The sequence below is a fragment of the Callorhinchus milii genome, unplaced genomic scaffold (assembly GCF_018977255.1).
Source record: "Callorhinchus milii isolate IMCB2004 unplaced genomic scaffold, IMCB_Cmil_1.0 Scaffold20, whole genome shotgun sequence".
NCBI lineage: Eukaryota > Metazoa > Chordata > Chondrichthyes > Chimaeriformes > Callorhinchidae > Callorhinchus > Callorhinchus milii.
Genome location: NW_024704761.1, coordinates 3,094,493 through 3,234,740, shown reverse-complemented (window position 1 = coordinate 3,234,740; position 140,248 = coordinate 3,094,493). Strand labels below are relative to the sequence as shown.

Sequence of the window (140,248 nt, the reverse complement as noted above, 5' to 3'; positions counted from 1 at the left end):
CCCTGCAGTAAAATCCCGTGAAGCACTTTGAGACGCCCGGGAGACCCGAACGGCACTGTATCAAACACAAGGATTGTTGTTATTCTTGTGAGGATTTTATTTATATAATAATTCACCTTCGGGGCTACGGGGGGGGGGGGGGGGGAATGTGACTTGTGGTTCAGCCTGAAAATTATAGATGTATTTTTTGGACGTAACAAAAAGTCACAGCCTCTGACCCCCTTCCCCACAATGTGCTGTCTGCCGGGTGTAGTGACTGTGTGCTTGCAGGCAAGACGCAGCGGCCGATTTGCGCACAGCAAGACCCCGCCTGATGCTGTGAACAAGTGGTTTTATCTGGAGCGGGAGGAGCGGTGGGGTGCGGGGGGGGTGTCAGCTGTGGAAAGTGGAGTGGGGGTGGTGGGGTGGGGGGGGGGGGGAGAGAGAAGCTCCCGTATCTTTTCCAGTCGTGGCGGGAGATGTTTAACGTCCACCTGAACAGGGCACAGACGGGCTCGGCTTAACGTCTCAGCTGAAAGACGGGGCTTCCCACAAAGCAGCGCTTTTGGGGGAAAATGAGTCACAGACGCGCGGAGCACAACAACAACAACAGCTTCCTCGTTCCTTTATTCTCTCGCTCCCTCCTTCATTCTTTCATTCTCCCCCTCCCACCTTCATTCACTCATGCCCTCCTTCATTCATTCTCTCCTTCCTTCATTCACTCACTCACTCACTCAGTCACTCACTCGCTCACTCCCTCCTTCACTCCTTCTCTCTTTCATTCCTTCATTCATTGCTTCCCTCCCTCCACCACAGTTTTCCCTCTCTATCTGTCACTCTTTCGCTGTCTGTGGCTCAGGGTCACTCCCTATCAAGATCAGCCTCAGTCCCACTGATTGTGCTGTTTGCCGGGAGCTGAGCCTGACAGATGGGTGGTTTTCCACGGGAGGTGTCTGGGGGAGGGGGGGGGAATGATGGGGCAGGATTGGGGGTGGGGTGGGGTAGCGGTGGGGGAACCAAAACTAGTCGCAGGAGGTGTTAGTGTGTGCGTGTGCATGTGCTTGAGCGAGAGAGAGTGGGGGAGAGGCAGAGAAAGAGGGCGGGCGAGTACGCGCACTGCCTCTGTTAAAGCGCTGAGCGTGTTTGCGTGAACCGAGGAGCCATTCACGTTTACACAGTGTCCGAAATGAAACGGGTTTTGCCGTCTCTGTCCCACAGCACTGAGCTGAGGGCTAAAGTCCCCACTTTCAGAGGATCAGGAGCTGTTTGTAAATAGCCTTTGGACCTTGTCGAATTAAAGTTTATTTTTTTTTATTATGGTTACACTATTTCCATTTTATACAAAACTTTACATAACTGGCGCCAAATCAAGATACCACACACACACTCACACACACACACACTCAAAATCCAATAACAACAACAACAAATTACACTTGTATAGTGCCCGCCCCACACGTTGGGAGAACGTCTCGAGGAGCTGGACAGTCAGGGATTTGCTTCGTGGGTTTTTTTTGGGTGAGGGGAGGACACAGAGCAGTTGATCTGGAGAAGCCGATAATAATAGTAATAATAATAATAATATTGTAATCGTAAAAGAATCCTGGCGACTGATATAATGTGGAAACCTCGCAAAGCGATTCACAGGGAATCAATGTCAATTGCGGTGAAATTTACACATTTTGCCGGTTATGTGGACAAGCTCTGAAGACTCTTTGCATTTCTCTCCATCACTGTGTGTGTGTTTGCGTGTGTGCGTGTTTGTCTGTGAGAGAGATTTTTTTGCATTTAACAATCTCCCAGATCAACACTCTCTCACCTCACGGCTGTTTGCGGGACATTGCCAGCTGCTAATTAATTGCCTGCCGCGTTCACCTACAAAATACGCAGTCACTACACCTCGCGGCCTTTCCCTTCCCCCGCCCGCCCTGTTTGAGATGTCTTCGCACTTACAGGCACGATATTGAGCGCAGGGATTATTCAATTATTTAGCGGCAGGCAATGTTTAACGTTTAATATTAGATTAAACGGTGAGCTCCAGACATTACGTTACATTCCACAAGTCTGGCTGTGAAATAAAGCCTCGGGTCTGTAACACTGGCGTCTATCCCAGTGCAGCACTGGCATAGCATAGGCTTAGTGCTGGTTTGTGTGTCTAATAATAATAATAATCATTAATAATAAAAATCCTCGCATTTCACATATAGTCTTTCACATCAAGAGGACGTCTCTAAAAGTGTTTCACAGGACGCACTGTAAAGTGGAGGGACTGTGTATATTTCGTGGGCGAAACGCGGCAGCCATTTGCGCACACGTGGCGATGGAGTCGTGGATTGAGTCACGACATTGTTAATTTTTTTTTACCCGCTCCCCCACCCCCAATTACAAAGTGGTGTGTTTTTTATTAGCATTTAAACAACAGCAGATTTCCATTCACTTCTCCAACAAGGTGTGTGTCTGTGTGTGTGTGTGTGTGTATATATAGGGGGGGTGGGGGGGAGCTGCCTCAAACGAAGCCTGTTTTTTTGTGACCTCCGCAATATTTCCAGCACATGAGCTCCCTGGTACCTGAGCCGCTATGTGTGTGTGTGTGAGAGAGGGAGAGAGAGAGATTCCCATTCAGTCTCGCTCGATTTGTCCAAATCCTTTTTAAAAATTATCACCCCCTCCCCCCACCGCCCACTCCCCCACTCTCCGGTCTGACATTGCAGGTTCATCCATGTGTTAAAAAAAATCATTTAAAAAGAAGCTTTCTCTCTCAGTTCCTTTTCTCACACTGTTGTTGAGACACTGTTGTTGTCTTTTTTTACTGACTCATCGACCAGTGTTCAACTCTGTACTTTTTCTCTGTTTAATTTGACACAAGGCGGGGGGAGGGGGAGGAGAGCGGGGCCGGGTGGGGGGGGGGGGCGGGGGGCGGGGGTGAGGGGAGGAGAGGCGGAAGGAACAAAGAAAGCAAAGTGACTGACCGAAAAGGCACCGAATTATTTGTTTTTTTTCGCTCCAGATCAAAATGTAACCTTTCTGGTAAATTTCACCCCAGAGGTGGTGGGGGGGTTGGTGGTGGGGGGGTTGGTGATTGATGGTGGGGGGGGGGGGGGGGTGGAACGGACACAGATGCGAGTCTAAGGTAGAACGTTGTTTGTCCAAGCCCCACGTCGGGACTTGGAACAACGTAGTCTAAGCTGACACCCCAATGCCGAGCTGGGAGGGGGTGTTTCATTGCCGGTGATGCCGTCCTTCAGATGAGATGTTGAACGAGGTCCAGTCTGTCTGTTCAGGTGGACGTTAAAGATCCCGTGGAACTATAGGCAGAGAGAAGTCTCGACGACACGATCATCGTGAGTTTCCGTCTCCCTGTGTCCCGGCTGACAATCCCCCGCCCCAAATAAACATGGGTCACTCACTCCCTGGCTGCTTGTGGGACGCTGCTGTGCGGAAATCATGCTGCCGTGCTTCGTACACGAAACACACAGTCACTCCACTTTACAATATATCCTGTGAAGCGCTTTGAGACGTCTCAACGAGACGATCAGGCGCTGTATCAAATGCAAGGATTCTTATTATGATTATTGGATGCGACAGAGGTTGTGTTGTTGATGGTCGCAGCGCAGGGAGTTGTGAGGTGCCAATTCGAGCCAATGCTTTGTGCCAGATGGAGTTGGACGTTGATTAGATGTTCCACAAAGGACGAGACACTGAGAGCTTGTGCCAAATCTCTTACTTTGGCTCAGTCGCTCCCACTCTCTCCTGTGGGTCAGAAGGTTGTGGGTTGTAAAGCCCCCAATGCCAAAACTTGAGCTCACAATCCAGGCTGACACTGCAGCGCTGCGGGGGTGGGGTGTGGGGGTGGGGGGGGGGAAGGGAAAGAGAAGGGCATTGCCTTTCAGATGAGATGTTAAAGCCAAAGTCCTGCCTGCTCTAGTGGTTCAGGACCTGTTAAGCTCTCTGGCTGTTTTGGAGGAAGTTTTGGATTCCCTTGGAATCTCAGCTCCTGTTTCTCGCCCACCGTTGGTTAAGTTGCTGGTTAGGATTCCCTGGTTTTAAACCACCCCCCAAAAAAATATTTCATCCCATCAGATCATTTCACCAAATAACTTGGTCAGCGGCCATTGAGTAAGTTTGGGTTCTGTGACACTCGGAGGCTCGCTTTGTTCCCAGACATCTCAAAGACGTGATAAGGCACTATATCAAATGCAGGGATTATTATTATTATGTTAACCATGGTTTCTGTTTGTTTTCCATCCCTCTCCCTCTTCTCTCTCCCCCCCCCCCCCCCCCCGCCCCCCCTCCCCAAAGAAAATACAGTAGTTGTTTGTTGTGGGATTTTGATGTGCCAGGAATTCAGACTGATTTATAGTGAGTTGATTTAGGAGAATGCGATTACAGAAAATCTGTACAGGAAATGGAGGGGGGGAGGCGGTGGGGGCTGGGTGTGGGGGGGGGTCGATAGACTGATGAGGTCAGAGACACGGCAGGTCCATGTGTTGAACAGCAAAGGCAAAGGTTGTGGGGGCAGGAAGTTGTGCTCAGTGACATGTCGAGCAGAGGAGTGGGGGGGGGAGAGGTGGGGGGGAGGTTATGCTCCATGGGAAGTCTCGACGATGCGATCATCAAATGCAGGGATTATTGTAATAATATAATAATAATCCTGGAGCCTGATATGGCGCCTGATCACGTCAACGAGACCTCTCATAGCGTTTCACACAATTTGTCGTAAAGTAGATTGACTGTGTATTTTTGTGGGCGAAACGCGGCAGCCAAAGAGCGTCCCACAAACCGCGGAGGATTGGATGGTTGTTACGAAGGAGGTTCCTAGCCAATCGGAGGGAACCCAAAATTCCACCTGGTCCCGGCCTGTGAGACACGGACACTGTGGTCTGGAAGTTTCAGAATTGTGGAAAACTTTTCAATTTGGTTTGAATTATGGAAATCTAGATTTAGATCAAAAATCACTCAAGAGGGGTGAGAAGCGAGGATCGAAGTGATGTCTCTGGCCTTGCGCTGACCAAAAATGGGGGTGTCAATTGCAGTATTCATAAACCAGGGGAATGTCAAATAAATAATTATGCGGATATAGCAGAGGGGGCAGGAGTGGGGGACACAGGAAGCTAATGATGCAAATCCATTTGAATGTCTCTCATTGAGACAGAAGTGAAGTTTCGCTCGGGAAAGATTAGCCGTCGGATTAATTCGCAAACGTTTCGGGGAATTTCGAGCCTGATTAAATCTTTCAGTTCTGACATGTCAGCGAGGACCTGCCTGGGCCGCCTTTCGTCTCTCCCTTCGTCTCTCCCTCCATCTCTCCCTCTGTCCCCAAGTGCCAAATCCGAGTGTAGAAACCTGAGCCTTTTTTTCTCCCCCGTAGTACGAGCGCAATGAACGAATCATGGCAAAATCCCACGAGCAGCTGGGAAGAGAAATAATTGCACATTTCTCTGAGAGACTATGTGTGTGTTTGCTCGGGAGTTACACATTCACAGCCTGAGTTATGCACAGTCGCATCACAAACAGCAACTGGGTCAACACTTAAATATATCAGTAGTTTTTGTTATATTGTGATGGGAAGGGGGGAGTGGAGGTTACTGGACTGGAGTGCCTCTCCAGCGCTCGTGAGTTTAAATCTGAGCTGTTTGACATAAGGAAATGATAATTTCATATCGTGCCTTCTGGCCGCAAACCTCCGGTTTAAATCGTATGTTTGCTTCTTGGCCGTTTGCGGAAACTTCTGCTGTGCGCAAACCAGCTGCCGCGTTTGCCAACAAAACGCACAGTCACTACACTTTAGCAGCGATTAGCGCTGGAGCTTCAAGGCATCTCCACTGTGCAACGTGAGCAGGGTTGCCCGAATAACAATAATGATAACAGTCCCTGCTTTTGACACAGCGCCTTATCAAGTTGATGAAACAATTCAAAGCGCTTCATAGGATTTTACTGTGAAATGCAGTCACTGTGTGTTTTGAAGGCAATTTTTTGCACAGCAATGGAGCGAGTGAACAATTTTTCATTTGGAGGATTGTTGGCCAGGACACTGGGCACAGACGAGACCTCAGTTTAAGACACCACTGGGAAGTGCCTTCTGTGATGGAGAGATTACTGCGACCTCTGACTGAGGGACCGAGAGAGCGAGCAAATGAGAGAAAGCGAGCGACAGAGAGAGAGGGAGAGAGAGCGCAAATGAGGAGAGACAGAGAGCGACAGAGAGAGAATGCAAATGAGAGAGCGAGAGAGAGCAAGCGAGAAAGCAGAATTTCCAGTAATAAATCTGTGTGAACCCTCTGGCCCTCTCTGTGAGGAGGAATGTGGCTACTGGACTGTATCACAATTCCGAGTGGCCTCAGCAGCGTTAGTTGACAGCTGGATGGAGTGGCTGTGTGTGTGTGGTGGGGTGGGGGGGGTGTGTGGTTTGATGTGAGTACGGGAATACACAGTGGGGGTGGGGGGCCTTGTTAAGGAATAACGCAAAATCGCGGTTGCGGAGCTGCTCTGCCGATGACGGTGACAATCGCTGTGTGTTTCCAGGAGCCAGCGCCGCCTCCGGCCATAGGTGTTGATTATCACAGCGGATCGTGGGCAGGTCGATGAGCTCTGGCAGCGGGGAGACATGTCACAGGCTCGCTTCCTCCTCCTTCTGGTCGCTCTGTCCATGAACTTTCAGGTAAAGGGGTGGGGGGGGGGGAGAGGGGGGGAGGGGGTGTACGGTAATCAGCAACACAGGCACCATCGGCAATGTGTGTGGAGTGGACACGGTTTTTCTGACTGATTCCACTGGATTCTCGCCAGCTTCTCATACGCTTGTGTTTTTAGACGGGATAAAATGTTTCTCGTGGATTGAGTGACTCATTTTTTTGGTGGGGGTTTATTAACCCCGGAACGCAAACTGCCAATTGGCTAACAACCGGGTTCCTACTTACTGCAAAGGAACAGAGCGGTGTGGAGTAAGGAAACTTGCTTAAGGTTTCGTCCCGCCCGGGAATCGTTCTCTCACTTGCGAGGCGAATGCGCTAATGACTCCGAACGTTAAGTAGGAGTTGGTTGGTAGTGGCCGGAATTTGGACCCTCTACCTTGACCTCCAGGTGATGGTCAAAGGAGAAAGATTCCTGAGGCAACCTCAACAGTAACTTGGATCAAACCAAGTGCAATAAACACCTTCCTCTCCGCTCGAGACAAGTCACCCATTCATTTTTTTTGTAGGGTAAACCACTTGGCACACCCAGTGCTGATTTATTTTTCGAAGTGAAGCTGTTCTCTATCTCTCTCTCTCTCTCTTTTCCTCTCTCTCTGAGGCTCTTTTTAACATACAGAGAGAGAAGCATCTTGAGCTGTAAATAACACTGTGGGAAGATTGCTCTGGGCTCTTGGTTCTTCACGCACCGATGTCCGAGCCCATTAATCACTGGCAACTCATTCGCTGAGCAATCTACCTCCGTTCTCATTGAGCTGCTCAGGCCTTGATGATGGATCAAGTTATCATACCTCGAGGCCCTGGGCAATAAATCCCCCCAAACGGCTGAAATAGAATAGAACTCAGGGCTTGGGAATAACCTACCGCCGTGCCAGCGTAAATGTAACCAGACGAGGTTAACTAACAGACACAGGACGGGATTTGGTCTGTTGTGGAGTGCCGCAGCGTAGTGGTAAGGCTGTTTGTGGGACGCTGCTGTGCGCAATTGGCTGCTGCGTTTCACCCGCAAAATACACTTTACATATATCCTGTGAAACTCCCACTCTCCCTCTCACTCACACTTCACCGCCGCTCCCGGCCCGCACGATCACTCGACTGCACTGTAAATGCACGGGAAGTGCTTTGAGATGTTGGGACGTGAGGAACCACCTTTCCCTTGTTTCTGTTCCTCTCAGAAAACGTCAGCTAAGAAGATGCAGGCCACGCTGGAAAAGTGGGAGAAATATTCTGATGAATGTTCCAGAAACATGTCCAGGACCCCTCAGCCCACAGGTGAGGCTTCTCTCCACTTCTCATTCAAGGTCCCCTTTGATGACTACGAGACATTGACCGGTCATTGGCTGGCCCCCCCGATCTGCCTCTGTTACTAAACTATGTCTGCCCTTTCGCCCCACCATCCCCATATAGGTGTCGTGTGCAACCGGACCTTCGACAAATATGCCTGTTGGCCGGACGGCCTCCCAGATACAATTGTGAACGTCTCCTGTCCTTGGTACCTGCCCTGGTACAACGCAGGTAAATCAGGCTGACAACACACAGCCACTCGTGGCTCCTCATCGGTAACTGCAACTTGTTCTTGTTATAATAATACTGATAATAATCCTTGCACCTTATCACATCGTTGAGACGTCTCAATGCAATTCACAGAATATATACTGTAAAGTGAATTGACTGTATATTTTGTGGGCAAAGCGCGGCAGCCAATTACGCACAGCAGCGTCCCACAAACACTCGTGAATTGAATGACCAATTTTTTATTTATTTTTATTGAGGGATTGTTACCCCCGGAAAGCGATCCTCCAATCGACTAACAACCGAGTTCCTATTTACTACTGGGTAAACAGAGGCATGTGGAGTAAGGAAAGGTTTCACCCCGACCTGCCTGGGAAATGAACCCAGGTCCTCTCGCTTGCGAGGCGAGTGCTCTAACCACTAGGCTAAGGGATTCCACAGTTGTTGTGACAGACCATGCACTGTCACTGAAGGGCACTGAAGCCCCATCAGCTTTTCTTGTTTTCCAGTGGAGAACGGGTCTGTGTACAGGAAATGTGGAGCCAATGGCCAGTGGGAGATGGGACCCAAAATGCAGCCCTGGAGGGAGAGCAGCCAATGTGTGTTCAACGCCAAAGACGACCGGTTTGAGGTAGGAGAGAGAGAGAGAGCACCCTGTGGCGTAATTCCCCTCGATGCAGCCTACAAACCTCAATCCCCCCACCCAAGGCCTTCCTCTTTGACTACAACTTCGGTCATTTTCCCTCCTCCACCTCCCTTGCCTCCCTCCCTCCCCTGACTCCAGCCTGCAACCTTTGACAGTCCAGCGTCTTGGGACGTCCTCCCTACACGAAAGGTGCTGTGTAAATGCAATGTTTGTTGTTGTTGCTGTTCCCTTCTCCCTCGTGACTGCATTAATTGTTTTGATGAACCCTATCTGAGGAACGGCCATTTCGAGACCAGACCTCTGAACTCCCGCGCTATCCCACCAGGCATTTCACCAAGCGCGGTGGTAACAGCAGTCAATGTGCTTCTTTCACAGAAAAAAATGGGGAAAATCTTGGCTGGTTTCAAAGTGATGTACACAGTGGGCTACTCCTTGTCCCTGGGAACCCTGATCCTAGCCCTCGGCATCCTGGTGGGATTCAGGTAAGATTTGGTTCCCTCTTTATAATAATAATAATCCTTGCATTTGATTTAGCGCCTTAGCACGTAGGAAGACAGGCGTGATCTGAACACGAGTAACGAGGGGTCAAGGCGGAGGTATAGAGGTAGAGTATGATAGAGTTTCGGGGCATAGAGGCTGAAAGGGCGGCTACCAATGGTGGAAGGAGACAACTCTGTGCTATTATGAGAGCATTTTATGGTTTGGTTTTGTTCATTTTAACTTTGATTCTCTCGGTCTCTCTTTTCACTCTCTCTCTCTCTCTCTCTCCCGCAGGAAGCTCCACTGTATGCGGAACTATATCCATATGAACCTATTTGCCTCCTTCATTCTGCGCGCAGTATCCATCCTCATCAGAGACGCACTTTTCAAAATGCATTACACGAGTGTCACCACGGGCAACCCGGACATCAAAATGTGGTTCAACAACAAGGTAATGGCCCAGCAGTCTTGTTCTGAAACAAACGGCAGAAGTCCTTCTGGCAAAGCGCTCGACATCTCAAACTGCCATCTTGGAGCCTGAGCCATGATGGCGTTCCCAGGTCACACGGGAGGTTCCAGCACAGAAGGCAACTTCCGTCTGATCTCATCTTTCCAGAATCATCCGCTCTCCGTCTTCCCATTCGCAGCGGCCTGGCCTCAGGCCCCCGCCCGCCCTGCCTGCCCTGCCCACGTCTCGATTTCCCCTCTCGAGTAGAAATACTTCCTGGCTCCTGCCCCGAATCTTCTTAAGAACTGTGAGCGTCCGGGGGGGAGGGTGTGTGGGGGAATTGGGGGGTGGACGAACATGGAAAAGGATTCCACCAGCATCGCTTGTTGGGCTGAATGGCCTGTTTCCGCACTGCGTCGCTCTAAACATTGTAAGGCAAGGCGGTCTCGCGGGCTGAGACTGGACGGAATATTCCGGGGCTCGGGCATTGCGGAGCGGGGGATGGGTGGGGGTGGGGTGGTGCTGAGTGATCGCCGCTGCACTCTTACCGTTTCCCTTTGTTGAAGCAGACGGCGGGGGGCTGTAAGGCTGCGCAGGTGCTGATGCAGTACTGCATTGGGGCCAATTACTACTGGCTGCTGGTGGAGGGCGTCTACCTGCATAACCTGCTGGTCATCGCAGTCTTCTCCGAGAAGAGCTTCTTCAATATTTATTTATATATCGGCTGGGGTAGGTGGTTGGCTGGTCAGCCTGTCTCGTTGTCTCTGTTGGTGTGAGTGTCCGGGGGTGGGGCGGGTGGTGGTGGGGAGAGTATGCAAGATATCACATCCGGGCTCGACTCCTCTAACTCCCTCATCCAAACCTCTGCAGCTCGTGTCCTCTCCCGCACCAGGCTCCTTGATCCGATCTCCCCCTTGGCCTGGCCACTCCCGCCCCGCCGTTGAAGGTCGGCCCTTCAGGCTTTCTGGCCCCACTTTCTGGAACTCCATCCCAAAGCCCCTCCGCCTCGCCCCCTCCCTTGGCCCGTCTCAAGACCGTCCTCGTCGATCTTGTTTTTGACCACACTCCCACCCTCACCCCATTGCCCTCTACCCCTCTTGACGCCGAATCCTTAACCGTCCAGCCCCTCGGGATGTCCTCCCGACGTGACAGGCTCTGTATGAACGTAATTTTGTTGTGGTTTTTGGTTTTCAGGAGCCCCTGTGTTATTTGTTGTTCCTTGGGTGGTGGTGAAATATTTATATGAAAATTCTGGGTAAGTGAAGGGTTAAAGTGCACCCGGTCTGACCGTAACCAAATCAGTGGATAACTAACAGATACGCGCTCACACACACACACGTACACACTCACTCTCGTGTTCACACACACACACGCACATACACACTCACTCTCGTATTCACACACACACATACACACTCACTCTCGTGTTCACACACACACATACACACTCACTCTCGTGTTCACACACAAACACACATACACATTCACACTCGTGTTCACACACACACACATACACACTCACACTCGTGTTCACACACACGCACATATCGCGCCCGGCGCTGTACAGTAAATTCCATGGAGTTGCTTTGAGACATCTCTTCTCCGCTGTATTACTGTTTAATCACTGACACGTTTGCCTCGGCAGATGTTGGACCTTGAATGAGAACATGGCATTTTGGTGGATCATCAGGTGTCCCATTCTCCTCTCCATATTGGTGAGTCGCGGTGCGCGATATAATAATGATAACGTTGCGAGAGAGACAGAGCAATGATGAGTGAGCGTAATAATTTGGTCGCTCAATCCACTGGGACACTGCCGTGCGCGCCATCGGCTGCCGCGTTTCGCCCACAAAACACATGGTCACTCCACTTCGCTACATAATTCTGTGAAGCGCTTTGAGACGTCTCGAAGACGTAATAAGGCGCTACATCAAATGCAAGATTATTATTATTATTATTATTATTGTTTCTCTTTTCAGATCAACTTCTTCATTTTTATCCGCATCATTCACATTCTGGTCTCCAAGCTGCGAGCCCATCAGATGAGATACAACGATTATAAATTTCGGTGAGTCTTGCTCCTGCAGGGGTGGGTTTGGGAGGGTATCGATGTGGGGGAAAGGGTGGGGTGGGGGGCAGGAAGCAGCGTAAAGCAGGGAAGTTCCACACTGGGGCAAACACAGGCTCATTGCGCCCAATGCAGTGGACATCTCCTGCATTGGAGACTGTGCGTCAATGGCTCCCCCTACATTAATGGGGCTATTGGTAGAGACTGGGCAGATCTATCCACATTCCCCCCAATCTATCCACAGTTTATACCAAGCCCTCCGCTTCCTGTGGGCCGAATGGTCTCCTCCTGTGCCTGAGTTCCTGTGTTGAATGTTCCTCTGGTCCCCAGATTGGCCAAGTCTACGCTCACGCTGATCCCGCTGCTGGGCATTCACGAGGTGGTCTTCGCCTTCTTCATGGATGAGCACGCGCAGGGAACACTGAGGCTCGTCAAACTCTTCTTCGATCTGTTCTTGAACTCCTTCCAGGTGGGGATCGGTCGATCAGTCTTTCTGTCAGTCTCTCTCTCGCTGTCTCGCTCAGTCGATCAGTCTCACGGTCGATCAGTTTCAAAAGCAAATTAGACAGATTTCTTTTAGGAAATAATATCTCGAATTCAGTTTATAGTTTGGGACGTGATGTGTGCAAGTGACTGCCAGCTTTGGTGGTAGGCGAACCGGATGGACCTTGGTCTTCTTTCGTCCAGCAATTTTTTATGTTGTTATTTGTCTTTGTGGGACATCACTGTGCTGCATTCGCCCACAACATGTACGGTCACTGCACGTTGGAGTTCTGTAACGTAGTAGTTAGCCCGCTCGCCTCACAACCGACAGGACCCAGGTTCGACTCCCATGCAGGGCGAGACCTTAGGCAAGTTTCGTTACTCCACGTACTCTGTTTACTTAGCAGTAAGTAGGAACCTGGTTGTAAGTCGATTAGCGAGTCGCAATCCTGTGAATACTGTGAAGCACTTTGATACGTTCTCCTGGTGTGAAAGGCGCTGGACTAGATATATTCACTATTATTTATTATTATTATAAGGATATTGTTATTTTAAGGCAGAGGATTTGGGGAATTGCTGTAAAGTACCTACTAACGGTGCCTGAACTCTGGCCCCATACGTATATCTCTCCATCTTCTCTCCGGAGGCTTATCCTGTGCAATGTGCTAAGTGGAATTTTAGCTGGATCAGTGAGAATTACTGTACTTACCTGAGCCTCTCTGCCTCTCCCAGGGGATGCTGGTGGCCATTCTGTACTGCTTTGTGAACAGAGAGGTAGGTGACCCACTCACTCAGAGCACCTGGACTGTGTGATGTGCTTTTTAATCTTGCTCGATAGCGGAGATGAAACATCTCAGTTACCGGGAGAGCGTGCGGAGGCCCAAACCGTTTACACTCCCAGAGAGAGAAGGGCTGAGAAGAGAGGATTCCCATCATAGCCCCTCACACAATGACCTCCACACATACCCACCCCCACACACCCGCCAACAACCCATCATCGAGCCTGCTCTCTCTCTCTCTCTCTCTCTCTCTCTTCGCCTTCCACCCCCCCCAATCCCATCACCTTCCACCCTCCCTTCTCTGGTTTCGAAACCTTCCTAAATAAAATCCAGCCAAAGCCTCAAAACCCCAGTCACTACACTTGAATAATTTTACAATGAAACTTTCAGATGCTTCATGTCGACCTTGTAGGTGCGACTAAAAAAAAATGCAACTTCTTTCTCTCATTGATTCTTCCTTTTTCTTTCGTTCCTTCTGTCATTCGTTTGTTCCATCCCTTCTTTCTGTCTTTCCGTCTGTCTTTCTGTCTTTCTTTCTTCCAAAAAAAAATATTCGGTCGCTCAATCCACGACTGTTTGTGGGACACTGCTGTGCGCAATTGGCTGCTGGGTTTCACCCACAAAATACACAGTCAATCCACTTTGCAGAGTACCCCGTGAAGCGCTTTGAGACGACTCGACGATGTGATACGGCGCTGTATCAAATGCAAGGATTATTACTATCATTCCTCTCTCTCAGGTGCAGTGTGAGCTGCTGAAGAAGTGGAAGCGCTGGAAGCTGGGGAAGGACATTGAGGAGGAATACAGGCACACGTATAGCCAGACCCTGCACCTCAGGCTCCCCGCCAACCTGGAGAAACACAAGCTGATGACGAGCGGGGCGGGAGCGGGGATCGGGGCCGGGATGGGGGCTGGAGGAGCCAGCTACCACAACGGCACGGGCAGAGTCAGCCCCACCGGACCCCCCTGTGCCGAGCGAGCGCCCCCCAGCACGGAGCCGGTGCGAACCACCGACCGGCTTCACTGCTATGGTTTCCCTCAGGAGCCCGACCACAAAGCCCTCTGTCCGGCTGAGAGCAAGTGCTGAACTTTAATCCCAGTCAGTGGCCATGCGTCCAGGGTCCTCTGACAATCACCCCCTTTTCCCCCCTCACTATTGGGGGGCTTCTGTGAGTAGGGGAAGGGGTGGTCTCTCCTGGCCAGGCGACAAGGAGGCAAAGGCAGGGGGTGGTGTGGGGTGGAGGTGAACAGGTTGTCAGCACTTTAAGGAGCTTTGGAGAGGCTGGGTTTTGTTGCTTTGTCTCTTCTTCCCCCCCCCACCCCTCACCCCCAACAAACTGTTCATATCTTCACTGTGGAGCCACACGAGAACAAACAAAACTTCCCACAATAAGGTGATACACCCGGTGGGGTGGGGTGGGTGATTGGGGATTCACCCCCTTGCTGATTCCCCCCCCACCCCCCAATCTATGTAAGGAGTTGGAAAGCTGAGATCATTCACTGAAACTAAATTCTCACCCAACAGTTCGAGGGAATTTGCTTCCCCCCCCAATTTGAGCCTCTCTCCCCCACCACCCCCTACCATGTTAAACCAAGACTCTCTTCTCCTCCTCCCACCCCCCTCAGTGCCTCAGTGGTGCCCCAAAATTGACTACTTTTATTGCTCGTTCCTGAAACCTCGCACGGGGGAGGGGGGGCTGTTTCCCCCCAGAGATAGGGACACAAGAAATCTTATATTTTTTTTAAGCAAGGCTTTCTCCCCCAGCACAAGTTGTCCCCCCCACCACCCATGCTCTCTCGCTCTCTCTCCATCCCCCCCAACCCCTCGTGAAGTCACCATCGCTCACCGTCGTGCGTGTGAGCACAATTTTGCGTTCCTTTGCGACACACTAAAATGTGTGTCACTCAGCTTCGTGGCTGGATTATTTTATGCAGAGCGACTGGGGTGTGGATGGGGGGGGTTTGTGTGGGGGTGGGGATTGGTGTGGGAAGGGGGAGGGAGGTGGTGAAAGGGGCGATGTCCAACGCACTAAACCAATTCCGCATTGGAGAAGCTGGCAACAAAAAAAAGGCATCTATAAATAAACCATGAGGTGTGCCTTTTTCTAAAAAAAAAGTATCAAATGTCTAATGATCATCAAATCAAATAGTTTTAAGACGTGAAACGAAACTACGGGAAAAAGGCGAATCTATGAATCGTAAAAGCCTATTTTGCACAATTTAATTTATGTAAATATGTAAATATCTGTACATACAATATAATATAAAGAAGACTTTTGTATGTGATGCCTTCAGGTAGCCCCGCCCTGCCCCACCATTCCTTTAAGGATTCAATCATCCTTCAATCGAATGGTTTTGTTCCCAGAATTATACCCCCCCCCCAACTCCGACCATTCAGTTCCGGGGATCCGCTGAATGTAATGATGTGTATAAACAAAATGTGCTTTAATGGTTATTACTTCCCTCCCTCCCCCCCCCCCCCCCAGCCGCGTATCTGCTTCCGTGTCTGATCTCTCACCGTGTCTGACGGCGTTGGCTGCTGCTGGTTGAGGCTACGGTCAGCTCAGACCTGCGTTTGAGGCTGCCTCCGTTTTCCCCACATTAAACAATTTCCCGTAATGTGAATCGAGATTCTTTGTGTTTATCTGCGTGTTTGAAAACGAAAGAGTAAAAACAAGAAGAGAGCGAGAAACAGGGAGAAAGGGAGAGAAACAGAGCAATGTACACACGTACAAACAGGCAGAGAGAGATACGACAATAATAATAATCCTTGCATTGGATAAGAGCACCTGAGAGCACATTGTTGAGACGTCTCAAAGTGCTTCACAGAATATATTGTAAATATTATTGGATTGACTGTGTTTTGGGGGAGAGAAAAATGGCAGCCAATTGCGCATAGCAGTGTCCCACAAACAGTCGTGGATTGAGTGACCAAATGTTTTTGTTTGAGGATTTATTACCCCCAGAAAGCAATCCGCCAATTGACTAATAACCGGATTTCTACCTACTGCTAAGTAAACAGATGTGAGTGGATTAAGGAAACTGGCCTCGGGTTTTGCCTTGTACCGGAATCATACCCGGGTCCTCTCGCTTGCAAAGCGAGTGTGCTAACCACTACACTACGGGGCTCTAAGTGACACTGGCAATATGTTCTGGAAAGAGTTAAAAGTCTTAGAATGAGGGATGGAGTTTCAGTCAGAAATTCTGCTTGTTGCCAATTTGTTCATTAACAAAAAAAAATCTTATTTTTATCGGAGAAAACAAACAGCTCAGTGTTGGGAACCCAGGAGCTAAGGTGCTTTAGCAGTCGTGTGACAATTTAAACCCCGAGTAGCTGAGCTGCAGCGGAGCAGTCGAAGAGCGGGTAGAGAATTAGGCAGCGCTCAGCGACCGGTAAATAATAATCATTAAAAATAACAATAATAATCCTTGCATTTACATAGCACTTTATCACGTTTGTTGAGACGTCTCAAAATGCTTCACAGAATATATTGTAAATATATTGGATTGACTGTGTATTTTGTGGGCGAATTCACAGGATACACTGTGAAGTGGAGGGACTTGTATTTTTGAACGCAACATGGCAGTCAGTTGGCACACGGCAATGTCTCACAAACAGCCACGGAACGAGTGAGTGACCAATTTTATTTGAGGAGATTTGTTCGAATAGTGCCATGGGATCTTTAACATCCACCTGAACAGGCAGATGGGTTTAACGTCTTCTGAAGAACGGAGCCTCCAACAATGCAACACCCCCTCAGCACTGAGCTGGAGCATCAATTTAGGTTAAGTGATTCCAAGACTAAGTGATTCCATGGGGGCTTGAACCCACAACCTTCTGACTCAGAGGCGAGAGCACTACCGACTGAGTCAGGCCGACACAGAGTACAGTAGCAATCGTAACAATAATAAAAATATGAATAATAACATCTCCAACGCAATCAAAGTATCTGAATCCACATCACATTGTCGCTAAGTATATTCCCTGGACAATTTGTACACACTTTGATATTTGATGTAAGAGCCAACTGATACGAACGTCAACCAGCAAAACGGACATCAAATAATAACATCACAATAATCTGGGATTCGCAAAGTACAAAGGGATAGAACAGTAATCTGCCGCAGACCTGATATTTTCACAAAGAACCCAATGGGTTGTACATATCGTATAACTAATACGACCATCATCCCAAGTGATTCTGCTGGAGAAAATGAGGAACTAGAGAAGAGCAGCAAATATTAGCAATCCACACATTGAATGTGGACGTGTGTGGCAGTGTCAACACAAAGATAGTTCATATAATCATTAGTGCAACTGGAACAGTTAATAAGACTATTTAGAAATGGCTGACAAGATACCTAGTGAACAAAATATCAACCTGTGGCCAAAAGCAGCAATATTAGGAAGTTCAAATACACTGAGAAAAGTAATTATTGATTTTTTTAAACTGCAATAACATAATAATAATAATACAGTGATAAGGTAACAATTGCAACAAGAGTATAAATATTACCCACAATAATAGCAACAAGATTAACAGTTAAAATAACAATGGTCACGATTATAACAATATTAATAATAATAATAACAATGGTAACAATTGCAAACAGTGACAGTCGAGCCTGTAGCTCAGTGGTTAGAGCGCTCGCCTTGCAAGCGAGACACCCGGTTCGATTCCCGGCAGCGGGCGAAACCTTGGGCAAGTTTCCTCACTCCACACGCCTGATAATAATCCCTCCAAAACAAAACAAATAATAAATCGGTCACTTTCACCGCACGGCTGTTTGTGGGACGCTGCTGTGCGCAATTGTCTGCCCACAAATATACAGTCAATTCACTTTGCAGCATATTCTATGAAGCGCTTTGAGACGCCGAGAAGACATTGAAAAGCGCTGTATCAAATGCGAGAATTATTATCATTATTATTATTATTATCATAGAACAACTGACGCTCCCAGAGTCGGGGGCTGGTGGGAGCAGAGCGGCGGTGGTGGTGGTGGTGGGGGGGGTCGGGTGTGTGTGTGTGTGTGTGCGTGTGCGTCAGAGGGAGTCACGCTGACTACACTCAAACACACAGCAGCTCCCTCGTGCCACTCGCTGTCTCGCCCGCCTGTTGCCTGCGTGCACACCCGGCTCCAACCTCATTAAAAGCCAGTAATGAAGCTGTGTCAATAGCTGTGAGGGAACAGCCCTGTCACCCGTCCGCTCATTACCGGTGACTCCGTCCTTCAGACTTGCGTCAACACTCTCGAAACCGCACCCGAAACCCACCCTCTACCTGAAGCCAGAGACTCAGACTGGAACTGACACACACACAGAGAGAGAGGGGCTCCGTATATCACAGACCATTTCACAGCACGTATCAGCGGTCAGAGCGAGAGAGAGAGAGAGAGAGAGCGGTCAAATAGTCATACATCCGCATTTACAGTCGTTGTTTGACAAACAAACTTTGCGTTTATTTGGAGATAGTTTGCTGCTGTACACAGCTCTCTCTCACAAAACAAGCCTGAGGCCATAAACGACAACAGCAACTTGCACTTAGGTAGCGCCCCCTCACGCGCAGGCAGCGTCGGTTGTGGTGGGGGGGAGGCGGGCGGAGGGTTTGCAGACACGGTCGAAGAGGAGAAGTCTTCAAGTGCGACGTGAAGACGGGCCAAAGAGAATCTCAACATAGAATCAGTCGTTGCATTTGCTGCAACGACTATAATGTCCAAATGCACCTCGTGGGGAACGGGATGCACTGTTGATGGTTGTAGTGACTGTGTGTTTTGAGGAGGGAGCGAGCGATTTTATCCCGAGGGCTACCGACCGCCTGTGTGTGCGCAGACATTAAAGATCTCCGCAGCACTGTGGGGGAAAAGAGAAGGGAGTCTATGCACCCCCTTGTTTCTTCCTCCACCCCCACCCCGTGTCCTGGCCGAGAATCAAACCGGTCGTTCACCTCACCACTATCTGTGGATGCTTTGCTGGCTCGAAACATTTTTTTTTAAAAAGAGCTGAGGACAAAGCGGCTTCCAAATTAAGAGTGGATTTGAGAACGTTCCAAACTTGGTACGTTTTCAGACCAACAGCTTGGAGTCCGGGAGCGTGAGAGATTTCTGATTTCAGGGTTTTGGAGGGGGGGGGTGGGGGAGAGGAGAAGGAGAACAGTTTGTGAGGGAGAGAGAATATAAACACGCTCAGAGACGTCAAAGGCCTGATTTCCCTGGAAAGCGCTGAAAGCGGCAATTACCAGCGCCTGCTGCCCGCTGCATAAAGTCAATACCATTATTAGGCCTTGTTAAGTCTAATGCACTTCATTATGAAACACTATGGAAACCCAGGATTACGTCTGTGAACAAATCAAAGTGTTTATCAGTTTCTGGGAGATTCCAGGGGTCTGCGGAGCACGCTCTCTCTCTCTCTCTCTCTCACACACACACACTCTGTCTCTCCTTTTCTTTCTGCCTTTCATTCTTTCTCTCACTCTCTTTTCAGGTGTCGCTTGCTTTCTCTCTCTCTCTCGCTCTCTCTCACTTTTTCTCTCGTTCTCTCTGTGTCTCCGTCAGCCTTCTGCCTTCAGGATGTCACATGCATATTAATAATAATAATAATCCTAATTAAGACATCTCAAAGCGCTTCACAGAATATACTGTAAAGTGGGTTGACTGTGTATTTTGTGGATGAAACGTGCTGTGACTCTGGTTCATGTAGTGACTGTAGTTTGCAGGTGAAAGGCTGAGGAGAGATAAAAAGCAGCAAAGGTGCCCACTGGCCGGCGAGGGAACTGATTCTGTGGCAAAATCAATGTTTAAAGTAAAAACATTAGAGTAATCCACATAAATAAAAATAACTGCCGGGAACTCCTGCTAAAGAAACCCAGTGCCCAGTGAAGTGTGTGCGAACCTTGCAGATGGGATTTAAGTCGCTGAGCACTGAAATGAGCAGCCGGAGGCCACAGAGTTTGGTTTAATGAGAGGTAAGAGCTGAGAGGAGCAGAGGGCTGGAAAGAACACATCTCCGGCTCGTGCCACCCACCGGCGAGGGAGTCACTCCGCTGACCAATCCACCCCTTCCAATTTCACCTCCAAAATAGTCCTGTGGCGTACTGGTCAGCACACTCGCCTCACAAGTGAGAGGACCGGGTTCGTTTCTTAGGTGGGGTGAAACGTAGGGCAAGTTTCCTTACTCCACACGTCTCTGTTAGTCTGGCAGGAATCCAGCTGTTAGTCGATTGCCGGATTGCTTTCCGGGGGTAATAATCCCTTCAAAAATAAATAATAAAATTTGGTCACTCCATCCACAACTGTTTGTGGGACACCGCTGTGTGCAATTGGCTGCTTTAGTTCACGGTTTGATAAACTCAAAATCCCAGCTTTCAGCTCAGCATTGCCTTCCCTTCCGGGGAATAACGGTCTCTGGCTCTCTCCTCTCCTACCAGCCGAGGCCACACAGGATGAGCAGCCGGTGGGGACGGTTGGTGATGGATTGAAAGGGTAAAAAGCATCAAATATTTAAGACGTCTAAGTGGGAACACGTCTGTCTGGGTGAAAGAGTGAGAGTGTTACATTGCTGCGATTTTACTCCTCCTGAGCCACGTCTGGCGTAGCAGAAAAAGCCAAGGGATGTGGAGAGGGATGAATTCAAGTGGCTTTCTCTCTGACTTGTATTCCTTTTCTCACATTCCCCCCCGCCCTCCCAGCCTGGGTGCAGGGGGCTGTGTGGAGACTTTGGGTGGTGGACCATCAGGGGGCCTACATATCTGTGGTCTGTCACACACTAACACTACTGATCCCTATCACACACACACACGCGTGCATTTACACACATACATACTTACACATACAATACTAACATCCGCCCGATGAGATATTAAATCAAGGTCCCGTCCGCCTTTTCAGGTGGACGTTAAAGATCTCCCACGGAGCTATTTGAAAAGTAAAGGGAGTTTTTCTCTCTCTTTCTCTCTCTCTCCACATGGTCTCGGTGTCCTGGCCAACAATCCACCAAATAAAATTGGTCCCTCAACTCCATGGCTATTTGTCCCAATGTCTCAATGTCTCCATTGCTGTGGGCAAACTCGCGTTCCACCCACAAAATACACAGTCGCTGCACTTTGCAGTGAAATGCTTTGAGACATTGTGATGATGTGAAAGGCACTATATCAAATGCAAGGATTATTATTATCAGATTTACACATACACTCACACCCACACATACACTTAGAACCACAGAAACGTACAGCATAAAAGAAGATCACATTCGGCCACTCCTCTGAGAAAGCAATCCTCTCAGTCAGTCCTGCTTACCTGCACATCCCTACAGTTTACTCCTTTTATAGGTATTTAATCTTATTTCAACTTGGAAGGTAATGTGGCATTTTGTTTCAACCATGGCTCCTGGCAGCACATTCCACACCGTGTGTGTATGTGTGTGAAACTAATTCTCCTAATCGCCCCATTTGCTCCTTTGCTAACGATCTTAAATTGAAGCCCTCTGGTCACTGACTCACTGACCAGTCAGGAGAATAATTTCTCCTCATTGACTAACAAAACCCCTCATCATCATTTTGAATTACTCTATACACATATATAGACACACACACACACTCGCACTCTCACATACACACTCTCACACATTCACAAACGCTCGCTCGCTCGCACGCACTCTTGTGGACCAACACATTTGAACATATTCATACACACAGACACACACATGCTCTGCTCCAGGGCTGTGTTCAGGGTTGGGAAGAAGGGGGATAGCAGGTTGTGTTGTGTTGAGGTGATAAAGGTCAGTAACAGAACCAGTCATTGCCCATCAGCCGTCGGCCAGCGACTGATGCAGGGAGACATCAAGTCACAGGCCGGGGAGAGACTGTGGATTATCCCAGCCGCTGGCGGAGATTATTAATAAAAAACGAACCACAAACCGGGGCAGATTGCATGTAAAGGCTGTCAGCTGCCCAGCGCTAAAAATAGCCACGGTTTGTGTCTTTTCGAAGCTTGGTTCGGGGGCATTTTCTTGCGCGTCTGGTGAGAATGACGGTGCGGAGGGTGAGCTGCAGTGGCTGAGGTCGAGTGAGAGCTCACACTCACAGCAGCCACAGCCACAGCATCAATGGGGATTGTGGTCAGGGTCAGCGCTGGGCAGAGAGCAGAGCAGCCACCGTCCCCCTCACTCCTGGGTAATAGCAACAACAACAAATTACATTTACACAGCGTCCCAAGGCACTGGATTCAAGCAGGGGGTTGGGATCAGGAGGGTAGGTGGGCGGCCGAAGGCGCACATGCATTTACACACAGTACATACCAACACATACAATACTAATATGTCTACACATCCACTCAAAGCACTTCACAGGATATACTGTAAAGTGGAGTGACTGAGTGTTTTGTAGTCAGTTTGCACACAGTAAGATCCCACGAACAGCCATGGAGTGAGCGACCAATCTAATTGGAGTTGAGGTAATTGGAGTTGAGGTACTTATCAGCCATGAATGCCCTCCTCCTGTTCTTATGTTCCACCCCCCACCCCACCCCCAGCCCTGCTCTGGAGCCTCAGCCAACCTCAGTGTGAAGTGCAGGAGATAACAAGGCAGAAACTCCCAGAATAGTTTCCATCAATCCTCTCCTCAGTGTCATCCTGACGGATTGTCCTGACAACCTTCAGGGAAACTATTTGCACAATGCGCATCCGGGATGGATTGAGTAATTACCGGCATCTGTGAGCTGTCACCCAACCCGAGAGATAACCACACGTCAGGATCCAAAGCTCCATCTCCTCTCCTTGGCATCAGTTGCCTCTCACTTCAGTAACCAAGAGCAGAGGCACCTTCCCCGTCCTCATCACCTTGGAACTCGCTTCGCCCCATTTGGCTCCTGTCCATCAGATGTCACGTTAAACCCAGATCCCTTCTACCTGTTCGGGTAGACATTAAGGATCCTGCGACCCTATTCTAAAAAAGAAGAGTTTTTCTCTCTCTCGGTGTCACTCCACTTTACAGTATATCCTGCGAAGCACTTTAAGATGTCTCGATGACATGATAAGGCAACGACAACTGGCAACTATATAGTGCCCTTCACGCAGGGTAGAGTCCCGGAGCGATTAAATATCTGGCACTGTGTCAAATGCAAGGATGATTATTATTACGGTGATTAAATCCCAAGGAAGCTTTACGCTTTTTGTCCAGTGTAGCGGCTATTAAATGAGAGGCGATTTCTCTGCAGCTTTGCAACAGCAATCATCTCGTAAGCCATTAGGGACCCCTCAGTCCGCTACAGGGTCTAATAGGCTCCATTATCAGCCCCCGGAGCACTCTCTTTAATCACAATCATCATTTGGGTGAATTACCTTCACGGAACACGAAGTGTGATTATCCAGCACAAAGCGAGCCTGGGACACTGTCCAAATGCCCTTCGCCATTGTCACCCACTCCTTACTTTCTTTCAGCCGGAGAATTGTATAATAACAATAACCTTAACATTTGATACAGCTGCTTATCATGTTGTTGACACGTCTTAAAGAGCTTCAGGGAAGTGTAAAGTGCAGCGAGTGTGTATTTGTGGGTGAAACGCAGCAGCCAATTGCGCCCAGCAGCGTCCCACAAACAGTCGTGGATTGAGTGACCAGATTGTAATTATTATTATTTGTATTGAATTACCCTCCTCACGGCCCCATCCGCCCACCCCTCTCCCCAACCACCATCCTTGAGGAGGATAATTATTTGTTTAGGCAAAAAGCACAGCAGGTGGTGGTTCGAGGGGGATTTAAATCCATCGTTCACAAAACCTGTGTCAGGTTATTCACAGCTGTAAGCGAAAGCGCCCAAATCCGTCCTCTACCTTCTGTGTATCTCTCTGTGTGATAACACTAGGTATTTATACAGCACCTTCCGCAAAGCATCGAGTCACAGAGACACCAGGGAGTTCTGCGTGGTGTGAGAGGGAGCCTGAGGGCAGTTGACCCACTGGCACCGTCGCATGTTCACTTGAAGCTAACTCATCTAAACAAGTGAACGGAACCTCGGTTAACCATTTCCTCTTAAGGATGGCACTTCTGACCCACCATCGCCCCCCCCCCCCTCCTTCCCCCCTCACTCCACGCAGCACTATTCAAACAGAGCTCTCTCCACATGTCCTGGCTGACAATCCTCCACATAAACAAAACACTTTGAGACGAGACGAAAGGTGATGTATAAATGTCAATTATATTGCCTTGTCGTTTCCCTGCGCATGGGACCTTGCAGATTGGTTTTCTTACCAATACTCAGTCACTGTCCTTGACACTTAGGTGCTGGGAGATGTTTTGACATATAAGATGCTATAACAGGTCAAAGGACATTGTCTACGTATTGCTATTATCATCTATAAATCCGGCTTTGTTTTGTGAAGCTTTGATTTTTTCTGATTTGTGTTTTTCCCCACACAAAGCGCACAGGAGGCGTCTCTCCGTCTCTCTCTCTCTCTCCAAGCCACGGTCTTGCTCTTCCATCGTGACAGATAAGTGGACAATAAGCGGCACCGAATGACTCAGATGTACGGAGATTTGGCCAAGGCCGGCAAACCATTCAGCTCGGGAAACAATTCAATTCCCCCGGGAGACAGAGCCTTCAATAATAATACCAATAAAAATTTGGCCACTCAATCCACGACGTGGGTGGGGAAGATTTAAATGAAACCTAGATAATCCAGGAGGAAAACTCCACTTTAATTTGGGAAGAGGGGGGAAAATTTTTTTTAGCTCCAAATTGACGCAGACTGGAAAAGCACACCACGAGAGAGAGAGAGAGAGAGAGAGAGACGGAGAGAAAGAGCTCAAGATCGTTTGTAATTAGGCCGAGTTCAAACACTGGCCAGTTCAGAGGAAATTTGTTGGGAGTGTCAGTCTGCACATAGCCTGGACGGCAGCGTGGGAGGTCGGGGGAAGTACTTTAAACAATATAATGTCCAAGAAACAGAACCCTTGCATCCACCCCCCCACCTCCCCCACACACGCACACACCAGAACAAACATGTGACAACCTCCACATGGTCTCCTGGTCACTTTGATGAAAGTCTAAGGCAATGGTTTTCTTCTCCAGCCTGTTATGCATGTGCAAACGCACGTATACACAGGGGGGAATTCAACAGCTTGATAACAAATAAGACGCACTGTCAGCACACGAGGAGCGCCGTCTGTGCTGCATCGCTTGTCTTTATCATTAGCGGATCTAAGCGAGAGGACCCGGGTTTGATACACAAGGCGGAGAGGGGTGAATTCACGGGCGGGGAGGGGTGCCGTTTGCAGGCAAGTTTCCTTACTCCACACTCCTGTTTACCGAGCAGTAAGTAGGAATTTTTTTTCCAGTCGCTTGGCGGATCCTTTTCCTGGGGGTAACAATCCCTCAAAAAAAAAATCAGTCACTCAATCCACGACTGTTTGTGGGACACTGTTGGGGGCAATTTTTTCGCCATCAAAATGACGCAGTCAATCCATTTTACAGCACATTCTGTGAAGCGTTCGAGACGTCTCAATGACGTGATAAGGCGCTGCATCAAATATTACTATTATAACTCCAACGAACGCTCCGAGGGAAGAATCCCACCCGACCCCGATTATTTTGCGAACAATTTCCTCCTCGTCTGTGCCCCTCTGCCCCACACGCACCCGCCGGCGGGGTGTGTAGTCTGGAACGCTGAGGTCAAACGGCTTCCTTCAACCTTGCGCCCGGCGCCCCTCGGGGAGAGCGCGAGAGACGAACGGGACGCGAGAGGCGAACCTTTCCCGGTTCGGACACACGACACCCCGACCGGGACCTGTGTGTTCGCAGCCTCCGCCGTTCACCCTCATTCTCTTGATGCTCAGTCGCTGCCACCTGGGGGTGACGTGGGGGTATCGCCGCCGTTCACTCCGCTGAATTTCAGTACCCCCGACCCCCACACCGCCCCCCACCCCAATCCTCTTCCTCCCCCACCCTCACCCCCGCCACCGCCTCCCAGGGGACGCCGGACGAAGTCAGGCTCATTAACAAAGTCAAGTTTTATTTACAGCGCTTCTGAAACGGGGAAAGTTCAGCGAGTTACACAGCTCTGACACCGGCGGCGGACCCCGCCGACACCGATCGTGTGGCGAGGGCACAGCCCAGGGCACAGCGAGGCCGGGTGGACCCGTTACCCTCCAGGCTAAAAGCCGGTGACATTTGGCTTCCCGTGCGGAGGCTGAGTGCGCTCTTTAACCCTTTCGTACCCTGAGGGCAGCAGAGGACGCTGGTAAAGGAATGAGCGAGGCTCCTGGCTCAGTGGCCGAGCTTCGAGCTAACGTAACAAGAGAAATGCGGCGGCGACAGGATAGCAGGAGAAAGAAAGGGAGCGAGAGAGAGAAAGAGAGCGCGCGTGAAAGAAAGCGAGAGGGAGCAAAAGGAGAGGAGTGAAAGATTGAGAGGGACTGAGTGAGAGAGAGAGGGAGTGAGGAGATGGGGGGGGGGGGGGAGTGAGAGGAAGGGGGGAGACTGAGAGAGAGAAGATAGAAAAAGAGTGTGGGGAGACAGAGTGGGGACAGACAAGCTGGGGGGGGGGGGGGGTGAGAGAGACAGACACACGCAGAGTGTGTACAGCGGCCACAGCAGCCTTAAGACCCCTTCAGGGAGATGCTGGAGCCAATCATTACCTCTCTGTTCCCCCACTACCCCAACTCATACACACAGAGAGAAAGAGAAATTTAAGACTTATTTAAGATACAAACTCAAAACTCCTGTTTGTGGCCCCAGGACAGAGTGCAAATGCTGAGGTTTGCGAGTGGGGTAAACCCCGGGAGAGAGAGGGGGTGGGAGGGGGGGCGGAGTGGGGTTTGCGGCTCGGGTGCTGGTGGAGTTGAGGTCACAGGTGAGAGATCAAACCCCACAAACAAAAACATCTAAGGAGAGAGTTAGCGATCAGTCCGGACCGGACACTCACAACACAGACTCCCAGGGCTGTTAGAGTAAATGAGCAACAGCCCCCACCTTCTCCGCACCCGCACCCCCACCCCCCCACACCCCAGCAACTCGTCAAAGAAAACAAGTTCCAAGCGGGCGACCGGAAGGGGGGGGGGGTGGAGGGAGAAGAGAAACAATCCGCTCCGATCAGCCCCAAACCGACAAACAAATAAAAAAACACGCTCCTTTAGGACTTCTTAACGTCTGACATACTCCTCCTCTTCCAGTCGTTCAGGTCGATCGGTGTGAAATCTGAGAGAGAGAGAGATAGGGATCGATTGATTTACGTCCCGCTGATGGGGGGGAAAAAATGAGTCACTCAATCCACCACTGTTTGTGGGACCACTGCTGCGTGCAACCGGCTGCCGTGTTTGTCCCATAAAATACACAGCCACTCCACTTTATAGTATATTCTGCGAAGCGCTTTGAGACATCTCGACGACACAAGGCGGGATATCAACCGCAAAGGTTATTATTTTTATCTGGGGGGGCGGAGAGGGGGTGGGTTTGGGGGGGGGAAGAGACTTGCTCTGTGTAACCGCAGCGCGTGCCGTGTTTTGCCTTGTACAGTCGTGTTACTCACTGCTCAGGTTGGGGTTGGGATTCTTCTCCACGTACTGCACTGGTCCTCGCTCACTCCCTGACATCTGGCTCCGCAGCTCTCTCTCCACGTACTGCCAGGCTGTGAACCAGAGCCTGTCAGTCGCACGCACACGCACGCACGCGCACGCACACGCGCCCACCCACATGCGCACAAAACACACAACACACCCCTTCCCCGCAATACGCACCCTCCCACACACGCCCGAGCTCGCCCCCACGGCCCCCCCCCCCCGCCCCCTCCCCACACTCCCCAGCGCAGGCGCTGTCGCTCAGCGCGCGCTCTCACCGTCGTGTATGAACCGAACGTTCTCCTCGTGAGCCGGCGTGTAGAGCTCCTGGGGGGCGGCGTTGGTGGGCGAGCGAGGAGCGTTGTTCCGTTTGCCGTTGTAGACGACGCGGGGTGCGGGGGAGCTGCGGGAGGGTCGAGCACACGCACATGCACGCACACGCACACGCACACACAGAGAGAGAGAGAGAGAGAGAGACTGAGACCGGGAGCCACGGGTCAGGCAGCAAACTCCACGCCCAAGATTACAACCGCTTACACGAGTGCCGTTCGCGAGGGGGGGGGCGGGCGCGGGGGGGGGGATCGCCTCCCAGAGCCCTCTCGACGTCGGTTCGCTCGGCGGTACGTTCCGCGAAGCGCTTTGCGCCGTCTCGAAGACGCGATGAGGCGCTGCGTCACATGCGAGGATTATTATTATTATTATTATTATTATTGTTGTTGTTGTTGTTATTGCTGTTACTGTTGTTATCGTTAGTCATAACAACGCACTGACACCGACCGCGCCCTTCGCCCGGGGGTTGGGTACCCGGAGCTCTTTGCCGCGACGTCACGGGAAAGCGCGGCCGATCGGTCACTCGACTGACCGATCGCTCGGCGCGAAGGGGAGTTGGTGGGTGTCACAGGAATAAGGGGTTTCGGAGCCAAATGACCGACACAATCCGACTCCCAAACTGAGCCCCACCCCCAGGGGCACCCACACAGCCTCCCCCCACCCCCACCCCCAGGGGCACCCACACAGCCTCCCCCCCCCCCCCCCCCCACCCCCCCCCCCCCCCACCCCCAGGGGCACCCACACAGCCTCCCCCCCACCCCCACCCCCACCCCCAGGGGCACCCACACAGCCTCCCCCCCACCCCCACCCCCCAGGGGCACCACACAGCCTCCCCCCACCCCCACCCCCAGGGGCACCCACACAGCCTCCCCCACCCCACCCCCAGGGGCACCCACACAGCCTCCCCCCACCCCACCCCCACCCCAGGGGCACCCACACAGCCTCCCCCCCACCCCCACCCCAGGGGCACCCACACAGCCTCCCCCCACCCCCACCCCCAGGGGCACCCACACAGCCTCCCCCCACCCCCACCCCCAGGGGCACCCACACAGCCTCCCCCACCCCCACCCCACCCCCAGGGGCACCCACACAGCCTCCCCCCCACCCCCACCCCCAGGGGCACCCACACAGCCTCCCCCCACCCCACCCCCACCCCCAGGGCACCCACACAGCCTCCCCCACCCCCACCCCCAGGGGCACCCACACAGCCTCCCCCCCACCCCCCACCCCCCACCCCCCAGGGGCACCCACACAGCCTCCCCCCCACCCCCACCCCCAGGGCACCCACACAGCCTCCCCCCACCCCCACCCCCAGGGCACCCACACAGCCTCCCCCCACCCCCACCCCCAGGGGCACCCACACAGCCTCCCCCCCACCCCCACCCCCAGGGGCACCCACACAGCCTCCCCCCACCCCCACCCCCAGGGGCACCCACACAGCCTCCCCCCCCCACCCCCAGGGGCACCCACACAGCCTCCCCCCCCCACCCCCACCCCCAGGGCACCCACACAGCCTCCCCCCACCCCCACCCCCAGGGGCACCCACACAGCCTCCCCCCACCCCCACCCCCAGGGGCACCCACACAGCCTCCCCCCACCCCACCCCCAGGGGCACCCACACAGCCTCCCCCCACCCCCACCCCAGGGGCACCCACACAGCCCCCCCCACCCCCCCCCAGGGCACCCACACAGCCTCCCCCACCCCCACCCCCCAGGGGCACCCACACAGCCTCCCCCCACCCCCACCCCACCCCCAGGGGCACCCACACAGCCTCCCCCCACCCCACCCCCACCCCCAGGGGCACCCACACAGCCTCCCCCCACCCCCACCCCCAGGGGCACCCACACAGCCTCCCCCCACCCCCCAGGGCACCCACACAGCCTCCCCCCACCCCCACCCCCCAGGGGCACCCACACAGCCTCCCCCCCCCCACCCCCAGGGCACCCACACAGCCTCCCCCACCCCCACCCCACCCCCAGGGGCACCCACACAGCCTCCCCCCCACCCCCACCCCCAGGGGCACCACACACAGCCTCCCCCCACCCCCACCCCAGGGGAAGGCCTCGGCCTGTGCCCGCCCCGGGGCCCCGGTACCTGCTCATGGCGGCCCCGTGTCTCTCGCTGTCTGTCGCGGCCTCTCCCTCACTCAGGCCTCGGCCTCGGGCCCGGCCTCCCGCCGCCTCCTCAGCGCTCAGCCTCCGCCTGAGAGCCCGCGGCCCGGACACGGGGCGTGACACACCCCCCCTCCCCCCGGGGACACCCCCCCACACACCCCCACCCCCTCCCCCCCCCACCCGGGGACACCCCCCCCCACCCCCTCCCCCCCCGGGGACACCCCCACACACACACCCCCCAACCCCCCTTCCCCCACCCCCCCCCCCCCCCGGGGACACCCCCCCACACACACCACACACCCACACACCCCACCCCCTCCCCCCACCCCCGGGGACACCCCCCCCCACACACACACACACTCCCCCCACACCCCCGGGGACACCCCCCACACACCCACACACACACACACTCCCCCCACCCCCTCTCGGGACACCCACCAATCACCCCTCCCCCCACCCACCTGGGGACACCCGCCCCCCCCCCCCCCCCCCCACCCCCCTCCCCCCACCCCCCTGGGGACACCCCCACACACATTCCCCCACCCCCCCTGGGGACACCCTCCCCCACCCCCCCGGGTACAGGAACCCCCCACCCAACCCCCACCCAACCCCCACCCCGGACGTTAACCTCCGTTCCGCGTAAAGAAACGACCCTCTCCCTGAGAGACTGTGCGACCTCAGTTCTCCCTGAACATATTTGTCCAGATTTGTATCCCGTGTGTGTCGGGGGGTTGAACCCTCACCTCGGAGTCAGACGGTTGTGGGTTCAAGCCCCCCACCACCACCACCGCCGCCCCCCCCCCCCCCCCCATGTCGGGACATGACCCTCACGTCCAGTCGAGGCGGTCTCTCCAGCCCAGCCCTGGGGGGGTCGTGAATCCCGAGGTCCAGACTGCCTGTTCGGGCGGATGTTAAGGATGCAACGGCACTGATTGAAAAGAGAGAAGGGAGTTTCTTTCTCTCTCTCTCCGCACCCCCCCCCCCCCCCCCCCCCACCCCCACCGCCCCCCACCCCCCAGGTGTCCTGGCCGACAATCCCCCACATGAACCAAGTCATGGCTGTGTGTGGGACGTTGCCGAGCGCTCGCACAGTGCACAGTCGCGGTACTTCGCAGTAACGTCCTCAAGTGCTTTGAGACGCCTCGACGATGTGATAAGGTGCTGGATCAAACGCAAGGATTATTATCATTATTATTATTATTATTATCGTTATTGTTAAACCAGTTAAAATGCCTCCTGATAAAGCAGGGATCTCAGATCGCTCTGCTGGTTGCTGGCTCCCCACCGGCAGCCCCTCCTGTGAGGGCTTCCGACCTGTCACTGCCTTTGATTCTCTCGTTAAACCCTACAGTGGACGGACATTGATTAGAATCACTTTCACATCCGTCGAACTCCTTAAACGAGGGCGATCCCGAGCGCACAGCCTGAAAAAGTGGTGGAGGCTGTTTCGAGAGTGGATTTCGAACGGGAATTGGATAAATACAGGTACTTGAAAAGGAAAAGTTTGCGGGGCTGATGGGGTAAGAGCGGGGGAGTGGAACCAGTTGAATGGCTTCCTTTAAAGAGCCGACACCAGGCACGATGGACCGAATGGCCTCCTCCTACGCTGTAAGATTCCTTGAGAGCTGTTATTCCGGAATGAATTCCGAACGCGTCGAATCGCAAGTTCGCGAACAGTGACTTAGCTCAAAGGAACAACAACAACAACGCCTCAGGAAGATAAGATCGGAATGAAAGCGTCTCAGCCCAGTGTAAAACTATAATCCCGCACGGATTCCCGCTAACCCCTCAGGCGATTTCTTTGTTCCAAATGGTTTCCCAATTCCGTTTTGAGAGACCCGTGACATTTTCCACCGGTCTGTAAATCCCACTGCAAACAGCACCAGAACCAACCCCCCCCCCAGAACCACCCCGGTAAGAACTGACGAGTTCAGGCGAATCCAAGTGTCTTCCCTTATCCCAATCTGTCGCAGGTTGGTGCTGGGTGTGCTGTGCTGGGAATCCAGCAGAGGCCGATGCCGCACTAATATTCCAAGACATTATGCGGAGGAAAAAAATTAACGCGATGCCTTAAACAAAACAAATCGAGTTTAACTTTGTGACCAACATTTCTTCCGGCTGTCCTTTTACCCCGGGCATCGTGCGCGATTGGCTGCCACGTTTCGCCCACAAAATGCACAGTCAAATCACTTTGCAGTACATTCTGTGAAGCTCGTTTGAGGCGTCTCGACGACGTGATAAGGCGCTGTATCAAATGCGAGGATTATTATTATTATTTCAAAAATAATAGTAGTTAAAAACATCGAGACATTTTGGTTCAATAGGCGCTATTTGTGAAAGGTGAGGATTATTAATATTATATTATTATTACTGCTTGTGCAAAATGAGGATTCATCGTCGTCATAATAATAATCATCTTTGCAGCCAGTTTGCACACAGCAATGTAACCCTAGACCAAAGAATTATATGTGAGCTGATGGAATTAAACTGTGTCGTGAGGCTGGGTAAATGAGGATTTTACTCCCTGGGGTCGAGGAGGTTGGAGAGGATACTCTGATGTGATCTGATCTGATCTGATCTGAGAGGTTACGGAGGTGACAGAGAAATGAAGCAAGGAGCATATTTTTTTAAAGGGAGAAAATAAAACAGCCGTATTTGTAGCAAAACATAAATCTTTATTCTCACTAATATAAAACATGGTCCAGACTGATTCCAAACAAAGACAAATCCAATGTGTCACTCTTCGCATCACATTTACATTTCCAGCCGTCCGTAAGACTGTGAGATCCCGTACTTTTGAAGGGAAGACAAAGTGCAGTTTTTTTTTTACTGATTGATAATTTCTGGCAACTGACATTCTCAAGGACGTGCGCATAAAGCAGAGGGAGGGGAAACCAAACTCTAATACTCGCATAAAATGAAGATATGTCCAATACGATACGCTACAAATACAAACCGTGACACGTTAAGACTTTGCCTCACAGAGTTCGTGCTGTGGAGAGAATCGTGCCTTACCATGTGCGATCGATCGCTGCAGCTTGTCCCAAGAATCAGTTATTTCACAAGTTGTATCGTGAGCACATGTACAGTCATAGGAACATAGGAAATGCGAGACTACGAAAGACCAAGGTCCATCTAGTTCGCCTTCTACCGTCCTCGTAATCTCAGGTAAACTGAAGCACAGAGAGCGCGTTTCAGTCCTTACTTGCTCGTCTCTCTCCAATACTCTCAGTCGAGCAGCAGGTATCCCTGATAAAGCGTTTTCTGCCGTAAGAATCCCCCTCCCTCCCCTCCCTCTCAATGTTCTGAATTGAAGACTTGATGCAGTTTAGGCACAAACCGCAGTACAATGGGCCTCAGTGAAGGAACTGCGGCTCTGGCAATGGCTCTCAGTCGGCCCCTTTGCCCGTGAACAGCTGGAGCAGCTCCTCGTGTTCGGGGTCGATCATGTCCGAGGGCACCTCCCCATCGTCATTGGCTGCCTCAGTGTCTGCTCCCAGTGACAACAGGTATCTGCAGGTTCCAAACACCATGTCAGGTAAACCCGTACAATGTTTATACAAAAGCGCTTCGCAAGATCAGTCGTACATTTGCTCTCGTCCTTCCAGGGTACCCATCCTTCCATCTCCCCTTCACCCCATCAAGTAAAGTCCTTCCTGGTATCTTTATTCCCCCTCCCCGCCCCCATGTGCCTTAATCCTAACACGTAGTCACTACACTTTACAGTAAATCCTGTGAGGTGCTTTGAGGCAGTTCCAGGAGGTGACAAAGCACCAGGTCAATCATTATTTTGTATTAAAATAAAATCCGCTTCAAACCCCAGTTAGCCCATCGTGCGTGTTAGTTGTCCTACCTGGCGATTTCCGTGTGGCCATCGCTGCAGGCCATGTGCAGGGCTGACCAGCCGTTCTCATCTCTCTGCTCCACATCAGCTCCGTATTTGATCAGCAGCTTCACACACTCCAGATTCCCGGAGAGAACTGCTTCATGCAGCGCAGCCATCCCTGTAACACAACACCTCACAGACATCAGATAGAAAGCCAACGCAAACACCAACACACGTCAATGCAAATGCATTTATTAAAAAAGAAGACAACATTCAGCATTATTGCAAAAGAAAGTCAAACTTTTTGGATCTGAATTACGATCAAATAATAACAATAATCGTTCCATTGGCGTCTTATCACGTTGTTGAGATGTCTCAAACCGCTTCACAGGGTATTCTGTAAAGTGGATTGATTGTGTATTTTGTGGGTGGAATGGTACACTTTTAAATCGATTATCGTGAAATGTTGACGTCCCAACCCCTCCTGTTCCCCCCACCCCCCAAAAAAAATCCAGTCTTCAAATGTTTGAAGATAATTTTTTCTGAGGAATAGCGCAAATAATCCCTTAAAAATATCCACAACAACAAAATACTAATTAGGTCACTCAATCCACAACTATTTGTGGGACACTGCTGTGTGCAATTGGCTGCCAAGTTTCGCCCACAAAATACAGTCACTCCACTTTACATTCTGTGAAGCGCTTTGAGACGTCTCAACGACGTGACAAGGCGCTGTGACAGATGCAAGGATTAATATTATTTACTATATAAAAAAAATTAAAAAGAAAACAATTTAAAAAAGGGCGAGAGACTGACCAGACAGATAGATGGTGTCCAGCTGCACTTTACTTGCTCGGATAAATCGCCCGATCTGTTGAAGGTCTCCCTCACGGATGTGGTCCTGGAAGACGATGTCATTGGGAAAGCGCACCGTACGAGTGGGCTTCAAACTGACTGGAGTCAAACTATACGTGTTGCGGGTGGAATGATGGAATTTCATTCTCAGTGCTGGCTGGGGAGAAAACGTTCTCGGGAATGGAGAGGGGGAAAGGAAAAAAAACAAATGTTAAAATTGACCAGTGTTGATTCCTTCTTGTCCGACACTCTCTCTCTCTTTCTCTGGCTCCTCTCACGCCCTTTCTCCCAGACTGTTTGGGATGGACCGATTCTTTGCTATTTAAGTGATGGGATCTATTTTTGAAGGTTATAGATCACTAACAGGGGAGGTGGGGGGGGGGGGGGGGGGCGGTTTAAAGCGGTTTTCTCTCACCTGTCCCTCCTCCTGCTGTCACATGTATATTGCTTCACAGCGCGTTCCTCTGTTTTTGGCTTGGGATGTCCCTCTTGCCCTCGCTGAGTGCGGTGCTATTTTAAAGGGTTTGAATGGGTCCCAGGAACCGATCTGAAATCGAGCTGCGATTCAGTTATCTAAACCATGTGCAACCTCAACAGAGAAACATGTGAGGTCCTCCACGTACGCACACCACCATCATTCAGAGGGAATGCAGAAAATGTCACACACACCCTCACATGCCCAAGCAGCAGAATGAATAATATAAGAATCCTTGCATTTGATATAACGTCCCAAAATATCCAAAGTGCTTCCCACAGATTCGCTGTCAAATGTAATGTCTGGGTATTTGTACACAAATAGATGACCTTAACACCACAACCCTCCTCCCTCCCAAAAAAGCTCTCCCCCATCCCATCCACACAGACACACACACACGTGTGTTTACCCGGTCTCCAGGTAACAGATTACCCAATGGTACAGGATTAGATCACAGTAACCCAAGTGGTTTCGAAATCAAGTACACATCACAGGATGCGCCATCTGTAAAGTACCAAAGGTTCTAGAATAACATTGCACCAAACTGTAAATATGTTCATAACTCATCGAGTTCACCCCCACCCCACACACACACGCACATCCACACCAGGTGTACATTTTGGCAATGTTACAGGGATGACATTGGTGGTGTCTCACAATGGTATGTGACAGTTATCACACCAAACACATTGTAAAACACAGCGAGTTTGTGTATGAAACTGACGACCGATAATAATAATAATCCTCGCATTTGATATAGCGTCTCATCATGACCTTAAGGTGTCTCAAAGCTGCTTCACAGAATATACTGTAAAGTGAATTGACTGTATATTTTGTGGGCAAAACCTTATGTAAAAACATTGTATTGATGGGCTGTGAAGGGAGAGCGGGCTAGGATTCTCCCCCACTTAAAATAATTGGATTTAATAAATGTCGTAGTTAAACAGGGTATTGAGGCCTTCATGGGGGATGGGGGGGGGGGGGGGGGGGCGCACAGAATTAGTAATAGGATTTGCCATCTGCAAACCCAACATGTACCTGAATGTGTCTGACTCCTATCCCTCCCCCCCTCAATCCAGAACTCTCTCAACTCAAGACTTTTGTTCATTTCAGTTTTATAATCTGACTTTAGGTCATTTTAGTCAGAGGGATACGAGGGGAAAAGGCTCCAGTTCAGATCACAAGATAGATTCTTCCCAGTCTGTGGTGAGTTAGTCGAGACCTTAGCCTGGGACTTGGGGAAGGGAATGCTGAAAAGCTCTAGCTGTACTGAATACACACTCACATCAACACGCACACACACGTCCAACACGTTCAATTTCAGCCATCTGCTTTTCAGAGTCCCCAGTCTGCACGTGACTGTTTTGGATTCGAGTGTACTTTAGGGGATTGGCGGATTGGCTCAAAGTAAATGTCTGAATTAGCCAAGTGTCAGGTTTCCCAAGGTTTGGGGCTGTGACCAAAGTGAGTCAAGAACCTGCACATCATAATCTTAGTTAGAGCGAGGCCATTTAAGAGCAAAATCAGGAAGCGCTGTTTCACACACACACACACACACAAAGGCTAGTGGGAATCTGGAACTCTCACTCTCTCCCCAAAAAGGCTGTGGACGCTGGATCAATAGAAATTTTCATGACTAAAGTTGATAAGATTTTCGTTGGGTATCAAGGGATATGGAGCAAAGACAGAGTTGAGGTACCGACCAGTCTTAATCTTGTGAAATGGCGGAATAGGCTTGAGGGGCTGAATGGCTAATCCAGTTTGTATATCAGACAAGAGTAGAAGCGACAGCCTCCAACCCAGATGCAGTCGTTGTTGTCACACCTCAGTCTCAGCGAGACACCAGACACAACCTAAAGTGACATGATAATTCCAGGGTCCCCTAGCTTGGGTCAGCACCAACCTTTCTCCATTTATTTGGTGGTGGGTTAGAGAGAATTTGGAGATTCCTGGCATTGTTGAGCAGACAAGCGCTTCTGTTAACTGTAGCTGCCACTGACGAGCACAGACGAGTTAGGGGCCAGTAAAGTCGTATTTCATTCATCCCGAGAAATAAGGAGGGATCCATAAAGGTCGACATTTATTGCCAGTCACAGGAGCCAGGTGACAGCAGTGAAGTGCATCTGACAAATCACCAGGTGGGAGGTGAGTGGCAAAGCCCACATTACTCTCAAAACTGAGCCAGTAAAAGCTCACACTGCACAGCCCACAGCGACATGTCAGGTAGCAGCCACACAGCACAAACATTGATCGGTTCGGGCACCAAAGTGGAGAGTCTGCTCTCCCCCTCAAGATCTCAACTCATTAGCCTAGCATCTTCTGAAAGCAAAACCAATGTGTTTTATGTGTAACCCCAACCCTCATTTCTCCCACCCTCACCAGAGCAAAATATAAGCAAAAATTCACACCGAAGAAAGTTTAATTTCTTTTTAATTAATCCTGGCCATCAAAATGTTTTAACAGGTTGGAATGCTCAAAGAATTGCACAGTTCACTTGATGAAGCCTCCTCGCCCCCAGACTCTTCATCTGCTGCAGGGTACCCTACTGCCACCCACCCCAACCAACCTCCCTTGCCCCTCCCACCCACCCCCTCAAAAAAAATAATTTATCTACCACCCCAGGACCCGATTCAAAGTAGGAAATAAGAATCGATCTCAAAAACAGAAAAGTTCTTAAGATGCAAAAACTAGCAATCCCTTACAGCCAATGCTGAGGCTGAAGGATTCAATGGCTTTAGGTACTTTCTCACTCTCTCTTCCCCCCCCTCAAGAAATAGCTGCTAGTTTAGCACTCAGTGCCCTTTAGGCACAGAACTGGTGACGTGCTAGACAAACTTCCATTACCAGGCAAATACGTAATGTTAAACAGTACAAACAAGTTAAAAAAAAACCTGTACAAAAGTACATCGCACGAATCAGTAACAAAAAAAATTCCAAATGTAGATAACGGTTTTGTGATTTTAAACAATTAAAGATGATCCCAAATAAATTAACAGCAAAATGATTACTGTGAACATTGAGGATCTGTTGGGAACTCCCTGTCTTTATTTACTCAGACTCAGCATGTTAAATATTTCATTTTACTGCATTATTTTGTTTGAAACCATACAAAAAAAGTGTTTTTTGGATGCTTTTTTCTTCTTCCTTTTATAATTCATCTGGCAAATGAACATGTTTCTCCTCTTCATCTTCAGGCTCCAAATCCTCTGCCTCATCTGCTTCAAGATCTTCAAGGTCCTGCACCGAGGGGAAACAAGAGGGATGTGTGACCACAGTGACACACACCACTGCTGCTCAGCTAAAGGGCCTTTTAATGCCTCTCCCTCCATCCAGGATTTTACCAGCAAGGCTATCTTACAACATGTTACCGCAGGTCAGTGGGATTACAGGGTGGGAAAAGTATTTTGGGACAATCACGCACTTAAAATAGCCCAAGACAAACACTTGGTTGGGTTATCTTTAGACCGCAAACAAATTACACTCTCAACATGCTGGTCTACTCCATACACAATCCGCAGGTCAATTTCCCTCTAACTCGGACTGACTGGTCAATACAAATTAAAAGAGAACAAGACAGTGTTAATTAAAGTGTTCGAATCACTGAACCAAATCTGACAATTGACTGTCCCAACCAGCCCCCTGGGGGGAAAGGGAAGGGCGAGGAGAAGAGAAAAGGGAGAGATATAGGCAGGCAATTAAGAGATCAGCCAATGAACTGATCCCAAGACCAGCTATACACACACACATGTGCACAACACTTCTGGATTCAATTCCCTTCAAATTAGCTGCGGCATCTCAGTCAAACCTTTCATGTTTTGACCCTTCCACACCTGCCAGCACCTGGCCTGGGCTGTACCTACCTCATCAGCACCTCCGTCAGCACCTCCACTATCTAGAAATTTGCTGAATCCTTCCAACGTCCTCTCACCGCTGTAGTCTACGATCTGCAAAGAGGCACGTAACTTAGCAAACGTGTGCAGTAACGACATCTTTTCACATCAAAACAAATTGGTCACAGTCCTTGGCCAAGTCAAGTCAGACCCACCAGACCGTGCCCGATGGTGACCGCATTACCGGGAATCTCGCCTGCCCTGTGGCAGGGAGTTCAGGATTCCAAGCCATGTGGCCAATGTCTCACCTTCCTATCAGTGCCAGCAGGGAAGAACTTTAGTGTGGGGAAACTGTGGATCTTTACAGATTCAATCTCGTTGACAGTGGAATCCATCTTGGCAATGACTATATTGGTATTTTCCTTGTATTTTTCTCCTAGGGATTCCCAGATAGGAGCCAGTTGTTTGCAGTGTCCACACCATGGGGCATCTGTGTAGATAAGAGTTCAGGGGATTAGCTGGACATCACATCAGCTCACGTGCACCAAGGCTCGAGCATAGCCTACATCCACTTCAAATAAATATTGGCGATTTGAACTACAGAATAATTGCTATGAGCTCTCCTTTTAACTGCAACTTATCCCCACAGCACTTTAAATGACCATGTCAGGCAGGCAGACATCACATACACAATCAAAGTCTAGTCAGTTGAGTCACAGCAGAAACTATCTTGGAAATATCAATCAACAGGGTACTGGACACTGAGGCAAACAGCCTGATAGGATTAAACATTGAGTAGCGAGTAGTAGACACTTAAGAATCATAGAATTTTACAGCACAGAAGGAAGCCATTCAGTTGATCATGCCTGTCCCGGCCCAAACAGCCCTATTCCTCTACCTTGTCCTATTAATTTTTTTTCAAACATTTGTCAAATTCCCTATTAAAAAGCCATCATGGATTCTGCCTCAACTACTAAGCCTTTGTACTTACAGAATTCAATGAAAACATCTTTTGTTTCGTCGAAGGCCACCTCTTCAAAGTTTTTCCCCACCAGAACCTTGACAGCGGTCTTGTCCCAGTCCTCAGGAATGTCTTGGCTCATCAGGTGAGGCTGATATTGTGGAGTGAGTTGAATGTCAGGAGTTAGCACAAGAAATGGAAATTCACACCCAAATAAATAATAATCTTTGCATTTGATATAGCGCCTTATCACGTCTTTGAGACGTCTTAAAGCGCTTCACAGAATATACTGTAAAGTGAATTAATTGTATGTTTTGTGGGCGAAATGAGACAGCCACTGAGACTGCGCACAGCAGTATCCAACAGTCCAGTAAGTGACCAAATTATTATAATTTTTAATTTATTTTTTGAAGGAATTATTACCCCGGAAAAGCGATCCGCCAATTGACTAACAGCTAAATAAAGACCCAACACATTCCACAAACAGTAAATCCCTCGCTCGGGGGCGAGTCTACCTCACCTTCAGTTGCCCATCCAGGAATTTATCGCAGAAACCCTTGATATTCTCAACGGAGATCTCCTCAGATTGGGGCTTGTACTTGGTCATCTCCTCCTCAAGGGTGATGAGCCTGATGGAGGGGCACTCCTCCTTCTTCAAGCCAAAGAACTCCAGAACTCGCTGGTTGTCATCAACTTCGCTGTCGATGAAGATGAACAGGATCTGTGATGGCCAAGAGAGGTTTGAAGAAGAAGAAGTTATTTTGAGTAGAACTGGGATATTCAAAAGATTCAAACAAAAAGGAACAAAGGAGGCTTCTGAGTACACGTTGAGCAATCTCCGGCTTGCGTCCAAATCCCTGACTGTCCTGCGCCTTCGGATGTCCTCCTTGAAAGGTGCTATACAAATTTTGCTGTTGTCATCTTTAGACTTCCCAAAGAGAGAAAGCGGATGTGCAAGAACTCCAACTTCTAGAACTATGCTCTCAGCCGCTCACTCAAGAGGAATTCAGAGTGAGAGTATGTGAGCGTATAACAACAACTTGGATTTATATAGTGCCCTCCATGCTGGAAGACGTCTCAGAGCGCTTTACAGTGACGGATCCCGGGACCGAGCCAGGGGGAGGGGGAGGAAGGTGACCAAAGGCGTGGTCGAAAAGAAAGGTCTTCAGCAGAGATCTGAAAATGGGAAGGGAGTGGGCGAGACGAAGCGAGTGAGGAAGGCAGTTCCAGAGCCTTGGGGCATAGTGGCTGAAAGCACGGCCACTGAGGGTAGAGCGGAGCACTCGGGATGAGGAGGAGGCCAGACTCGGAGGAACGAAGGCAACGGGTACTGGTTTGAGGAGAGAGGTCAGCGAGATCGCGGGGTGCGGAGGAGTGCAGGGACTTGAATACAAGGGGGAGGATCTTGAAATCGAGTAGGTGCGTGTGTCTGTGCGTGTGTGTGTGAGAGACAGACAGAAGAAATGGTTATGCCATACCTTGCCCTTGAAGTTTTCAGCTGCCTTCTTGAAGTTGTCCAGGTTCTCTTGGAAGCTGGAGGAGCTCTTTGGTAAAAATAGCAGCACATGGGTTTTTATATCCCCGCCAAAGATCTTTGGAGCAGTCTGTGGAGAGGGTAAGAATCTGTGATCATCCTGCAACTGATTAACACTGTACCGAACCAGGTGTGAAAGCAGAACTGTTCTTACACAAAGTTCCTATTAAACCCCCACCCTCCACCCATTTCAACGTACATACCTAACTCTCCTCAAAACAAGCTGACAATCAATTGTCTGAAAATTCAGCTCCAAGATCCCAATTCACAACTCCAACCAGGAGTGATTTCTTGGAAAGCGAATCGGGATTCCAGACATGAGCTAAATTTAGGTGCGTTAGGAGCTCATTGTTTTAAGCCCCTCTTTGCTAAAACCAGTCAGCGTAAGCCTTCAAAGTAACTGTAACCAAGATCTGGAATTTCTACCACTTGACAAAGCGTGAGTGTTGCCAACAAAAATCATTTGCTGAAAGTGATACAAGCGCCTTTCCGAGCAAGAGCAAAGGGAGGCATCATGTAACACAAGCACGAGGTGGGAGATTGAGCCAAGTTACTTCAATACAGAAATGTTCAGGAATTTTTGGAAGGGAGATGCCGGGCTTGCAAAAAGATACAACTTATTTCTTACCTGTTCAGTGAACTCGATGACGAGAGGCAGCTGGTTGCTCTTGACGAATTCAATGAGGTTCTCCTTGGTAAATTCTCCATTAAACGTGTTACGGCCCTCGTCGAACTAGGAGATAAGATGCCAACAAAGCAACGGTCATTGATCCCAGGTTCAATGCAACATCCAACTCCTCATTAGGTCAGCGCCATTGTAGCCATAGTAAATGGCACCACCCTCTCCACATCGACATTTCAGGAGATACTTAGAACAGCTGCCAGACCCATCGGCTAATCCACAGCGATCACACAGTACCTTTTACATGAAAAGCGCCTCAAAGCACTTCATACTGTTATTTAAGGAGTCCTGAGCCGAGCCTAGCTGAAAACTTTATTGAGAAGTTTGTTCACCTGAAGAGAGATTGGGTTCAGATTAGACCCCATTACGCACTTGCCTCCAGCTTTATGTTCATAAACATCCATCCCGCCCTCACATCACAACCCCTGACTGACTTGATGCTGGATTCTACAATTTACAGAACCAGTGTTTATTCTACATTGACATCCCCCTAAATGGAAGCAAGTGTATCCAGTAAAGAGAGTAGTACCCACAAGCTAACAAAAAAGATAACAGATTGCAGGAACTTCACAGTACATTCGGGCAAATAGCAAATCTTAGCTTTGCTCGAAGGTATTCTGACACCAACAGCCAGTCACTGTAACTTTCACAAGAGGCTGCCTCTTAACATTACAGCATTCGCCACTGGTCCACACATCTGAAAAGGCAATGACCGGAGTCTGGAACGCAGCACACAAACTGAATTCCAGATGGCATTGCGACCTTTTGCTTGCTATACTCAGCCCTCTGAGGGCGCTCATGGTATCAATTTCCTGGTGGGAAACTTGTCAATGGAGGAAAATGGGAGAGCAGAGGGTGGTGGGGTCTTGGGGAGCTGCAGGATACAGTTTTCTTCCTCTCTGAAAAAGGACACCGCTACCCCTCACACAAACATAGCACTAACCAGGACTGACAGGCACTGACCCTCCTCCCTCAATCTTAGAACCAAGATTGGAGGGTAAGGTTGAAGTCATGAATCAGTATTGAGCCCATTTCTCTCCTTACTTTCCTCTTTCTCCTCCAATCACCGACTCACCCATTGCAATGCCCTAAATAAAGCCCTGGACCAAAGGATTAAATCTGGGAAAGGAAGGCAAAACAGTACTGACGGTAATCACCCAATATTAAGCAATGCTCAACTTCCTCCGTCCCACTGACCAACAGGTGCCTGTGTGGTTGTCTAATGCTTCATCCCCAAAATAGCATTCCCATTAAAACAGAACAGTTCTAACAGCTTAGTTAGTAATTATGCAGACACCAGCTGACTAGCTGGAGAGTGATATTTGAATGCTTACTTATACACAATGACGGGTATGCACACACACCCACACAAATATAAAACTAAACACAGGTGGGCTTGCAGTCCTCATACATAGAACTCTGCACTGACCTCTATAAGGCCCATATTTAAAGCCTTTCAGTCAGGGTGAAGTGGCAAAAAAAACAGACTTATCACTAGCTAAGGCTTGACATTCCATCTAAGCCACTCTTCTAAATATAAACCACTCACTCCTGCACCTTTACACATTTAGAATTAGCAGCCTCGTTAAAGAAAATCCCCTAAAGTCACTTTCCAAAACCAGACTCTCAGCCAAAGAAGCAACTCCCCTGAGTGCAATTTGGGATAACTGCATGTTCACTACACACCCAACTGCTCTGACACAAAGCTACATATTGGCTTAGTGCCATCCTATCATGATGACAGCACAGCCAGCATGGCTCATCAGCAGGACTTGGGAGGGCAGACTAGTCACTAAGGGCAGGGAATCATCCCACTCAGCTCCTCTTAACCTTGCAAGCCAAAGCCCTGACGGGTAGGGGCACTTTTACTGGGCACTTCCATGTAAAACTTGCCACAAACTCACTGCAGTGCCATGTTCATTTAGTTCAGAGGCTGTTAAACCAAAGCCCTGAGTTCCAGACACTTTGAACACTCCTCTCCTCCTGAGGAATTCCAGCGATGCCACATGCTGGGAAGAGCAATTCTGACAAGCAAGGCCAGCTGCAGGGTTGCAAAAAACAGATGTGACAGTAATAGCCATGCTGGTCTTGGCTGGGCTGCAGTGTAAACGCTCTGGTTACAGGAAGCGAACAGTACTTTAAGCAATGGTCTAGTTCAGCATTTTATTTTCTACGCAGTGCAGCCTTCTGGCCAATCTTCTGAGCATGTCCAATTACGGGAGGGGGTGGGGGGGAAGCAAGCCTGAGTTACAGCAGCATTAACACTACTACAGACAGCTATTGATTTGCATTGACAGAGGGTCAGCTTGCACTGCACTCACGTCCAACAGTTTGTGGAGCATTGTTGAGCACAAGGTTGCTTCTGCACCTGAGGTAGAGTAAGAGCAGGTTCAATCCTTTATTTACAAGCCAAAAGTTAGTAGCAGACTGGAGCTAGCCTATAGCTGGGGGTAGAACCAACTGTGCTACTATCGAACACTGTCAACTGACCCAGTAACTGCCCAAACAAAAGCACGACGGATCCACAAAGTTCAGTCTCAATCCTGAATAAACAGCGGCCGATCACTCATTTTACCTTTTTAAACAGGACGACTCCATCCTCCTTCATGTCATACTTGGCAAACAGGTCTGGGTGGGAGGTGATTGCAAACGGAACCTCATCGATGGATTCCGCCCCGTCCATGTAGATTTTGGAATCGCTTCCTTCCACATCCTGAAACAAATAGTAGACAAGCTTGACACCCAGGCCCTGCATTCTTCACACCCACATCCTCCTCCTCCTTCAAACCCCCCCCAACCCCACCATCCACAATGAAATACAGTGAAGCATCATCATTTGAGTTCATTGAAGCTGCATTAACAAAAACACTAAACCAAGGAACAGCTGGTTTGTACACAGTGAAATAGGAGGATTTTCGGCCACAATTCACAGCTGAACACTTGAATTCCAGACTTTTTTGGGGGGAGGGAGAGGAGGGAGGAGAAATGGGAGTTGGATAGTGAAGACATAGCTCGTCTCAAGTGAAAGACTCTCCCTAATCAGAGCTTTAACAGCACCACCTGGTGTCCACATCTAAAGAAAGGTTCAGTTAAGTGATGAGTATTATTTATGATGATTATTATAATTCATTTTAGCCGATTACGAGAACAGGAGGAGGCCACTGAGCCGGTCCCATCAATTTACTAAAGATCTTTTCATGCCAATTCCCTGCCTTTCGTCCTTATCCTTTAATATAACCTTAAACTTCTAAATCAGCCTGGCTGATTTCAGAGCTTCTCAGCTGTAGAGCCACTGATAATAATCCCTGCATTTGATACAACGCCTTATCACGTCTTCGAGACCCCTCAAAGCGCTTCAGAATATACTGTAAAGTGAATTGACTGTATATTTTGTGGGCAAAACGCGGCAGCCAATTGCACACGGCAGTGTCCCACAAATGGGCGTGGATTGAAGTGACCAAATTATTATTATTTTTAACGGAATTATGGGATGGAGTTTAGCCCCGCCTCCAGACCTCGAGTTAAAATAAAGTCTGCACCTTGAAGAATCCGATCACCACCACCTCAGAAGAATCCACCAGCTTCTCAGCGGCGCTGGCTTCGGTGATGGTCTCGGCAGCCGGGCCAGTGCGTTTCCTCAACCAGTTGACGATGTCTTCAGACTGTCGCCCGGCTACCAAAGAAAGGAGAAGAGAAGCCATGAAACACGTTGGTGCCAAGAAAAGGTTTTCCCGTCCTTCCTTGAATAACCAGTCTGCCACATTAAGTACATCTTTTGTTCAATCCTTACAGAGGGCGTGTTTCTCATTCCGACCAAGAGAGGTGTAGCTGTAAAACTGCACCCGCCACATTTCTCAATCCGGTCGGTACGTTCTAATCAATTAGGATCTGCGGCACAAGCTCAGCTTCCTCACACTCAGCGGTGGGAGCTGGAGCTCTGCCAGCCCACTCACTGCCTGCGTCTATTAGCCACATTCAACCCATGTTTCTTTTTTTTCCCATTAAAAAAAAGTAACCCAACCAGTTACCCTTACTGATCAGAAATCAAAGTTGGCAAGATTCCCACAGCACCCAGCGGGTGGGAGAAGCTAAACCCGGTCTGGACTCTGGTGAGTTGGCATTTCGTCGCTGGAGGTTTGTCAGCTGCACAGCAGCAGCAGTGCTCAGTACCAGGCACCAGGTGGGCAGAAACACCAGGAACAAGTGCAAAAGCTACAAATGGCCGATTTGCTCAGGTAAAACCATGGTAGATGTATCTAAGCAACAAGATCACGTTTGAATCTAAAAAAATCATCTTAAATGGTGAAATATAAAAATATTTAACGTAGTTTTGAACAGTGTACAAGGACAGCGTCAAAGTTATTGTTAAAAATCATCCAAATCCCAGCTTACAAAGTTAGTTTAGCGTCTGTAACACAAGCGCACCCCAGCCCTGATCGGGACAAGTACAGAGTCAGTGAGACCGTTCCAGGAGTCCTGGATTGAAGCTGGCAGTTTAGAGCGCGTGGAGGCACGCAGGAGGCCGAGGAAAACAGTTTGGAGGAAACGTGATTCGAGAAGAACGACACACAAACCCACTTGCCCACAGCCAACTAATACAATACTCTACTTAACAGGCTGCATTCCTGTGTATTTACCAGGCCTAGTCCAGTCACACCCCACTCTGACTTACCAGAATACTCCTTAGGGCTGGCCTCGTCCCCGTTTTTGAAGAACTTAATGGTCGGGTAACCCCGAACCCCAAACTTCTGTGCCAGGTCCGATTCCTCGGTGGCATCTACTTTGGCGAGTTTGATCTCAGAGCCCTCCTCCTTCAGTTTCCCAGCCGCCTTGGCATACTCAGGAGCCAGGGCCTTGCAGTGGCCGCACCAGGGAGCGTCTAGAACAGAGAGATTTCACAGGTTCAGTCACAAAACACATCTGGATCAATGAACGTACACACTAGCAATTCATCTGTACGGGCACCAACATGCTTTTTCTCTGTGTGTGTGTGTGTGGAGGGGGAGGTGCAGCTGAGAAAGCTGTGGAATGTCTAAGAATTGATTGTGTCACCAAACACGTCAGACCATCAACTCAAATCAAAGACTGCCGAGCAGCTGTACAGAGGCAGACAAACAGTTTTTGATGGTTTGCCGGCGAGGTTGTTAAATAAAAATAAGTTTAATGTTTGCAATAAACACACTGAGAAAACGGACAGCTGAGTAAATGAGCAGCCTGGATTTACAGCCCAGTCACAGAGAGATGTTACTTTGTGCTGAGCAAAGACGATAAGAGGCTGCATTTGATTCACACTCCTTCGATTCTCTCCACTTCTGAAGGCTGTGAGTGAATAATAATTGCTGCATTTGATACAGCACCTTATCAAGTCGCTGCAACGTCTCAAATGTTTCACAGGATATTTGGTAAAGTGGAGTAACTGTGTATGTTGTGGGCGAAACATAGCAGCAGATGTATATAGCAAATGTCCCACAAACAGCCATGAAATAAGTGACCAGTTTTATTTGGGGGATTGTTGGCCAATCTGCAGCAGGCAGAAATTATGATGCTTGTAGCCATCGGGGGCCAGTCAAAGAGGTTTTTTTCTTATCTGCCAGAGCTCACAAACATACATCAGGGATTCACATTAAAATACTGCCTCGGGTCTTAACAGAAGGAATGGCTGGAATTCTACCTACCCAGCGTCCTTCACAGCAGCAGTCTTCTATTAGAAAGAAGCTTGCTGCAGTGGGATTCAGAGCACATGAATCCAGGTATGTCAATTCTAGCAACATCAGAAAAACGGTCAAAAATCCATCAAAAAGATAAAAATTTGGTCACTCAATCCACGACTGTTCGTGGGACACTGCTGTGTGCAATTGGTTGTCGTGTTACGCTCACAAAATATAGTCAATTGACTTTACAGTACTGTGAAGCACTCTCAGACGTCTCAATGACTTGATAAAGTGCTATATCAAATGCAAGAATTTTTTTAATTTTATTAAAAAATGTTCTACTCTTGGTAGTATTTTCGATGCAGCAATTTTGAAAGGTGTATGTTTATTTTGGTTGTAAAACTTCCAGCACCAGAGAGATTGCATCATGTTGGTTAAGTTGGTAGCACTCTCACCTCTGGGCTGTGGGTTCAAGTCCCATGCCAGGGTTTGCTCACAGTGCGAGCTGCCACAAAGACTGGATTACATCGACAAGATCCCATACAACAGCCAGCACCACATGGCATCACACATCAGCAAAGGGGAAGCAGAAAAAAAAAAGCAGCAAATTATTTGGACGAGAGCAAACACAAGTATAGTTTGATACTTCCTCGCTGCCTTGAGATAAATTACACATTGTGGGTCATTTACATAGCTTTTCAATGGAACGGTGAGGCAATTCCAGAGGCTGAAAGTACTGTACTTCTTTCTCCCTTTGATTAGAATAAAATGTAAATTTTGCAAATTAAATTTACATTCTCGACCAAAGGCGTCGCACTAAACGTTCAGTCTCTCCTTTAAAAGAGCCAATTCCTCCAGAAAACCAGAATTCAGAACGAGGGAATCACACCTCACATCCAATAGTTACTCTCTTCCGCACTAACCGTTATCTCGACCAGAGTTTCTCAAACGCGGCTGCCTGTGTGGTTCTGTGCAGCAACAGAAGCAATTCCTGCAACATAAGATAACTACTGGCAGTCAGCCTTCTGTCCTTGCTCAGTATCCCAACTTCCCGCTGCAATCTCTTCTGCCCACCCAAGTCTGCATTCACCACAAAGGTGGGAAGTGGAGCACACTGCCAGAACAAGACCAATCTCCTCTTCTTTAATCATTCATGAAACCATCGGGGCTGATAAACGGTCAGCACATGTGCCAGTTTCTGACAAATGAAGTCAAGTACTGGAGTACAACTGGCCACTGCGCACCAAGTTTAGCCACCCAACAATTTTACTGAAAATATGCTCTTTGCTTTGATACTCTTATATTTTTAGCCAGAACACAATATAACATTCATTCCAAGCGAATTAACTTGGGCAAACCTCACAAATTTAAACATGTAGGTAAAATATTGAATCTCACAGCTCTCGCTCTCCCACTAATTCCAGTGTAAGACCAGCAAGTCCAAAACCACCCATCCTCTGCCTGAAAACAAGACCCCAACGGCAGCTTCAGAGGTGACAAGAGTTACGTGTGACAACACACAAGCCCACAACTGCACTGAACGATTTCTCAAGATAGGACAAAGAGGGGTGGGAAACGGCATTGGAGCAGTAAAGTATGCACAGATAAGGACTCCTTTGTGTGGAGTCCTGTAGCTGAGCAGTTAGAGCACTCGCCTCGCAAGTGAGAGACCTGGGTTCGATTCCCGGCATCCCGGCAGGGCGAAACCTTGGTCAGGTTTCCTTACTCCATATGCCTGATAATAATCCTCAAGAAAAAAAATAATTAATTTGTCACTTCAACCCACAACTGTTTGTGAGACACTGCTGTGCTGCGTTTCACCCACAAATATAGTCAATTCACTTTACAGTTTGTTCTGTGAAGCGCTTTGAGACGTCTAGAAGACATGAAAAGCGCTATATCAAATGCAAGGATTATTATTATAAGAGGCAGTATTACAAGCAAAAATTTATTCCCTGCAAAAAGTCACTGCTTGTGGTTACAGCACAAGTATCATAGAATCATAGAATTATAACAGCACAGAAGGAGGACATTCAACCCATCATGTCTGTGCTGGCTCTTTGAAAAGAGCTATCCATTTAATCCCACTCCCCCGCGCTCTCCCCATAGCCCTGCAGACTTGTCTCCTCTTAACCTTCTCTGCGTTTTATTGCAATTAAAAGTTTATAAAATAACTCCGCTGTGGTTTCTAACTCTGCCCATTCTACCCAGCAGTGTGTGTGGTTTTTTTTTTTGGGGGGGGGGGGGGGTGGGTGGGGGTGGGGGGGCAGCGGTTACAGACTGCAAGAAGCATTGGACATTGCACTCCCCAACAGTTTGCATCGTCAGCGAGGGTGTGGGGAGCCGAGATGAGTTGGAAGTCGAACCATTGACCCTCCTACACGTCAACTGTGCGGAGATAAGCGAGTTCCACGTCTGCGCGCTGCGAAAAGAGAAGGATCGGCGAGGAGCTGCTTCGGGAGTGTTGCTGCCCAGTGGCTGGAGGAGCCGTCAATCAACCCAGTTTTGCTCCAGGTTGCGTTCACCCCCCCCCCCCCCCCCCCGGCGTTCTCCTTGTACGTGCGACCGGGAGTCTGAGCTACTCCATGGAGTAAGTCAGAGTGGAAACGTACGCAACTCAATCGCCACCAAAAAGAAAAACCCGCACACGTATACACACACACACACACACCCACACACACACACACCCACACACACACCCACACACACCCACACCTCTCCCCCAAAGCAAGATCGCGGCTTCCGAAATGTGAGAAAAACATTCAGGGTCACTGTTCAGACTGTACACGGAATAATCTCTTTACCGAATAAAGTCAAAGAAGTCCCATTCCTTTTTTTAAAAAAAATCGCGCTCCCGACAATGAATGAATGGCACCGGAACTCCCCTCTCGTCCGACGTGAGAGCAATGAATGAAACGGAGAGAGAGAGTGAGAGAGGGAAGGAGAGAGAGAGCGAGAGAGAGTGAGAGGGAAGGAGAGAGAGAGTGAGAGGGAAGGAGAGAGAGAGCGAGAGAGAGTGAGAGGGAAGGAGAGAGAGGGAAGGAGAGAGAGTGAGAGGGAAGGAGAGAGAGTGAGAGGGAAGGAGAGAGAGAGAGAGGGAAGGAGAGAGAGTGAGAGAGGGAAGGAGAGAGAGAGAGAGAGTGAGAGGACGCCACAGACGGGCTCCGGCTTCCTGAGGAGGAGGATCGTGTGGCAAGAAAGCAAAGAGCGAAAGTCAGTGATTTAGCCGAGATTTAGGTTGAGATGTGGTGCTGCCAGAGTGCTCGGTGCAGAGTCCGAACAGTTTCACAACTCTTAGCCCGAACCCCCACCGATTATACATTGTAAGCAGCGACTGATTCATGTTTTAGAAAATGCACCGACTGGTGAGAGTAAAAACTACAGCTCGTTGTCAGCCGAAGGGGCCAGACTGGGGGCTGGGGGGGGGGGAGGCTGGAGCACAACTCCCTTTACTGTAACCACTGCATGGTTAACTATTGACTAGCGACTGGTGCTAGTTTATTTCAGAGCTGACTGTACCAACCTTTGCATTTAATCGCCGGTTAAAGTTTGTGAGTGCAGCACTTGGGAGGAAAAGTTTATAACACGTTATTAAGTTTTACAGTCCAGCAGCAACTCACCGAACATCCCCTCGGGAAGCTATTTAAACAAAGATGATCGATTAAGCTTTCACCATCCCAACAAAGGGACTAGTTCGGAATTTTTTTGGGGAAAAAGTATTGTCCATTAGCTTTCTATATAGAGAAAAAGTAAGTTCATGACTGATTTATGAGCGGCTTTTAGATACAGTACTTCAAAACTGTGTTTAAAAGCAGCTAATTGGTCCGATGACTGAGAAAGTTTCGACCTTGATACAAAAGTTGACTTACTTTACTCCAATCTGAACTGGTTGATCGTTACTTTATATATAAAACAACTTTTTTATACTGTGTGTGTATGTGTGTGTATATATATATATAATATATATACTAGATTACTATTCAAATTGTGTGTGGAATATTCTTTACCGACTAAAGTGAAAGAACTACCATTCCTTGGGGAAAATACATTATACATATATATATATATATATATATTTGAACAATCCTTGCATTTGACATGGCTGTACACACATGTGTATATGTGTACACAGATACATATATACAGCGTATATACAAAAACGAAGACTATTGTTGTATGAAATAAAAAGTTGAAACCGAATTAAAACTTTACAGGTTTGGAACTTTAGATATAAAGTTGGCAGCTGGTTGGCTGGTTGGTTGGTTGGCTGGTTAGTGAAACTAGTGGTTAGTCGGCCTGATCCAGCAGTCAAGACACTCACAGAACTCCACCAGCAGGAACCGGTGCGTCTCCAGCGCCTTCTGGAAGTTGTCCTTCTTCAGCACCAGCACGTCGTCCTCGGTGGCGATGTCCTCGACGGCGGCGCGGGAGGCGCGAGCCAGAGCGGCCAGGCACAGCACAGCCAGGCCCCACATCCTCGGGGTGGGTGGGGAGGGGGGGGGTCAAGTGGTCAAGAGTAGCGGCGGAGGCGGCGGGACGGTGTGCGGAGAGCGGGCTGTCGGGGCCGCGGGCTGGACCTCTGTGTGTGGGGGTGTGTGTTGGGGTGTGGGTGTGAGGTGAGGAGACGGGACGTGGCGCTTCGGGGGCCTCGGGCTCTCTCACTGACTCGACTCGACTCGCGCTCTCGGGGCGGGAGGGGCGGGGGAAGGAGCAGCCGCTACTGCGCAGGCGCTTAAATCAAGCCGGAGCGGTTCGTGGAGCCATCCGATTGGCCCGCGCCCGCTGGCCGGAAGTCGGCCTGGGATGCACTTCCGGGGCTCCAGCTGACCCCTCCTCCCCCCCCCCCCACACCCACCCCTTCCCCCAGTGCCTCAACGTTGTGTCCCAATCCAACGCTACCAGAGGAGTCTTTGCATTTGATGCAGAGCCTCGCCCCCACCCCCTCCCCCCCACACCAAAAAAAATCTCAACAGCAACGACAACTTGCACTTATGCCGCACTCCCCCCCCCCACCCCACCCGGGGCGGCGACCCGATCCGGGCGCGGTCCGAACGGGAGGGTCTTCAGGCGAAGACCCGGAGATGGGGGAAGGGAGCGCCCGACGAACGCTCTCGCCGGGATTTACCCCGTTGAGCGTGGGGTGGACCGTGCGGCTGGGGCCCCCCGCGGCGTTGGCCGGCCCGGGGGGGACGCGGGGGCAGAAGGCTCCGCGAAGCACTTTCGCGGCGCTTGAAAAGTGCTGCAGTGTAGGTCACAGGCAGCGTTGTCGTGACCGTGAGACTTGAAGACGAACCAATTGCCTCAAAAGGATCAGTGGGTAAAGGTGTTGCCAGGTGTCGTGCCGAGCCACGCAGCTCAATTATTAGAATAGTAATAATAATAATCCTTGCATTTGATATAGCGCTTTTCACGTCTTCTAGACATCCCAAAGCGCTTCACTGAATAGACTGTAAAGTGAATTGAATGTATATTTGTGGGCGAACGCGGCAGCCAATTGCGCACAGCATTGTCCCACAAACGGTCGTGGATTGAAAATGACCAATTTATTATTGGTTTTGGAGGGATTATCAGGCTGTGTGTGGAGTAAGGAAACTTGCCCAAGGTTTCGCCCTCTGCCTGGAATTGAACTCGGGTCGCTCACTTGCAAAGCGAGTGCTCTAACCACAGCTACAGGACATTTCCATGCTGTAATAACGCAGATTACAGCATGGAAACAGGCCATTAAAACCAACTAGTCTGCTGCAGTGTTTATAGTCCACGCAAGCCTCCACCCCTCCCCTGCTCCTGATTGCCAACCAGTGATGAACCCCCCCCCACCACCACCTCACTGGAAGATGGACATGGTTGTGACAACAGGAAAAGGAAAAATGTATCAGAAAACAATTCACTTCATCCCAACATGTGGCCCTCACACAAAATGGGAACTCTCCCATAATCAAATACAGATCATTTCTCTGTAACTTATAGTAATGATGTCAAAAATACCTTTAAGAGACAGGTGCTCAAGCCACGCACTGATAATCTCAGCTGCCAGTTTATATTAAGAAACCCACAAGGGAAAGTCTAAAATTATTCTAAAGCTGAAAGTTCACTTTCAGTCTAGTCTAGGTTTATTGTTGTTACTGACTAGGAAAAATAGTTAATTTGAATATCTAGCTACAATCATAATAATCCTGGTATGATATATAGATCCTCATCAGCACAAAGTGCTTCACAGGATTTATTGCAAAGCGTAGTGACTGTATATATGTGGGTGAATGTATACTATTTTTAACCACTGACACAGTTAACATTCACTCACTTCTGTCTGCTCGTATAGGTAAGACATGTTAGTGTGATATATGTGGGTGATGTGTTGACGTGCTACATGTTGATGTGATAATTATGCCTTCACAGAATTATCCTGTAACATATAGTGACTGTATTTGTAGGTGAATGCAGCAGCTGATCTGAGCACAGCAATGTCCCATAAGCAGCCATTATGTGTACAACCAATTTTTTACCTGGTGTGATTGTTGGCTAGGATACCAGTAGAAACTTCCTTCTCTTTTAAGAGTCATGGGATCTTTAACGTCCACCTGAACATATACGGATGGGACTTCAGTTTAACATCTCATCTAAAGAGTGGCACCTCTGACAATTAGCACTCCCCAGCACTACATTGGAGTGTTGAGTACAAACCTGAAATTTGAATCCACAACTTTCTGGGCTCAGAGGGGAAGTGACCAATTTATTATTCTTTTTTTTCTTGAGGGATTATTATCAGGCGTGTGGAGTAAGGAAGCTTCTCCAAGGTTTTGCCCTGCCGAGGATCAAACCCAGGTCACTTGCTTGCGAGGCGAGTGCTCTAACCATTGAGCTACAGGACTCCACTATAAAGGGAACAGAATGAGGAAACACTCACCTGTGGAATTGAACTGTCTTTATTTTTAGTCAGACTGTTTCGAATTGACTGGTTCCTTCTCATTTTTCTTTCTATTATCAGCTGAGAGAAAGCAATTCAGGATGCACCTGTTCACTGTGTCTTTCCACAGCATAAATTCCTCTCAGCCTGGGTGAATCCAATGGTCTCCTTTATGTTGCAATTTCTGTTGAGACTGACCATTAGCCAGTGAATCAGTAATGAGGGCACAAATTTAAGGCATTAACAGTTCTTGCATTTGATATGATGCCTTATCACATCAACACATCTCAAAGGGTTTACCAGACTTTTTCTGTAAATTTTAGTGTCTGTATTTGTAGGCTAAAATGACAGCAAATTTGTACAGAGCTGTGTCTCAAACAGTCATGCATGACGGATTTTTTGTTTTTATCTGGGGGATTATTGGCCAGGACACTTGGGAGAAACTCCCTTCCCTTTTCAAATGGGATCTTTAGCATACACCTGAACAATAATAATAATAATCCTTGCATTTGATATAGCGCTTTTCAAATCTTCTAGATGTCTCAAAGTGCTTCATAGAGTACATTGTAAAGTGAATTGACTGTATATTTTGTGGACAAAACGTAGCAGCCAATTGCGCACAGCAGTGTCTCACAAACAGTCGTGGATTGAGTGACCAAATTATTATTGTTCTTTTTCTTGAGTGATTATTATCAGGCGTGTGGAGTAAGGAAGCTTGCCCAAGGTTTTGCCCTGCTGGGAATCAAACCCAGGTCACTTGCTTGCGAGGCGAGTGCTCTAACCACTGAGCTCCAGGACTCCACTAATTGGCAGAATCAGTTCTGGACTGGGTCCGGATTCGAGTAGGTTAAAATGAGTTAAATAGTTTGGGAGGGGGCTAGGGAGTGGGCGAAAAAATGGCGTAAACGATTCTCTCCTTGCAATTTGTTCCTTACAACACTGAACACGGAGTGAATGTAACAAAGCCACTTTTTGGACACGTCATCTTGGGCAAGGTTAAAAGGACACGAGTTGGTAGATGACATCAGAAGGAAGTACACTAACAGTTCGAATACGTGTCAGAAAGCTTGCTGCTGGCAGGTAGTAAGTTTGTAGATCACTAGGTTAATCTGATTACAGCTTTAACCCAGCCAGGCTCAAGAAGCGTATCTTTGGGAGCATGTACTGAGTGTTCTTAGTTACAGAACAGATTGTTAACAGATTAGTCTAGTTTCATGATTCTAGTTTAGAAAGATCTTTTCTCCAGTTCAAAACAAACTACATTTGTAATAGCATATTTGTCTGACACATGCAGAAAGATCACTGTGCTTGAGGGTATGCAAACCAAGCACAGTTCCATGTATTCCACCTCCACCTGGAAATTCTCATGTTTGGAATGGGATGCACCTCCCCACCCCCCCCAACCAGAAGAACACAACCTGCTTACCTAATTCTAGAGAGTTTTAGGCACAAGTTGGCAAAAGCTAAGACCTGAGGACCCAGTGTGCATGAGGGTACTGCTGGAGTTCAACCAGCTAAAATTGCATGGCTTGCCATGGAAAGCACTGCCTGGCAAGCTCCCTATTGCTTGCATAGCCCTTTACTGGCTCATCAAGAAGACTTGGAGGTGCACATACCTCCCTAGCCCTATGAGCCAAAGCCCCAGTGTGAAGGGCAGTCCCACCTCAACAAATATCACTCCACAGTTCCCACATATTGGTAGATTACAACATCAAAAACGTGCATACATATAAGCACCCTTCAGACAGGGTAGCTTCTCAGAGCACTGAACAAAAGTGTAATTTGACACCGGGCTGCGGCGAAAAGGGAGGCGATGGTAACCACAGTTCTAGAGGAAATATAAGGTATGATCTGAAGACCGGGGTTAATGGTTCTGAACCAGCCAGAGCCACACGCACACTTAAACATCGATCATGACAAGCATCTCCCTTCTATGTTGGATACTATTCTGGAGTGTTGTGAACGGGTGGGATCAACAGGGCAACATGAGCGTGTCATGTCCCACTTGTGCACAAAAAGCCTTCCTCTTCCCACACTTCCCTCGCCACGTTACAATTGGCACAATGTGCAACACCTACAGAAAGACAAGGCATCAGCGGCAGCAATTAACACGGCCAACCAACCGTGATACTTTTCACAGTCCTCCAGGCAATTGGCTACCAATGTGAACCCAAGCCAGTGAGCCAAGTCAATCAACCTTAACACCAAACAGCACTGAAACCGCAGTCTGCCCTCACCTTGTTGAAAAGTCAAGGAAATTGAAGAAAAGTTCTTCAAAATAACCTACAGTGGAATCCATCCTAAAAGAAATTATGAATCATTCAACACAGTGTCTAAGTCAACATTCTCCTAGATAGGTTTGTAATAAAAAAATTGGGGAGGGAAGAGGAAAGGCAAGCTTCTGGCAATGTCAAATAATAATAATAATCCTTGCATTTGATATAGCACTTTTCACGTCTTCTAGATGTCTCAAAGGGCTTCATAGAATAGACTGCAAAGTGAATTGACTATATATTTGTGGGCGAAATGCAGCAGCTAATTGCGCACAGCAGTGACCCATAAACAGTCGTGGATTGAAAATGACCAATTTATTATTTTTTTGAGGGATTAATGCCAGGCGTGTGGAGTAAATAGAATAATATAGGTAATTTTTTTCATGTTCCAGAGCCTATCCCAATCAGATAACTTGCACAAAACTGAGTTGATGCAAGCTTGAGTTGGTAAAGTCTGATTGGCCTCATTAGAGTGACTCTGCCTTAAATAATTGTTTAGCGTGACCTCAGTGTGCGGTCGCCAAGTTACTGGTGGCCACAGCACAACTTTCCCAAATCTGTGTTACTATCTCTCCATCTTGAGCCAGCTGGAGCTCAGGTAGAAAGCACACATGCCCAAACAGCTGCCTGTCCACCCTCACAACACTCCCTGGGAGCTGTAGTCGATTAAGCGCTCTGTGGTGGAGGACACTACAAGTGCAAGTTGTTGTCTGGCCACTCCTCTGCAGCAGCGAGCCCAGCACATGCTCGACCATAGGCTTTCCACTCCACACACACACCCTCCCGCCAGGATGGGGGCTGCTGTGGCCACACAAAATCATTCAGGCAGCCGTGTTGAGAAACGCTGCACTAAGGCTGGTTATTAACTCCAAGATCATGAGGGAATATCAGTCCCAACAAAATTTAAACCATACGTTTGATTTCATGCAATGCTTAATGTCGTTTAGCCTTGCCCATTTTACAGACTAAACTACACATGTAGCTTATCGTGGTTTCACCACAGTTGCACCAAATGGGACGAAAATCTCTCCTGCACTCCAGTGTGTCCTGTTCTGAGTTGTAGCCAACAGAAGCAGATTTAGCAGATCGTGGCCAGCAGATCATGGACACTATTCTTTAGCTACAGGTTACTCTGAGTAACTTGATGCTATGTGGAGGAGAAAGAGTGTGTATACATATATAATATATATATATATACACACACACACACACAAGGTAAGTGACCTAACATGGGCTGGTTTCTTCACTCTCAAAGCCTGGAAGCAAATTAGATACCTGATTTATAAGTCATTTTATAATAGAAACAATGGGTCTAAAATGGGTCTGAGCTACAGGACGTGGTTAGAGCACTCGCTTTGCAAGCGAGAGACCTGAGTTCAACTCCAGGCAGAGGGCGAAACCTTGGGCAAGTTTCCTTACTCCACACAGAGCCTAATAATAATCCCTCCAAAACCAAAAACAATAATAAATTGGTCATTTTCAATCTACGACTGTTTGTGGGTCATTGCTGTGCGCAATTGGCTGCCGCGTTCACCCACAAATATACAGTCAATTCACTTTACAGTGTGTTCTGTGAAGCGCTTTGGGACGTCCTCCCGATGTGAAAAGCGCTATATCAAATGCAAGGATTATTATTATTATTGTTATAAAATGCAGCATTCGCAAACTGCGATCACGGCTACTATTTAGCTTTCAGTCAGTTTCTCTGCAGAGAAACAGCATGGAATAAAAAGGTTGGAAATAAAAAACACCCCGAGTTCCAGGCTATTAATCCAGACCAGTACTTGGGTGGGTGGGGGGGTTGGTGGAGAAAGCATTGCGATTGAAGCTGCCAAACTTCAAATGGGATAAAGAACAATACAAATTTTTCATTGATATTTTACCTTACACATCAGGAGAACTCCCTAAGGCCTTGTATGCCTTTTATCTATTTGGACGTCAAAAGATATTATCGGAAGAGACTTTCTTCATGTCACTTAACTTTTGCTTCAATGTTTTGTGAAAGATTTCTGCTTCTGAAGAAGTCTGTCAGCACCCTCCAGTGGTGGAAATATAATACTGCTACATTATTGACCCACCCTTGCTGCAAGCCAAGTGTTAGCTTCAGGAAGGTCACATTTATAGCAGTCCCTCGGCTTCCAGAAGGCACTCGATTCTTAACTGGTAATTCTTAACATTAGTATGCAGTATGGCTCAGTTGGTAGCCCTCAGCTCCGGATCAGAGGCTGTGGTTAAAGAGCCATGCCATAATTTTGAGCTCAACATAGGCTGACACTCCAGCACAGTATTGAGAAAGCACTGTCTTGTCAGCAACACTGTATTGAAGACAAGACGGTCAGGCGAGGTCCCGCCTACCTGCCCCAGGTGGTTGTTTTAAAAGGAAACACTTTCATAAAGACAATACCTCTTCAAGGCTGCAAAAACTATTAGGCTGAGCCGAGCTGGCTGATGTGTCAGGAAGGTAGTGGAGGTATTGCAACTGACTAGAGAATCTGCAGTAAAGCACAGATGTGCACTTCAAGTGAAGATTCTTGATGGGCTATAATCTTCACTCAATCGAACATCCAGATACTCGAAGAATGCACACATGGGCTAGTTCAAGTTAGTACCTTTAGGAAAATGGAGGGAAGAAAAGGGAGGAGAAAAAAAATCAGTTCTCTTTAATGTAATCAAACAGCAGTTTACAAACTTAACTGAATTTTGTGTTGACGTAATTAAATAGAATCTGCTCCCCTCCAAATGCAAGTCTTGAATCCAAACTTGAAAATCTACATACTATACGATTGAAAGAAAGTTCAACAAATAAAACAAGAATCCTATCAGGGGAGGGCAGGTAAACTAAGGGTATAAATTGTACACGGATGAAAAAAAAGCTGCACAAGACAGGTTACTTTCACTTGATTATTTATTTTATTTGCTGTGAAAAGGATGGTATTGTTCCTCAACCTGCTAATAGCCAGGCCACACAGGAGTCACAGGAGGACGTAAGAAATCCATTATTGTAAAAGGGGGAAGGAAGGTGGGTTGGGCGAGACAAAAAACACAGGTAAAATCACAATTGGTCCCAGTTCTAAACTTGGATAGCTACAATCTTTCCAATATGATCTACGGGCTGCTTAGAACGCTATGTTTCCAATCTCTTTTTTAAAAAAAGAACCATTCAAAATAGCCAGACAATGGAGAGCACATATTCCAGTGATATCATTGACACACATCCACATGAGGCACAAGATACGATTGGAGGCAAAAGCATCTCCCACCATCTCTTTCCATGATTTCTAAGGCAATAAAAAAAATATTTATAACAAATGCTCCTTTGCACACGGCAATCTGCAGTTGCCTCGTCACGGCGAGCTATGACATTCAACACAAAAGACTGCATCAAACCAAGGCCTGAACTCTGTACCTCAGATGAAATGCTATTTCACCTCAGCCACCTCAGCAATGTTATAGTGCTGCCAACACACCCATACATACCTTGTGAAGACAAATGGGCACTGCATCCATGCAACTGGTATAAAATACTCAACTGGAAGAAAGTCCACATGATTCGATTTTTGCAACAGTATATTCCAAAACAATTTAGCGCACATAAGGCAACATGGTTACCACACGGGAATAAAAAGTACAGGATTCATTTACATGACAAAAAGCAAACTGCCTCGATAAATTTGTATTTCATTTCTTTAGCCTGGCTTTAATATTCCCCAAGCTTAGTGCTCTGCTTATAAAGTGGAGCTTCAGGTGTCAAAATCCCTGATCTGCAACATCAAGGTGGCAAGTTAAACCGGGTTGATCTTTTTTTTAATATACCTATACCTATTGTAAAAAAAAAGCTGCAGGTTCAAAAAAGGCAGTTGTTGGCAGGAAAAAAAAACGAAAGATTTTAGAACAAGAGGGGGGCAATTTGGTGAATGAAGCAATGTAGCCAAGCCTTCGACCTGTGTTTTTCACGAAAAAAAAAGGTTCAATCATTTATTTTTAGTTTTGCTGATGATCTCACTGTGCAGTATAAATCTATTAAACGGTTTCGTTCTTTTTTTTAAAAAAAAAGATAACTTTGGTACAGGAGGAAGCTTTTTTTGTATGGGTTTGGACTGCGGGCTTCGTTGGCAGAGATTATTAATCTTTCCAATCCTTCTTGATGCTGAGGCACCATTCCCAGGAGAGGTGGTTGTTCTTGTCATCGTCCATGAATTTGGATTTGATGGTATAACCGCCCCTCGCGATGATGCCCTTGGGCGTTTCCTCCAGCGGTGTGATAAACTCGTGCTCGTCTTTCTGAGGGCCGTAGCTGCCCACCATGTAGTCGGTCTTATCAACTGCTCAGAACCAGAGGACAAAAAATCAGAGAGACTGAGACAACCATCATTCCAAGATTTTAGCCAAAGAAAAAAAATTCTCACACTCCTTATAAATGGCAAAGTTATACCACATAGCAGTCAGATTCAATGAGCTACAAGTCTGTTTCTTAAACGCATCCCAACTTGGGAGAGGTCACCACGTTTATTTGCGCCTATGTTTTACTTACTCAATATTCCTTTTCTGTATGTTGCCTGACAATATTTCAGCCCGGAAACAATGTCCTTGTTAACCTGGGGATTGGAAAGACTCTGTCAAAATATAGCCCTCAACAATGCCACGTGATCATTCCCCAGTCCCCTCGTCTCCTGAGGCATCTGACTACTTTGCTTTGTCCTGGTTGGGGGGGGGAATGGGAGTGAAAGGAAGGGCTCAATAAGTCCAGAAACTAACCTTGAAGTTGATTTTAATCCTGTACTCAACATCCTCTTTCAGGACGAAAGGATTTTTCTTGAAGGAATCCAATTCACCTGAAAAAGAGTTTTGTCACACTAAACCCCAAAGATAACTATGGTTTGCACACAGACTTAACATAATCAGGCACTCAAAGTCCACGTGTTATACAGCCTTGCCACCAACTTCCAAACATTGATATTTGTGAGTGCAGTAATGTCAGTAGTGGTCACAAGGGACAAATGTTGGGGAGGCCCCGGTTACCTGATAAATCCAGGATAAAGGGTTGAGGTGCAGCTTCACACATCAGTGTTAGTCTGGTTACCTGCACGTTTGGAGCATCGGGGTCTGCAAAAGAAATATGAAGGACAATTATAACTACTACACTTTCCAGGAAAGGAAAGAAAAACCTAGAAGAATAGTGATCACAGATTTTATAGAATGGCATACATAAACATTTACTTCAGTTCTCAGACTAGTTCAGGTCTAATGGCTAAATGCTCACCTGTAATCTGACAATTTCTCGTTAACTAATAATCCCTATGTAAAGGTACCTCCTGCATGTTCATTCACATGACAGATATTTGGAGTTTTGAGAGATATGTTTTCCATATCACCACATTTCATAATCAGTTGAGGAAACTTCCCGAGTTGAGTTGTAAAGAAATTTCTTTAAAGCTAAGAATGTGTAATTTGTTGGTTGGGAGACGATTCCAAGAAGAGAAAACACCAACCAATTCAGCTACATAAACAGTTAGCTTTCATATCTGTTACATCTTCCCTTTTCCTAACTTTTAAACCAAATTAATGTGGATTTAACATCAGTTATCTTTTCGGTTTCAAACTACTCAGAGCAAAAGTTACGCTTTCTGCATGCCCGGACAGGTTGCAGGAAAGGTTCCTAAAATACATGGTTAAAACAAACTTCAGGAGAAGCAATATCTGCTCATCTGTTTATTTTCTTGTACAGTTTCAGTCACTTAGTGCAATTCTTACTCACTGTGGATAATGGAGCTAAACCACCGGGATTATTCTCAGTGAAAACCTTACCATTTCCCTTATATAAAATAATGCAGCCACAAATTGTCATGGTTTTATTATCTACTAGGACGTTATCTCGACATTAAAGGTGCTATAAGGGACTTGGAGTCCTGTAGCTCAGTGGTTAGAGCACTCGCTTTGCAAGCGAGAGACCTGAGTTCAATTCCAGGCAGAGGGCGAAACCTTGGGCAAGTTTCCTTACTCCACACAGAGCCTAATAATAATCCCTCCAAAACCAAAAACAATAATAAATTGGTCATTTTCAATCCACGACTGTTTGTGGGACATTGCTGTGCGCAATTGGCTGCCGTGTTCGCCCACAAATATACATTCAATTCACTTTACAGTCTATTCTGTGAAGCGCCTTGGGACGCCTAGACGACGTGAAAAGCGCTATATCAAATGCAAGGATTATTATTATTATTATTATATAAATGGAATTTGTTGTTATCACATGAATAGTTAAAAAGACAAAAGCAGCTCAAGATAGATTTGTAATCAGGTTATTGATCAAGTACTGAATTTATTATCAATCCCCATAGAATAAAAAAAATCTATTTGGGTCAAACAGAATTTAATTTTTTGGGGAAACATAAAACACCCTAGAAAACACTTGAAGGAAACTTGTGGTAATGCATTAACAATGAGCCAAACCCCTAGACTCCATTGAAGTTACACAACTTGAGCTCATCAAAAACATCTGGATTAAATTTCTGTACAATTGCTGCACAGTCAGGAATGGTTCATACAAATCAAACTAAGATTCAGGTTTAAGACTGCATGAGCAAAGGTGAAACTAAATCCACAAGTGACAACAATCTCAAATGAATCCTACCAACCAGTCTGGCAGGTCAAACAAAAGACACACTTACTGCTTGGCACTCAGTGTTTTAAACTACTCTACTGTGTGAATTTACAAGGGACGAGTGTTAGCAACAACAAATTGCATTTACACAGCACCTTTCCCGTCAGGAGGACATCCCATGGTGCTGGACAGTTAAGGGTTTGCACTGGAGCTGGAGGTTAGAATAAAACGGGGTGAAGGGCAAGTTTTTTTTAAAAAACAAAAAGTTTTTATATTTTATATAAAATATTAAGTCCATTAGGCTCCTTTATTTTCCTTATCAACAGTCTGTCTCAATGGTATTTATAAGCATGTAATATTTGGAATACAAATCCAATGAGAGTTTTCATCCAAGACACTCTGCACAAGCTTTTTTAAAAAAAGTATTTAATGTGCCTAATTATCTTCTAATTTGCTAATTTGGCAATACACCCCTGCACCACCTGGTTCCCAGCCTCCTCATGTTGGAATGTAGTTTAATGGGCAATGGTACTCCAACCAAGCAGCCATTTTCCATGTGAGCCAAGGCAGTAGCAGCAGGTCGCTCAATTATACAGAAGAGTCACAGCCAAATCTGACCTCTCTTCACCCAACTGCCATAAACACTATAGCACGGCAGAGGGACCAGGAGCATAAGGGGACCTGGCTGTATTTTTCCCATCCCGAACCCGGGAGGTCTATGTGATCCAGCTGATACCAGCATCCGCAGTACAGATCAGGATTCAAACCAGCTTCAACCACTAAACCAACTGAAACCAGAAGTACAAGTGGTTGAAAACTCGGAGTTAGGAGCATCAACCACATCACATCAACACCTCATTGCTTTAAGTAAGAGATGCATGGGTGTATAATAGAATGCGTTTGTGTGGAGTTTGAGATGGGACACATACCAAGTCTGAACCACTGTCTAAACATACTGAGAGCTATTAATTTTAAAGCCAACAGATTATTCGGGCTATTTTTTTCCCAAATAAGGGAACACATTAACTGATGCCAGATTTGAAGTATCATTGTGCTGAGCAAACCATGTGCCAACACACAGCAATTCCAGACAAAACGAGTTACCTCCAGCAAGACACAAAACCAGACTGCCAAATCTTCTGATCCTCAAAACACAGTCACACTGCTGCACCAGAATGTTTGATAAATGGCACAAATCGTTGGGAGCACAATTTACATCACTGAAAGAAAGTACGTTTGCTCATCTTACGAGGCCACACAGAGATGAACATGAACAGTGTCAAAACAACATAAATTTGGCCAACGCATGAAGGATCCCATAGTTAGCAACAATGGTATGCATCCAATACCCTCCGTGCAACTTATCGTGAAAACTAGTTTAATGGCAAAGCAAATGTGAATTGGAAATAGACTGAACTCAGAGCAGCCTCCCATCCAAGAGCCAATTTCAACTGAAGAGAACGATCCCACAAGCTATGAATTGAAATAACCTTTATATTTGAAAAAGCAACTTTCATGTCAGGTGGACACTTCAAAGCACTTAACAGGACTTACTAAAAAGCAGAAACACTCTTATGGTGAAAGAATGTTATAAATGGCAGTAGAGATACATTATGATAAAAAAAAGGATTAAGTATTAAGGATAAAGTATTTGTGCTGGATATGCAGTTCAATTCTGGGAAGTAAAAGAGCTTTCTAATGTTTTGGAAAGAAAATCCAGCGTTTACAGATTGTCATAACCTTTCTCTGAATGGCTTATGCACAAAATGACGGCTGGGTGCAAGCCAAAGAGTGAAGGCACATTAATATGTTAGCAAAAAAAAAGCAGCGTGGTTACCACAAATTTACAGCTATAATAATCGGTTACAAAATAAATTCCTATAAATTTGCTAGAAACAGGCATGAGTGGTTACATTCTAATGCTGTGCAATAGCCAGGACTAGTTAACATAAGAGGTTGCTTTTCCCCACAATTTATCCAGAGATTGTTGTAATGTATTCTTGAAAGAAATCCTTCAGCACCTTACATCAGTACAAAAGTCTTTGTAGAATAAGTAAAGAATAAGGATACAATAGATTTCAGAATCATTTTGCATTAATTTATTTCAGAACCCCTTTTGATCTGTGTTCTGCAGATCAGAATCAGAGCATTTCAAAATAAATAATCCTCGTTGCAAATGAAAGGGGAAAGTGAGTAGAGGGCATCGCAGTCAAGTCTGATTCAAGTCTTCGCTCAATACAGTATCTCCATTTCAAAGCAAGGGTCGCTGGATAGCTGAGTGATACAAAGACCAATTGTAGTGCTCAGCCCTAACTAACATCATACATCAGCAGAAACCATAGAATGAACCCAAGGGCTTCACACCTCTTTAGCACACTACACAGAGCATTTACCTGCTGAACTACAGCAAGGAAAAATACTGTAAATATCTTTAAGAATTCTTAGATAAAAGAAACTGGAATTACTGTACATACCAACCGAAGCAGGGATCTCTCCCAGCAGCGTCTGTTTGTACTTTTGAAGACTCTCATCTTCCTTGTCCAGATCCTGGAGTTTCTGAATGGATACCTGCGGTGGTGGCTTGTAGTTCACTGAACTCTGATCCTCCGCCTGATTCTCAGCTGCAATAGCAGCCAGCTGCTCTGCGGTTGGCTCTTGCTCTGCCATGTTCTTTCTACCTTCTCACAGCTGTAAAAATACACAAATAAACAGCTAAGCTTCAAATAAAGCAAGATTTATAGCGGTTTCCATGCACAAGTGAGCCCCTGGACTTCCAGATCCCCCTGAAACTAGTCAGACTGTTAAACTCTAGACAGAAAGCTTAAAAAAAGGATTGCATTCTATTTAACATTAAGTACATTTAAGCAGTAAGATGGACGCAAAAAGGGATTGCAAGGCCACTTTTTTTGTGTGTTCATAGCTTAGACATGGTCCAAACCGACAGATTAGTCAATTTTTAAAAAATACAAATTCACAAGTTATTTGGAAACTAATCGATTTATAAGCTTAAAACAGATATTTTCTTTAAACTGTTACCTCAACCGACATTATTTCATTAAAGCAATGAGTACAGTTTGTTACTCAACATTGAGCAAATTTGCAAAACCATACATCATCAAATCATACAATATTAAGAATCCAGGGCTGAACCACACATAGCGATGATGTAGATTGTGTTCACATTAAACAATCGTATTAAAGGGATCTCATAGCAAGACATTTTATTGTACACAATAAACTCTGTCCATTCGAGTAAACACCACCATCAATCTACTACCATGTGCTGCTATATAACCACTTGTCCACATTCAGACTGCTGGAATAATAAATTCATCCACCATTTTCATGCTTGAAATGGAAACAAAGAAAATAATCGTACAAACAACGTTCCTGAGTGATGCCACCATTATCAAAACCAACGCACAACAATCCCTTTCCGGATTCTGACTAGAATAATAATAATCTTCGCATTTGATAGCGCCTCAAAGCGCTTCACAGGATATATTGTAAAGTGGACCAAGTGTATGTTCTGTACAGCTTGTGTTTATAAAGCATCCTTCACACAGGTAGCATCTGGGAGCCCTTAAACATGACAGCCAATTTGCGTACAACCAGCCAAGGCGTGAATGACTGATTTTATTTGGGGGATTTTGGACAGAACACCGGGAGAAACAGAACACCCTTCTCTTTTTGAATACTGCCATGGGATCTTTAACAGGTAGTCAGTTTAACATCTCATTCGAAAGACAGTACCTCCATCAATGCAGTGCACTCCTAGCACTGCATTGGAGTGTCAGTTTAAGACTACATGAGCTCCAAATTCTGATTCGGGGCCTGAACCCACAACCCTCTGAACAAGCCTGACACACAATTATGTACCAGTCATCTTTATGACTCACTGATGCAAATAATTTTTGCCTACACCAATGGTGGCCAACCCATGGCCTGCGGGCTGGAAGTGGCCTGTTGAACATTCGCACCAGCCTAGGTGAGTCTGTATTCAATCAAGAACATTTATTTTGTTGGCGAGTGCTCTGATCGGCTTACTCTTAGTGTGGAAAACGAAACTCCAGTTCTTTAATTGCACCGCCGCTGGGAGATACAACCTCAGTGCAATCTGTTCCTAATTACTGAATGCTATTTAACATGCAATTGAATGATTTTAGATTGCCTTTGACAATTATTAAGCTGTAATTAAGCTGAAAACTTTAAATAAGAGAAAGCTCTCATACTTAATATTAGTTACTGAGCAATTTAATCCTTACACGGTGTCCACATAATCAGCCTACACAAAAAAGAGATTCAGAGACTTTCTTCCCCTACATCATATTGGCTCAGCCTGGTTTGGCTCAGCTGGTAGCACTGCATAATATGTATGTTAGTTTATTCATCTTAACTGTTAGGATGCACTCTGGAGTTCAGTCTGTTACGTTACCCTTCTTGTCACGTTGCTGTGAGAGAAAGAAAACTGGGTTGTGCGTCATTACCCCAGCCTGACTCATAAAAAACCCTCTATCAATTAATGCGTTTTCATCCGCTTTAAAAATCCCAGTTTAGAGAATCGTCTTGCTTGCTCTCTGTGCTGCATATAGCTTGATTAATGTGCTGCCATGATCTTTTCTAAAGGCCTTTTCATGATTAATGTGAGCTAGTGCCATTTCACTCCCTCTCGGGAGTACTCGGAGCATTTCACATTTGAATAATTCTCTTCCTTTTGTGCCTACTTCTGGTTCAGTCCAGTTCTGCCAGGCAACATGATGGAAACTTTCTCCTATTTTGAGAACCATGAACGTTGCTTCATTTCTTACAGGGAAGGGGGTGGAGGAAGAGAAAGAAAATAGCTTTGTTCCAATTAAGCTCTTCAGAGTCTTTATGGTGATTCATTCTAAATATCCTCACAGCTTTTTAGTTTTTCTTCCCAGAGTAGGGACAGATTAAGTTTCCTAAGCGGTTGCTTGTCATGTATAAATGCAATGCTTCCTTCATCTATCATGTATTTTCTGATTGGTTTTGCTCCAGTTGTATTGATGGATCCAATACAATGGTATGCATGTCTATTCTTAACTGCGTACTTATGAATGCCTGATCTGGACAAGTGTTTCTTTAACATCTTTCAACATCTCAATGTGAACGCCGTATAGCTTGAAGGACAAAGGATGAAGGTCACAGGGTAGATCTACAATTCTACTGAGAGAATCACAGTAAATCTATCTGCTGTATTCATTACAGTGAGGTTATCCATTTCAAATGACTTCTGGAAATGCTATGTTACTAAGAAAAATTCTATATATGCTTAAGAGTTACATATTTAAGCATATAAAGATTTAATTTGAGTACCAATTTGTGAATTATTTATTTGAGTAAGACAGAGCGTGGATTTCTACAGCCAACATTTGAACTTATTAGGTTACTGTGAGAGGAATATCAAATGTCAGTAAATCCATCACTGCCTTCAAAAGGTCTACGGGTCACCAGAATACCTCTGGAGATACTGGCAGGGGATCGATGCATCTAAGAAACTGAGCAGCAAATAAACTCAAAATGCCACGGGCCGGAGTAAGAAAAATCAGCACCAGTCGGCACTATTGTACATTCAGGCACCAGCAGTCTTCTGGTGTCACACAGCCCTCCAACAATTCAGAGTCACACAGATCAGTGGCTCACACGGATTTGGCAACCAATTATATAACGACCATCTCATGAGCAGAAGCAGTGACATACCTTGGGTTCAACTAAAAACTATCACATCTATCCCATCCCCCGAGGTTACAACTAAATTAATGCCACAGAAAGAAACTAACCTGTTAGTAAGGTTAATGAGCTGTAAACTCTTTACACTAAGTGTATTTACACCACATTGTTGCCATGACAGCGCAATTTGTAGTTACAATAAATTTGTAACGAAGCAATATAATTAATCTGCTGTAAACTGAAAGTGTGAATTAATTTCTTTTTATTAAAGATTCAGTATGCGAATGCCAGTGAAAACTACAAAATCAATTGCGTATCCAACCTGTAATCTAGGCGAGACCATCATGTTATTTTACCCAAACATCTCTAATTAAAGGCTCACATATATTTAGCACACTCCATAACTAGATGGAATTAATGGTCGTGCGAAAGTACATTTCAGTGTTTAACAAGAATGTAAGCTCCCACACATGCCTTCAAATACACTCCGTACACTCGACAGCAATTACCTGTGAAGGACTTGGTGACGGTGCAATTTTATAGGCACTAGATTAACCACAAGGATTATTATATTATCGAAGAACTAGTGAAAAGTTAAAAATTATTAAAAATTAAGTGTTTCACCTGATTAATTTAACAGTCTCCTGCAGAACGCATTTGAAAAGTGTTAATGGACAGATGAGTAACAGAATTCCACGGAAATGGAAGTGATTTGTATACTGAATTTTCTTTCAATCAAATGCACTGGCACTTCCCAAAATTCCACTTTTAGTTCATGAACCACCTGAAAACCCAATACATCCACACTTCATTGACCTGTTCTTGTTGGAAGCTTCAGCATCAGCCACAAATACTTGTTTGCACATCAAATATGATAAACGGACTTATGAATTGAAAAACATTCCCGAGGATGTTCCACACATAATTGATTCAGTCAAATTGAACCCCGAAACACAGTACATACCAGAAGCTCTAAATGCCATGGCAACATTGGCCAATGAGCAACAGGAATTACTGACTTTACTGTCTCACACGGACTTTCATGATGCCACAAGAGTTCATAATGGGGGGGGATCATTGCCAAAAGAAACTGCTGTCTGGACCAAATTTAAAAATAAAAATTTAAGAATTATGATCAACATTATTTTATTCCACTGTCCACTTTTGTTGATGATTTGAGTTTAGTTTGTATGTACGAGGGAATGCTGATGCTCTCACCAGAGAGGGGACAGGTTTAGGATTACTGTACATGAGTGAAATGAATTAACCCAGCTGGTGTTGAATGATCCTCGGTTTTGTGCTCACCTCATCACTAACAATAATCCCTCTCAAAATCAAATCTTAGGCAAAGGTTATCATCAAAAGAGAAGGAAAGCAATTTTCACTCGCATTAAATACAATGGTTAAACATAGCCTACTTCCTCTTCCACCCCTAACTTCGATTCATGGTTCCAGGGAATCTCAGCTGTTTTGACCAAACACTCAAGTTACTTGTTACAGGCATTTCAGGGAGTGCTGAATATCCAATTGGGAAGAACCTGAAAATATTTTAATCACAATGATTTGCAGCTGCAGCGAACAGACATTTTGGCATAGACCACCACAATAAAATGTTCTGCAGAGAAGAAACTGTGAGGATGAGTCACAAGCACACAAAAGCAGCCCAGGCATTTAGTTGCAAAGGTCAAGCATTTGATGTGATCTGAACTCCTCAAACATATTGCCATCTGCCAATACTTTGAAAATATAACACTTCAAGTTCAGGCATATAGAGAGGCCAGTTTCCTGCCTATTCATTGTAACATAGTTAGAGTGATATGGCACGGAAACAGGCCATTTGGTTCAATTAATCTATACCAGTGTTTATACTCCATACAATTTCCATCCCTGGTATACCCTTCTCCCTAATGTATTACATAATTGCTTAAAATAATTTGTTTCCTGCAGCCTTTATGCGGACTGGATGGTGGTTTGTTCCATACAACTGGAGAAGAGCAAATACTGGATGCAGTGTACTGCAGCATTAAACTTAATGATGGCAGCCAGTTTATCATCACAACTTCAGTTCCATTGTTGTCTGTCACATAATTGTGATTTGCAGTTCTCTATTGTCTCCCTGTCACGTACACTTCTACACCTCATTGGTCTTGTTCATCTATGGTCTGGGGGCTCAGCCCTTTCTCTTCCACCGCTCTAACAGATCTCAAAAAAGATCAGCCCTTCGCAGAACCTGTGTTACAAAATTAACAGGAGCCAAATGGGAGTAATCCCTGCTTTCAGTGACTGCTTAGCCCCTCCAAGTACTGACACTGAGCCAGGATGGATAGTCTGTCAAACCCATCTGGCTCAAGAATTGCAGGAAAAGATTGATTCGAAAGTGACATTCCGTTGCCAAGCAAGTCACCTTAGAGCGAGCTCAGCTCCAAAGACCCTGTTTTATCCCTCCCCCACCCAGGGAGGATAATCATTAGTTGGCTATTTGACATCTGTGAACCACAGGGCTGAGCCCTCAAAGTGAGAGCTTTCATTCCAAAGAATTTCATAATAGGGTTCATGTAAATATTAACTTGTGAGAAGTACTTTGTGGGTTTCAATCATGGAAAATAGTAACTGATGACTCACTACCGCTACCTCTACTAAGACAATTTGAATACTGCTGCCAGGCCATGTCCCACGAGAACCATGACTGCTGGCTACACTCAACACTTTGTCTGGAGGTAAATATTTCTATACCAACACCCATCCTCCCATGTGGGTGAATAAAACAAAGTGCTACCAACAAGAGAAGGAAGGGAGCAACTTTTTTTTATTGTCCATGCTGAAAGTGAGTTGCAACCACAAACTTTAAATATTTAGCACTGACATAAAAATAAGGATATCTCACAGCTGCTCTGAACATTGTGCATCAGCATTTTGATTCCCAAGGTTTGTGGGAATAAAATTCCCAATAGATTTCTATTTTTAAAATGAGATTAAAAGACGCTTCCGGCTGCTATTTATTCACTATAAACCAGGCTGGATATTGCACTGATATTCAACGGTAAGGATACCCTGTGAGATGGATATCCACGAAAACTGTCCATCAGTAAACTAGCAATAATGTTAACCTGAGTAAACAGGCAGTCGCATTGCTGAGACCAATGATTAAAGCTACTGCCCAGTGACATAGAGCCATGCAGAAGGCCTTAGGTTTGATCTCTAGCTGTACCATCAGATGATCTTAGCTGCAATTAACCTCATGCTCATCCTGGATTGTGAGGGGAGAAAGAGGAGTGAGGAAACAATTGTCAGGGTTGCTGCTCCGCGTCACCATTGAATAACTCCAGCTGAAGTGTATGTGTGCACACAGCTGGCTGCAATACCCCCATGATCAAATAACCTGCAAGCACTCACTCTGGGCTCATACCACAAATGGCCAATTGGAGAGGTACCAAAGGACACGACTGCCCACAAAACCTGTGCCAGGTGGGCAGCGGAAGGACAAAAAAGAATCCCTTCACCACTGACATAGTTACAACTATCCTGCTTGGCAAGGTTAATCACTTTCTAGGGACCCCTACATACTTTTTTTTAAAAAGAATATATAATGAGACTAATGCTACAATGTATGAGTTCACATTTAAAATGTTATTAAGAGCTTGACATAAGTGTTAGATGACAGATCCAAATGAATTGCAGATTTACTTGGCAGCAGACTTTAGAGGAACTGGTTAGCAGAAAACATCTTCCATATGCATATTTTTGAGAGATACTTACAATTCACAAAATATATTAAAACAGTTTCTCTAGTTGTTCAAAGGAGATTTTAATACTGATTTTAATACAAAGATGTCCACCAGACCTCCACCTCCTTAAATTACTCCCTGGAAGTAGTCACCAATCCACATAGTGGTACAATCATTTGGCTGATCATTTTATATTCAAACTGGCATAATTAGCTATAGAAACGCCCATGACAATTTGTGTGGAGGTTACACTCTCCACCAAACACTGCACTCTGAGAATTAGACAGGAACTAAGGGGTAACAAATCAATGAGTCATTGGGTCATGGCAAAAGTTACATATATAGTCAAACCTTTCCACAGAGCTATATGAAGACACCTTGTGAAATGTGTGTGTGTGTGTAAGAAACTCTCTTAATTCAAATTGAATAGAGAGAGAATGCAAAACTGCCAATACATTCACTGCTCCGCTTCCATTGCAGATACACTGCTAAATATACTGGTTTGTTGTAAACTCTGAATGGGTCTGATGTGGGCAATGAACATTCTACACAATAGTGTATTTTAATTGAAGAACCCCCTCTCCCCATTTGGGTTAGAACCATTAAAACAAAGTCTCTGAATTCTGACTGTGTCCATTTATTTTTAACCAAGATAAATAATTTAAACAACTTGTTTTATTGGTTTTGCCCCTTACTGTTCCTGGCTGATCTTCAGACGGGACCTCTGCGCAATGGCAAAACAATGGATTCTTTTCAAAAAGTGCTTTAGCATTGCATGAGTCAGTTATTAGCAGCAGGCAATGGTTAGTTTATATTTACGGGCACAACAATTCTCCCAGAAAAACAATTTTAATCAAGCTGACACAGTGCACCACGTAGGTAGATGGGGCAAACGTAGTTTCAGGGCAAGTCTCACAAGCAATAATTAGTCAAACCAGTTCATTGTCTCAGCCATTCCATGTTGCGGTGTGTGGGGTGGGGGGGAGACAGAGGCGAAGCATTCCCTTGCAAGGAGTGAAGAGAGAAAAACTGGATAAGTTCAACACAGACAATTCTCACAGCCAACTCAGCTAACTTAAGGTGAACAAGGAAAACAGTTAAAAGCAAGCCAATCACCAGGCCTCTTGATCTGGAAATAGTGGCAGTGGAGAAAAATAAAGCAAAAGGGAAGGAAGTACTGAATTCTGCTCGTTAGTCAGACATTTTCTGTGCAATTTCTTCTACAACATGACTCACTGCCAATGTGAATGGGTCAGCGGGTTTATTAATAAATTCTGTTCATAACAGGAGACAATTTCCACAAACATTCCAACTTTCTTGCAGGGGCAACAGTAAGATACTACAAATGCCCTCAGCACTCTCAATTTCTATTCAGGGGCTGGAAAAAGGTAAACTATGTTGATTTTGGATGAAGACAGAATTGGGCTCAGTTGCGATGGAAGTGTGAGTGTGCAAAGTCCATGGGATTGGTTTGTACACCAATCGTATACTTCCAGGAAATTAAAAGGGGACGAACTGACCAAGAAAATGTACACAACTATCTCTCCAATTATGTAGCAAACAAAGCAGAATTACTGTACTGCCTCTTTATAAACAGAACATTACCAACTTGAAATGCTTAGGGGATAAAGATTATCCTACTGAGAAATGCTTCTACATACCACATGAATGGACTCACAAAACAATTGCTAAAAACTACCAGGTTGATCCATAATCCAAGGAATTTTTTTTGGGTGGGGGAAGAAAGGATATGAGCTCTACCTCATTAAACATGACTATTACAACTATCCAAGTAGAGATCAAGAGGATTGAGACTGCTTTTAGACTAGAATCTAGATTTCCTTCCTCTGATGCAGAAATGTTTCCAGTAATATGAGATAAGCCTACTTTAAAAAGCAATGGCTGAAGTGGAACCGCTGTTAGCTTTTACAAGAAATATTTTAAAAAGCAAAATATAAAAGGATACAGTGAAAGGGTAGCAGTGGGATTAAATGGGTAGCTCTCCAAAGAGGTGGCACATGACCTCCTTCAGTATCTGTCAAATTAGAATAATCCTTGAATTTGATATAACCCCTTTTTCATGTCATTGAAACGTATTAAAGCACTTCACAGGATATACTATTTGGTGGATTGACTGTGTATTTTATGGGCGAAATTCTATAAGGATACAACAGAAGCTGATGCTATTTGATCTAAATAGAAAAAGACAGGTGCTACAGTGCAAAGGCATTGTCCTTTGAGAATAACATGGAGGAAAGCTGCGAAGAAACATCCACAGAAATGGACACACAATACGTTGCTTTTCAATAGGCGCCCACAATCTGTGGAAGACTTCCTGCAAACCTTACACCTTATTTCCTGCTCCTTATAGCAAAGAATGCCTACACTATTGTCTTTATATCCTGCTATGCTGTATAATGGTTTCAGAACTAAAACAAAAACAAATTAAAAAGGGGCGAGGGGGGAGGAGAGGCATTTGTCTTCACACATTGTTAAATTTAGAAGGCGCTGTATTTTAAACGCAAGATAATAAGTGTTTATATACACATATATATATTTTTTAAATTCGACTGATACAACTGAGGAAAGCGTGTTGTTCCGTAATACTCAGCCCACCATCATGTTATTTAATCAATAAAGCAAAGGCAACCTCTTTCTGAGCTTTTCGCTTAATGGAAGGAGGGTGAAATAAGGGAACCGGCTCCGAGGTTGGGTATGCGTGCAATCGCTTACGAAATCCCTCCCTGGCTTTCGTAAAACCCCGCAGAGAGAGAGAGTGAGAGAGAGCCACAGCAAGAGCAAGGCGCCAAGCAAGACACCGCCCTTAGCCGTAAAAGGAACCGACTGGAAATGAGGACAGGAAGAGGACTGAATGGAGAGATAGATAGATAGCGAGGGAGAGAGAGAGAAATCTCTTTGGGCAAAAAGACATTCATTTTCCATATTCTTTACGGGTCGTGAAGGGTGGGCAGATGTGAAGGGTGGGGGGGGGGCAGATGTGAAGGGTGGGGGGGGCAGATGTGAAGGGTGGGGGGGCAGATGTGAAGGGTGGGGGGGGGGGCAGATGTGAAGGGTGGGGGGGGGGGGGGGCAGATGTGATGGGTTGGGGGTTGGGGGAGGGAAGAGATTCGGATTTATTTCCCCCTTCCCCTCTCTTCCCCGCCGAAAGAAAAAAGAATAGCGATCAGATTAAACCAGTAACACCGGGAAAGTAAGACGAGACAAATGTCGGCCGAGGGATTGCCTCGACGTCCAACAATCTTCCAACCCCCCTCCTCCCTTCAGCCCAGATAACAGGAATAAATCGCGCGTGCACTGCGCCAAACCTTTCGTTGCAATCTGCCCTCAGTCCGTTTTTATCTCGATTTATTAATTAAAACTCACACACACACACAATACCCAGGAGAGGAGAACAGATCAGAGAATAAGAGAGCCGCAGAGCACGAAACCGCTCGCCTATGGGCCACGCTCGTGTGTGTGTGGGGGGTTGTTTTTTTTTTCGGGGGGGGGGGGGAGAGTGAGGAATAATCCCATTTCATTTCATTTTATTCAATCGCTCGTTTAGCCTTTTTTTTTGGCATCGTTAAATTCGCATCGAGTCGCGCAGGAGGAGAGGAGTGTGTGTGTGTGTGTGTGTGTGTGGGGGGGGGGGGGTAATAATAATACTTGCGTTTGATATAGCGCCTTATCACGTCGGTGGGACGTCTGGGAGGGTCTGTATGATATTGATATTAATATTTGACGTGTAGATTAATGTTTGCTCCGGTCGGGAGGAGGAGGGAGGTGAGGGGGGGCGCGCGCGGTGACCGCGGATTTTAAAAAAAAGAGACCGTTAAACGACCGCGGCCCCGAAGGTGCGGATTTGAATGCGACTGAAGAGAAGACCGACCGGAGAGCGCACAGCACAGCTTTCTCTTTTACCAATTATTCCTTACCGGTTGCTGTTTTTTTTCTTCTTCTTCTTCCCCCCTCTCTCACTCGCGCTCTGGGCAGACACTCACTCCCCGCCGGCTCCGAGTTTGCCTCCGCTTCGGCTGACAGAGCGAGGGACGATGGCGACGCCTGGCTGCCTGCCTGCCCGCCTGACTGGCTGTTCCCGCCCTCCGCTTCGATCGCGTCACTTCCGCTCCCTCCGCGCACGCGCGCGCCCCGCCCTCCCTCCCTCCCGCGCCTGCGCACTTGCGATGGGCGCTGTGCGCCGCCATTTGTCCACAGTCCGGGGCGGGAGGTGTCATGGCTGACCTGTGACTCGACTCCCGCTGGGGAAGGTGTGCGAGTGGCGTGGGGACCGGGGAGGGTTTTGGTGATGTTGAGCATATTCAAGGCTGAGACGGATAGATTTCTGATCGCGAAAGGGATGATACGGGGCTCAGGCGGTGGGGGGGGGGCGTCAGGCTATCAGCTGGAGTTAGATTGGAAGGTCGGCCATGATTGAATGGCGGGGTCGGGCTCGAAGGTCCCGCGCGGCCTACTCCTGCTCCGACATGTCACGTCGCCGTTCCCACTTTATTTCCTGGGTGTGGGGGCGAGCGGTAAGCTCCCCCCCCCCCCCCTCCCCGCCCGCGGGGAGCGCTATCCAAAGGCAAGTTGCCGTTCTCTTACCGCACTCTCGGTCACAGGGGTTTTCAGTTCCGAGCCCTCCGCGCGCCCCCCCCCCCACCCCCAACCCCCCAAGACTTTTGAGTTCGCGGTCCAGGATGGAATGGCATTGGCAGCGGCAAAGCGCAGTGAGGCGTTACACTGAGATCCTGTCTGTCTGTCCCTGTCCGGGGCAGAGATTGTTAACCATCCCGTGGCACTATTCGAAAAGATGGTGGGATGTGCATAAGTATTGTGAAACCCCTTTTCGTTGTTTAGATGTGTGGTTACCAGGATATATGAAAAGCATACAGTGGCTGAGATGAATAAATATGGGACCTGAACTCCTCTGATACCTTATAAACTAGTTGAGCTTTGTTGAATCGCCTTATGATTGGCTCAGCCCACTGGCTAAATTAGTTTCTTACTCACTCTTAACTATTAAGACGACAGTTAGTCAGCAGTACCGATCCGAGGCAGACCCAGCTGCTAACGTGACACGCTCAATTTCCCCTTTTGGATTCAACCATTTCTATAGTTTGCAAAGATCGGGAATATTAGGAAAATATTTATATTCCTGTTTCACGTGCTCTGCCTTGCCTGCCCCACCATTGGCAGACAGGCCTTTTGCCACTCTGCCCTCTGGTACTCCATCCTACAGTCCCTCCACTCACCCCCTCCCTTGCCTCCATCAAGACCTTCCTCTTCAACCATGCCTTCGGTCACCCTCCTTTCCCCCCAATCCTGACCCCCAGCTCAGGTCCGAAACATTGATTGTCCAGCACTTTGGGACATCCTCCCGTCATGAAAGGCACTATTCACATATAATTTTGTTTTGAATTTTTATATTAAAATCTTTCTATTGGTATTTTATATATTTATGAGTGACGGTATATTCTGTGGGGAGCTTTGAGGCGTTTCAACATAAGGAGGTATATCAAAAATTATTATTATTTAAATCAAGTGGCCATTTTACGTCTGTGCCTAAAATAGTGAGCTATTCAAACACGGAAGGTGAGCTCTATCATTTCCTTACCTGATGCCCACCTTCCAGCAGATCTTTTTCTAGTCAGATTGATTTTGTACTAAATCACAAGACTCAGCGAGGTTTAGGGTCAAACCTTCACCCCTAAACCAAGTACATCAGCCAGTCAATCATCTTTTAAAAAAATTAAATGATTAAGTTCAGGGTGGCTTCCCTCAAACCTTGAGAACGCATTGATCCTGTGGGTAGTTCATCTTAAAAGGTTAAACAATTAAAGGTAATGCTGCTGAAAGCTTAAGAGGCTTATTTTAGGTTTCTTACATGCCCAGAGATACTGAATGACCCATCAAGTGTTAACCTTAATAATGTGCAGAATTTTTAGTTTAAACTGGTGTCTTGTGAAGCAGCACTGAAACACTATGTCCTGTGCATGACAACACAGGTTTGCAGTTGTCAATATAATTTTATTGCGCACTTCCTATCTTTTATCGCAGGCTATAGCAAACCTCAAATGGAAAAATAAATAACTGGAATCTCAGCAAAGATCAGTTCCCTAATTCCTGGAATTGTTCAACTCCTGATGTCATTCCCTCTCCCAGTCAGCGAGTCAGCCATCATGAGAAAATAGTAACTCCTAAACCAAGTACATGTGCATCAGCCAGTCAATTGTCTTAAAAAAATTAATTATTAAACTCAGGGTGGCTTCACTCAACCCTTGAGAATGCATTAATCTTCTGGGTAGTTAATCTTAAAGGTTAAACAGGCGATCGCATCTCTACAATATGCCCAAAGGGCGATCATTAAACCTCATCTTCTGCCAATTGAAGCAGATAATATGAAGGGCAACTAGGAGTGTATGGAAAATAACAATGGAAGGATATTCTAAGAAGGAAATCATGAGTTGAAAACAATCAAAACACCCACACAGAAACTGTAAAGACATTGCCCTCCAACAATTACCTTATCATGAGCACTGCTTTTCTGAATTAACCACTCAAGACCTCAGAAGAAAAAAGCCACAAAAGAGATTGTAAAATATTTTTTATTAATCAGTACAGTTCAGTTTCAAGTTTTGTTTTAAAAAATGGACATTTCACCAACTTGAGATGCAAATTGCACACAGAATTAGCACCTTAAACTCATTTACTTTAATGCTATCTGGCAGATGATGATCAGAAGAAAAACTTGGAAGGTATTAAAATGAACAAACGAGTCTCTCCAGGGTAGGAAGGAGGAAGAGACTAAAGTCAAACTGTAGCTACCTTACTCGCTCCAACATGAAATTCTATACAACTACACACAATAGAAAGCGGAGGGGGGAAGAAAGGGGAGGGAAGTTACACAATTTATAAGCAAATTGTATGAGAGCAAATGTCAACACCCCTGTGATTTTGGAAGCTTTCCTTTTTTCTACAACAAAAAAAAGGGTCTGACTTAGGCTTAGAGTTACTGTGCAACTCAGCTAATGTGGCACATTTGTGTCCTTGTACCTGCCAGTCTTTGAATAAACCTACAGGCAAAGGCACAGTAAAATGTAGCCAATGGATCTCAATGGTGCCAAGCATTAATTGCAGCAAATGTAAGGAATGGTTCCTGCAACCCTTTACATTGCAGCCACATTAACACTGTTTACCAGTGGAGATTATATACCCCAAACTGTGGTGCTTTGTTTAATACGATCTGCTGCTGAGAATATTTCAGTTCCAATTTTACGACTGTTTACATTTGTTAAATAACATTTATTCTAAGTTGAAACATTTTTATTTAAAAAAGTTGTTCCTTGTAAGAATTATGCTTTATTTAAAAACTCCTGTGCGCATCTTAATGTCCTGCCAAAAAAAATCAGTGCAAAGTTAACAGCAAACCACACTAAACACTAAATATTAACAGCAGTACAGTTTTGCTCAGTTAAACAGAATAAATCAGCTCCCTCAGTGAATCAGGACATATTATCAGAAGCTTTCAATGAATCATTATAACAGTTGAAGGATTTTTAAAAAAAATGACCCAGGTAGTTCATAAAAATTGAACAGAATAATTATACATAAACTCCTTACAGGCAACGCCAAGACCAGGGTATCAGGATTCCAGCCTACATCACGCAAGCTGAAGCATCAGTAACAAAAATAAGTAACTAGTCTCACGGACAACAACTCCCCCATATTTAAAAAAAATAATTTGCTTGTAACTAAGAACAAAATGTACTCACAATAGTTGGTAACACCAACAAGGCCACAGGTTTTTTTATAAAAAAATTATTGCAATAATCAGTTCCCAGAGATGTGCATAAAACTGTAGAAAATGGCTCTGCTGATATTAAAAGTATTATACAAAATTTTACTTTGGACACTAGTTTTAGTATACATCAAGCAAACTAACTCCCTCAAGCATATCCCACCAGTTTAGATTTGATTAATTTACTCAACTCAGTTGGCTTCTACTTAACGATACCACAGCATGTTAAATGTACTACATGCTCCCCAGACTTCCTATCCACTCCTCAGATTTAATCCCTTGACATATATCAAGCATATCTGGGCCAAGTTCACTCTTTGCAAAGGGAAGTTTAGAATAGTGCATTGGCCAGACAAAGAGTACAAAGGATTCCCCCATGCATCCCGAAAACAAACAGATTCACCCAATTTAACTCCATTTCAGACTTGACAAATCCCAGTGTAGCACTACCCACATGCAGGTTAAAAACCTGGGAGAATTTCTTACAGCAAAATTCTCCATGTAGACATCAGAATAAGATCAAACAGTATCTTAATTCAAAATAGACATTTCAATACTAGTGTAAGAATTTAATGTTAACTGTAAAGGACCAGTTGATATTCAGGAGTGTTCATCCGATGTGTGCGACTGCCATTTGAACCTTAAAATTTGGATTTTAATTGAATAAATCAATACCTTTCGGACCTTTAACCAATCCCAATAAATCACAAAACCAAACATGCAGCTGCACTTCGATTATGGTGACTGAATATACCCAGTGGCCACAAGTTGGTCCATTCTCTGCATGCAATGTACACAATGAGACGACTCAGCCAGAAAGCTTTGGTTAACAGACACTATTTATTTCATGGACCGGGCAGGGTAGTACTACCCTCCCATGAAGGCAAGCAACCAGTTAAGATTTATCCCCCAAAATTAACATATTCAGTACAAAACAGGACTTGGGACTTAAAAAGTTACAGATTTAAAATCCTATTCAAGAAGAAATTCTAGACTACATTGTTCTTGTGCCCCTCCCACAAGGAAAAAAAATGGTCAACTTCCGTCGAGTCAAATTCAAGAAAGCATTGTTCAAGGTCATCATTTAACTTGTATCCATCTACAAGAGAAGAAAAAGGCAACCATTCAGAAGCAGTTGGGTTTAATGGCATCTTGCAGGTCCCAGGCTGCCGGCAGGATTTTAAATTCAAGCTCAACCCCAGGAATTCAAAGAGTTTTTAAAAAAAGTTTAACCACCAGTCAGAATCATGTGATGCATTACTTGCCCTTATTCACCCAAAATATTCAGTCACAAAATAATCCACTTTTCCCCTGTAGACTTATCACAAAATGGAATTTTGACTGCTGCGTCGACTTTAGACACATGTGAGAACAACACATTAAAGTACACTCACCCTAGCATTATACGCATCCAATTGGGCATCCAGCTCTTCTGCTGAAAGTTGTTGCCGTGAATTTCTTCCCCCACGGCCGCCTCTGGCGCCTCGATTGCCACCCCGAGATCCGCGTCTACTACCACCGCCCCCAAAACCACGACTTCTGATCATTCCTCTGCTGCTGGGACTAAAATTAATGGAACGGGGAGGTGGGGGGAAAATAAAACAAGCAATTACAAACCAAGTCTTATTGCCCTTGCAAGGGAGCCTTTTACCCATCCCCCCACCCCCCCCCCAAACACACCAACACAATAAACAGCTTAACAAAAGTTACAAGGATAGAAACAATCTTCCTTACAAAACACCGTCAAGTTGTAGACTTACACTGCAACAGGCCGTCTCTGAGCATCGATCTGAGATGTCACCAACTGAATGTTCATTGGTCGTCCTTTTAAAAAAGGAAAAAAAGTTTCACAATCTGTGTAGGAATGTAAAACACACTTTAATTCTACAAACAAAAGTCCAGTTCACAATTGTGCAAGTTAGTGGAAATTTAAAAAATTTGCTTTGAAACAAAACTGACAAACATTGAAGTTCAACCACCCTCAACCACAATACAGGAGAAATTAATTACCATCAAGAGGGACTCCGTTATACTGTTTCATAGCCTTCAATGCATCTGCTTTTCGCTCAAAGTGCACATCTGCTGTCCCCAAACTGCGACCTGATCTATCATAGTGTACAGCTGCCTTTTTAAGTGTTCCAAACTCAGCAAAAAGCTCCTGAAACGAAAACAAATTAGATGCTTAAAGAGGCACAAAGTGGGCAAAAACAAGTTAAGCATGCTATCTTCTGGTATAATTAAAAGTTTAAAGCATATGGTTGTTGCAGAACAGCAGTGTAGTTGCTTACATATAGAGTACGAATTGTGGAAAAACCCAAGTTCTTCCACCTGGCTTTGTATTTCAGCCTCAATTCAAATCACAACTGTTCAAATCTTTTCCACGGCCTTTAGGGAGAACACTTGTTTTCTGTATAAAAATTCTAGTAGGAATAACCGGCCCAGTTTCAGGGACCAAAACACTGCCCTAGCTTTTGATTCTACAAATACCAGCATTTTCAAACATGAAAATTTCAATAACAATAATATTCCTATACAAAGAGCAGAAAACCACCTGGTATGATTTATTGGAATGGCTTACATTGTCAGATTTCACCTACCTGGATATCTGCGTCAGAAACACCAAAATCTAAGTTGGACACCAAAAGTTTTCCACCGGTCTCAACGCCACCCCCACCACCTCCTCCTCCGCCTCCTCCGAAGCCACTGTCGAATAGGTCGTGCTGCCATTTATCTGGAAGTTGTTTTGGCTACAAGAAAACAGAAGGTACACCTCGCTGACTTCCTACATTTTGTTACCCCAAACAGAATTCACACCTCCACCTCAACTGCCCCCCAACCCCCCAAAACTGGATCCCAAAGTGCACTTTAAGCCTGAACGGTATTTGAGGTTATTAGTCCCATTAGAACGTAATTACACTCAATCTTACCTTCGCTTTTAATAACACGCATATTGGTGCGTGCGTTGCTTAGTGCCTGCGCTGGGAGCTCAATTCCGACAACTTTGGCAAATTACGAATATAAAGAGCTCCTAAATGTACGATAAAAAAATCAAATTTAAACATTAAGAGAATCTGCTTTGGCAGTTTACTTAGTGGAAAATTCACTTATTTATCATCCTACCACTGTTTCCACAGCACATCTGGAACTAAAGCCTGGATTTCTTTTATTAGCCACTAGCCAGTACCCAGATACTCTGGTGTCAAACTCCTCAGCTCCTGACGAGATCTTTGTGGTCCATCGGGAACAGCGGCACGCCTCCAATTCTCCCCAAACTGGAAACACTTGGCGTTTTCTTCCTTCTTCGTATGGAGCAAATTCACAAGGAGCATTTATCTCACGCTCCATTCACAGGGGCCCTTAAGTTCAGAGTCTTTTCGGGAGCCCACAAAAAGTTTGGCGCGGTCCTGCGCCCCGTCGATACGTTTCTTTGAAGTCCACCAACTTGGGAGTCCACGAACGTCCTCGGATTTGGGTTATGTGGCAACAACAAGCAGTCTCTTGAGAAATTAAAAGTCTGTTCCATCTCGGGGTGAAAGTCAAGAAAAAGTCACTGCGAAGATTAAACGGCCGTTGCGATGAACAAAGAGTCTCTGAAGTCCGATTGTGAAAGTTTCCGAGTCTGTGTGTGTGTGTGTGTGTGAGAGAGAGAGAGGAGTCTCTCTCTCTCTCTCTCTCTTCTCTCTCCACCAAACAGCTACTTGATCCCACGCTGCTGATGGCGGGCGTCCTCCACCGAGCGCCGCCATCTTCCCTCCTCTATAGCCGGGGGGAGATTTCTGGAGTTGCGTGTGGATGTGTGTGTGTGTGTATATGTATATATATATATAGGGTTTTTTTTTTCTTTTTTCTTTTTCTCTTTCTCTCTCTCTCTCTGTCTCTGTCTCGGGCGAAACTAGAAGCCGGAGTGTTCGGAACCGGAGCCGAATTCGACTTCACAGACAAATATATAAAAAAAATAGATGGTTTCATACGGTTTTTTTTAAAAAAACACTTCACAAGAGAGAACATTTTCTGAGGGCCGCGGCGGGGGGGGAGGGGTGAGGGGAAGGGGTGTGGGGGGAGAGAACGGGAGACGAGGACGCAGATCCTTCCTCGAGGCGACTTCTTTTTCTTCACGGGGGGGGTAAAAAAAGAGAGAGATGTGGGGGTGGGGGGGGGGATATTTCTCCATTTCTCCCCTTTTCTCTTTCTTTCGCTCGTCCTTCGGGCGGAATTTTGCGGGGGGCGAGGAAACCATTCTTCCGCCCGTCCGTCCGTCCTTCCGCTCGGCTCTGGGTCCCCCCCCCCCGCCCCCCCCGGTAATAACGGGGCGAGGGGGTGAGAGGGAGAAGGGCTTTTTTTTAAAAAAAATCCTACCAATTTTTTAAAAACATTCAAATCGACGTATGGCGCCGCCCGGACGGATCGGTTCGACGTTCAAAAACCGTCGTTTCTTTTTTTTATTGGGGAGGGAGGGAGGAGGCGGGGGAGGGGGGGGGGGGAGGTGTTAAAAAAAAATCTTTCATTTCTATAAATATAAATATATATATACGCATATATATATATATAAAAAATAGATAAAAACTTCACTTCACAACCAAAACCCAGAGATCTTTTTTTTTCTCTCTCTCTCGTTCGTTCTCTCGTTCGTTCTCTCTCTTTCTCGCTCGTGTGTGTGTGTGTGTGTGTGTGTGCAAAAAAAAAACAATTTTAGTTTTGACAACGCGGTCGCGTCCTACCCTGCTGTACGGTGCCAGCTGGTTTCTTCCTCGGTTTAATCTCTGTCTGTTGCGCATGGGGCCCGTGCCGAGGGCCCCGACACCACCACCACCACCTCCTCCTCCTCCTCCGCGGCCTCCCAGGCCTCCTCTACCGGCCAGGCCGCCGCCTCGGTTGATGCCGCGGCCCATGCCGCCTCCTCCGCCGCCGAGCCGGTTGCCCCTGCCGCCGCCGCCGCCGCCGCGGCCGATCCCGCCTTTCTGCCGGTTGAGCTTGATGATGTCGTCCAAGGACATGTCCAGTTTGTCGCTCATCGTCGCCTCCTGAAAAAATCTCTCCTCTCCTCAGACAGAAAAAAGAAAACCCCTCACACACACACACAACACCACACACACACAAAAGCGCCTTTGCCTTTTTCTTTCCCCCCCTTTTCTCCACGCGTTAACCTTCCCCGCCTCCCACCGCACAAACACGCACCCACACGCACGCTCCGCCTGCTGCTGCTGCTGCTGCTGCTCTCCCTGACCCACTCGAACTGTTCAACCGCCGCCTTCACAACCGCACAATGAACAGTCGGAATATGGCGGCGGCGGCGAGAAAAAGGGCCCGAGCCGGTGGTGGTGGTGGGGCGGCGTCGGAGGAGGAGGAGGAAAGGGATTGGGGTGGTGGGGGGGGGGGGGGAGGTGAGGGGGGAGGAGCTGAGAGTGCTTCCGGCGATGACGGCGGCTCACTTCCGGTGATAGTGGCGGGAGGCTCGAGGCTCCGCCCACCCCGTGTGCGTCACAGATGACCAGTCAGATGACACATCCTGACAGGTGCCCCTGAACAGCGTAAGGTGGACAACAGCAACAACAACTTGCCCTTATGTCGCTCCCCCCCCCCCCCCACCCCACCGGGTCGCGTCCCAGAGCGCCTGACAGCGGCCGAGCACCACAACGGACCTGGGCGGGGCACAGCGGGAGCCAAACCTGAAGGGTGTGGCCGGTTCCCAGTGTTAGCAATGATAACGTGGACCTTTGAAGTGTCGTCTCACGTGCACGTTCACTGACTAAACCACACAGTCACTACACCTCACATTGAATCCTGTGAAGGGCTTCAAGACTTCCGTCTAACGGGAAAGGTGCTATATCAAATGCAAGGGTTATTATTATACTGGTGGGTGAGTCAGTGACATTGGGAGATATCATAAAGGTCCAGATTCCTTCAGCTTCTGTTTCAGGTCTTGAGGACACCAGTGCAGTGAACTCAGCTCATGATCTGATGGTTGCTATGGATATTTTCTCAGTGTTTTAGTTCATCTTCTTCCATTTTCCCCTCTGCGCACAAAAAGAAACACAGCGCACTAACATTTACACCGCATGTGCAAACATTGCGGCTATTTATCATAAAACTCCCTTCTCTGCAATAACAATGCAGGGGATGTGAATCATTGCCGGTTTCGCTCCCTTATGGACCGGTGAATACTTTTGGGAAGTCTATTCAATCACCTTTCAAGGAAGCACTTGATGAATACAGTATTATTAAAGAATCAGGGTGTGCTAATATGTACAACGCTAAATTGGGTTTTAATTTTTTAATGGCGTTGGTGCGATGAGGAGGAGAAAGTGCAAATCAACTTTCTCATAGTTCTATTACTGGGAGAGTAAACATGATGTCAGAAAACATCAGAATAGTGAAATTATCGTTTGCTACTGGGGAATAATTAGTTGCTCCTTGTTGAGATTGGCCAAAGCATGATCTCCAGCATCCTGAACTGCCAAGGCCCATCTGTTGACAGTTGCTGATCACTAGTTTCTGATTGATTCCCTTTGAGATGCACACATCCTGCCTGTTGTCTTTCACATGCTGTACATTGCTGCAAGCACACATCCTCTTAATCAGCTATTCATAGGACTTGATCACACACCTTCTCTGACTCCCAACTCATTTCCATTTAAATTACCAGTTCTCCTCATTTCTCTTATATCTGATATAAGCATCTGGAGATTGGTAATGTTTTACTTAAAACTGTGAACCAAGGAGAACTGGAGAACACAGATTTTAATTAACCAACCTCCACGGAAAGTGGAAGCAAGATTTTTTTTCTCAACGAGTATAAGTGTCGAACAGATTACAACAAAAGCAGCTCATAGTTAACTCCTTCAGAAAGAATCTGAAAATATCTAATATCGAGTTGGAAATATGATTCAATGTCATAAGTGATTTATGATATTGAAGTATTAAAAATGTTTTTATTCCATTTTTAATCCAATTACACGTAGCAAGCTCACCAGATGTTAAATTATACACACCCGACTTTATTCCAAATCACCCGTCTAAAAAAAAATCAGTTAACCACAACCGATAAATACAACAATTTACCCAAGTGACTAGCAATTTAATGGCCAGATATAGACACAAAAAGAATTTGTGACCTCTAAATTCACTTAAAAAGTTATACCGTTTTTAAGATCACTATATTTCCGTCTTACTTTGTAAGCCCCGTCTATATAAGTTATTGATGATGATCCAGGTTTGTAGCAATCCTGGTAATATTTCATTAAGCGTTACATTAAAAAGCAACGGGTCAGCTTGGCACGATAGGGTCAGGTTGTGGGTTCAAGCAGCACCACGGGCAGGACCCTAAGGTCACAAGTACTCCCAACTCCTAAATGGAGTCCTGTAGCTCAGTGGTTAGAGCACTCTCTTTGCAAGTGAGAGACCCGAGTTCAGTTCCAGGCAGAGGGCGAAACCTCGGGCAAGTTTCCTTACTCCACACACAGCCTAATAATAATCCCTCCAAAAAACAAAAACAATAATAAATTGGTCATGTTCAATCTACGACTGTTTGTGGGCCATCGCTGTGGGCAATTGGCTGCCGCGTTCGCCCACAAATATACAGTCCATTCACTTTACAGTGTGTGTTCTGTGAAGCGCTTTGGGACGTCCTCCCGACGTGAAAAAGCGCTCTATCAAATGCGAGGATTATCATTATTATTATTATTTTTATTATTATTAAGTGTGATACAGCACTACATTGTAAGGGTGAGGTGTTAAACTCAGCTCTTTCTACTCCAACTACTTTTCCAGGTGGAAGTTAAAGATCCCCTAAAACTATCGGAAAAGAGAGGGAGTTTGGCCACACACACACACACACATAAATCCTCTGCACATTTAACTCACTTCAGCGCTTATTTAACGGGTCATTTCAGGGCGTAACTTGGCTCCCAGACCAGACAGAGTGACCCGGTATCACTGACTGACCAGTCAATCACCGCCGGACACAAAGTATCCGCGAGGAAATGTATCGCTTTGTCGGTCGGTATTTATCAATGGGGGAACTGGATATCCGCGCATGTGCGCGGGAAGAGTGGGAGGCGGCCGCTGATTGGCTGGTGGGCTGTCACACACACCCCCCCCTCCCTCCCTCCCTCCCCCCCCACACACTGTCAGAGTAAAGAAGATCAATTAAAATCCCAGATCCTCACTCTCCAGTCTTCATTCATCTCCTGTCCCCGTCTCCTCTCTATCCTGTTCCATTTTCCACTCATTATATATATATATAACATATATATATAACACATATATATATAACACATATATATAACACACATATATATAACACACACATATATAACACACACACACACACATATATATATATAACACACACATATATATAACACACATATATATAACACACACATATATATAACACACACACACATATATATATATATATAACACACATATATATAACACATATATATATATAACACACACACACATATATATATATATATAACACACACACATATATATATATAACACACACATATATTATTATTATACATACATATATTATTATTACACATATATATAACACATATATATATATATAACATATAAATATATATATTTCAACCAATTCGGGAATCGAAAATGACCATCAAAAGCCTGAGCCAGGGTCAACACCACCGCCCGCGGATGGCTTTTCTGAAAAAGGTAAGGATTTTAAGCCCTCAGTTATTTGCAATAACCTGTGTGTGTGTGTGTGTGTGTAAAAAAAAAGCGACGGGTGGGTGGGGGGTGGGGGGTGCAGAGGGATGGATTGCAAACTGCGAACACAAGAACACAAGGCTTTATTTCTCTCTCTCTTTTTCTTTCTTCGTCCCTTGTGAATCGTTTTCAATTCCTGCAGCAATTTTGCTCACCGATTTCACACCCTTTCGTGTGATGGTGGGTTAGAAACGCAGCAGAGACGCAGATAATTGCTGAATAAATAAGATAACGTGGCCGAGTGCTTGTACGGGCATTCTCCTGGTCTCTACGTGTCTATAAATTGTCCGGAATAGAGGTTTTAAAACCACACTTAAAAAAGAGTGGCATTTTTAATACTTTTTTAAATAAAACTTAAGGATATATGTATGTATATATATATATTTGCTACCACAAAAACATATTATACTCTCTCTATGTTATAGATATATATTTGCAGCTATATATATATTCTGTAAAAAAAAATCTTTTCGCATGAGCCTGGTTTAATCCACTCCATGTTTAGAAGAATGTCAATAACCAGAGCTAATCCTGTTTGGAGATTGACTGAGCACCAGGCGGATTAGAGCGAAGAGGAGATAACAACAACAACAACAACAAGATGGTTCCATTTATAGATATAAATAAGTGGCCAAACAGTTGCCACTTCCAACGCAGCGATTCCTGTCGTATTAGTATTTACAAATAGCTATTAGTAATTCAATTGATCAATGAAAACAAAATCGCCCGCTTGACGTTCGCCACTTTTTTTTTAATAAATGTCACCGAGCATCTCTCAGCCTCCTCCACAGATCTGATTCACTCCCGCTGGTGAGCGTAGGAATTCTCAATCCAGACTCTGACACAGCCCAACCCGGCTTCCGACGAGAGGCTGAAAACATCGGTGAGGATACCACACTGATAAGAGCGGGGGAGTCTGCAGACTGGGGGATGAGATATGTTTAGATTTCTCCCACAAAATACACAGTCAAATCACTTTAGAGTATGTCCTTTGAAGCGCTTTGAGATGTCTTGACAACGCGATAAGGTGCTATATCCAATGCAGGGATGTTTAGTTGGTTCCACGTCAAAATAAGTCAGGTCTGTTTTTAAGCAGCTTTCACCGTGACGAGCTAGAGCCGGCATGACCCCCTTCTCTACCTGCCTTCAAAGGGCTTAATCCTCGGGACTGTCAGCAGGTGCAGAGATCTATTCTGGATCACAGCACTTGTGACTTCAAGTAACATGTCGGGTTTGTAGCCCTCACTGAACATGGTTTCTCTTCTACAAGGGAAATAATAGTCAAAACAAATAACAACTACTTGCATTTACATAGTGCCCCTTATGCAGGGTAGCATCCTAGAGCTTTTGACAGTGGTGGAGCTCGGGCATGAGCATGGGTCGCTCCGAGGCGCTACCCCGTGTGAAGGGCACTATATAAATGCAAGTTGTTGTTGTTCATTGGGACAAACTTCTTTTTTTCCTGTTTTGGCCCCAGCCCACAGTTGCCATGTACCGGGGCTGCCGGCAAATCACCTTTTAATATCTTATCACATTGCTTTACTCACTTGTTTCAAGAGCAGTCAGTTTGTGTGTTTTGTGTGTGTGGTAAACTGATATTGATTAGGCCTCCATATCAAAAGAGTTTTCTGTCAATCAGGTCTGCACCATGATGTCTGCCTCATTACTGCTCTCATTTACAGTCTGCCTCAACTCGGTCTATAGAAACAGGCCATTTGCCTCGGAATAAAGAAATAACAATGATCAGGTTGAGAAATATTCAAACTGTGCAAAATATGCTTGGATTTGAGAACTAGATTTCCATGACAAGGTGCATTACCACAAATACATATTCATGTCTATGTTCAAGAGCAGCACCTCTGCAGACAGAATGTGCAGCTGAGGTGGTTGATTTATTCTGAAATTGCCACTTTCTCTGCAGCCAGAGGAGGATTCCTAACAACCCATCCATCATATGTTAGTGATCAAAGATCAGAGCAAGCAGCTCAACCTCACCTTCTTCCCTTCAGTGGGGAGGGGGGCACAGAGGGAGGATAGTCTGAAAAGAGTTCACCATTATGTATAAATACCTTAATTGTTTTGTTAATCCGTTTAATTTTGTTTTCCCTCCGGTTGGAATGCATTTATTCCCCAGTTTTGCATTCCCTTCTTGGAGAGAAAAAGGGGCAAGTGAAAGGCAAAAATATAACTAATGGTGCAAATGTTTTATATTTATATAAAAAAAACTTCCTTCACATAGTGCATTCATTTTACTTTAGTGATAATAGTTTTAATTACCATCTTTGGATTGGCATTTTGTTATCCCTCAAGAGCCAATGATCAGAAAGTCAAAATTGAACAATGCTTTATCAATGGGTGACACAGGAGGGGTCTGTGGGCACAAACTGTCCTATCAACATGTGCTTCAACAGCAGATATATCGATGTTATTCTCTATTACAGCTGCAGCTGTGGTTCTCCAAGTAAGGATAAAGTAGGTGAACCAGTCCATCTATTCTCTCCTGGTCCCACACGTCTGTCTCATTATGTCTCCGGAAAACAGTAGGATGTCAGGAACAGCTTCAAGCTGTTGCTGTTATTGTGGCGATGGTTTCTGAGATCATCCAGATCAATGCCAGTTTGAATTACATAATGGCTCATTAAACAACATCTCAGAAAGGATGTATTTGGGCCTTTGATCTTGTGTAAATTGCACGACGTTGCCTTACTGACAGGCTTGTTAATAGCTAAACTGTATTAAACCATTATCTAACACTACCCTCATAATCACATGGCTCTAATGGGTACCTAAGTGCTGAAGCAATCAGAATTAGACGCTGTAATCTATGGGACTTCATTACTCTGGCCAGTATTGTCACAGCTCACAGTGGGTATAAATAAACCTGTTAAAATATCAAGGGTTTTGTTGTCAGCGGGGTGGGGGGGCTTTACACATGCGGAAACCAATCGCCGTGTTGAAGAGTAACCAAACCAAAAAGAGTACATACAGCCCACCTGGAAATTCCTGAAATCTCAGTTACCGATGTCCTCCTGGTGTGAAAGGCTCTATGTCATCCTGAAACACAACTTAATTGACCGGGTGCCAATGCAAACAGTGTGTTTCTAATGGATCTTAGCCTGTGGGGTTTCATGGCTCACTTCTCTCACACGCCTTCTACTGGCTTTGTCACAGTTTATCCAATAGACAAAAGCACCTCTGGTATTGAAACCATACAATTTCTCGAGGATCAGACCAGACAATATGCCACAGACTCAGCAGATCGAAAAATGACTGCGTGAAACTGGGTTCAAGCGTTTGTCAGAAACCACACTAAGGGTATCATTAAAATGTTTTATTAGCAATTATAAAACAAACACAAGCATAAGCATCACATTAGACCCTACGCATTATCATTACTCGTCGTGCTTAAATGACTACTAAAGCACTATCTTAACAAGATACACTCAATACTAAAATTCTAAGCATAAAAGAAAAACATTATGTGATATATGAGATGTGCCTAAATAATATCTAACTGTGTTGTATGTTGGGTACGTGTTTTAGTAAGTAGGAGAGATACTACCGAGCAGGTAGGGAGTCGTGATGAGGTTCTAAGGCTGGCACAGGAGGTACCTCTTTGGATTGTCTTGGTATGTTGTCTCTTTGCGGTCCACTCCGGCGAGAGCTGGACTTGTCCTCTTTTTCTCTCTTCCCTCAGAGGCGCTCTTCTTCCTCTTCTGCAAAAGAAAATGATACTCCTATTCTATCGTATCCAGCCCGACCTGACTCCATGTCCCTGAAGTTTCAATAATTCATTGTCCTCCTTTCTGCCTCTGTCCGTGTGACTTGCTGATCTCAAGCTTTTCTCGATTTTTAATTGCTGATTTTGTATACCTGCCACACAGATGGCCTCCCGTCCATTCTCCTGGTCCAATTATCCTTATCTTCCCTGGCCATGGGTCGCATTCTAGTGTACTCCTGCCTAGCTCAGTGTCTCTTTACTAGGACTGTGTGTGTGTGTGATGCATGCCACATGGCAGTTTTTATTTCTTCAATTCATTCTACTTAATTCATCTATTCACTACATGATCAATACTAATGATTCTTATACTATAATCCCAACTATTTACAACTGGCTATGAATATTTCTGGAGCTGGAGTGCTGTCTGTGTGCATTTGAATACTTGAGTCAAATGGTAATAAACAAGGCACTTCTTAGACAGTATTCATAACAAACAGTAGCACAAAAATGCATTGACTGATGTCGATTATAACAGAAACTGATCACTGACATTTAGCACAGGGCTGCGTGCAGCAGGAGAGTACAGGACAGGGAGTGTTGTGGAGTGGAGTGACTTTGATGATGTAAATTTCTAATGGGGAGGCTATTATAAGCGCACAATGTTACTGCACTAAAATGAATGCAATATGACTTTTGGTGCCTTTGCCTGCATCGCAACTCAAAGCAAATGCCCACAGAGCCTTTCAGCAGTTCTGGTGAAATCTCAGTGCCGAGAGAATAACTTTCTCATGAGTTTACAGGGAACTTGGTCGTGGTCACAGTTCGGTAGCCAGTATCGCGGCAACACTAGGATTGGACAAAACAGCCAAGCCATAGCAATAGCCTCAATGTTTGTCCCGTGTTCCACATTTAACTGCAACGCCGCAAAGCTGAACGCGTGTATGTTTTGGCTTCGATACATCATCACTGCACTTGGGGATAATGTCATCCTAATTGTGCCTGATCACCATTCAGTGCTGGCAGAATGACAGCAATTACAGGCTGAAACCATGAATAATTCTACCCTCCACAGCAGTTAGTTTCCGCTGGGTGGTAACGATTTGCTGATTCCTTGTATAACTCCAGGCGATTGCCAGCGTTGCTCTTGGTGATGTGAACCTACCTGAATCTTCCTCGATACATTATTTTTGCTCTTCACCTTTTGATTGGGTTTTTCGTGTTGCAGCAAATGCATAAAAGTGTCCTTGAAGTTGATTGACCTTCAGTAACACTTCAGTTTGTACAATCAGCCTCCAGGGAAATGTGGATTGTATGTTTGTTGTCAGCACAGTTCAGCTTTGTTGGTCTCTCCCAAAAACGATTTGTTCTTTATTTTCGGGGGCTTTCAATGGCCTTGTGGATAAAATCACAGCCTAATGTAGCACTGAATCACAGACCAGAAGATCTCAGTCTGTGCTGGTTTCAGCCAGAGTAGCAATTAGGACAACAACGTATTTACTTGATATGTTCATTAAAATGCTGATTCTTTTAAAATCCTTCACATATTCGGTATTACTTAATGCCTTTTTTAAAAAAAAATCCCACCAAGCTTAATATAGCCTTACTTTTAAAGCTTCCCTCTGAACCGATGACCTTTTTCCTCTCCTGTCTCCCCGCGTTTCCTGGCAGATCGAATCTCTGGTGATTGAGATGCAGGATCCTGAAAATGGAATCAAAACTCAAACTCAGAGAGTGATGATCGCCACCATCCCTCACGCCCTGACAGGTAAGAGCAGAGTGCTTCATCGTGCCCCTACACGCCCTACCCCCACAGTGTCATGCTCCGCCACTGTCAAGCTCTTTTGGACACTACTCTGAGTGAGGGGTGCTATGTAAATGCAAGTTGTTGTTTGGTTAAAAATCAGCCAAAGTTTCCCACTCCTGCTGGCTTTCGACCACAAAATACACAGTCAATTCACTTTAGAGTACATCCTGTGAAGCGTTTCACGGGGAGGGGGGAGTTGACCATAAGCATGGTCAAAGAGGAAGGTCTTTAGGTGGGACTTGAAAGAGGGGAGAGAGTGCATATCAAATGCAAGAATTATTAATAAGAGCTGATGCTGTTACCTGCTGCCTGATCTCCCTGCAGGACAAGACTTGCTGGAGTGGCTGATTCAACGCTTGCAGATCGAAGACGAAGGTAAGCGGGAAGACCGAGGATAACACGGGATCACAGCACAAAGGACCATTAAGAAATGTATAAAATACAGGAGACGGATTCCAACCTTGTGGTCACGTTCTTTCTTCTTCCCTTCCTCGCTCTCTCTTTCATTCTTTCTCCGAATACTGATTTGACGTTCAGAGAATACAGAAAGTCAAAACCAACCAATTCTAAGTTTCTCCTGTTTTGAGGAATGTCTTTCTAAATCAAACATTTTGTGTGTTTAGTGTATCCCAGGATGATATCCACATAGTAAGTGTGTAAAATCTAATCGTGTGCGAGTGTATTGTAATATGTATTGTATATTTTGTTTGTTTTGTATATCACACTCTTGCCTCCTCCACAAGTATAGAAAGGCTGACTCTTGCGTCTTATTGAAATGGTTTCTCTAGAATGCCAGAATCTGGGAAATCTGATTGTGAACCTTGGGTATCTCTATCCCCTGCAAGAGCCCAAGAACCTGATCCTGAGGCCAGACAGCTCTCTCTACCGCTTCCAGGTAATTAATTGCATTCCATCCCTGGCCACTTTCTGTGACTTTCTGTGCTGACCTCCCCATTCCAGGCTATTAACTCTCTGCTCTGATGTGAATCATTAATCCAGACACCGTATTTCTGGCCCACACAACAATGGGCGGCCGAGGACACTAACTACGGTAAGCATTTTACTAAGATTTTTTTTTTCTTCCTCGCTATTTATTTTCTTCCTGCCTACAATAAATGCACCAGCTCTAAAAGTAACTTCTAGAGTTATTAACTCATTTATTATTATTATTATTAATAATAAAGTTAACAGATCGAGTTCAGTTCAAACCTGATTGATGTGTTCAATGTTATGCAAAGTTTTGATACGGTTAAATAGGGCGAAACTGGTGGAAATAATACACTCGTTTGAGGTGAAACCAGGAATTGGAAAGGAAGGCGTGTTGGTGTTTGGGAATTACAATAACTGTTAACACTGAATCTATATACTGCACATGTATATTTTCTCTACTTGTTGCGAAACAGTTGCTCGATTTTAATCAAATTCCTGTTCAACAGCAATTTATTTGGCAAAGAGAAATATCCGTAAGAAAGGCATGCTGGAGGAGTACGAGAAGGTAAGGAGACCAAGGTCTCACTTCAAATTATGCTTTTAAATATGAATTAACTCACTTTGGAGATAGAAATAAATGGGAGGGAAGTAAATCAGAGTAGACCGTCAAACCTGTGTGATGCTGAGGCATTGGGAATGGCAATTTGGACAGAAAAGTGCCTGTGGTTAACTGGCGTTGTTTCCCCCCTCCCCCCCCATCTTTACACTCACACACACAAATGTTGTTGTGGGTGCTTACTGGGCACCATTTGTAAAGAGCCTCAATCTCCAACCACAAGTTACATTTACATAGCGCCTTTGACATCGGGAGAACGTCCCATTATCTATCCCCTTATTTTCAAAAGAGTGAGAACTCAGTAACTCGACAGAGGTCCAGGATGGTAAAGGTTCACTTACTCCCTCTTTCTTTCTTTCTTTCTTTCTTTCTTTCTTTCTTTCTTTCTTTCTTTCTTTCTTTCTTTCTTTCTTTCTTTCTTTTTGTTTCTTTTAGGAGAATTATAACCTGCTGAACAAAAAGATCAATCACAAGTGGGACTTTGTCATCATGCAGGCAAAGGAACAGCATCGGTAGGTGCAAAGAATATCAGAGAAAGGGATCCTCATATCGAGAGCATTTCACGTTGGGAACCAGCTGTTATAAACGCTCCTCTCGCCTCTCTCTACCAGGGCATCCAAAGAACGGAGGAAGACTGATCGCATTGTGCTGGATCGCCAGGAGAAGGCCTATTGGCAGGTGCACCGACCCCCAGTGAGTACCCGTCTCGCCATTCTCTGAGCTCTGGTGCTGGTGACGGTCAGATGGCGAACACAAAGATTAGGTCTGTAACTTGACGTTCAGATTTCACTCAGTGCCACAAGGTTTAACACTGTGTTTGTATAACTTTCCAACAGCCAGGAGCGTTGGATGTCCTGGACTACGGCATTAATCGTGCTACAGACCCGAATGAAAACAAGGTAGAGCAGGTGAGACAGATTGAGTCCCTTCCTGACACTCGAGTATCATGTATTTGGCTGTCAATTTCGTCGGAAGTGCAGGATGGAAGCCTTGTGTTAGCCTGCACTGCATTCAGTAGCTGTGTCGCGATTTCATTTATATTTGTTGACGGAATTCTGTGCAGCGTTTGGCATCGATTCCTTGAATTATCGAGTTTTAATTTTCTTTTTCTTCTTTATCCATTCAGACTCATCTTCGTTCATTTTGTGTGTTGTGACTCCCTCTGTCTCAAGATCTACATGAGTCAGAAGACGGGTCCATTTCCATTATGCTGCTCAAAGTTCTATGGTCCCTTCCCATCTTTTACATTTCAGCCCTTTTGTAGCACAGTGAAAATATTTCCTCCCTGACCCTCCCACTCCAAACAAATGATAAAAGACATCCATCCAGCAAAAGAGATAAGACTGACTATAAAAGATAAGCTTTCCAGGGTAATAATCCCCCTTCAATCCACGACTCAATACCTCCTCAATGATCATTCAATCCATGACTGTTTGTGCACAATTGGCTGCTGTGTTTCGCCCACAAAATGCAGTCAATTCGCTTTACCATATATTCTGCGATTTTAAAAAAAACTGTACTCTCTCCTCCAGACGCTTTCTCCCCTCCCTCCGCGTTCCTGAAGGCATTTCGCTCCTTTCCCATTCCAGCACGTGCAACTCCACGGTGCTTTTGCTCCCGGTTTGCACATTTTGTTTCAATGTTAGGGAATTATGTTAACGTTAATTGTTTTGTTTGGTCTTAACCAAAGCTGAGCTCTGCCTCAGTTCCCGGTTGTGTTAATGGGAAATCAAGCAGCACGCTGCCTTGTGGCAAACTCTGGAAGTACCTTGTGTTACCCGTTGGTCCCTGATATCATGACTAGGGGGCAGTGCAGACAAAGAGAAACATTTACAATTTTGTGAAAACTCATCCTAATTAATAGTGATATTTGCATTTGATGAAATACATGTTAATGATACATTTATACAGTAGGTTTTTTTAAAAAATTCCCTGGCAAGATCAGACATCTACGGGAGTTTTGACAAAGGCTTTATGTTGTGTGAAGCTCTTTGAGACATCCTCCTTGATGTGAAAGGAGCTACAGTATATAAACATGCAATGTTGTGGTGTACAGCAGAGTTCTGAATATTCCTTGTCCTGCTGCGCTGATTAGCCCTGTCCTTGTAGAAAGCATGATTGGATCCAGATATAACTAGCGCTGGAAGTACATGTTACAACACAAACTTTTTTTTAGCATTAACTACTTTTGTTACGCCACTTTTCCAACAGAAAATGACATACGATTATTACAGGAGAGAGGTAATTAACATGTTTCCTACTCTACCTACCATGCAAATCTCTTAAGACATTTCTCTGCTAGATACAAATTAATTGAATATTCCTGGTTTTGTATTGAGGGTGATTGTGTTTTTTTGTGTGCATTAGATTATGTACTATCAACAGGCCCTTGTGAGATCGAGAGTGAAGTCTTCCGTCTCGTTGGCAGGGTAGGTCACATGCAACGTTCTGCTGCAGGCCAAAATCCTGTTGGGAATTACTGGGGACCATTGGGGGTAACAACACATGACTGTAATCAAGCCCATTACAGTAATGTGTTGTTACATTGATGTGTTGTTACATACAGTACAGTAATGTGTTATTACATTTCCCCTGAGGGGGAAACCCAACTATGTTTTCAAGAGAGGAACAGAAACTGTGTCCATGATGTTTGACTTGACTTGTGATCTCGCTCTCGCTATTGCTTACTGGGTTACAGATTGTTAGTAATTCAAAATACTCAATGACATAATCTGCAAGCTGAAGTCCAACGCGCCACTGAGAATGGTATGTGGGGAGGGGGTGGGGTTGGGCAGAGAGGAAGTGAAACGAGTGCTGTCTCCTGCCTACTCAATGTGTTGGATATCACAAAGAGAAGCGATGTGGTGCAGAGAGTTATACGACAGTTATACGAGCAACTCTAAGCCACACATCTGTGGGACTCGAGAGATAAGCTAGGACGATAAGCGTGAGGAGATAGCGCTAATTTGTTCAGCCATCTTGGGGAGTTGTGTTCAATCAATATCTTCAAAGCTGTAAACTTCCTCGCCAGGAAGTTAACTTGTTTCAGTTCACAGTCAAAGGCCACAAGATAAAAGGCTAGGTTAAATTATTGATTGTATAAAACATTAAGGCGAAATTACAACAACTTGGATTTCGAAATTAGAAAAAATACTTAAATCTTATTTATAGGGAAGCAAGACGGATATGGTGATTAGTGGGTCATGGATCATGTGGACTAAACCATTGGGGCAGATGTGATGTGTTGAATGGCCTGTGTCTATGCTATAACATTCCACGGTTAGGTTTGACAGTCCTGTTTTGTCTCCCTACAGGATTGTGAAATACAGCGAGCAGTATTTTACTCATGACCCGATCATGTCAGGATGCCTTCCCAGCAATCCTTGGCTCACTGACGATGTAATGTTCTGGGAACTTAACATCCCAATGTAAGTACACAATCAAGAACAGAATCAAGCGTTCACTGGCTCACCTTATTTGGAGGAGTAATGTTCCTGTCGTGGGGAGGGACGGAATCTACCTAACTCATCTGTTTGTTTTTTCTAATGTATCACAGGATCGACCAACCGACCAAGCTGCGAGTGGAGCGGTGGACATTCAGCTTCCCTGAGCTGATTAGAGACCCCAGAGGCCGCCAGGACTTGCAGCTGTTCCTAAAGAAAGAATTCAGTGGTATGTCCGAGCGAGAGAGGTCCTAGCGAGGGCTCTGGATCTTGGCCTCGGTGCCTTTTTCTGCCTGAATTTTTTTTAACTAAACTGAGGAGTAGCACTAAAAGAGGATAAGTATTTGGTGCTATTCGTCACTGTTCCGTGTTGTGTTTATCAGGTGAGAACTTGGCTTTCTGGGAAGCCTGTGAAGATCTAAAGTACGGAGACCAGTCAAAGGTCAAGGAGAAAGCTGAGGAGATTTACAAGTGAGTTCACATACAGTGTCGGCTCACAATTTGCTACAGCCCACGAGGTAAACATTGCCTTGTGTGACACTGAGTTACACAGAGCAGGAGAGTTCCATGTTTGATCCCTATCTGTGCTGAGTTAGCTCACCTCAGTCAGAGCAGTGGTGAGAGCCAAAATTGGCCTCAGTGTTCCTGGGATGGGAGGAAGAAAATAAACATAGACAGGGGTTCCTTGTCCTGATTACTACCTGTTACTCTCCCCTTTCCCAGTTGGCTTAGGCACTGGGAGCCAGATTGAGATCTACCCCAAACTTTCTGTCGTTTACAGCCAGAAGAAAGAGGGATTCCTTCAGCCCATCAGCCTGGGATAGATTCTAGCCCATACAGTGGGTGGTTTAGGCTCAGTGCTAACCCCCAAAGCCTCAACCCGTCCCCACTTTAATCTCAAAATGGTTTGGTTTCAGAACTTTCCTGGCGCCTGGAGCCAGACGCTGGATCAACATCGATGGAAAGACCATGGAGATCACAGTGAAAGGTCTGCAACACCCACACCGCTATGTGCTGGATTCCGCGCAGACTCACATATACATGTTGATGAAAAAGGTAACTATCGTGTGTAGGATTCACCACCGTTAGCATTTACTTTCACCAGTAATAACACAACGAACGATCAGCGTCTGATAGACACCCAAATGAGAGGAGGAGAGATAATGACAGAATCCAAAGAGAATTTGTCATTCAACTTCCGAGACAGAACCCAGACCCGAGCGAGACCTGAACACTCACATCCACTGTCCACTATCAGACAGCAGCTTTATACAATGCTTTAAATTTAACCAAATCCTTCCTGAATAATATGGCTCATTAACGGAACATGTTCAGGTTTGGCCCAGAATAGCAACCCTCCAATCAACAACAAATTACATTTTTTTAAAAAATCAATTAAAAAAAAATAACATGTGTACTGGGCCTTTCACGTCAGGAGGACTTCCCATTACAACATCAAGCTGTTTTTTTTTAAAAGAAAGTCCTGGACACTGGCCTCGATCACTCTTCCTGCTAACCTGTTCCAGCTGTCGGTCACTGGCAATGGTTGAATGGAAAATCACTGTTTCTCTTTGGGGCTCTGGCTGTGTTTAATGTGGCTTACTGATTCATTGTTTTGCTTTGCAGGACTCATATCCTCGCTATCTGAAATCTCCCATTTACAAGGAAACGCAGGCGAAAGCCCTGATCCCCGATCAGACAAAGCAAAAAAGGTGGATATCTAAAGCAAATCCCACTCCTGTGATCATTCCCTTTAATCCAGATTCATTTGGGACACTGTGTCCTTTTGACAATCCGAGTTGTTTAGGTCTGACATCACCCCACTCTCCATGGTGTGGCCACAAAACAGAATTTCCACAAAGCACTTATGGGCGCATTCCGCGGCCCAGCCCTTTCCTGGTCTGTCACGTTGCTCCCACAACCTGTGAAAGGCCACAGATGTACGATAAGTCTTATTTAGTAGAACCCCTTGTTGCCCACAAAATACAGCCACTCCGCTTTACAGTATATCCTGTGAAGCCCTTGGAGACGTCTCAACGATGCTATAAGGTATTATATCAAATGCAAGCAATATTATTATATTAACAGACAAACTAGTTTCCAGAAAACATGATCAGTATGAACGGGAACCCAGGCTGATTCTCTCCCTCCCTAATAATCCAGACCAACTGAGCACCGACCTCGGCCCCACCTGAGATCAGCTAACATGGCACTTAACAGGCATCAAACCTGGCGCAGTTGCTCTGTATGGTTCAGTATCGGACGTGGCACTGATCTGTTGGGGTTGGGAGGGAATAGTACCTTACTTTTACGTGCAAGCTCTAATATTTTGCAATCCTAACCTTGACCAAACCAGGTCCATTTGGAAACTAATAGACTTATTTATGGGCCGTGTGTATGTTTTCAATAGCTTCCCGTTCATGAAGCGACACAGACGCTCCAGCCCCAGCCCTGTGCTCCTGAGGCAGTTGGAGGAGGAGGCCAGAGCAAGAGCGGCAGCCAGCGGCCCCAAGATCCTCGACATAACCCAGGTTATGAGCAAACTGGACCGCAGGAATCAACTGAAACCGGAGCCTCCCAAAGAGGAGCCTCCAAAACAATAGGAGTGTCGGAATTCTCCCCCCGAACAATCCAGATCAGGGATCACATAATTAATACTCAGGGAAACCATTCAATACATCAGTTACAGTGAGATCTCATTCAACACAGATAACTTAGACCTAGTGCTCAATGTGGGTGTGTGGCTGTGTATGTACATCTGCACAAGCATGTTTTTTTGTGTGTGTGTGTGTATGTGTGAATGTTTGAGTCAGCTCTCAGAAATCCAAGTCACGACCCCTTCACCAAGCGAACCAGTCACGCATTTCTCTCCATCTATGAACACATAGTGAGGCAGAGGGGGAGGCGGGGAGAGAAGGGCTATGCTCTTTATAAAACTGGATGTTCACTCTTCTGGCTAATATGCATAATTAATACAGGGAAATGTGATGTGGGTCACACTAACCAGAGGCACAGTGTCAGTGTGCGCTTACCTACCCAATGTTGTCTGGAACTAATTAGAGAGAGAGCTTGTGGGATAAAGTGACAGTATCTGAAGTGACTGACTGTGTTACATGCAAACTATGCAAACACACAACACTGTCGTCTTGGATCAATACCGTGACATTCTGAAATGTAAAATAGTCTCAGTGTTGTGTGAAAGTTTATATGACCTAAAGTAACCAAGTATAAAAACTATTTTCTATTGCCCGGGCAAATGAAAGAACTTTAAAAGAAAATCCCCGTTTAAAACAGTTGTTGTTGTACCTGGGTTTTACAAAGACTCTCAACATTCACTCTCACTTCTTAAAGGGGAAGTAAATACTGTTCAAAGTCCAAATACAGAAATAAAATGATAAATAGTGATATAAACCACTTCTGTCACTAAACTTTGTAGTAAATCATCATGAAACTCTTTGAGGCGCTTTGACGATTTAATAAGGCAGTATATCAAATCCAATTTTTTAAAAACTGTCTCACAACATAGCAGTCAAATACATCTATTTATATATAATTTAACATAGCTTGCAGTTACAATAATGTGAATAATTATCATTTGCGAACCATAGAGCTATTTAAACATCTATTTATTTGATCAGATCATTTGTTTTGTTTGTACACTGTTCACTCTGTATTACTACCATATTTGTGTAAAACTATGCAGATACCAGGTGTTATAACACTTATCAAGTAATGATTTTGTAATCTCTGGTTTGCAGTTTTCTGTGTGCTGTAGTCAAATGTGTAATGTTTTCCATTCTGCTTATTCCAAAGCATTTTTTTGTTATTTTTACCAACGGTTTATGTTAGTTGGCTTCCATTTCTTTGTTAGTATTGCATCATGAGGAGCTGTGCTGTAGCCACAATCACCTGGACTGAAAACAACCTTTTGCTCACAAAATACAGTCAATTCACTTTACAGTATATTCTGGGAAGTGCTTGACAATCCCTTTCAAATCATATGATTATGTGGTTGGGGTGGCGGGAGGAACCAAAAATACATTCCATTAGACTGGAACTCTGTGAAGGTGTTAACAGCCAGTTTTCAAAATGATGTATTTTTGTTGCAGTTTCTGTGTCAGTTACTGATAGCCACACGAATAAAGTAAGTACATCGATCATTGCACATCTGCTTTGCGTGCGTCTTGTGTTTCATCTTCTGTTAATCGGCAGGTTATTTATTTTTATTGCCGTCACTGTTTCCCCTGCATATCTGTGGCATATTTGTATATAAAATTATGACAGGGTTCAACAAGGTGGGCATAAATACTCTGTTGGCGAGTCCACAAATATATATAAATATATATATATAAATATATATAAGATAAAGGTAAGCAGGTCTAAAGGGGGTTTAGATGGGAGGTTTTTACATAGAGGGTGGTAAGGAAATCATTATCAGAAGCTGTAGTTGAAGTGAAAAGCATCAGTGTATTTAAGAGGAAACTCAATACATACATGAGGGAGAAGGGTATGGAGGGGGTAGAGAGAAGGGATTACAATGGGTGGAGGCTCGTGTGGAGTATAAACACGAGCATGCACTAGCTTGGTCGAATGGCCTGTTTCAGTCCTGTACAGTCTATGAAATTCTATGCACAACTGTGTGTCTGCCTATGTTATGAGTGACAATAATTGTCACGCTGTACAGTTTAAGTTTTATTTTATATCAAATCTTCCTGCTATGGCATTAATCCTCACGGTAGGATGATCTCATTGTTCATAGTTCTCTGACTAATATGTACAGTATATAGATCAAAGCCTCCACTTGCCTGGACTGGACAAACAGCTTTTAAGAAGTTCTGAAGAACAAAGTAATTGGCTGTGTTGCAAGCAGCAAACAGCACAGATCCTGTAATACACACACACACGGTGCTCGCACCAGTGCCAGCAAGTCCTCACCTGACAGAGTAGTGTGAAAGTCACAAGGCGAATGAAAGCTTCAATAGTTTGTTACAGTTTTCGCTTTTCCTGCCATATGAAACCTATTTTCTTTTTGTGCAGATATGTAGGTTCACCGCGCCTCTTCCTCACCTGACTGTGTACACAGGCTTATGTGTCCCATCTTCTCCCCCAAGCCCACTCTTATCTTACGCTGCCACCAGTGACCTGCCCTACTTCACCCCTGGATATGTCCCACTACCAAACGGCAGCAGCTGGCCCTCGGCCATCAGCGTAGCCATAGACAGCACCCCGGCGCTGGAGAGGAAATGGGAGCTAAGTAACTCTGTTTCTAACCAGTCTTCCTCAGTCGCTGAGAGCACCGAGATGTCTGTCGGGTCCGAGATGAGCGCTATCAGTGGGGTGTCAGTGGCCACGCAAGCCAAGACCACTCAGAAGTCCAAAGTGACCCTGTCCTTCAGCAGGTTGTTGAAGCGAGGATACGCCAATTCACCTGTCTTCGCAACCCTGTCGCCCAAGTGCCCATCACTGAACCACAGAAAGATCCAGCCTGTGTTTGGTGAGGAGAAACGACAGGAGCAAAACCCACGGAGAGTGTCTACGTAAGCCCCCAGTCTCTTTTCACTGCTCTGGAGGTTAACATGGTGCATTGATAGTTTGATGGTTGTTGGCATTTGAAAAGTCCAAAAAACTCACTCGCAGTTTTTAGTTAAGTCCTGCTCTTATTTAATTTCATTACTGTTTTATTTCTCCCTCTCCTGAAGACGTTTTGTCTTCTCTTTCCTTTTACTGGGGAGTTTGCTGGGCATCTCCCAGGACTTGACCAAAGTGGTCATTGTTCATGTGTGATCAATCCCTGCCAGTGAGAGTCACTATGCACTGTGTCCATGAGTGATGTAGTTACAAAACAACAAGTACCAATCTGCAGTCACACTCACGTTGGGTGTTAAGAGTAGATTGCAGAACCCCAAATGTGAAATCACAAGAGGTGCAGATGCAGAAGCGGAAGGCCTTTCAGTTCAATAGATCCAATTGTTTGTGCTCAGAGAGATGTCAAGTTAAGATAGGGAGATCAGATATAGCACTAAGCATACACATCAGCCAAAACCACAGAGAAACAGGATAAGCGTGGGTTTAAGCATCATCTCTGCTTCTTTTTTTCCTCTTTTTAATTTTTTTTGATTCTTTTCGTGGCGCTGCAGAAGAAAGCCCACTTTCTAACGACGAGGGAAGGAGGGAGGGAGGGAAGGAGAGAGGGGGAATACTGAGGTTAGCAGTTTGCATTAGCTGAGTCCCTGAGCGAGTCATCTGTCCAGTATAATCAAACAGGGAGTGCAGAGATTTGGAGCATGATGTAAATTAAAGGAAGAAGAAATCCAATGAGATTGCAGTTTGTTTGTGTTTTGGGTTGTTGTAATCTCACTTTTTTTTGTTATTATTATTTTTGATCTCTTTCCCCTTCAGGTTTTTTCAAATAAAAGTAGACATTCCATCCGAGTGCAGAATTTACCCCATCGACTCGGAGGACGAGGAAGAAGACTGTCACAGTCACAGGGAGTCTGTGAAGGAGGTCATCTGTCCTTGGGAAAAGCTCTCTGAGGAGACTAAAGCAGGGTGAGAGGGAGGGATTTCAATGTGGTTGGATTGTGAGATGTTTACAAGTATTGGAACCGCCTTAACTCAACTGTTTACAAAACAGCTCTTCTGCAATGTTAGAAAATACTACTGAGGAAGAAACCCAGCAACCATTAAGTCACTTCCTTTGTGACATCCCTCACTATTTCACTATTTCTCCATTTGATTACTGGGATTTGTCCAGGGGAAAAAATATCATGGAAACCTGCGTAACTTAAAAATGAGGGTGTAAGACCAAGGGATTGGTGAGGTGCATTGAGAGTGGAGAGAGTTGAATTACATAATAAAATCTGGGTTTACTCATCCCCCGAGAAGCATTTTGCACACAAGTTGTTGTTTACATTAGAGAAAACAAAACGTGTAAGCATGATGATGCTGGACAGTTTGTGAAGAACTGTTTCAGCTAGTTTTAAATAGAATAAAATGTAATTCCCTTTCTCACCTGACAATGAGTTCTAGAGAGTGTGAATGGAAGAAAATCTTTGCCGTTTTTTGCATCCGTAAGAAGTAAAAACTTTATAGAAATTTGGTTAACGCCAGTTCTTCAAACTAGTCTGTTATCGTATGTAATTAATTATTTTTACTTTTGTAAGGAACAGTTATCAACAAAATATTCTTAGCAGGTGACCAGTTTATGCTATTCCAATGGCGGAAACGAGGGGAGGTAATGTGAAACTGTAAATTGAGGGTATCACACAAGAAGAATATTGACTTACGTATGAGTTTCATTCCTTATTGTGATTGTTTCGATAACTAAGCCGAGTGACCACAGCGCTATGATAATAATGACCAAGTATAGAATGCAAACCTGTGCTCTTATACTTCTATAATCTTTTCTGATTCTGTAACTGTGTTGTACAAGTGCCTGAACAGAAGCAGTAATTATTCACTGAATAGCTTAGTGATTTTGTAATCTTTCAATTAGTGAATCATACCTCCTCAATGTCTCTCCGAGCCATGATTCATTCCTGTGTTGAATTAAAAAGTCCATTCTTAAAATGCTTGTTATTTGCCGTCTTTCTTCCTGTGGGATAGAAGCATTTACTCCTGAGGCACGTCAGTCACTAAGGCTCAGATTGTCCTGTGCAGAAGTAAAAGAAAATAAACAATAGCTTAACACAGCAATCATAAGACAAAACTTTAATCGCCGCCATTTGCTAGTTGAACATGCTTGGGCACTAATCAAACCCGACCTCCAGTAATCTTAGAACACCTTGAAATTTAATCTGAGACATTGCCAGAACAGCCTCCTCTCACTTTCAGGAAGAGCCACAATTCAATTATTTTTCAGGCCGGAAACTGAAACAAATGGAATAGCTTGAATCTAAGACGCTTGATACGTTTTGACAACAAAACGACAACTTGCATTTATTATAGTCATTCATGCAAGTTAACATGTTGGAGTGGCAGAGCCAGGAAGGCAAAGCCTTAAATGGATAGGGTGGTCCCAGCTGGACAAGCAGCAGGAAGCTTGCCAGACAGTACTTGCAATGGCAAGCTATGGAGTTTTAACTGGTTAAACTCCAGCAGATACCTTGTTCCTGCGCACACTCTGGGGTCCCCGAGCCTTGGCTCTTGCTAACGTGTGGCTAAAACAGTACTTTTTCAGAATTAGGTAAGCAGGGTGCATCCCTTCAGGGAGAGAGAGAGAGAGAGTGCAATTTATTTTGAACACATGGAAATTTCCAAGTAGAGGTGACATATATATGTGGACCTCTGTCTGGCTGGGATGCTCTTAAGTATTGTAATGGGTTTAATAAGTTTCAGACATCGCACTGACAAAAAAATACAAGGCCATGAGTTAGCATGAGGATGCCTGATGTACTGTTTTGGACATTTGACACAATATCTAGGTAAGCATTCGAACAAGAATTCCTTCTAGATTTAATTTCCCCTTCAAATTAACAGGATGTAGCCTAGACATGTTTTCTATTATTTCATTACTTTTGGGGTTTGAAAAAACACAGTTTTTTCTGAAGTAGCCACCCAACCACCCACCTACGCTCTCTATCTTACGGTTTACGTACATTTCTCATACATTACATTTTCACCTGTCACACCCGAGTTACGGCATCCTCAGAAGCCTGCTTTTTAAAAAAAATTATTTCTAATTTAGCAAGTGAATAATTCATAGCCTTCACACCTCTTACACTGCTGCCACAGAGAGAAAGACAAGTTTTAAGCATATGGTAGGAATCACAAGTTTCATCATTTGGACAGAAATGTATTGTTACGTTTTTGAATTTGTGTTTCATAGAAATAACATTTTCACTGCTTCCCCTCCTAATCTATTTTATTCTACTACTTTCGTCTCAGCCAAGATGTTGAAAACAGCCTTTTCTGCTTGATTATTCTATGTAAGTACACAGAGTATAATCTTTTCTTAAGATTCATGGGTTTATATTATTTTATTTCAAATAAAAATGCAGAAAGTAAACCTTTAGAGGAGTTGACTTAATTACCAGCATAACACTACTTATAAAACATGTCTCTCTTAAATTGCTGCACGGTTTTCTACTGGTCCAGTTATGCAACTAGAAAATTTTGGATGTGGCCATTTCCAGCAAGTAATCTCATAGATTCCCACTGGCCCTGTTTTGTTTTAAGAACTAAAGAGTACAACGTCCTGGGGATAAAGTTACCTGAATTCCAAACATTTCCATAAAAAAAAATGAAATAATAAATATTGGATGTCCTCCCGACGTAAAAGGCACTATACAAATGTAACAATAACTTGCATTGAAATAGGGTTCCTCATGCAGTTTAGTGTCCCACAGCGCTTAATTAAATATAAATATAGTTTGTTAAAATAAGGATGTTAAAATAACGGAGTCGAATAAAGGTAAGCTTTTTTTAAAATAAAACCTTATATTTTGTACTCATTCGATGTAAGATATAAAAAAAATGCTGCAACTCAGAAAGTTCTCTAACATGCTTTACTGGATTCTAAGGAAATGTGAGGCAAATCAATTAAAATGTTCCTCTAAATTGCTCCATTTGTATGTGTTTTTATGATGAGACGCTTATCAGTTTTGCATTGTTGAAAGGGAGGGAGATTTGTCCTGTGGAGGGAGATTTTAAACCGAGATCCTAGCTGCCTAATCAGGTGGACATTAAACAGGAGACAGTTTCTCCCGGTATTTTGGCCAACAATTCCCCAGATAAATTGATCATTAATTTCTGTTTGTTGGACACTGCTGTGTCAAATTGGCCGCCCCATTTGCAGTCCACAAAATGTACAATTTACAGTATATTCTGTGAAGCACTTTGAGACGTCTAGGAGACTTGAAAAGCGCGATATCAAATGCAAGGCTTATTATTATTATTAACTCGAAGATGTGATAAGGCGCTATTTTAATCTAACTTGTGTTTTTCTTTAAATCTTTTTTTGAGAGAGATTCAATCTCATGTCTTTAAAACATCAAATGCAGATCTGACACTGACACCGGTAACAGTTAGTGCGGAAAAACCTTTTTGGCTGATCAATCTCATTCAACTAAGATGTGGACAACAATCTGTCTTAGTTCAATATTTCTTCTCTGTAAGTATACCTTCTGTTTTACACTTATAACTCATATCTCTTTTATACATATTAATGATGGCATTTTTCATCAAAATAAGCATATGCAGAGCAAGCAACTCAGGGATTAGAGTCCAACTCAGCAAAGACCTGTTCTTGTTTAAGTGCTCCGGGATGCCATCCCACGCAAAGGGCACTATATAAATGCAAGTTGTTTGCTGTTGTTGTACAAACTTAATCACATATTTCTTTTGCAGGATTAGAAACGTGCCGTTAAAATATGTCAAACCCAGAGAACCCTGAAATTTGCTGTGCTTTTCAGTAAATATTTGAACACAATCAATTCCCACGAGTTTCCTGACCCGAACATATTCTCACCTCCTGTTATGTAGATTTTCTTTTTTAAAGAAAGAATGTAAGCATTGCTGGATATACACAGCAGGTTCATCAGTGTCAGAAACTAAGATAGGTTAACGTTACGGGTGCGACCTTCATCAGATCCAAGTCCTTCTACAACTCAGTTAGTCTCTAAACCAACTTTGAACACAAAGAGCCCTGACGATGATTTGAAAAAAGGAGTATATTTGATTCTGAATTACAGAGCTAAGTTCTGACAAACAGTCAGTCAATCTAGTCAGCCTGCTGTTTATTGTCACCATTTGGTTACACTTTATGTTTGCATAATCTTCTGCTTTTTGTTTATCTCCAGATAATTGTAAATTATTGCAGTCCGGTGTTTAAACAATGTGGCAAATGAACATCTGAATATCTAAATATTATGTTTTCATTGTTTCAGATCACATTATAAATACAACAGAGTTAAAGAACGGTAAGAATTTTTAATGTTAATCCTTTTGTACTTGCACTATAAATAATATAATAATAATGCTTGCATTTGATGCAAAATGGTAGGAAGTAGGATATTGATAGCGCAATCGCCAGCTACTGATGTTACACTCTGGTACACTGTAACAAATTCTAATAATAGTACAATTCATGCATTTCATATAGAGCTTTACCCTGTAATTGAGACGTCTCAAAGCGCTTCACAGGATATACTGTAAAGTGGATTAACTGAATGAGTGAGTGCTACGGACAAGTCCGCGCCACTATTTAAATCTAATTTGTGTTTTTGTTTCTCACAACAGGAGTGACTTTCAACAAGCCTGAGATGAAATTGACTGACCCGAAAAAAGCAGAAAAGATTGCACCAAATGGCAGATTTACCTTAATGTGTTCAGTAAAAAATTCAGACAATTCCTGGACAATCACCTAAAATATTATATTTATTTTATAAAGGAGATGCTAGGGAATATCTGCTAAGTAATGTAACATCTAACAAAGAACAAATCAAGTATAGTATAGAATCTGCTAAGGCTTCCCACTCTGGATACTATATGTGTGCTGTGCGTATAGGAAATGAAACCAAGGAAAGCGGTACAAGATATATATCAGTTACAGGTAATGTGAAATGTAAAATGTCTGTAACTAGCAACATGTTTACATCCAAAGTGTTTCGCACTAACTGCACAATTGTACTTTCTTGTGTAAATTCAGAGAATTACATTATAAAACAAATGTTATGACCAAACTGAAAGATAACTCCATCCCTGATATGCAGAAAAAGTTAAAAAATGGGAAATAAATTGAGAAGCCCATAAATTAAGCCTGTCTTCATTGGAGACAGGGGTGATATTCCACATGGCAGTAAATTCAAACACATTTGCAGATAATCCCATTTTAAAAGTAACTATCAAACTGTGCTGCTAACCCTCAATGGAATGACACCCCCCTTTTATAGGAATGGTCTTATTGAATATACTGTGCCAAGCAGAGTGAATGTCATTTCTGAGAACTAATGGGAATTGGATTTATGATTTTTTAATGAACAAAAACAACAATTTGCATTGTTATAACAGTGAGAGAGAGGGAGAAAATGGTCTGTCTGTAACTAGAACAAGATGGAAATATGTAAGAGCTGAAAGACCATTTATTTTCTATTTTCAATCATTACACTTGACTTTAACCTTCCTCTTTTAGGGCAACTACAGAGACCTGAACTCAGGACACGTGTGGCTGCAGGCTCAGCTGACCTAATATGTGAAGCATCTCATGAAATTCTTCCTCTAAAATTCATATTCTATCAAAATGGCACACGACTCAGTGACGCGACAATTAAGGATAAACAATTTGCAGTGCACAGATTGCCGGGGGTGACGCACGATAGAGCCACAAACTACAGCTGTACTGTAGAAAGTGACGACTTAAACAGTAAATCACCGCAGAGCGAAATGGTCCAGATCATTGCTCATGGTAAATCAGCTTGTCATTCCTTATTTGCTCAATCCAGAGATTAAACTATGGCTTCAATTTTTCAAGTGTGTTGGCCTAAAACATGTGAATGATACAGAAAAATACAAATGTAATGCCAAGTGGAAAAATACATTGAAAACCACAACACAGGTGACAGTGGCAGGTAAGATTACTGGTAATTTCACTCATCTGGCACAGATCTGCTGCATTTTCCTCGTCTTCTCTGCTCCACAATTGGCAGCTGTGCTTTCAGCCACTACACCCCAAATCTCTGGAACTCCTTGCCTCAATCCCTCTGTCTTGCCCCTTTTTTGCTAGTCTTCAAATCACACCTGAAGACTTTCCTCTTTGACTGTGCCTTTGGTGACATCTCCTTCCATCCAGCTTGGCATAAACCCAGTGGAGCCTTACAAGGTCTAGGGTGATGGGGGTGCGGAGGCAGGTATGGGCGAAGACAGGGGTGACAGAATTTTGAATCATTTGAAACTCGTTAATAGTGAGGCTGGGGAGATCGGCGAGGAGGGCATTGGGGAAATCAAAACATACACAGATACGTAGATGGGAAGGAACAAAAACAAGTCCAAAGGCTCATCAAGTTCTCTTCCTGGGGACCCCCCTATCCTTACTTCACCACCCTCACAATATACACCAACACACTTCTCCTGCCCTCTCTGACCCCTAAGGCCAATATAGGGAAAAGATTTTACCTGGAAAATATCAAGGGCAGTGAAGTGACCTCAAGAAGAGGGTTGTGCCATCACCAGCATCAGTGGGTTTACTCACCAGCAGCAATAGCTCGTTGGTATTTATTAAATATCATAGGCCTGTAGAAGATTGCAGCAGGAAGTTTTAAATTATACAATACTATGGTTGTGTCACAGCAAGCTGAACATGCCTTATTACTTTCTTTTACAGACTCAAACCACATGCAACATCACCAATGACGTACACTTTACTTATTCTGCTTTTACCATCTGTGGCAACAGCAGCTTCAATTAACTGAATGGTGATGAGACAGTGGAAGAGATTTTGCAATCAGTATATTTATGGTGGTATCAGCTTAGCTCAGTTAGTATCACTCTCTTCTCTGTGTCAGAAGGTGGTGGGTTCAAGCCCCACGTTGGGACTTTGAACTCACATAGTCAAGGCTGGCACTTCAATACAGCAATGAAACAATGAATTGTCAGAAACAGAGGTCCTGCATATTGACTGTATATTCTCAATAAACAGTTAATAAGAACCAAATCTTCCTTTTTCTATACTTTCTCTCTCTCTCTCACAGACAATCACATTACATAAAGAAATTGCAAGTTTCAATTTCCATTTCCTGACACTGATCCATATTCAAATTCATTTCCCACTCCTTGACTTTATCAAACAATATTACTGGAGTTCATATCATCTGTATCCTTTATCCTTTAGGATATCCAAAGACAAATTCATTTCAAAGTCTAAAAATTAGCATTGTGTGAAAAGCCTATCATTGGTGAGCGTGCCAAACACGTTTCACCCACAAAGTATACGGTCAATTCACTTTACAGTATATTCTGTGAAGCGCTTTGAGACGTCTCAAAGATGTGATAAGGCGCTATATCAAATGCAAGAATTATTATTATGTTTCCCACCTATAGACTTTTCACTCATCCAAAACTCCGCAGCTCGTGTACTCTCATGCACCAGGCTCCGGGACCCCATCACTCCCATCCTCGCCCGACTCCATCTGCTCTCCATCCCCCAGAGGATCGAGTGCAAGATCCTCACCTTTAAGGCCATCCATGGCCTTGTCCCCACCGATCTCTCTGACCTGCTGACTCCCTTCCAAACTGTCCGCGCTCTCCCTTCAGCGGGCTCTGGCCTGCTCCATATCTCCTGCCCGACCCACTCTATCATCGGTGACCTTCAGACTCTCTGCCTCCACACTCTGGAACTCCATTCCACGGTCCCTTCGCCTCGCTTCCTCCCTCGCCTCCTTCAAGGCCAGTCTCAAGACCCTTCTCTTCGACCGTGCCTTTGGTCTCCCTCCCACCTTTCCGCCTTCCCTCATCCCTACAACGACAACGACAACAAGATTACATTTGTATAGCGCCTTTCACGTCGGGAGGATGTCCCAAGGTGCTGAACATTGTACAGCATTTCAGACACGAGCTGGGGTCAGGGGGGGAGAAGAGGGGAGGGGAAGGGGGGTGGCTGATGGCATGGTCTAAGACGAGGGTCTTGAAGGAGGCTATGGAGGGAATAAGGTGGAGTAATTGGGCGATGGAATTCCAGAGGTTGGGGGCAGAGTGGCTGAAGGCTCTCCCGCCAAAGGTGGGGAGGGTGGGGAGGGGGATGTGGAGCAGGCCGGAGCCGGCTGAGTGGAGGGAGCGGGTGGGTTGGTAGGGGGTTAGGAGATCGCAGAGGTAGGGTGGGGCGGGGCCATGGAGGACTTTGTAAGACCTTTCCTGTTGACCGCGCCTTTGGTCACCTTCCTCCCCCTCCCCCGGCTTGGCCCTGGGATCCGTCCGGCTTGGAGGGCGCTATATAAATCCAAGTTGTTGTTGTTGCTTGTAAGTGAGGACCAGGATCTTGAACTGGATCCTCTGAAGAATAGGGAGCCAGTGGAGTTGGGCAAGAATGGGGGAAATGGGGGTCATGGAGTTTGGTGCGGGAGAGGACACGGGCTGCAGAGTTCTGGATTATCTGCAGCCTGTGGAGGGAGGAGTTGGGAAGGCCGACAAGCAGAGCGTTTGCATAGTTGAGCCTGGAGGTGATGAAGGCATGAACAAGAGTTTCAGCGGCCTGAGCGGTGAGGCAGTGGCGGAGTCGGACGATGTTACGGAAGTGAGGGAAGGCAGAGCGGGTCATGGCCTGGATGTGGGGAAGAAAAGATAATTGGGGCTCGAACAAGACACCCAGGTTCCTGACTGCTGGTGAGTTGTAGTGAGCAACCATGGAGGGTGATGTTGCCAGAGCCTGAGGTGCTGAGGCGCTGGCGCGAGGCAATCAGGAGGGCCTCAGTCTTGTTCACATTCAACTGTAGGAAATTTGCCCTCATCCAGGACTTGGTGTCCGACAGACAGTCTGTCAGGACAGCAGTGGTCCTGGAGTTGAGGGTGGAGGCAGAAAGATAGAGTTGGGTATCATCCACATACATATGGAACACCCCTCCCCTATACTTGGGCCCCGACACCTAACTGTTCAGCGCTTTGGAACGTCCTCCCGATGTGAAGGGCGCTCTATAAATGTAATTTTGTTGTTGTTGTTGTAAACTGCAGAATGCTTTCTGTAGTTGCTGAAATAAATATCACTTAACCACCAGGGGGAACATCGATTACACAGAACGTTACACTACAATACAAAATAACATTTGTTAAGCGCCTTTCACGTCGGGAGGACGTTCCAAGGCACTGAAACTGGCCTGGAATGCAAACTGGACATTTTTTGGTCAGCTGGGTGTCTTGGCATAATTCAGCTCAACAGGACCGCAGTGCACATATAATGTAAACCTGAACAATTTCTGAGAATGTTAAAAGTCCTTCCCCGCATTCGGTGCCTGACCAGACTTCTTCTTTTCTTCACGTTTGCCACACTCAGCAGCCGCTCCAGCTGTTGGCAAACTGGGCAGCAGCCGAGGGCGGGAGGTTGTACTCTCAGCCCGGCCGGTCGCTGTGGTTAGTGGGGAGGTCGGGGACAGAGGAAGAGGTCTCCCCATCTTCCAAATGGACTGACCAAGATTCTCACCTTCATATTGTGTGGGTTTCGCCCACACAATATACAGGCAATTCACTTTACAGTGTATTCTGTTAAGTGCTTTGAGATGTGTGACGTGATACGGCGTTCCATCAAATGCAAGGATTCTTATTATTATAAATCGCTCCATGCCCCAGCACCTCCCTATCTCTAACCTTCTCCAACGCCCTCTGCTCGGGATAACTCAGGCCTGAAGCACATCTCCCGGCCCCTCCACCCCACCATCGGTGGCTGACCCTTCAGTTACTACACCAGTAACTTCTGGAACTGCCTCTACCCACTGTCTCACTGTCTCATAGCCATTCCCTTTAAACAAAAGGACAAATTTATTCAACTTAATGAATGACACAGAAGAGCATTTAAGTACAGAGCAACACGATCATATCAAGCACGCAAAGTAAATTCCCCCTCCAGCCCGACCACTGTCTTTTCCATTTTTCCACCTGTGTATTTCCATTTGTTCAGCTTATGATCTTTTGAGTGGAACACATAAACATGCAAGCTTTGCCTGTGAAGTGATAGGGTGGGTCGGCTTGCAATTGAAACTCTACGTTTATGTTATGAAATACGGTGTTTTGCTCTGCTGTTTTTTGAGAGAGATTCAATCTCACTTCCTTAAAAAAATCAGATGCCGACACTGTCGATCCACTGACACCGGTAACAGTTAGTGCGGAAAAACCCTTTTTGGCTGATCAATCTCATTCAACCAAGATGTGGACAACAATCTGTCTTAGTTCAATATTTCTTCTCTGTAAGTATACCTTCTGTTTTACACTTATTACACATATCTCTTTTCCACATGTTAATGATGGCATTTTTCATCAAAATAAGCATATGCAGAGCAAGCAACTCAGGGATTAGAGTCCAACTCAGCAAAGACCTGTTCTTGTTTAAGTGCTCCGGGATGCCATCCCACGCAAAGGGCACTATATAAATGCAAGTTGTTTGCTGTTGTTGTACAAACTTAATCACATATTTCTTTTGCAGGATTAGAAACGTGCCGTTAAAATATGTCAAACCCAGAGAACCCTGAAATTTGCTGTGCTTTTCAGTAAATATTTGAACACAATCAATTCCCATTAGTTTCCTGACCCGAACATATTCTCACCTCCTGTTATGTAGATTTTCTTTTTTAAAGAAAGAATGTAAGCATTGCTGGATATACACAGCAGGTTCATCAGTGTCAGAAACTAAGATAGGTTAACGTTACGGGTGCGACCTTCATCAGATCCAAGTCCCTCTACAACTCAGTTAGTCTCTAAACCAACTTTGAACACAATGATTTGACGATGATTTGAAAAAAGGAGTATATTTGATTCTGAATTACAGAGCTAAGTTCTGACAAACAATCAGTCAATCTAGTCAGCCTGCTGTTTATTGTCACCATTTGGTTACACTTTATGTTTGCATAATCTTCTGCTTTTTGTTTATCTCCAGATAATTGTACGATTATTGCAGTCCGGTGTTTAAACAATGTGGCAAATGAACATCTGAATATCTAAATATTATGTTTTCATTGTTTCAGATCACATTATAAATACAACAGAGTTAAAGAACGGTAAGAATTTTAATGTTAAACCTTTTGTACTTGCACTATAAATAATATAATAATAATCCTTGCATTTGATATAGTGCCTTATCACGTCTTCGAGGTGTATCAAAGCGCTTCATAGAATACAGTCTAAAGTGAATTGACTGTGTGTTTTGTGGGCGAAATGTCACTTTGGGGAATAATTCAAGAACATAGTGAAACACGGCAGCCAATTGTACAAAGTAATGTGCCACAAACAGCCATGGAATGAGCCATCAATTTTATTTGGGGGATTGTTGGCCAGGACACCAGGAGAGAGAAACTCCCTCCTCTTTTCGAATAGTGCCATGGAATCTTTAATGTGCACTTGAACAGCCAGTCAGTCGGTGAGTCAGTCAGTCAGTGAGTGAGTGAGTGCTACAGACAAGTCCGCGCCACTATTTAAATCTAATTTGTGTTTTTGTTTCTCACAACAGGAGCGACTTTCAACAAGCCTGAGATAAAATTGACTGACCCGAAAAAAGCAGAAAAGATTGCACTAAATAGCAGATTTACCTTAATGTGTTCAGTATTAATTCAGACAATTCATGGACAATCACCTAAAATATTATATTCGTTTTATAAAGGAGATGCTAGGGAATATCTGCTAAGTAATGTAACATCTAACAAAGAACAATGCAACTATAGTGTAGAATCTGCTAAGGCTTCCCATTCTGGATACTATATGTGTGCTGTGCGCATAGGAAATGAAACCAAGGAAAGCGGTACAAGATATATATCAGTTACAGGTAATGTGAAATGTAAAATGTCTGTAACTAGCAACATGTTTACATCCAAAGTGTTTCGCTCTAACTGCACAATTGTACTTTCTTGTGTAAATTCAGAGAATTACATTATAAAACAAATGTTTTGACAAAACTGAAAGATAACTCCATCCCTGATATGCAGAAAAAGTTAAAAAATGGGAAATAAATTGAGAAGCCCATAAATTAAGCCTGTCTTCATTGGAGACAGGGGTGATATTCCACATGGCAGTAAATTCAACCACGTTTGCAGATAATCCCATTTTAAAAGTAACTATCAAACTGTGCTGCTAACCCTCAATGGAATGACATCCCCTTTTATAGGCCTGGTCTTATTGTAGGTATTAAGACTCCTCTAGGGAAGAGTGATCACAATATGATTGAATTCTGCATTAAGTTAGAGAGGGATATAGTTAAATCCGAGGCAAGTATTCTGAATTTAAATAAGGCTAATTTTGTAGGTATGAGGAAAGATTTAGGTAAAATAGACTGGAGAATAAGATTAAGAGGTAAAAATGTAGACCAACAGTGGCAAATATTTAAGGATGTAGTGCATAATTGTCAGCAGTCGCATATGCCCTTGCAGAATAAGAGTACCACAGGGAAAGCAAGTCATCCGTGGCTAACTAGAGCTGTTAGGGAAAGCATCAAATTAAAAGAAAAAGCCTATAAAACTGCCAAGAAAAGCAGCAAATCTGAAGATTGGGAGAGTTTTAGAAACCAGCAAAAAAAACCTAAAAAACTCATTAAGAGCGAGAAAAAGGAGTATGAGGGCAAGCTCGCTAGGAACATTAAATCAGATTATAAAGGTTTTTACAAATATGTTAAGAGGAATAGGCTGTGAGCGTAAATGTAGGTCCACTTCAGTCAGAGACAAGAGAAGTTGTAATGGGGGATAGGACATGGCAGAGTCCCTAAATGGGTACTTTGCCCTGGTGAGACCACACCTGGAATACTGTGTACAGTTTTGGTCTCCTTATTTAAGGATGTACTTGCCTTGGAGGGGGTGCAGCGTAGATTTACTAGGACCAGGGATGAAGGTGATGAGTTATGAGGATAGGCTGACCAATTTGGGCCTATATTCTCTAGAATATAGAAGAATTAGAGGGGATCTTATAGAAACCTGTAAGATCATCAAAGGGCATGATAGAGTAGACAGTGGGAGATTATTTCCCCCGGTTGGAGAAACTAAAACCAGGGGTCACAACCTTAAAATCAGAGGCGGCCCTTTCCCACTAAGTTGAGGAAGAACTTCTTCACTCAAAGGGCGGTGAATGTATGGAACTCACTACCCCAAAGGGCTGTTGACACTCAGTCCTTGAACATATTCAAGACTGAGATAGATCCATTTCTTATTGCAAAAGGGATTAAGGGATATGGGGATAAGGCAGGGTTATGGTATTAGCTGGCGTTAGATAAGAAGATCAGCCATGATTGAATGGCGGGGCAGGCTTGAAGGGCTGAATGGCCTACTCCTGCTCCTACACGTTATGTTACTGAATATACTGTGCCAAGCAGAGTGAATGTCATTTCTGAGAACTAATGGGAATTGAATTTATGATTTTTTAATGAACAAAAACAACAATTTGCATTGTTGTAACAGAGAGAGAGAGAAAACGGTCTGTCTAGAACAAGATGGAAATATGTAAAAGCTGAAAGACCGTTTATTTTCTATTACACTTGACCTTAACTTCCTCTTTTAGGACAACTGCAGAGACCTGTACTCAAGATAAATCCAACACAGCTGGTTAAAGGAGACTCATCTAACCTAACATGTGAAGCATCTTATGAAATTCCTTCTCTAAAATTCATATTCTATCAAAATGGTGAGCGACTCGGTGACAAGATAATTAAGGATAAACAATTTGCAGTGTACAGATTGCAGGAGGTGACACACGATGGAGCCACAAACTACAGCTGTACTGTAGAAAGTGACGACTCAAACAGTAAATCACCGAAGAGCGAAATGGTCCAGATCATTACTCATGGTAAGTAAGCTTGTCATTCCTTATTTGTTTTGTTCAGAGATTGAATTATGGCTTCAAGTTTTCAAGTGTGTTGGCCTAAAACAGTGAATGATACAGAAAAATACAAGTGTAATGCCAAGTGGATGAATACATTGAAAACCGCCACAACACATGCGACTGTGGCAGGTAAGATTAATGGTAACTTTAACGTGATTTGTGAGTATAGCACCCGAAAAAGGCCTAAAAATATGATTGTAGCAGTTTAAAGAGCATCACTATCTTTGATAGAAATATAGATAAAGGAAGGCAATTGGTGTCAGCAATAGTTGCAGCACAGCTGAGTTTCAGACCATTCCCCTTCAGTCACGTGCTCAGGAAGTTGCTTTGGGCAACTTTTGCCATTTTTTCAATCCTTAAATTCTACCACTTTTTGCAGTTATGATCAACTTTTAAATAATATTCAAGGTTATGCTTGCTTTCCATACGATGCTTGAATTTCAACGTGATTTGTTTTTTTCTTCCAAAATACTTTCGTTGCTCACCGATATTTGTAACTGATAAGTAGCTGACAACTGGTCCCTGACCGGAGCTGCCATCCTCCACCTCCGCTACATCACCCACCTCAAGGGTGGGAGTTAAAAGTGGGTCCGAGAGAAGGCCTTTGAGGGATGGGATAGTTGAATAATTCTACATGCGCTCCGAGACACCGTCTAGCATGAAGGACGCTATACAAAGCAAGGTGGTGTTGTTGTAGAAAATAATGCCTACAAAATAGTTGTGGATTTGAGACATGAGCAGAGATGCTGGTTACATGAACCCAACAATGTGAAAGGTGCTATATCACATGCAAGGATTATTATTAACAATTATTATTGTTAAAACTGGTGCAGTTCCTCCTGATGTGTTAAGAGGATTCATGTCCGGTGATGAAATAGAACATTGTATTGTTGGCCAATATAGGGAAGTCTTTGTTCTGACTCGCTCCATTGACTAACAAATTGTGTAACAGGAAAAAATGCTTCTGTTTCATTTAATCTACAAAAAAGGTCCAACAGTATTTTAATTTCAGTTCCAGTGTCCAATCCAGTGCTGAACTTCAAAAACTCTTCGGTGGTACAGCTCGGAAGAAACGCGACACTGTTTTGCAATTTAAGCAGTGGAACTCCTCCAATCAATTTCACATTATTCCTACAATCAAAATCCTTCTCAACAGTTACATCCAACACGCAAGACGCTGTTTTTAACGTATCCATAATTGACTTGGCACGCAGCGGGGAGTACAAATGCAAAGCTGATAACAGATTCTCAAAGACAGGAAAATACAGCAATGGAATCAACTTGACAGTGATAGGTATGAAATTATTGATGCATAAGATATTTGAACTGTTTGATTTTTCAACAAAAAATCAACAACACAATTACTGCTGCAGTAGGCAGCAAACACTCTCTCGTATGCGTAAAAAGAACCCAGTGCTGCATCAAGCTTGACTTACTAAGGCTAAAATTTATACCAAGTAATTATCTACTTGCTATGACTACTGAACTAGTAAACTTTATCTTGTCTTAATCATAAGACCATTGTCTTGTAATTTAAGATCAGGCAGAATTTTGGAACTTTTAAGTCATCCTTTGGATGAAAGAGGAAGTTCAATATTCAAGACTGCAATAAACATTTTACAATCTATAATCAGCAGTTTGAGGCCTTTTACAATCTGTTGTTATTAGTCATTCGAGTGCAAATAACTTTCTTTCCCGCCATCGCAAAATGGTGTATTTGCTGGTTGGTGCAAAAATAATTTTCTTTTTCCCCTTCTGAGAATTTTAACTCACGGTCTAGGCCATTGGAGTCCAAACTGTGGCTCCTAGAAGTGGCCCAGGCGCCAACAGGAAGCTCCCCCACCCCAAACATTCCCACAAGTCCATGTTCGATCGTTAGTGTATAATGTTAATCAAGAAATATTCAGTCAAGAATATTTATTTTGTTAGTCATCCATGCAGACTTCTCCATTCCATTCGTGGAATGGTTGGCCACCTAGGTTGAGACTCCAATACAATGCTGGGGGTATGCTGTATTGTTATTTTACAAGCAACATTTAAAATGATGTGACTTTAAATGTAGCATGATGTCTATGCATGGTTTAATTTCTGCTCTAAAAATAAATGTTACATTTTCATTTACAGTTCCTGTAACCACTCCGAAACTGACGGTCAACCAAGACTCCTTAAGGATTACAAAAGGACAAGAAGTAATCCTGTATTGTCATTCAATCAATGGAACATCTCCTATCACATATGACTTGTTCTTGAATAACATATGCCTCCAATCCATTACTGAGCATCATGGAAACCGCTCAACTTTTCATGTGTTGATCAATGAAACTAAGGACATCGGGGAGTACAAGTGCAAAGCTACCAATTTGAATTGCAAATACAGCAATGGAATCAACTTCACAGTTGAAGGTATGTTCCTTTACGGTCAGGATTGTTCCCATGAATTGGAAAAATTGCTAAGTAAAACTACTGCAATAAATTTTCCTTCTGCTGTGGGGCAGCAGGTACGGCGGGTTGTGCCGAAGGAAGAGAACAAAGGATTAGATAGAACCAGGTCAGCAAGAGAGGAGGTAACAAGTCCAACTGTAAATCAACAGCGTTCATATTTCTGATAATATGTGGAAGTTAAATGAATGACACATAATTATTGTTGTTTTATATTATTTGTTTTGTTCCTTGGCCTGCTCACTTATTATGTCCAATTCCTGTATCTGTTTGTAAACACTTCCATGTTCTATGTAGTTTTGTAATTGGTCTTTAAGGCCAGTGTAAAGGTACGTCCCACTTCAATGTGAATCTAATGTGCCACAAAACACATATAGCAATATAGTGAATAGCGATGATAACTCCAATCAGGTTAGCTCTCGATCTCAGCCATGTACTTCAATATGTATTATTATCAGTATCACAAGAAGGTGCAGACCAGAGAACATGCCTTGGTCATAAGGGAACCTTCTTCCTATGTTGCTTCAATGCATCTCCTCACAGCATTGTTGAAGGGCAGAGGAAGGATAGTTAAACAGGAGAGTGTGATCCTGGGAACCCCAACGAAATAAAAGAGGATAATACTTTTTTTCAATTTGTTGGCTATTAATACATCCACAAATACACAAATTAACATCATATAACTGTAACCTTGGCTTGAAAAAGAGGCAAATTAAATATAACACTCTACCTGCAGCAGCTGGGTGGGTGTCACGACACATGTGGAAACCCATCATCATGCTTAAGAATATTCAAACCAAACAGAGTTGTCCGCACGCCAACCTACATATGGAAATTCCCATGTTTGGAATGGAATGCATGTATTTTCGTCACTAAAGTGATACAATAACAGTCTATCAGTAAGCAAAGGAGAAATTTATCATTTTTCACCCCAATGCTACAAAACTGTAAAGCATATGGAATCTATTGGTTTGATTGATCAGCTCTCCAAGACTATACAACACGAAGGGTGCTACATAACAACAACAACAAGACATTTGTATAGCGCCTTTCACGTCGGGAGGACGTCCCAAGGCGTTGTGGTTGTTACTATAAATGTAGTTGTTGTTTATTGTCTAACATTTGTTATTGTTGAATGCCTAAACATTCTCATCAAATATTCAGTCTTCCGAAAAGTAGCTGTAGATAATCTGTTGGTGTAGTAGGTGGAAGAACATTAATTATTAAAATATCTGAAGTAAAAGCTTCCTTTTCTGGTTCTAGACTCTCAGGCTAATGGATCAAACTACAACAGAGTACTTTATGTATTAGTAGGAATAATCATCATCACCATCATCATCATCATCGTATGCTATATAACTAAACATCACCACAAGAAGACAGGTGAGTTTTTTTTACACAATTACATTAATTGTTTGTCATTTGAAGTATTTTGCTAATTTATTTAAACATTTGCCTTTTTTGTCCCCTTCCACAAAAAAATTCTGTGAACCAGGAAGTAAGATAGGATTTCTAATTCAATAAGGCACAAGACATTAACAAGAAACCAAGATTTTCAACTCTTTTCCCTTACTCTCTAATATGTTATTTATGGGGAAAATATTTTCAATTAAGTAAAAGGAGCAATACACTAAGCATAATTGTCTGTTATTGCAAACACGTAGTAGTGCTGGTATAACTATCACCATTAAATGATGCTCACTTTTTAAAAAAATACAAATTCTTCCACTGAAGCTGTCATAAATGAAATAGGTATGTGAGAATATCCAAGATTCAGCTCACTGTATCATCATCCACTAAGTAATTTATTGAGAGCAGGAACAATAACATACTTAGTCATTCAAACTAAATATTGTGAGCAATATCATATTGCTAAATCGATCCCAGCTGTGTCTATTTTTAGTCAATGAGAATTTGGGATTCTATTAAAAATCACTGTACTTGCAAGCCACTTTACAAACATTATACGTGATCATTTGTGTTATATCTGTAGCAAAGTGAACCCAAAACAGAATGCAAGCAAACTGTAGTTTCTGTAGGTTCTTAAATTAAAAACTTACAGAAAACCAGCTTCAAAATTGAGGCTGTACTTTAAGAATTTTCTCAAATTCTGGATATTCCAAAATATTACTACTAAGTAGAGTAAATTTAGATCCAGGTGGAAATTCTCCCCACAAGTTGCTTATCCGTGGGGCAGCCCATAATCTAACAATCATTTTCACAACATTTTGGAGCTCTCAGATATTGTGAAATCTTGGGTTCCCCCTCTGAAAAAAATAAAGACCGGAAACATAATAGCTTTACAATATCTAAGCTTTACAATTACTTTATAATATTTGTATCCTGATTCTAGAACCTGAAGACATAAGCATGACACACGATTATTATACTGTGCAAGAACCAGAAAGTCTCGGTAAGAAATCTAACAAGCGAATGATTTTTAGTTTCTCATGGTCATAGCTTCCATTGAAATAATTTCTTTGCTGCTGCATAAAGGTGCAAGGGTATGTATGTTAATGAATATATTGCAAGCTGTTAGAAGAAAATGGTTTTGAAATAACTGCATTTCCTGCAAGTTGGAGGATTCTTATTCTGGTCTCATTATTCTGTTTTCTAGCTGCGAATCCATCGAAGCAAATTTGAAAAGAAAAAAATAAATCACAAACATTTGGTGAATTTTACCATACACTTACAGTAAAAAAAAAGTGTAGCCCTATTGTTTAGGTTTCCACATGAAGAATGGCTCTTGGAAAGACAGTAAAGGATTGTTGGTAGCTGTGAAGTATTCCAGTATGGATCATAGATTTCACAAATGTTTTCCAGAAAGAAAAACAAAATTAGTATTGGGACATTGTATCTTGACTCCTTGTTTCAGTGATGCTTTCACTCATTTGATTTCAATTATGTTTTCAGATGCAACCCAATCTGTTCAATACACATCAGTCGTAATAACAGGTAATAATCACCATTAAGTATAAGAATATTCAAAATCAGAATGAGAGAAGGGCATTGAACCTGTTTAGTCAATAAGCCATGTACAATCTGCAATTGTTTATCAGCATTCAGAAGCAATTGAGACAAAGCTCTTGAGTAACCAATCCTGCTTAAATGATCAAAGCTAATCAATCCTGATCAATTTCATTCCCTTGGTCACAACTGGCATGTACAGAATCAGCAAAACCACTCATTGCGTATTTCCAGGTTTGTTCAACAATATGCATTTATATGGCACATTCAAGCGGGGTGACGTGTTGGAACGCTTAAAACAATGGTCTAGGCTAAAATATGCTTCCAGCGGATCTGAATGGGAATCCAATGCTGTATCTCTAATTCTAATAAGCCTTAGTGCAATTTATTATATAAACTATCAGTCCTAGGGTGAACTATCAGTGACCAAACCAAAAAATGATTCAGCACACTGGTGGTTCAACTGTATTTTGTAATACAAAATTAAACAAGTGCTACTTTACCAAAGCAATTCTTGCACTGTTATATATTTTCAGGGAGTAAAAATGATTGTGAGGGGATCTACAGTAACATCAGACCAACAAATAAAGGTAATAGCATAGCATTCCTTTCTTCTTTCTAATAAGTAAATGAATTGGAGGAGGGGATATCAATTAATTTTGTCATTTCACAACAGTTGTATTGCTCCACTATGTTAATAATAATAATAATAATAATCCTTGCATTTGATATAGCGCTTTTCACGTCAGGAGGACGTCCCAAAGCGCTTCACAGAACACACTGTAAAGTGAATTGACTGTATATTTGTGAGCGAACGCGGCAGCCAATTGCGCACAGCAATGTCCCACAAACAGTCGTAGATTGAAAATGACCAATTTAATTATTGTTTTGGGTTTTTGAAGGGATTATTATTAGGCGTTAAGAGGGTAATTTGTTTCTCATGTTGATCTCACTCCAAAATCTACAAAAGTTGGCAATGCGCCTGCCGATTAAAATATAGAAATGTAATAAAACCCATTGCGTTAACCACCAAATTGGATAAACATTTCAGTGAGGCTGATTTGAACACTAACTCTATTCCCACTCACACCTTGCAGAGAGTTCTGCCTTCAGGATTTGGCTGTGGCTCATTTAATGAGTTTGGTCAACACTTAACCACTCTGCATATCAGCTTGGAGCGATTGATAGCACGTTGTGCATTTAAGTCCTGTTGCCCTGTAAAACACCACAAAATAGTAATTGGCAAGTAGTCACAGGAAGTTATTTGAAGTAAACCCTCATTTTGGATGTTATTTTCAGTTAATTTAAGCTTTGCATGATGTTGACTATGATGGGAAACTCTCTACCAGGGTGGAAGGGACATGAGTAGGCTATTCAGCACCTTGAGCCTCTTCCGCCATCCTATTAGATCATGGCTAATCTGTACCTCAACTCCAAAAACTCACCTTTGCCCCATATCCCTTGATAACCTTACCTAACAAACATCTATAGGAACATAGGAGTGGGGTCTTGAGGCTGAGAAATTTTGGGAAGGAGATCAAGATTGTGGGGACATAGTAAAACACAGCTTCACTGAATAGTTTTTTTTGATGTAAAGCAATACTTGAGAATAATTGGCTTACATTTTTTAGTTCGCCCCAGAAGGGATACAGAGGTCATTTATAGTGAAATCAAGAAACCAGGTAAGAATCTCATTACGCTGATACATTTTAGGTCTACATACTTGCAATTCAGGCAATATATTTTCAATGCCTATTATGTTTTATTTCTTAAAAATACATTTTGCTTAAACATTCATTTTTCTAATATTTTAGGTCTCTGAATTTGTAATTCTCAAACTGTTTCAAGCATATTAAATGCATCATGTGCATTGTAAATAACCCCACTTGAGGTAATGGATCCTAAAACAACGGCCACTTGTCACCAACTACAGTAAAAATCATGTTCTCCCCCTTCAGAATCTTAACAATTTCTACCTTTCCCTCTCAATCCCTATTTACCAGTGGGAAAATCCCCAATTTAGCCGCCCTCTCTTCTTACAAATATTGCCTCATACCCGCTAACATCCTAATGAACCTGTTCTGCATTTATGACATCCTTCACTGTTATCTTCAGCATCACAGGCTGGAGATTTAATCAGCCCATAGCGTCAGCCGTTTCCCTAGATCTTACTGAAATCTTCTGGTTAAACGCATGTAAACCAGATTTATTACCCAATAAATGATTGTGCTCCCATTGTGTACTTTGCAGGTGCCTCTGCTGATGGTGATAGCTCAAGTAGTGTAAGTGAAACAAATGACTTAAGTTTTAAACTTTTGAACCGTTCATAATAACTGGTAGTTGTTATGACAGACTAAGGAGTTATCATCTGGATAACAATACATTTGAGACATTTTAAACCTAAACAAACGAATTTGCCTGCAAAATACAGCCACTATACTTTACCGTAAATCCTTTACAATCAAATGTGAGGAATATTATTATTATTCTAAGTGCACGAATGATAGATGAATCTGAGAAAGATATAACTGATGTTTTATATTGGCAGGATGAAGATAATTCGGTTCAATATATTCAACTTGATATTAAAGCTCTTTGCGGAGAACCTGCACAGAAACAAGAAAGTATGTTTATTTGAAAAAGAAGTGAGGGTAAAACTCTCATAAGTCGACTTGTATTTTATGAATTTTATTGATTTCATTTTGAACATCTTGGTGAACTGCTTTAAAGCAAATGGGTGAGATCAGAACCCAAGCCTGAACCAAATTCCGTTCATAGCGTTTTTCTTATTTGGTTTGCTTTAAGAAGAGGATATTGTTTTAAGAACCAATAATAAATTTTGTATATAAAGTAAGCAAGCAATATCTCTGGAACAAAATAAAAAAAAAACAGGCAGAACGGTGGCTCTGTGTTACAGAAAAATAAGACAAAGTCAGTTCTCACAATTCCCCAATTTGTATGTTCCTAATATGAGCCATGCCATCAAGATGTGTGGAAAAGCAGTAAAGAAAGACTAAGACACATTTCCCATGGGGTAGATAACTGCAAGGCAAGTGTTTTGAACTTGATCTCACTCACCTTGGAGCTGGTTGAAAAGCAGTACTGGCACCTGGGAACAGGTTGCTTGCCTGTCCTCTCAACCATGGAATGGAAAAAAAATGTGCACATAGAAAATAACGTTATGGGATATAGTACATAGGTAGCTCGGGACATGTGCATGCGATTGCCAAGAAGGCGAACTAGATGGACCATGGTCTTTTTTTCGTCTAACATTTCTTATGTTCTTACATGACGTAGAAAGGAATAAAAGAGCACAGAAAGCTAACTGTAAAATATGCGAATATGAACCAGATTTTTAATTAAAAAACAGATTTTATTCAGTAATGTTATGCCAGATGCTTATTGTAGTGCTTGAAGTTCATTAGGTTTTAATTTAGGGAAACGGTAGAGAAAAGAAGCAAATAGACAATGAAGATGATTTAGACTTCATCATACTTGGCTAAGAAGATTATTTTATGCAATGACTAGAAAAAAAACAATCCTGAACCGTGAAAAACTACTATATCAAAACTATGTGTATCTCTTTAATAATGTTTGAAGATTGTGTTTTTTTAAAGATATTGTAGTTTCTTTAAACAAATTCCATAATAAAACAAAAGACTGCTTGCAGATTATTTCTAGAGATGCAGATTATTATATGACTGAACTAAATTAAGAACAATAAGTGTGAAAGTTTACTTCTTCAAAAAAGTGTCATATAAATATCTTTTAACCAGCTAAGTGACTTAAGTAGTAGTGACAAGTTAAGCCAGGGTTGAGTTATCAGGAATTTACTGTATTTATGTATGCCTAACTCGCCACTCCAAATAAGTCGCTCCTTTCCCTTGGAGTGACGAGTTATCAGAAGTTTACTGTAGTTCACACCAATAGTTTTACAGCAAAACAACAATTTGCATTTATATAGTGCCTTTCACACGGGTTAATGGCTGACCTCTTATTACAAGTAAACAACACAGGTGAAGCCACAGAGGGTAAAGAGTGTGGTTTTAGCTGAATGAGTTTGAACAAATTCTAAACAGCAAGTTCTAAATTAGGTCAACGAAGTCAATCATTCCAGTCTCCTCAGAATAGCAACTTACACTCTTGGTTGATAGACCACCAAATAGATTGAAGTCTGCTGTTGTCTGTGAAGTAAAGTACTGTTAAACCCAAACTGTTTTTTTCCTTTTCAAACTTCATTAGTATATACGATATGTTTTGCAGTTTCTGTTTACCTCATTCCAGATTCAAAACATTTTGTTATTCATTCTTTGTTTCTGGAGAACAATGCAAGACCGAAAAAAATTGTTCCAACATCATTTTATGGTAGAACCTCGTTCTATCATAATTGCAAAGATACAGCAGCAGTAACATCTTAAATCACTTCAAAAAATATCATTGATAGTAAAATATGAATTAAATTCAGATCTGAAATAATAGAGATGGAAATCAAATGTTGTTGAAAATAATGTTGCAAATCTGATTTTAAAAAAAGTTTTAAGAGCAGTTTTCACTGTTGATTAGATGATTTTCAGGATTACATATTTAAATTCATACTTGGTCTGGTAATCATAATTCACTGATCATTAATTCCATGTAGTAGTGGGGCACGTGATTATACAACCAATTCCTACATGCAGTGCAAGATCTGCACAGAATCAATAACATAGAACATTGAGGTAGTCAGCAAAAGTATACACAAACAGCAACACAACTCAGCTTATATGAGCATGCAATTATTGACCCAGCAGGCCAGTACCACTTACTCAGCTCTGTTCCAAAAGTTTACCTGCTCAGTATTAATTTCACCCCCACCGTTAACAAGTGCACATTCATATTTCTTCAGGCAACACACACACAAATATGAAACTAATGTGAACTATTTATCGATGGTCAATTTTCAAGACTCCTGAATGTACTTGGTGAGAAATTCTATTACTTCTGAGATGTGCATCGTTTCCTTCATTGTAGTATCACGGTTCCTTAGCTGTACTAAGCCACTTTCTAAAGTGCTTTCGTTGATGACAATGGTGAAAATCACACCCATCTCATCATACCTGCAATCAAAGGAACAAGAAACTTTGAAACAGCAGACAAAAGAGTCGATAGAAAGACAGTTCTTAAATACGCAGACTGCAGCCCGCTAAGCAGAGGAAGCGAGCAGGATGGTAGGGGGTTAGGAGGTCGCAGAGGTGGAGGGGAGCAAGACCATGGAGGATTTTGAAGGTGAGGACCAGGATCTTGAACTGTATCCTCTGTGTGATGGGAAGCCAATGGAGTCGGGTGAGGATGAATGATAGGGTCACGGAACCTTTGACAGGAGAGATCATTCTGGATGATCTGCAGCCTATGGAGGGAGGAGTTGGGGAGGCCGACAAGTTTGCAAAGACAAGCCTCGATGTAATGAAAATATGTATGACGGCCTGCGGTGTGAGACAGTGGCAGAGCCAGGCAATGTTGTGGGGGTGGGGGAAGGCAGAGCGGGTCATGACACAGATGTGGAGTAGTAAGGATAGTTGAGGGTCAAACAAGACCCTAAGGTTCCGGACTGGCTTAGCAAGATGCAGTGTGCAACCATGGATGGCGAAGCTGTCAGCGCCTGAGGTGTGGAGGGAGCCAATCATGAGAGCCTTGGTCATATCAACATTCAACTGAAGAAAGTTAGCTCTCATCCAGGACTTGATGTCTGACGGACATTCTGTCAGGACAGCAGTGGGTCCTGGAGTCAAGGGTGGAGGCAGAGAGGTACAGTTGGGTGTCATCCGTATACATGTGGAAGTTGACCCCATGTCTGTGGATGATGTTACCAAGAGGCAGCATATAGATGTTGAAGAGGAGGGGTCTGAAATTAGAGTTCAGTCTTCAACTGAAGCTATTCTGATTGAATTTACAGGTGCTACATGTGGGAAAGGAAGCATAAGTGCAGCATTAACCACATATTTTTTCATAAACACATTAACTTAAAAGCGCTCATTTCTGAGAAAGTTTTCAAGTTCATCTGCATTTCCTGCCATAACCACGTTTCAAATAACAAACTTACATTAGTAGTCCATGGTTTCTCTACAAACTGCAAAATATTTTCTTAAATAGTCACTACATATTATATTTGAGTGTACTGCATATTGAAATAATTTTCTGAAATTAATTTCTGTATATTTTTTCCATCCTCCAATGGCTTGGTTAGAAAGTTTGCAATAAGAAACTATATTGACGCCTGATCTATTCTGAGGTTGCTGATATCATCTATGTCAGCAGTAGGAGTGCTACAGTTGACCTCATCAGCCCTGACATAAGGTTGCAACTAATTGGCTGCCTGTGTTTTTCAGCAAGTTGAAAATATTTGCTTTCAATTATTCCTCAATTGCTGACGAAAGAAGAATGAGTTAGGGTCACATCCGTGTGCAAAGCGGAAAGTGATCTCAGTGGCGACGTGAGCGCTCAGAGGTAAGCCATTTTTTTAGAACCGGAAACCAGATATATCGCACTTCTGGTTGGCAAAGTCTCATGGGAGTCTTGCACTCTCAGCAGGAAAGCACAATATCAAAGAACAACAACAACAAGATTTCATTTATAGAGCGCCTTTCACATCGGGAGGACGTCCCAAGGCGCTGGACAGTTGGGTCGGGACCCGAGCCTTGGGGGGAAATGGTCAGGGTGAGGGGAGGGAAGGGAGGGAGCGAGGAGGGGGTAGAGAGTCGAGAGGGGAGCAGAGTTTGGTGCGGACGAGAATGTGGGCGGCAGAGTTTTGAATAATTTGAATAATTGAACAAACTAGAGAAGAAAGCATTCTCAATTCTCAAAAAATTGTGGCCAAACATAAATATCTGATCCCATTATTAAAGCTCAATCAAAGCTACCCAATAAAATTATAACTTCAAATCTATGTCTTACTTTGTGAACAGCTGTTCCATTGATACTTGCGCAGTTTCCAGATAGCCAGGCCACGTATTGATTCTTTTTTCCAACATCTGTCGGAATAGCCCCTCACATACCTACACAACAATGTGAAGTGTACAATATTATTCACATATTAATCATATAAATGTAAATCATATAACAAAATAGGTTACTTTCATAGTTTTGCAACAAATATTTCAGATAAAATATGGTATCTACAGAACTGTTCATGCGCATCTCATTGTAACCTGAATCACAAGATATAATTTGACTTGTTCATAGACAAGTACAGTCTATAAGGAAATATGGTTTGATTAAAAAAAACTCAGAATCATCAAGCTTCAGTGACTGAATCGGAAACTGGTGAAATATTTTTTAAAAAATCAAAAATACAGCAAGACAACAACTCGCATTTATACAACTGTTTCAACAGTTAAAGGTCACATCATAAATGTAGTGCACAGATAGCAGTGAAATGTGAAATTTACGAATGTTGACCAAAGCATATTTAACAGGTTTTTGAAGGCAGAGTGAGAGTGCAGTAATTTTTTTGACTTATAATCTGCTGTGTGCAATTGGCTAATGTGTTTCGCCCACAACATATACAGTGAATTTGGCTCCATAACTCTGTCTGTCCAGCGCCTTGGGACATGCTCCCGACGTGAAAGGCGCTATACAAATTTTGTTGTTGTTCTGTGAAGCGCTTTGAAGACATGTCAACAACGTGATAAGGCGTTATATCAAATGCAAGGATTATTAAAATAGCACAATTTTATAACATGAGACATACTTGACGCAGTTCTCCTGTGGATCCCCTCCCTACGTCCAAAGCCACTTTAATTGGCACAAGAAACGGATGCAGCTTTAGAACCTAAAAATAGATCAATCAGAATGTGTCACAAAGCCACGGCTTTAGTTGTCATTTCAGTATAAAAAGTATCCATATCATTTGAAGGCTAAAAAGCAGAAGATTCTAATTGTACAACAACTTTTAAAATGTCTTACAGATTTCACAAAGAAGCTACCAGTCTTTGTTTTTTTAAACAGTTTTCTGCAGTGCAAATATAGAAATAAGCAAACATGACATGGTTTCGCATTTAAAACAATAGTTTCCAAAAACTCACTTGCTTTTGGTTACAACTACATTTTGAATCAATTTGTTCAGACAAGTGCAGTGAATCAGTCAAATAAGCCATCACTCCTCGATCTAGATTCCCACTCACTGACAAAACATGTGGAACGACAGTCTTCCTGCCATCTCGGCCCTATTTGAAACAAATACATTGCATAGCACTTAATAGCAGTTAGCATTACAACTCTTGAATTACAAATTAACAAAGTTGGCACTCATACTTGTAACTCTGATTTGCTCCCCAGATGTTTGAGCACAACTTCCTTTTCTTCCAAACTTAGAAGTGTTTCAATTGGTTCCTTTCCCCATGGAAAGCTGAAATACAATGCAGTTCCTTTAATTCCATTTTCGTCCTGGAAATCATTGGCTGTAAAGCTGGATGGATGTCTGGCAAACTACAAGACAATGAAATGAATTAGTTACAGAGTAAAGTTTGGAAGATACAACAGAACGGGTGGTACTGTTCATCCTGTCTTTTTCCAAATCTTTATTTCCCTCGTTCTTCAATTTTGACAGTTTTTTTTTTCCTTTTTATATATTTTCACGTTTTTCTTACTTAATTTTAAAATCATTTTTTTACCAGTCTTATTCAACACAGAAAAACTCAGTCAAGGGACATTGGTGGTTCAGCGAAACAGTAAACTGAACACTAAAAGTTAATATTCAAACTTAAGATTGTTTACAAAATTATTAAAAATTACATGCGACCAAGTAAATAGCCATGAGCAAATAGAACTGTTTGAAGCTAAATTGCTGTTTGATTAGTGAAGACAAAAAACTCCTTACCTTCCTCCACCAGAGTAACCGCTGACGCACCCAGTAGTCTCGCCACTGTCCTGAAGTTCGAGGAGAGCTGAACCATACAAGTGATGCCACTTCCACTTCTCCTGTTCTTTAAAATGATGGGGAATTTAAAAATGCAGGGCGACCAAATTAATATGCTAGAAAAGCTCTAAGGCCTTTGCACAAATATGCTTTTCTCACTCAAATTTTCTTCATAAAATATTCATTAAAATCAGAGGGAACAAAAGAATAGCAATTAAGTTCAAATTTGCACTTTCAAATGAGCACCAGTAAAAAAAACTGGATTGAACTCTTAAGGTTCCTGAGATAATGCCCTATTAATATTGCTTTTGAATAAAAAGCTTCAAATCCCTATTTTTAATGTTTTGTGACAGGTGATTGTAGTAAGTTTTTNGTATATCAAGTTGGCCAACTTACCTGACAGCACTGCTTGTAGTTTCATGTTCAGTTGCAACAGGTTGATAACACACACCGACCTCAGCTAAACCAAAAGGTAGCTTCTCGTTTACAAGGTTCAATGACTTTGCATACAGCTGGAATGCTCCTGCGATGGGTACACAAATAGATGTACACTTCAAATTAAAAAAAACTCAAATACTGTACATGGTGTCCTTCTAAAAATAAATCCACCTAAAAATGGTGACGTGCTTCTCTAAAATTTTATTTGGTAAACAGCAGAAGTCAGACATTTTTAAAAACTAATCCTTGTATTTGATATAGCATTTTCATGTCAGGACATCCCAAACCGCTTCAGAGGATTCACAGTGGAATAACTGTGTATTTTAAAGGCGAACGTGTCCGGCAATTTACCACAGCACAGCAATGTCTCACAAATAGCCATGAAGTTAATGATCAATTTCAACTTAAGGATTATTGGCTAGAGCACTAGGAAAAACTTAGCTGAGTGTTGTAAATGCCACCCTTCATTTGAACCCACAAGCGCTTACCAACTAAGCCAGGTTCACGGTCAGTATTCGCATTTGAGCTGCCACAAATTACCTTCGATAGCCAACATCCTACCAAACTGAGGAACAGCACTTTTGTTTGAGTTCCTTTTTTCTCTGTCTGCCCACTCGTTAAATTTGGGGGGCTTTCTTGCCCTTTGTACATCAATCTCCAGATATGTGGGTGGGTTGGCAAATAAGTCTTGAGTGTCACAGATGTAGAACAAAGTCTCGGAGTGAATCCACCTTTTTTAAAAAAAAAATAAGATTCCCCTGTTTTGTGGAATATCAGCCTGGTGACACTTACGGCTCTGAGTCAAAGGTTGTGATTTGAGTATTGCGATGGGACTTTGACTGATGCTATCAGAAGGATGGGGGCAGCCTGATACCCACAGAACTGTCCCCAAGCAGCAGTTAGAGCTCTCAAGAGGAGAAAATGGAGATAACCGTTTAACCATAATTGTAGAACTATTGTAAATCCAAGTCCCTCACCTCCACTCTGCTTTTGGATTGATAACCCAGCGTTAAAAAAAGAACTAGGTTTTCTCAATTGAATAATTACAAAATTATTTCAAAATTCCTGCTCCCAATTTTCTCATTTAAGTTATGTAAAACATAACCAGATCTAGATGTTTGAAACAATTATTACTCAGAATACTGGCAGGTGCTACTGAGAACTGAAATTAATAGCTCAGCACTGCCACCAACTGGCACTTTGTTTGCAAGTTAGGTTTTTTTAAATTTCCGTTATTTGCCTCATTCCCATCAATGTTCCTCCACCGAAGCACAACCAAGATTTGTAAACTGTCATTTGAGGAAAAGGTAGGAAACACTACATCTTACCGTTCCATAGATTGTATAAAATGGAACGATCAGAAGCTGGGAGAACTGGGATGGTACAGGAGGTTCAAAAAAAACAATTCTGGAGGCGAGCAGCGGATGAACAAAAAGGCGTATAATAAAGGGACGGAAAGATATATTACCTTCCAGAAGATTGGAACGTAATATTGCACTCTTCTTCAATAATTCTTCTAGTGAGGCAATTGTCTCTTTCATACTGAGGTTCTTGTTGCGCAAGATTGCTCTCAATACTTCAGTCTCTACTAATGTCATTGTCTTATCCTCTGAATTTAGAGAGCCTATCATGTGTTGAGGCGTCTCAATCCCAAATACACGCTCTTTAGACAACACCATTGAGTCCCACCACTTTGTGATCAAGTTCTTCTTCAGTTCCATTCCCAAAGGGCCATAGCTGTAACTGCCATTGAGAAGAGCTTCTTGTGTAATTATATCCTCAATTATAAAACGTCTACTCTGGCAAAGGCTAATCAGCACATCTGTAAATCCAGAAGGGTTAAATGTACTCTTGGTGTATTTTTTTGACTGGTACCAATTTACAAAGATCTGCCAATCATGTTTCAACACCATGTTTGAGGTCTTCAACTGTTTCAAGACTGACCAAACAGAATGCTTCCTAACGATCAATGGCATGGCAGTTTGCAGGTAGTAAATGATTCTGGCAGAAGGATTCACAAAGGTGAAAATAAACATCTAAGTGATTTGGTATAGTTGGTACAAAGTTTTCTTACATCAGTTGCTGTGTTAATGATGTGAAAGATCTGCAGTAAAACACAGAACACGTGAATGTAAGTAACAGTTGGTTTCAATTCAATGAAGCCAGGCATGGGAGTGAGAGGAAGGCTTGGGAGGGAGAGGAAGGCTTGGGAGGGAGGGAGGGAGGGAGGGGAGTGAGAGGAAGGCTTGGGAGGGAGTGAGGGAGGGGAGTGAGAGGAAGGCTTGGGAGGGAGGGGGGAGTGAGAGGAAGGCTTGGGAGGGAGGGGAGTGAGAGGAAGGCTTGGGAGGGAGGAGGGGAGTGAGAGGAAGGCTTGGAGGGAGGGAGGGAGGGGGGAGTGAGAGGAAGGCTTGGGAGGGAGGGGAGTGAGAGGAAGGCTTGGGAGGGAGGGAGGGGAGTGAGAGGAAGGCTTGGGAGGGGGAGGGGAGTGAGAGGAAGGCTTGGGAGGGAGGGAGGGGAGTGAGAGGAAGCCTTGGGAGGGAGGGAGGAGAGTGAGAGGAAGGCTTGGGAGGGAGGGGAGTGAGAGGAAGGCTTGGGAGGGAGGGAGGGGAGTGAGAGGAAGGCTTGGGAGGGAGGGAGGGGAGTGAGAGGAAGACTTGGGAGGGAGGGAGGGGAGTGAGAGGAAGGCTTGGGAGGGAGGGGAGTGAGAGGAAGACTTGGGAGGGAGGGGAGTGAGAGGAAGGCTTGGGAGAGAGGGGAGTGAGAGGAAGGCTTGGGAGGGAGGGAGGGGAGTGAGAGGAAGGCTTGGGAGGGAGGGAGGGGAGTGAGAGGAAGGCTTGGGAGGGAGGGAGGGGAGTGAGAGGAAGGCTTGGGAGGGAGGGAGGGGAGTGAGAGGAAGGCTTGGGAGGGAGGGAGGGGAGTGAGAGGAAGGCTTGGGAGGGAGGGAGGGGAGTGAGAGGAAGGCTTGGGAGGGAGGGGAGTGAGAGGAAGGCTTGGGAGGGAGGGAGGGAGGGAGGGGAGTGAGAGGAAGGCTTGGGAGGGAGGGAGGGGAGTGAGAGGAAGGCTTGGGAGTGAGGGAGGGGAGTGAGAGGGACGGAGGGGAGTGAGAGGGACGGAGGGGAGTGAGGGAGGGGAGGGGAGTGTGAGGGACGGAGGGGAGTGAGGGAGGGGAGTGTGAGGGACGGAGGGGAGAAGAGGCAGGGAAGCGAGAGAAGAGTCCTAACCTGAGAACGAGCTGCCGCCCATACCCCCGGATGAGGATGAGATACTCAACAATAAGCGCGGGGGGGGATCGCGGGCCTCCTGTCGCGGCTCCGAAAATACCGTTTTTTTTAAAAAAAAAGCCGTTTAAACCCCTCGCTCGCGCCGCCTTCCGTCAACTCGAATACGTCACTTCCCGTCACCGGCGCATTGCCACCCGTCGCCATCTTGGTAAAGGAGACAAGCTGCCGCTCTCACTGCCGGCCATGTTTGTAAAGGTGCGAACCGCCTCGCCAGGTTGTGGGTTTCAAGCTCTGCGTCAGGACTTGACTGATGCCCCCCCCCCCCAAGTGGTTGATTGGAGTGCTGCATTATCCAAGGTACTGGCCATTCATTCTCTTCCAAGCTATTTATATATATATATGGGACTTTGATATATATATATATATATATATATATAATTTATATGTACATGGGACTTCCCATCACACAGAGGATACAGTTCAAGATCTTCACAGCCCTCCATGCTCTTGCTCCCCCTCTACCTCTCCGACCTCCTAACCCCCTCCCACCCCACTATCGGCGGGCCTTCCGCCTCTCTGCGCCCACCCTCTAGAATTCCACCCTGCAGTCCCTCCATCTCGCCCCCTCCCAGACCCTCCTCTTCGACCGCGCTTTCAATCTCCCTGCTTCCCCCCCCCCACCCTCAAGTTTTCCCATAATATTCATATTTCTGTTAAAAGATGTTTCCTATTCCAATTTAAATGTTTTATAACAATTCACGTTGTTCTGTAATACCAGATTATATTTTATTTTTTGGGTGAGATAATTGCTTCATGGACATAAAGATTGTTTATTTTCACACTGCCTGTGGAAAATTGATTATAAAAGATGCATGGCCAAAATATACTTTGTTCAGCCCAGGACATAGCATACCAGGTGCTGTCCATGAAATGATGAAGCAAATTGCCCTGAATCCAACACTCATGACCTGCAAATAGTATTACACTGGACAGCAGCAATCACATGTGAAGCACCGAAGAGATGATGAATATCATGGGCATATCAATCAACTGCAAGGGTCACTGGCTCATACACTGCCATATTTCCTTGCCCATCAGTTTTTTTTAATATAAAAAGCCTCACAACTAGTGTTTATAGAGCACCCTTCATATAGGATAACACAAGAGCACTGTATACAGCGACATGGTCAGACACTAAGCAAGGGATAGGGGGAATGTGACCTTAGGCAGTCAAAGAGGTAGGTTTTAAGGTGGGATTTAAAGACAGGTAGACTTTAACCGGGATAGAGACTGGCAGCTCAAGATTAGGGGCATTCATTTCCTTTATGCAGTAATCATTATCTGGATTAAGTGATCTGCAGTCAACTCAAATTCAGCTGTAATCTTATCCAAGTTCATCTAAATATGCTCTCAAAACCAACTGGTGGAGAATATGGATACTGCTCCGTCTACTGGTCAAATAGTAAACAGCTAGTGTTCCTATGTTAACTCTCTCCAGCGACCTCACAAATACAAAGTATAAAGTAAAAGCAGCAACACAATAATTCAGTTTTAAAGTTTTATTTAAAATGACACATTGGCAGTTACATACAGAACTCCAAGACTTGTATCAAACTTCCTTACAGGAATGACATGCATCTTCATGTATGCTGTGGTACTTTTGTGTAAGTAAC

General features: G+C 44.5%; 10 protein-coding genes and 3 long non-coding RNA genes across 24 annotated transcripts in view; 4 read left to right on the top strand and 9 right to left on the bottom strand.

Annotated features, from left to right (window-relative positions):
• The window catches only part of gcgra (glucagon receptor a), a 16,129-nt gene extending 932 nt beyond the window's left edge, over nt 1–15,197 (top strand). Inside the window, exons 1-14 of one of the 4 annotated variants that reach the window (XM_042342536.1) lie at nt 3,291–3,320; nt 6,502–6,637; nt 7,841–7,937; nt 8,073–8,180; nt 8,687–8,808; nt 9,199–9,305; nt 9,598–9,754; nt 10,321–10,480; nt 10,946–11,006; nt 11,397–11,466; nt 11,731–11,819; nt 12,150–12,288; nt 13,035–13,076; nt 13,821–15,197. In XM_042342536.1, the coding sequence (XP_042198470.1) occupies nt 6,584–6,637; nt 7,841–7,937; nt 8,073–8,180; nt 8,687–8,808; nt 9,199–9,305; nt 9,598–9,754; nt 10,321–10,480; nt 10,946–11,006; nt 11,397–11,466; nt 11,731–11,819; nt 12,150–12,288; nt 13,035–13,076; nt 13,821–14,168 (1,554 nt within the window). In that variant the 5' untranslated portion in view covers nt 3,291–3,320; nt 6,502–6,583 and the 3' untranslated portion in view covers nt 14,169–15,197. Of the gene's footprint in view, nt 1–3,290; nt 3,321–5,371; nt 5,592–6,378; nt 6,638–7,840; nt 7,938–8,072; nt 8,181–8,686; nt 8,809–9,198; nt 9,306–9,597; nt 9,755–10,320; nt 10,481–10,945; nt 11,007–11,396; nt 11,467–11,730; nt 11,820–12,149; nt 12,289–13,034; nt 13,077–13,820 lie in introns of those variants that run through there. The other 3 variants (XM_042342535.1, XM_042342533.1, XM_042342534.1) reach the window with 3 other exon arrangements.
• Nucleotides 15,198–27,130: 11,933 nt separating this feature from the next.
• On the bottom strand, nt 27,131–30,227 carry mcrip1 (MAPK regulated corepressor interacting protein 1). Its single transcript, XM_007886532.2, has 4 exons — nt 30,052–30,227; nt 27,905–28,029; nt 27,599–27,697; nt 27,131–27,267 (listed from the first exon to the last, which is right to left on the bottom strand). The coding sequence occupies exons 1-4, from the start codon at nt 30,057–30,059 to the stop codon at nt 27,203–27,205; spliced, it is 297 nt and encodes a 98-aa protein (XP_007884723.1). The 5' UTR covers nt 30,060–30,227; the 3' UTR covers nt 27,131–27,202.
• A 2,498-nt stretch (nt 30,228–32,725) lies between these two features.
• Nucleotides 32,726–35,138, bottom strand: LOC103175593 (protein phosphatase 1 regulatory subunit 27). Its single transcript, XM_007888710.2, has 3 exons — nt 34,714–35,138; nt 33,925–34,075; nt 32,726–33,584 (listed from the first exon to the last, which is right to left on the bottom strand). The coding sequence occupies exons 1-3, from the start codon at nt 34,895–34,897 to the stop codon at nt 33,461–33,463; spliced, it is 459 nt and encodes a 152-aa protein (XP_007886901.1). The 5' UTR covers nt 34,898–35,138; the 3' UTR covers nt 32,726–33,460.
• Nucleotides 35,139–37,640: 2,502 nt separating this feature from the next.
• On the bottom strand, nt 37,641–52,561 carry p4hb (prolyl 4-hydroxylase, beta polypeptide). The gene is made up of 11 exons (XM_007888711.2): nt 52,207–52,561; nt 46,907–47,113; nt 45,774–45,907; nt 44,810–44,947; nt 42,181–42,285; nt 41,497–41,622; nt 40,539–40,739; nt 40,049–40,169; nt 39,366–39,547; nt 39,088–39,171; nt 37,641–38,464 (listed from the first exon to the last, which is right to left on the bottom strand). Exons 1-11 carry the CDS (start codon nt 52,358–52,360, stop codon nt 38,375–38,377), a joined length of 1,542 nt encoding a protein of 513 aa, XP_007886902.1. The 5' UTR covers nt 52,361–52,561; the 3' UTR covers nt 37,641–38,374.
• A 7,388-nt stretch (nt 52,562–59,949) lies between these two features.
• On the bottom strand, nt 59,950–77,213 carry arhgdia (Rho GDP dissociation inhibitor (GDI) alpha). Its single transcript, XM_007888713.2, has 6 exons — nt 77,015–77,213; nt 66,138–66,351; nt 62,082–62,165; nt 61,818–61,894; nt 61,594–61,657; nt 59,950–61,384 (listed from the first exon to the last, which is right to left on the bottom strand). Exons 2-6 carry the CDS (start codon nt 66,328–66,330, stop codon nt 61,185–61,187), a joined length of 618 nt encoding a protein of 205 aa, XP_007886904.1. The 5' UTR covers nt 66,331–66,351; nt 77,015–77,213; the 3' UTR covers nt 59,950–61,184.
• A 4,485-nt stretch (nt 77,214–81,698) lies between these two features.
• alyref (Aly/REF export factor) lies at nt 81,699–85,960 on the bottom strand. Of its 3 annotated transcripts, none has more exons than XM_042342398.1 (6): nt 85,596–85,960; nt 83,475–83,624; nt 82,888–83,035; nt 82,638–82,731; nt 82,272–82,440; nt 81,699–81,976 (listed from the first exon to the last, which is right to left on the bottom strand). In XM_042342398.1, the coding sequence occupies exons 1-6, from the start codon at nt 85,887–85,889 to the stop codon at nt 81,962–81,964; spliced, it is 870 nt and encodes a 289-aa protein (XP_042198332.1). In that variant the 5' UTR covers nt 85,890–85,960; the 3' UTR covers nt 81,699–81,961. The 3 variants fall into 3 exon arrangements, with proteins under 3 accessions (XP_042198332.1, XP_042198333.1, XP_042198334.1); XM_042342399.1 differs by having other exon boundaries at nt 82,638–82,701; XM_042342400.1 differs by lacking the exon at nt 85,596–85,960 and adding an exon at nt 83,998–84,632.
• Nucleotides 85,961–89,496: 3,536 nt separating this feature from the next.
• LOC103175601 (regulator of G protein signaling 9) lies at nt 89,497–107,076 on the top strand. Of its 3 annotated transcripts, XM_007888716.2 has the most exons (19): nt 89,497–89,559; nt 95,003–95,099; nt 95,463–95,513; nt 95,927–96,033; nt 96,138–96,189; nt 96,575–96,633; nt 97,120–97,196; nt 97,296–97,377; nt 97,521–97,592; nt 98,896–98,925; nt 99,052–99,113; nt 99,999–100,112; nt 100,241–100,356; nt 100,511–100,598; nt 101,045–101,183; nt 101,754–101,839; nt 102,538–102,658; nt 105,165–105,664; nt 106,527–107,076. In XM_007888716.2, the coding sequence occupies exons 1-19, from the start codon at nt 89,497–89,499 to the stop codon at nt 106,678–106,680; spliced, it is 2,070 nt and encodes a 689-aa protein (XP_007886907.1). In that variant the 3' UTR covers nt 106,681–107,076. The 3 variants fall into 3 exon arrangements, with proteins under 3 accessions (XP_007886907.1, XP_007886906.1, XP_007886905.1); XM_007888715.2 differs by lacking the exons at nt 105,165–105,664; nt 106,527–107,076 and having other exon boundaries at nt 97,521–97,583; nt 102,538–104,292; XM_007888714.2 differs by lacking the exons at nt 105,165–105,664; nt 106,527–107,076 and having other exon boundaries at nt 102,538–104,292.
• On the bottom strand, nt 93,114–97,052 carry LOC103175600. 2 transcript variants are annotated; one of them, XR_487514.2, is made up of 3 exons: nt 97,026–97,052; nt 94,939–95,033; nt 93,114–93,329 (listed from the first exon to the last, which is right to left on the bottom strand). It is a non-coding gene; the product is annotated as an uncharacterized LOC103175600 (long non-coding RNA). The 2 variants fall into 2 exon arrangements; XR_006085617.1 differs by lacking the exon at nt 97,026–97,052 and adding an exon at nt 95,441–95,643.
• LOC103175598 lies at nt 97,071–113,576 on the bottom strand. 2 transcript variants are annotated; one of them, XR_487513.2, is made up of 3 exons: nt 113,238–113,576; nt 107,633–107,778; nt 97,071–97,134 (listed from the first exon to the last, which is right to left on the bottom strand). It is a non-coding gene; the product is annotated as an uncharacterized LOC103175598 (long non-coding RNA). The 2 variants fall into 2 exon arrangements; XR_487512.2 differs by having other exon boundaries at nt 113,314–113,576.
• Nucleotides 110,110–111,416, top strand: LOC103175597. The gene is made up of 3 exons (XR_487511.1): nt 110,110–110,238; nt 111,014–111,046; nt 111,366–111,416. It is a non-coding gene; the product is annotated as an uncharacterized LOC103175597 (long non-coding RNA).
• A 3,292-nt stretch (nt 113,577–116,868) lies between the features above and the next one.
• Nucleotides 116,869–129,756, top strand: LOC103175602 (Fc receptor-like protein 2). 2 transcript variants are annotated; one of them, XM_007888720.2, is made up of 13 exons: nt 116,869–117,010; nt 117,785–117,817; nt 118,267–118,578; nt 120,297–120,581; nt 121,630–121,911; nt 122,742–123,020; nt 124,320–124,439; nt 125,410–125,469; nt 125,970–126,011; nt 126,560–126,613; nt 127,655–127,705; nt 128,274–128,305; nt 128,572–129,756. In XM_007888720.2, the coding sequence occupies exons 1-13, from the start codon at nt 116,971–116,973 to the stop codon at nt 128,659–128,661; spliced, it is 1,680 nt and encodes a 559-aa protein (XP_007886911.1). In that variant the 5' UTR covers nt 116,869–116,970; the 3' UTR covers nt 128,662–129,756. The 2 variants fall into 2 exon arrangements, with proteins under 2 accessions (XP_007886911.1, XP_007886910.1); XM_007888719.2 differs by having other exon boundaries at nt 126,546–126,613.
• A 137-nt stretch (nt 129,757–129,893) lies between these two features.
• On the bottom strand, nt 129,894–138,758 carry polg2 (polymerase (DNA directed), gamma 2, accessory subunit). 2 transcript variants are annotated; one of them, XM_042342388.1, is made up of 9 exons: nt 138,576–138,758; nt 136,823–137,458; nt 135,313–135,439; nt 134,878–134,983; nt 134,313–134,486; nt 134,084–134,224; nt 133,750–133,830; nt 132,954–133,054; nt 129,894–131,119 (listed from the first exon to the last, which is right to left on the bottom strand). In XM_042342388.1, exons 2-9 carry the CDS (start codon nt 137,388–137,390, stop codon nt 130,963–130,965), a joined length of 1,455 nt encoding a protein of 484 aa, XP_042198322.1. In that variant the 5' UTR covers nt 137,391–137,458; nt 138,576–138,758; the 3' UTR covers nt 129,894–130,962. The 2 variants fall into 2 exon arrangements, with proteins under 2 accessions (XP_042198322.1, XP_042198323.1); XM_042342389.1 differs by lacking the exon at nt 136,823–137,458 and having other exon boundaries at nt 138,576–138,754.
• Nucleotides 138,759–140,119: 1,361 nt separating this feature from the next.
• The window catches only part of ddx5 (DEAD (Asp-Glu-Ala-Asp) box helicase 5), a 7,491-nt gene continuing 7,362 nt past the window's right edge, over nt 140,120–140,248 (bottom strand). Inside the window, exon 13 of the mRNA XM_007888722.2 lies at nt 140,120–140,248. This exon is cut by the window's right edge and continues 722 nt beyond it. The gene's annotated coding sequence lies outside the window, so the exon portion shown is untranslated.

Bases quoted from the DNA above. Each gene is read 5' to 3' on its own strand.
- mcrip1 (XM_007886532.2), bottom strand. The intron at 27,698-27,904 runs GTGAGAGCGCGC...TCTGGTTCACAG, and splicing joins CGTTCGGTTCATACACGACG to CCTGGCAGTACGTGGAGAGA. The intron at 27,268-27,598 runs GTGAGTAACACG...TCTCTCTCTCAG, and splicing joins TCCCAACCCCAACCTGAGCA to ATTTCACACCGATCGACCTG.
- LOC103175593 (XM_007888710.2), bottom strand. From the start codon at position 34,897: ATGAAATTCCATCATTCCACCCGCAACACGTATAGTTTGACTCCAGTC. The intron at 34,076-34,713 runs GTCAGTCTCTCG...GTTGTGTTACAG, and splicing joins GGACACCATCTATCTGTCTG to GGATGGCTGCGCTGCATGAA. The intron at 33,585-33,924 runs GTAGGACAACTA...TGGAACCTGCAG, and splicing joins GGCCACACGGAAATCGCCAG to ATACCTGTTGTCACTGGGAG.
- p4hb (XM_007888711.2), bottom strand. From the start codon at position 52,360: ATGTGGGGCCTGGCTGTGCTGTGCCTGGCCGCTCTGGCTCGCGCCTCC. The intron at 44,948-45,773 runs GTGCAGACTTTA...TATTTGTTTCAG, and splicing joins TGGTGATCGGATTCTTCAAG to GATGTGGAAGGAAGCGATTC. The intron at 40,740-41,496 runs GTATGGCATAAC...TGGCCATCACAG, and splicing joins CTGAAAACTTCAAGGGCAAG to ATCCTGTTCATCTTCATCGA.
- arhgdia (XM_007888713.2), bottom strand. From the start codon at position 66,330: ATGGCAGAGCAAGAGCCAACCGCAGAGCAGCTGGCTGCTATTGCAGCT. The intron at 62,166-66,137 runs GTATGTACAGTA...TTTCTTTTGCAG, and splicing joins AGAGATCCCTGCTTCGGTTG to ACCCCGATGCTCCAAACGTG. The intron at 61,385-61,593 runs GTAAGTAAAACA...GGTTCTGAGCAG, and splicing joins ATACAGAAAAGGAATATTGA to TTGATAAGACCGACTACATG.
- alyref (XM_042342398.1), bottom strand. From the start codon at position 85,889: ATGAGCGACAAACTGGACATGTCCTTGGACGACATCATCAAGCTCAAC. The intron at 83,625-85,595 runs GTAGGACGCGAC...GTTTTCTTGTAG, and splicing joins AGCTGGCACCGTACAGCAGG to CCAAAACAACTTCCAGATAA. The intron at 82,732-82,887 runs GTAATTAATTTC...ATTCCTACACAG, and splicing joins TAACGGAGTCCCTCTTGATG to ATTGTGAAACTTTTTTTCCT.
- LOC103175601 (XM_007888716.2), top strand. From the start codon at position 89,497: ATGACCATCAAAAGCCTGAGCCAGGGTCAACACCACCGCCCGCGGATG. The intron at 95,514-95,926 runs GTAAGCGGGAAG...TGGTTTCTCTAG, and splicing joins CTTGCAGATCGAAGACGAAG to AATGCCAGAATCTGGGAAAT. The intron at 105,665-106,526 runs GTAAGCCCCCAG...TTTCCCCTTCAG, and splicing joins AACCCACGGAGAGTGTCTAC to GTTTTTTCAAATAAAAGTAG.
- LOC103175602 (XM_007888719.2), top strand. From the start codon at position 116,971: ATGTGGACAACAATCTGTCTTAGTTCAATATTTCTTCTCT. The intron at 123,021-124,319 runs GTATGTTCCTTT...TTCTGGTTCTAG, and splicing joins AATCAACTTCACAGTTGAAG to ACTCTCAGGCTAATGGATCA. The intron at 124,440-125,409 runs GTGAGTTTTTTT...TCCTGATTCTAG, and splicing joins ACATCACCACAAGAAGACAG to AACCTGAAGACATAAGCATG.
- polg2 (XM_042342388.1), bottom strand. From the start codon at position 137,390: ATGTTTATTTTCACCTTTGTGAATCCTTCTGCCAGAATCATTTACTAC. The intron at 134,225-134,312 runs GTATGAGTGCCA...TGTTTCAAATAG, and splicing joins GGAGCAAATCAGAGTTACAA to GGCCGAGATGGCAGGAAGAC. The intron at 131,120-132,953 runs GTAAGACATAGA...CTTTGATTGCAG, and splicing joins ATGGAACAGCTGTTCACAAA to GTATGATGAGATGGGTGTGA.